Here is a 125,398-nt window from a genome sequence, read left to right on the forward strand (position 1 = left end):
CGTGCTCTTGCTCACATTCACTCTTTCAGCTTTTCTCTTCCAAAATTTACCATCTCTCCCTGTCGCATACTACCTCCCACATTAACCCATTCACTTTTTCCAACTTCTTCAGTCCTTCAATCGTCCTCCACTGACAAATTACCAATATGCCGGGAATCGAACCCGGGACTCTCAGGTGAGAGCCAGGCAGCATACCACTACACCACGACCAGGTAAAAGTTAACTCACGTTGTCACGATCTTGTAACCAACGTCCCTCCGCCCCCACTGTGGGCATCAAGAGGATGAGTTAACCCCCTGGCACTCGGGGTTTAACTCATCATCTTGATGCCCAAAGTGGGGTCAGAGGGACGTTGGTTACAAAATTGTGACAACGTGAGTCAACTCTTACGTGGTCGTGGTGTAGTGGCATGCTGCCTGGCTTTCACCTGAGAGTCCCGGGTTCGATTCCCGGGATATTGGTAATTTATTAGATGATTTTTCCTGGGTACAGTACAGGTTTCTCTCTTCGTCCTCCACTGCTTTCTGCTCCCTTTCTCATACTCCTTCCTTCCCGTCCTACTACCTTCTGACTCAACTCCATCCTATTACCTCTCCCTCCTATCTTCAACGTCCTCCTCTGCCTATCCTTCACCCTCTCCATTCCTCTCAGTTTTCCCAACCTCACCATATCTTCACCCCCTACCCCACCCCAGCACTGATCACCGGTGTACCACTTTCACCATGACGTGCACTGCCTCAGTAAGGATCCCTGCCTGATAATTGTTTGTCCCTGTTCCCTGGATCCCATGCAGACATACTGTCGGACAGATAATTATTGACCCACAAAGTGTTGGAGAGGGATGCTTAGGTGAGGGCTGAGTCTGGAGTGCCTAACGCATGATTATTATTATTATTATTATTATTATTATTATTATTATTATTATTATTATTTTTATTTTTATTACGTTATTATTATTGTTTTTATTACGTTATTATTATTGTTTTTATTACTATTTTATTACATTATTATTATTTATTATTATTATTATTATTATTATTGTTGTTGTTGTCATTGTTTTTGTTGTTAAAACCTCACATCCCTATGGGAATTTGTCTTGCTTTTGTCAGTATTATTATCATTAGTCTTAAAAAAACCTAAATCGTGCCATTCGCAAACCGTTGAGTTACAGCCTTCATTTTTTGCCATATTATAGTACTGATTCGCCGCTTCATCTCACCAAATATCTTCCTGATCCGACTACCAGAACCTGGAAAGGATCCGGAAAACACACACACACACACACACACACACACACACACACACACACACAAATGATCCTAAAGCTCAAGAACGACTAAAATTAAAGGGCTCAGATATTCTTTAACATATTTGAATACTTGGGACATAAAGGCCAGAATGCAGTGCTGAATATACTCCAGGTCCAATTATTATTTTCAGAGATCGCCCATGGTCCAAAATTTTGTACAACGGAAGACAGACAAGTCACCTGATTTTACATGAAAGTATAAAGTTAGAGCCAGTAAACTTCGTAGACTTAAAGACTGTGATGACCTAAGGTGACACGTACAGTACAAGATCAGTGACCTTGACCTCAAGGTCCCATTATAGCTTGGTTTCTAGTAGGCAGTGGCTGTGGGAAGTTTTTCTTTATCAAATTTGTCCATGGACAGCTTAGTGGTGTTCTGGTTATTATTATTATTATTATTATTATTATTATTATTATTATTATTATCTACCGGATTCTTTTATGTCATGCTACAGAACGTGGTGAATATTTTTGGCGTATCCGATAGATCCAGGATTCCGGGGGCTTGAATGATGAGTGAATGGAAGCATGGCCCATTGGATTGGGCAAATCTAGGCTGTCTGGACGTTGCTACTCCTCCCCCTCCCCCCCATTTCCTTGTTCGTTGTTGTCGTGGAGGGGCTTCGGAGACATCAATGGGGACTTGATGTGTAGGGGAGCCATAGCAGGGTACCTTATTGTACTCCAAAAGTATAGGAGTCTGGTTGCTGGGTGGATGTCATATTTGTGCCTTCACTTTGCTCAACCCTCTCCCCTCTCCTTGGGTCCCTGTCGGTGCCTCAACTAATTTTGCAAGGCCCTTTTCTTCTACTATTGCTTCTTCTTTCCTTTTCTCCTATCCTCTCTATTCTATTTTTGGCATTAAAAAGTGTGGAAATTTTCACGTTCATCACAATTCTCATCTGTGACCTCGAGTAAGTTGCAACAGGAAGGACATGGGTGTGCCCGTGGGCTATTGGCCTGGCCAATTGTGGAGGTCACGGTGGTTCGGCACTACCCCAGTATGTGGACCTTTGCAGGGACAGATCTCTGCAGAGGCGGAACTGCTGCCAAGCAGCAGCTTTCGGTTCCGGGGGTGCTGTTGCTTGGCTGTGGGACTCTCGGCCAATAGCCGGTGGCCCAGCATTGTGCTGGAGGACTTGGTCCTCCCGCACAGTGTTGCTATCTCTTGTAGGGTAGGGTAGGGAGTGCATACTAGGACCCTGACCTCTACTTGGGTCGTTGGCTGGACCTGTGGACTCCACGTTCCGCCCAAATAGTCCTTTCTTTTTCAACAGTCACGATGAGTTTTCCTGTTTCCTTAGTAAAATTATGGATGTTGTTCTAGGTTCCCCCTCCCCCGGTTCTGCCGATTGTTTGACCCCAGCGACGACCCCGGCCTCTCTTCCTGGACTGGATACTGTTACCTTTTCTCACCCCATTATGGTGACGACTCAGAGCTCCCTTTTGACTGTGGCCTCGACTTCTTCCCCTTCTCCTACACGTTCAAGCATACTAAATACCTCGTCCTCTTCACCTACTGTGTCTTCCACTCCTCCAGCTCCCGCTTCTTGTACGTCAGTCAGCCCTTCTACTATCGTCACACTTCACCCTTACCTTCCTTCTTTATCTCCTGCTTCTAATCCTTCAGTATCCTCTGTTTCCCTCTCCCGACCTTGTCCTTCTTTCTATGTTGCTGCTCCTTCCCTCACCTCCTCAATTTTCGGTGCACAGACGTGATCAAAATTTTTTAACATACAGGACACAACCGACGACCTCTCACTCCACCTCAGCCTCCTTCGACAAGTAGGCAGGGATGTCACCTTCTCGGCCCGTCCGAATGGTTCCCGCCTCCTTGTTGTTAACAGTGCTGCCCAAGCCGAGAAGGTTACATCCCTAGTCAGTAATACAGGACAACCCATCTCCGTGTCCCCAGACACCCAACTCAACTCTACCACTGGTACTGTACGTCTACCATCCTCGATGTCCTTCGGCCAGAGGGCTTTCCCAGACTGCGCCAATGATATTAAACTAATTCTGTCAGAACAACATCACCCAATACATTCAGTTCAATGTTATACAGTTCCTCCTCGTGGACGACGCCAAGAACCTGCAAATATTGTTAAAATTATTTTTGCCTCTCGCGATCTGACCCCCACAGTCATCATTGGAGGCGCTATTCTCCAAGTGCGAGAATACATTCCATCTCCTTGCCAGTGCATATCTTGTTGGCGCTTTGGCCATCCAGCCAAGTACTGCAGATCATCCGCAGTCTGTGCCAACTGTGCACTTGCCAGTCATGCCACCTCAGACTGCACTTCCACCATCCGATATTGCCCTAACTGTCAGGGTGGCCATTCTGCCACCTACCGACAATGCCCAGTTTACCTCTTCGAGGCAGAAGTGTCCTCTGCCCGCTGGAAAACTGGCCTCTCCCTTCGTGAGGCTCGTCGTAAAGTTCGCGGTCTCGGTCATCACCCGAACGTCACTTGTGCACGTGTAGCCCGTCCTCCTCCCATAGTAACTTTGAATAACACAACTATTTCTTCATCCCCTTCTGTACCTGTCTGTGTATCAGCTGTCCCCTCTTCATCGCCTCTTTCCTCCTGTCTTCCCCCCACTCACTCTATCCCTACTCCTGTACCTGTTGTCTCCTCTTCCCTTTCCCCTAGTACTTCCACCCCTCCCTCTTCTCTACCTAACCCTCCCTCTACCTCAACCCCCCCGTTACAGTCTCCTCTTGTTCCTGTCTCTAATTCTTTCTCTGTTTTAGATTCCTCTACCCCTACCTCCTCATCATCCTCTTCCTTACCTATTCCCTCTCCTCATCCTTCCCCCCATTCCCAACCTCGTCCCTCCTCTCACCCCAGTTCCGTCTCTTCTACCAGCCGTTTGGCGCCTCTGGCCCAACGTACCATCCGACCTCCAGCCTCCTGTAATAGTAAACGCAGACTACCCACTGTGTCAGACACTAGGTCCTCTCCCGCCCGTCATCCTACTTCTCCAGCTCGTAAAGTTTGAGCGACGAATGCTCGTCCCTCTCAATCGATACACTCTGCCACGACAAAGTCCACATCTCAGCAGTCTTCTCAGTCATATCCCCAGACTACTCCACAGCTGGCTAATTGTAACAAAAAACCCTCCGGTGATGACGACAGTGAAACAATTCCTAAGATAATGGACTACATTTTAACTTCGCCAGATCCAGTAAACAATGCTGCACCCTCTCTTTCCACCCACTCTGTTGAAGTTCACTCTGTTCCACTTGATCTCCCTCCTACTCCTCTCCCTCCTTCATCCCCCCCTCCACCTTCCATCTCCTCCTCCTCTTTACCCCCCTCCTCTTCCGTCTCTTCCAGTACTCCATCCCCTCTATCTCTCCCCATGCCTCCAGGCTATGGTGACCATCCTGCTCGTCCACCAGTTCAACCTTCTACCCCTATTCCTACCATCGTAACGACTCGATAATGGATGTTATTATTTTGTAATATTTCCAGTTTAACATATTTTACTTCCTTTGTATATTTTATCATTAATTTCTTTTTATCTTTCCTAGACTCTGTTTTTCTGTTAGGTCTTATTTTTTATTTTTGGTGTTTTAAAGTTTTAATGTCTATTTTACAATGGAACATATGCAGTTTTATGGCCCATCGCAACGACCTTTGCTATCTTCTTTCAGTTTACTCTCCGTCCTTAGTTTGTCTACAAGAACCCCGTTTGTCTTCCCCTCTGGTACCTATACCTGGCTATTGTTTCTTGTTCTCCCCTGCTTCTCTTTCTGCATCAGCTATCTTAGTCCATCATACTGTTCCTTTCGAACATCTGTCCATTAATACCACCATTCCATGCCATTTTATTCGGGTTTTTCTCAAACATTGGATTACAGTGGTTTCTGTTTATTTCTCTCCATCCCAGCCTATCGATTTCTCTGCCTTATCTCTTTTACTATCCCAATTACCCACTCCAATTTTATTGTTGGGAGATTTTAACTGTCGTCATGCCTTGTGGGGCGACACCATTACTAATTCGCATGGCCGCCAACTTGCATCTTTTATTTTTAATAATAATTTATCATTATTAAATACAGGAATGTCAACGCACATTGACAATAAAACTCATACTTTCTCCTGTCTGGATCTCTCCCTGTGCTCCCCTTCTGTTTCTCTAGATTTCCATTGGTCTGTCCTTTCGGACGCCGTATATAGTGATCACTTTCCTATAAGGCTTACTTTCACTACATATTGTCCCATACTCAGGTCCCCTCGATGGAGTTTTCCAAAAGCTGACTGGCCAACATTTACTTCTTTAACCGTTCCTTCTATACACTCTTCTTCCTTCGCTACTGTTTTAGATATGCTTACATATTTTAATGTATTAGTTCTGAGTGCAGCTTTGACAGCGATTCCTAGGTCGTCCCGTCCTTTTACTTCGAAGTGCGTACCTTGGTGGGATTCGGACTGTACTGTGGCACACCGTGTTAAACATGCACGTTGGAAGAGTTTCCTGCACAAACGCAACACCCCGGATGAACAGAGTGCATTCCTACTGTTTAAAAAGGCTCGAGCTGTTCTTCGTAAGACTGTTAAACGGGCTAAACGTCGTAGCTGGAGATTGTACGTTTCCACCATTACTACCAATACACCCATTGCATCCGTCTGGAAACGTATACGCAAAATAGCGGGCAAACATCTTCCCATGCCCTCCCCTGTCCTACATTTGGATGGGGAGTCAGTTGCAGATGCTCATCTAGTTGCTAATGGCTTAGGTCTTCATTTTAGTAATGTTAGTAGCGGCTCTCATCTCTCACCTGACTTCCATACCCTTAAAGCTGCTACTGAATGTACCCCAGTTGTCTTCAAGCTGTCGTCTAGTCAGTCATATAACGCGCCATTCACGCTCCATGAATTGTCGTCTGCCCTTCGCCTTTGTAAGAACACTTGCGAGGGCCCTGATGGCATACACTATAATATGCTCCGTCACCTTTCCCCCCAGGCCATGGCCTTATTATTAACTATTTATAATCGTATCTGGACAGAGGGTATTTTTCCTCCCTCTTTTCATAGTGCCGTCATTCTCCCATTTCTTAAACCAGGAAAGCAAGGCCATGCCCCTCAAGATTATCGCCCCATTGCTCTTACTAGCTGTCATTGCAAATTGCTCGAGCGTATGATAAATCATCGTCTTATGTGGCTCCTAGAATCCAAGCAACTTTTGTCCTCTTCACAGTTTGGTTTTCGAAAAGCTCGCAGCACCTTAACTCCCCTCCTAAATCTAGAGACTTATATCCGTTCATGCTTTGCCATTCAACAATCTGTTATCGCGGTGTTTTTTGACCTTGAGAAAGCTTATGACACAACCTGGCGCTATCATATTTTACGCACAGTTCGTTCTTGTGGTATTGATGGTAACCTTGGTGTTTTCTTAAAGAATTTTCTATCAGCTCGCTTCTTTAGAGTCTGTGTCCAGCATACTTATTCAGATCCATTTCCACAATACGAAGGTGTTCCCCAAGGCAGTGTTCTTAGCACTTCTCTGTTTTTATTGGCAATTAATGGGAGTGTTTCTTGTCTCCCAGTTGGTGTCCGCTTTTCTTTATATGTAGATGATTTTGCAATATATGCCTCAAATTCTGACATCTCTGCCCTTAGTGCTCTTATTCAACGTGCAGTTTCCGCTGCCTCAGAATGGGCCACTTCTCATGGCTTTCGGTTCTCTCCTCTTAAGTCTCATGCTATTACTTTTACTCACTCTCATCATATTTCTCAACCACCTCTTTTTCTTTATGGTACTCCTCTCCCATACAAAACCTCCGCTTCCTTTCTTGGCCTTCTTTTTGACTCTCGTCTTACTTGGAAAGATCATATTACCTCCTTGAAAACCTCAACCTTGCAACGCCTCTGTCCCTTACAAACGTTGTCTCATGTGTCGTGGGGTGCTGATCGGACTACTACTCTTCGCCTCCATATTGTTCTGGTTCTCTCCAAACTTGATTACGGTTGCCAAGTTTATTCTTCTGCTTCAGACACCGTCCTCCAACAACTCGATTCTGTACATCATCACGGTTTACGTCTGGCTCTTGGTGCTTTTAAGTCCTCCCCAGTTGAGAGTCTGTATGCTGAATCAGGAGTTCCATCACTCTTCCGCCATCGCGCTCTACTTTCTCTTCGTGCCTATGCTAAGTTGCACTGTTTTCCTCGTACCCCTTCTCTCCTTCCCCCCGGTCTTGACTTAGACAGGTTTTCTTCTCCTAGGACCAAGCCATCTTTTGCAGTTCGAGCTCGTACTCTCCTCTCACACTCCTCCCTTACAATTTATAATGTTTTCTCTTTCCGCACATGTCTTTTTCCTCCGTGGCTACTTCCACGACCCCATGTTTGCCCTTCCATTTTCCCTTATTCCAAGTCCAATTCTCCTTCCTTCATTCTCCGTTCCCTGTTTTCTGATCATCTCTCCCACCATTCCTCTGCAATACCTATATACACTGATGGTTCAAAAACCCCTCCAGGTGTTGGATTTGCGAATCTCTTTCCTAACACTTCTTATCATTTTAGCCTTCCTGCTTATACAAGTGTTCTAACAGCAGAGTTATATGCCCTTTTCTTTGCATTACGGTATATTTACCGTGCATCCTCTTCCTCATTTGTGATATTCTCTGATTCATATAGTGCTCTATCCCTTCTCCAGTCACCTTCTGCCTCTTATCCATTAGTCCTTCGTATCTTGGAATGGTTATTCCGTATCTCCTCTCGTCGTAAAACAGTCCAGTTCTGTTGGGTCCCAGGACATGTGGGTATCGCGGGCAATGAACATGCTGATCAGTTGGCTCGCATGGCAGTTAGCAGGGATGTCTCTCCTTCCTTCCTCATTCCAGTTTCTGATCTTCTTCCTGCTCTATCTTCCTTCCTTCAACACCGGTGGCAGTCTTGTTGGGACTCTATCACAAATAATAAACTGCGTGTTGTTAAACCTTCTGTCTCCCCCTGGTCGACCCCCTGCCACCGTAACATGAGGTGGGAGACCGCTTTAGCTCGTCTCAGAATCGGCCATACTAGACTTACCCACTCTTATTTGATGTCTGGTGGTCGCCCTCCCCTTTGTACTCGGTGCAATACCATTCTCTCCATACGGCATATTTTCCTTGATTGTCCTCTTTACACTATACAGCGACGTGTTGCATTTCCTTTTTTGTCTCGCATCCAACGTACCCCTCTTCTTGCAGACTTTCTCCGAGAATCATCATATTTTTCCTTCCGTAATATCATGTCCTTCCTTACCTCTATTGGTCTTCTTTCTGACATCTAATTCTATTCCTTACCACAGTAGTCTCATGTGTGATATGATATACTTCTTCCATTGACCCATTTCCTACATGAAGCCGTGTCTGTGTTCCCGACCCACCCAATGTACACAACTTGTAGCCGATGATCCGGCTTTGTGCTGGATTTTGGCACTAGGTTCCTATTGTTCTTCTTCTTCTACTCCTCACCCTGCCGTAGGGTGGGAAAGGAGGTCCGGATGATGATGATGATGATGGTGATTATTGTTATTATTATTATTATTATTATTATTATTATTATTATTATTATTATTATTATTATTATCATTATTACTACTACTACTACTACTATTTTGTTCTTCTTTCGAGGGTAGTTTATTCTGCTAAAATCAGTAGCTGAAGTTGAAAACAGTCAATGAAAACACTAAGTGGGCGGCAGACACAATATGATGACTGATCCTACTGGTGGCTCAGTTACGTTTGAGGTTTCTAGCCGTGTTCTGTACCTGTAATAATCCATATGAGGTCTGTTGTACTACTGTAATAGTCCATACGAGAGCTATTGTACTTTTGTAATAATCCATGTGAGGTGTGATTACTACTGTAATAATCCATATGATGTCTCTTGTACTACTGTAATAATCCATATGATGTCTTGTACCACTGTAATAATCCATATGATGTCTTGTACTACTGTAATAATCCATATGAGGTCTTTTGTACTACTGTAATAATCTATATGAGGACTCTTGTACTACTGTAAAAGTTCATATGAGGTGTGTTGCACTAATGTAATAATCCATATGAGGACTCTTGTACTACTGTAATAATCCGTATGAGAACCCTTGTACTACTGTAAATAGCCAAATGGGGACTCCTGAACTATTGTAAAAATCCATTTGAGGCCTCTTGTACTAGCAGATCATTTCCTTGAAAAAGAGAGTCGTACCAAGACTTAACCCATTTCCAGATGAAATACTCGTGTCAGGCAATGGTGTCTGAACTGAGGGTGATACATGTCAAAGTAAATTGCTGGAACAGCTACAATATATTCCTGGGTGTCGTGAGAACGAACTGACCTCATGCAAACATAAGCAAACGTATGGGAGGACATACTACTGTCCCACCACCCAATTTTCGTGTCCGTGATGGCTTGGGTTTGAAACTCTAGACACAAGCAGAAACAAATAATGAGACGACCCACCGTGACACCATACTGTGGTTATTCTTAGACAGTTTATGACACTGAACGCATGTCATTATTTTATTTTACAAGATGCTTCATACTGCCATTTCCACAAAGCGTATTAATGTTATATCAATAGTATGTGTCGAATTTTTGAACTTTCAGTTTCCAAATACGATGGGCACTAAAAAGTTGCAGCATGACTTGGGAATTATATATATATATATATATATATATATATATATATATATATATATATATATATATATATATATATATATATATATATATATGAATGAATGGATGAGAAATAGGGGTGTGGAAGAAGTTGAGAGGCAGAGGAGAGAGTTATATGTAGAAAGAAAGAGAGAGGTGAAAAGATTAGTAAGACAGAGTAAGAAGAGAGTGGATGAGGAATTTGGAAGGAATTTGAGTTTAAAGTAGAGGGACTGTAAAAAATGTTCTGGAAAGAGGTGGAGAGAGTAAGACAGGACGGAAGTGAAGTTAGCAGGGGAGTGAAAGATAAAAATGGTAGATTACTAGTGGAGAAGGGAGAAAAAGTGAGCAGATGGAGAGAACACTTTAAGGAATTGTTGAACATAGAGGATGGAAGTAATGCGAGTATGAGTGACTGGGGAATGGCTGGGAGGAGGAGGGAGGTGAGAAGACAGGAAGAAATCAGTAGGACAGAAGTTGTGGAAGCAATGAAGAAAGTTAAATTGGGGAAAGCCCCAGGAATTGATGGAGTGTGTGGTGAAATGCTGAAGCACGGGGGAGAGACAGTAGTAGAATGGATGTGGAAGATGTGCAGATTGGCCTGGGAGGAAGGTAGAGTCCTGGAGGATTCGAAGTCAGGTATAATTATTCTCTTGTACAAAGGAAAAAGGGAAAAAGAAGTGTGTGGTAATCATAGGGGCATTTGTCTTCTTGGTATAATAGGACAAGTGTATGGTAGGATACTTATTGGCAGAGTTAGAGAAAGGACAGAGGAATTAGTTGGAGAAGAACAGGGAGGCTTTAGTAAGGGAAGAGGTTGTGTAGATCAGATATTCATTCTTAGATCTTTAGTGGAAAAGTTTCTAGAGAAGGGAAAGAAGTTGTATGCGGCTTTCATGGATTTGGAGAAAGCATATGACAGGGTGGATAGACAAGGATTGTGGAAAGTATTAAGAATATATGGAGTAGATGGGAAGTTGTTGAATGCTGTGAAGAGTTTATATGATGGTGCTAAGGCTGCAGTGCGTGTGGATGGTGAACTGAGTGAAATTTTCTCTTTGAAGGTTGGGTTGAAACAGGGATGTGTCATGTCTCTATGGTTGTTCAATCTGTACATGGATGGGGTAATAAAAGAGGTACAAGGTAGGGTAGTGGATGTTGGAGTGGCCCTGGTGAGAGAGGGTAGTGTTTGGAAACTCCCTGTACTGTTGTTTGCAGATGATACTGTGTTGTTGAGTGGAGACGAAGGGGAGCTGCAGGGCTTGGTGGATGAGTTTGGGAGAGTGTGTAAGAAACGGAATCTAAAGCCTTTAGACTAAAGGTGAATGTAGGGAAGAGTAAAGTGATGGTCTTTGAAAGAGGTGAAATCAGTGAATGTACAGCAAGGTTGGATGGTAAGGAATTGGAAAAATGTGAGTAAGTTTAAGTACTTGGGTAGTGTGATGAGTAAGGATGGAGGTTTGGAGGGTGAAGTGCTTGAAAGGGTACAGCAGGGAAGAAAGGTTGCTTGTTCCTTGAAAGCAGTGATAAGAAACAGGGAAGTGAACATGGAAGTGAAAAAGTTACTTCATGACAGTATTGTGATACCAACTCTAACATATGAAAGTGAAGCTTGGACGTTGTTGGAAGGACACAAGTCAAGAGTGAGGGCAGTGGAAATGAGTTATTTAAGAGGAGCCTGTGGAGTCACATGGAGAGAGAGGCTGACAAATGAGGATATAAAGGAACGTTGTGGTGTTTTTTTGTTTTTTTACGCGAGGAAGATGGAACCAAAGGCCATGAGCCCGCAATAACAGTTCCCTCCAAGAGAAAAACAAAGTACAATAGAGAGCCAAATTTAAGATCCGATCACTTCAAGATGCCTGGACACACTGTATTTGAAAGACTGTAGATCATAGGCAACAGGAAATACAGACAGAGGGAGACAGTTCCAGAGTTGACCTGTTGCATAAATGAAAGACTTGGAGTAATGGTTAACTCTTGCATTAGAGAGTTGGACAGAAAAGGGATGAGAGTTTGCTGCTAGACGGGTGCTACGCGCCTGTCGTAGAGGTGGAGGAATGCATGCAGACAGTTCAGAGGAGCAGTGCCCATTAAAGTAGCGATAGAAAAGAGATAAAGATGCAACAGTGCGGCGAAGAGACAGAGGTTGAAGGGAGTCAGTAAGAGGGGGAGAGTTAATGAGATGAAAAGCCTTTAACTCCACCCTGTTGAGAAGAGCTGTATGTGGGGAGCCTCCCCACACATGAGAGTTGTACTCCACACAGGGGCAGATAAAACTCCCCTATAGAGTCAACAATTGTGCAGGGGTAAAGAAAGAATGGAGTCGGCTTAGTACACCCAATCTCTTGGAAGCAGATTTTACAAGAAATGTAATATGATCTTCCCAAGATAAGTCCCGAGTAAATGAAACCCCAAAGCATATTCAAGGATGATGCATGATTAAGCTGAATATTATTAAACATTAGTGGGTATACCTGTGGAAGATTTTGTAGGGTCGATAGGTGTAAGAACTGAGTCTTATATGGATTAAAAACAACAAGATTATTTTTACCCCAGTCAGAGATACGAGCCAAGTCAGACATTAGGTGTGCCATAGCCTCATCCCTTGTTTGTTGAAGTAACTGCTGAGATGGGCGTTGCGGGAACCGAATGGAGAGGTGAAGGGTAGAGTCATCAGTTACGAGTGGATAGGGTTAGATGTACAGCTTAGAACAGCGTTTCTTAACCTTTTCCGACCTCAGCACCCCCCTTGTAATAAGGTCTCAGTCCAGCACCCCTCTACATCTGGTTACTGGGACTGCAGTTCCTACACTACTGCAGTTTTAAAGTAAAGTGAAGTACTGCCTAACAGTTTATTTTATACTGTCAAAAAAAAAAAAAAAATCAAGGATGCCAATACTAAACAAATCCAGTAAGAAAAAATATAATGCAGCATTTTCCAGCACCCCCCAAAAATTGATTTCAGCACCCCCTGCGGGTGCTAGCACCCCAGGTTAAGAAATGCTGGCTTAGAAGGTCATTGATGAATGAAAGGAAGAGAGTTGGTGATAGGACAGAGCCCTGAGGAACACCACTGTTGATAGATCTAGGAGAAGAACGATGGCCGTCTACAATAGCAGCTATAGAACGACCAGAAAGGAAGATCGTGATGAAGGCACAGATAGAAGGATAGAAACCGTAAGAGGGCAGTTTGGAAATTAAAGATTAATGCCAGACTCGATCGAAAGCCTTTGAGATGTCAAGTGCAACGGCAAAGCTTTCGCTAAAGTCCCGAAAGGACGATGACCAGGAGTCTGAAAGGTAGGTGAGAAGATCGCCAGTGGAGCGTCCCTGATGGAACCTGTACTGACGATCAGAAAGAAGGTTATGACAGGAAAGATGCCTAAAAATTTTTCTAATGAGAATAGACTCGAAAACTTTTGAAATACAGGATGTTAAAGCAACTGGACGATAGCTGGAGGGTTGGGAGTGGTCACCCTTTGGGATGTGGATGAGACAGGAAGCGTTAGGAGGAATACACTGAGGTGGTTTGGCCATGTGGAGAGGATGGAGGGTGAAAGACTGACGAAGAGAGTGTATGTGAGTGAGGTGGAAGGGGGGAGAGGGAGGGGGGAGACCGAGGATGAGATGGAGGGATGGGGTGGAGAGGTATATAAGAGAGGGGGGTGTGAGTTGGGAGCATGGCAGTGATATGGCGAGGGACAGGGCGACGTGGAGGCGATTTGTTTGTGGCCACCCCGAACGGGATTGAGCCATTTGGCAATAGATAGATCTATCTATATATACCTAGGCTGCTTCCCCCAAGGAAAGGGAGGTAGCCGAGACAGGATGACACACTCCCCACTTACTCATCCACTCAAACACATTCATTCGCATCTTAGCCCCAAAGGGGAGAAGGGACAGATCCTCACCGCATCACACCGCACAAGGGTCAACTGCGCAGTGCAATCAGTGACATCTGCAGCAGGGCCCGACAACAGAGCTGTTTTACTCCTGCCACATCATAATAGACCCATCCCCTTACCCGCACCTGACCTGACTAGCTGATCAGATCAAATGCGGGAAAATATCCCCTCAGGGCTGCGTCATCATTTATTCATTCACAATTTCTCTCCATTTATTTCTGTCATGCACAGCCACTCTTCCTTGCTCAACAGACATCCCTCTCGCATCCAGCGCTCTCTTCACGCTGTCCATCCATCCTATTCATGGTCTCCCTCTCAGCCTTACACCTCTCACATCAGATCTAGTTATCTTTTTCACTAATTGCTCATTATCCATTCTCTCCATATGCCCAAAACATTGCAACACCCTCTGCTCAACTCTACCAGCCATCTCCCGAACAACTCCAGTTCTCCTTCGCACTTAATCACTTCGCACTCGATCCATACTCGTCACTCCACACATACTCCTGAGACACCTCATCTCCATTACATTCAAACTTAGATAGATAGATAGATAGATATAATTTAATATAGTTTTGTTTGGCAGAGAGCTAAAAAGTTTTTTTTTTTACGCTTTTACGTTTTTGTGGAATTTTCCGCAATTTTAAACTTGCCTTGTTAAATATTTCTTATGAAAATGTGTGTGTAAAATTGGCTGAAAATCATGAAAAAGATTGCCAAGTATCTGCGGTCAAATTTTTATATATATATATATATATATATATATATATATATATATATATATATATATATATATATATAAAATGCACTGCTTTTTTTATTTCACAGGTTGAAACATCTTCATCATTGTGGTAAAGATTACTTGTCCGTCAGTGTTACCATCCTAAACAGTGGGAATCGACCTACAATGGCTCCTAAAATGAGTCATAGAGGCAGCCTTCATTTTTGCTGGGACAGCAGAGGGTGTGCTCTGCAGAGAAAGTTGAATAAAAACAAGCCGAAATCGATAACCTTTCATTTCGAGATGCCTGGACACATTGCATTTAAAAGACTTGAGGTGATTGGCAGTGAGAAAATCATTTTGAGGATGACAGTTTCAGAGCGGACTAAATGTGTCAATGAGGAGCTGGTTATTAAATAGTTGGAGATGAAGGGATGAGAGTTGATGGTTAAACGCGAGTTGCGTCCTCACTGTAACGAGCACTGGATTCAACCGGGCGTATCAGGATGGCAGTGACCTTTGAAATGGATATATATTAATATTATATAACATTGTACCAAAGAGAAGATACTGAAGGGAGTCAGTAAGCAAATAGCTGAAGAGATGATTGGTCTTTGACTCCACCCGGTTTAGAAGTGCCGTATGTGGTGAGTTCCCCCACACATGAGAACACACGATAGAACCCATTGACCCCCGGAATATCTTTATTTTATTTTTGCCATTTCCTGGCGAATTCATACAGCTTAGGATAGACTTTTTGAACTGGAAAGGTTAGATATAGCCCTGATAATCTATTCTGTACGAGAGGCTTTTTCCAGCTTTAAGAAAATCATCTATAGGTCGCTGCAGCAAATTAATAAGGACGACACCTGGATACCAGGGATTAAGGTCCCTTTACAGTGCTTGAGATAAGGGCATAGAAAGATGGATAGAAACTATGAGAGGACAGTTTGGATATAATTATAATACTTGCGCCAGACATGGTCGAAGGACTTTGAGATAATTAGCACAAACATATGTACCAAGACTGCTATAATGTTCTGCCGAAGAAATATCTTTTTTCAGTCTATTTATTTGTGTATCAATCAGCCTATCTATATATCTATGTATTTCCTGACGCCCCCAAAGCTTAACTGTAGAAAGGGTAGACAGAACAAAAATTACGAATATAGAGTCGAACTTTTTACCATATCAGAGCACTTAAAAATGCCTCCTTCTACGTTGCACTAGAAATGTTCTCCCTTCTCTCTCCCCTTCCGGCTCTTTCCCCTCCTCCTCCTGTTCCTCCTCTTCTCGTCTACCCCTTTCCCCTATATCTTCGTTCATCCCTCCCTGGGAGCACAGCTGTCTTCTTGTTTGTTTATATTTGTGGTGAGTAGGGCGTCAGGTGGCCATGGCTGTCTTTTACCTGTCACTTCACTAATGGATTCCTCATTCTTCTTTACCTTGAGTTTCCTTTTATTTCCAATTCCTTTTCTCCTTTCTCTCATCTCTTCGTTCACCGTTTCCTTCCCTTTTCAGTTTTCCTTTCTCTGTCTTCATTCTTTCTCTTCAGATTTTCCTCTCACTAATTATATTTTTCTTTTTCCCTCTAGATTTTTTTTTTTTTTTTTGGTTTTCTGTTCCTTTTCCTTCTTTTCTTTTTACCTTTCACATTCCTTCATTTCCCTTCTACTTTGCTAATTCCTTTATATTTATTTCTTATTCTTTCTTTCTTATATTCCCTCATTCTATCATTTCTTCTGGTCACATGCCATCTCAAAAATCAACTTTTCTCTCTCTCCAAAGTCCCTTCCCTCTCTTTCACCATCGTTTCTTTCATCCCTTTTTTCGTATTTTCTTCGTTCTTTGTTTCCCACCTTCCTCCAATGTCCCTTTGTCTCTGCTTCATTCCTTGTTCCATTCTCCATAATCTCTTCCCTGTCCCCTTCCCCCTCTTCACCATCTCTTCCCTCCCTTTACATTCCTTTCTGTTTGCCTCTTTACACAGTTCCATTCCTAATTTCCTCCTTTCCCATTCATTTCTCCTTCCTTTCCTCAATTCACTGTTCATCGCCATCGTCTTCCCTCGTTTAATTCTTCCCCTCATTCACTCTCCTATATTTCTGCAACTCTTCTCTCTGTGTTTTTCTTTTATTTCTACTCCCCCATGCCCTTCCACCTTTCACTCTTTTATTCCTCTTCCCTCTCATGTTATTTCCTTTCCTATTATCACCGCTTCCCCTTCTCTCTCTCTCTCTCTCTCTCTCTCTCTCTCTCTCTCTCTCTCTCTCTCTCTCTCTCTCCCTCTCTCCTTCAGGACCCCCTCCCCTCCTTATCTTCCTTTTCTCCCCTCGCTCGCTATCGTCCTCCTTATGGCTCCCCCTTGCTCTTCTCTGGTTTCCTTTTAATTCCTCTTTATTGTCCCCCACTTCAATCTCCATCTCTTTCCTCCTTACTGTTACTTCGTCTCGCTGTTAGCTCCTCTCTCCTCTGCCGCACTGCCCAGCTCTTGCTACCTTCTTTCTTCCTCTGCCTCTTTCCTCCCTTCTCTTCTCACCCTCTCTCCATTCATCATATCCTCTCCCGTCAGTCCGTCACCATGTTTGTTTTACCTGCTTTATATATGAGGCATCAGATTTGCGGTCCAAAAATAAACAGTGTGGGTGAGGGATTGATGTCTTAATTATAGACAAGACGTCACCAGGACTGTGGAGTACTGTACCGGTTTAACACACACACACACACACACAGATATATATATATATATATATATATATATATATATATATATATATATATATATATATATATCAACAGTAAAGATACACTAAGATCTGTCATTCAGGATACTCGTGAGTGATGTAGCCTTTTAACCTTATAACAGGAACATATTTCTTCAGCTGAATTAAATGAATTAGATTTAACCCTTAGGCCTTGGTCAATTATACATCTGTTTAACTCCGTCAAACGCCGAACGGTTTATTTTGTCTAATGACAGACAACTTTTCAAACCAATAAGAAACCTCCTGAGATCTGAGAGTTAAGTAGTTATGGATACCGAATGAACATTAAAAGATAAAAGTGTTAGAGGCAAAGTTTAGTATGGGAAATTGCATGTATTGATGAGTAATAGCAACTGGAGATTAGTCCTGAGAGAGGAAGTAGTGAGAGAGGGTGAGGGAGGTTAACAGGAAGAGAAGTGAGATGGGTGTGTAGGGGAAGGGAGTGAGGGAGGGAGACAAATAAGAGTGAATGTTGGAGGTGGGGTGAGGGTGACTGAGGGAGCGGGAGAGAGGTGATTTTGTGAAAGATAATATTATGCGAATGAGATATGTGACGGTGAGAAGTGAGGGAGAGTGTGAGAGACTGATATGAGAAATGAGTGAATCTGTGTGCGAAGTTAGTATTCAAGAGACGAGGGTGAGTGTGAGAGGTGAAAGAGCAATGCTAGGTAAGACAGTAAAGGTGGGAAGGTATATGTGTGAAAGGTAGGGTTAGGTAAGTTTGTGTGTGTGTCTGTGAGAGAGAGAGAGAGAGAGAGAGAGAGAGATCTGGTGCTCATAGTTAACCAGCCCGGCATGAGGAGGGAGCAGACAATCGATGTTCACAAAATAATAAATTACATTTGTCTGCGAGAGTAAGATGCAGACGGCACAGTTTCAATATTCAGTTAACTCGTATGATCTACAGGGCAACCTGTTTCACTGCATGTGCAATAGGTAAACGAATTGAATTAGGAAGTGTGTGTGTGTGTGTTAGAGAGAGAGGGAGGGATTTTTAACACAGACACATATATATATATATATATATATATATATATATATATATATATATATATATATATATATATATATATATATATATATATATATATATATGTGTAATATATATATATATATATATATATATATATATTTATACTGTATATAGAGAGACAGAAAAATAGACAGTGGAAGACACTTCCAGAGCTGACGAGTTGTGTCCATGAAAGACTGGCGCCCGTAGCCTTGAAACAGAGGGCAGGGGTTACCCTTCCCGCACCCCGCTCGAAGTGGGAGCACACACCTTCAACGCAAGTGGTAATCTTGAAAGCGGGAGAGCGCACCCCTTCGTGTGGGTAGGCGCGGCAAAAAGTTGGTAACACCGATTAATTTTAAATTTAATCTATTGGAAAGAAAATGACAGTTTCTAAGGTTCATATACAATATAATCTTTTAATGTTAGCAATTCTTACCTATGTCATTATTAAAGACTGGCATTTGTTCTTGAATACTCTGCATGAGTATGTGTACCATACCTGTACCATGGGGAAAATTCGGTGACAGACATAGCTTCAAAGTGGTTCTAGTGGTCAGTTATAACCCTACGAATTCGCCTTGGCTGGTCACACCGATTTTGATTATACTTCTGCTTCAAATGCTTGTTTTTGCTATTTTTCCCACCCAGAACCCCGAAAACCCACCAGTCCCCCAAGACACTTGGGAGGGGGAGTTAATCTGAAAACCGATCAAGAGCACCGAAAATAAAGGTCAAATTCGTTCATATCACACCAAAATACACCAGAAAAATATATTTCCAAGCCAATACAAAGTAGTGCGGACTTGTCAAAGTTTGACCAACGCAAAGATGAGACTTTGTAATTCACACTAACTGTCTGTGCACGTTTCGTCTGTTTAGGTAGTACTCCGCCATTCTATACTGTAGGAATCATTTCATGAACTAATCAAACTATTTATAGAAGTATCATGCACCATATCTAATAAACAGCTTGGTAGAAATACTGAAAAAATGTAATGGAAGTGGATACAGTATCTAATCTTTGTTTTCGTCATGTCGTAAATTAACCATCTCCGGAGAAGAGGTGAAGTCTTTTAAAACGAAAAAAATATTAAACGCTTATTTTTTTTCTTTACCCAATGTTTTTATCATTAAAGTAAAATTCCCATCACACACACCATAGGGTCCTTCACATTCTACACAGTTTTCTTTACACAAGGCTAGTATAATATGACGAAGGGGCATGCGAAGGGGTGCTACGAGACTCCCCGCAAATTACAGTAACCTACTACGCTGGGGTAATACTCTCCCGTTCACCGGAGAACGCTCTCTCTTTCGTGTGTTAAGTTTACCAAATGATATGGATAAGGCAAGGTGAACGCCTGCCCACAGTTTAAGACTACTGCCCTGGGAGTACGGGTGAACATTTGCATTAGATAGTTGGACAGAAAAGAGGTAACAATTTGTAGCGGTGTTGTATATGTCTGCCATAATATTAGAGGGTTGCAGGCAGAGACTTCCAAAGAGCAATGACCAAAGTAAGAGTGATGGAAGAAAGACACACATGCAACACTACGACGAAGATGGAGTCTGTGGCGAATAGATGAGACTAAAAGGCTTTTAACTCCACCCTGCCTTAGAAGTGATGCATGTTTTGAGCTTCCAATCCCTCCCTCCCCACTTACACTTAGGATAGCAGTACTTCACACAGAGGGGAAAACGGCTTTGAAGTGATATAAAAGTTCCTGACCTCTAAAAGATAACTAAAAAATTGATCTAATCCACCAGTGTTGCATGAAAAACGAGGAAGTCCCACCAAGAAACAGGAATATCGACCCATAAACACGGGTACAAATCCATTCACGTTGGAACACAACTACCCTCCGTCACAAAAGTCGAACACTTCCTCTCACTAAATCTCCCAGAGACGATGAAGTAATTCCCGCCAGACCATGAGAGACACGCAAGAACACACATGCGTCCCAACCCTGCACCCGCGCCAACCCACAATCATAGCACATTTTCCGGAAATACTCGTATACCAATTAGGGAGCAAATATCGTGCATACACCAGGACCGTGAACAGTCAGGGTCAAAAGTTCGTTTAATGCTTCACCTCTTCTACTTGTAATTTTCCTCTGTTGGTTTATATTCCCAAGCTTAGAGAAGGTTGGAGAAATGATATTTTAGTCAACCAGGGGTTAATTTTCTTTGATAAGATGCTCTGTTAAGGAGTGTGACGGACGTGCCGTAAGTGCGAAGTAGTTGCAGTGAAATAGTAGACAAACTTTTGCCTCAGACTGTACCTCCATCGCTAGTTAGGGTTAAAGGTTATGTGGTTTCCGCCAATAACTTTTACTTCCCCTACCCTTCCACACACAGGTATTCACTCCATGGAATTTTCTATAACTGTGTCCTGTAAACTCTTTCTGGCATTTTCATATATCTGTTAATTAGAAATCTTCCTGGTATTATGAGTTTTTCCTACCCTTACATTTTTCCTACTTCCTCTGTTCAGATTAAGCCATGAATTAAAGCACCACAGCTCAAACCCAAGATGTAGCTTGAGGTTATTCCATCTGTGAATTGCTGCCTGGGGCATAGGATAGCTTCATCTATTATTTAAATGATCTGGACTAGACTAGCCTAGCTTCTGTCTCTTCCGTGCCCCCGACCCTCAGGACTTCCCAATGGAGTAATAAGCATAGAAAGTCTAGAGTGAGGGGAAGGAAAGGTCTAGTGACTGACAATCAGTTAATGGACATTTCCTGTCAAGGACTGGAGAAAGATGGAGCTATGTCATGATAACGTTACATTCGTTACACAGTCCATCTGCTGTGTCACAAGTTTGTTAGCCAAGTCATGACATTCTCATATATATATATATATATATATATATATATATATATATATATATATATATATATATATATATATATATATCAATCAATCATTTCCTGTGGCACCCTCGGGGATGCATAGGGCCTCGATGAACTCACACCACCACATCCTATCTTGTGCTAACTCCTCAAGATCTCCCCAACACTCATCTCCAGCTTCCCGTCTCATTGTCCTCACCCAGGTCTCTTTTGGCCTTCCTCTACCTCTCCTACCAAGTGCCACCCACCCTGGTGTACATCGTACTATTCCCTGTCTCCTATACACATGTCCTAGCCACTTCCATCGTAAGAACCTAACATATTCATCGACCGGCTGCACTCCCGTTATTTTTCTAATTCTACTATTTGGTATCCTTTCCCACCACTTAACTCCTAATATTCTTCTAAGTGCTTTATTTTCAAACACCAAGAATTTATTTTCCATAGTCACTGTGCTGTACCAAGACTCGTGTCCATAAATTAAGATACTGCTAACCATTACCTTATAAAGTTTGATTTTTGTATGCACAGAAAAATTGTTATTATTCCAAATATTTTTAAGCATTCCCATTGCCTGATTAGCCTTCTTTAACCTTTCCTTGAATTCAAAGTTCAAAGAACCATCCTTGGCTAAATAAGTACCTAAAAATTTAAACCTATCAACTTGCTTTACAACCGTACCTCCAATTACACATTCCTGCGCATTTTCCATATTCATATTGATTATTTCAGTTTATATATATATATATATATATATATATATATATATATATATATATATATATATATATATATATATATATATATATATAAGGAAAAGGGCAGCGTTATTGCGCCTTTAGCTTTCATCCATATCTACACCTGATCATCGGCAATATTCATCTTTAGCTGACCGTAATAGTTTTCGTAACCTTCCCTCCCCTTTATTTTTTCTTTTATCTTTTTTTATCCTAGGTAGCAGATGATAAATGATTTTCATCCTGAGATCAGGAGGTCTCTGTTAATTTTTTTATATTGAACCCATATTTTCTCTCACTTTCAGATTAAGATGATGTTTTTTATCCGTTCAGTATGATGACGTATTTCTTTACATAATTTTTGTTATCAAAGCACGATTTTACTGAAGTTATGAAGGACTTCTATTACTGAAGGTTAATGAAGACCATACCAAACCACTCCAGTCGGAAGTCTGCCTTCTCTGAATTTAAACATGGCAACAACACATTCAAAACTACATCGTCGTGCTGAAGAGGTCAATATCCATAACCCTTGCCCTCAACCCTTTCACCCATAAGTGGCATTCTTCTATTTTTGTATGTGCACGATCATCATTCCATACCCTTTTACATATTATAAACATTCCTTAATATTCAACGTCAGTCGCCTATTTCTGCATTCTCTTAATATTACTGTAAACTTATACGGCCGTAGTCTTAAACTGTGGGAAGGCGTTCACCTTGCCCTATACGCATCTTTTGGTAGTCTTAACGCACGAAAGGGAGAGCGTTCCCCGATGAACGGGAGAGGATTACCACAGCGTAGTACTGGAATCCACGGGGAGTCTATTACAACCCCTTCGCATGCCCCTTCGTCATATTATGGCAGCCTTGTGCAAAGAAATCGATGTAGAATTTGAAGGACCCTATGGTTTGTGTGATGGGAATTTTAATTTAACGTTAAAAACATCGTGTAAAGAGAAAAATAAGTGTTTAATATTTTTATCATTTAAAAAGACTTCACCACTTCCCTGGAGATGGTTAATTTACGACGAGACGAAAACAAAGACGAGATACTGTATCCACTTCCATTTTATTTCTCAATATTTCTACCAAGCTGTTTATCAGATATGGTGCATGATACTTTTATAATTAGTTTGATTAGTACGTGAAATAATTTCTACAGCAAAGAATGGCCGACGACTAGTGCACAGCCAGTTAGTATGAATTACGAAGTCTCATGTTTGCGTTCGGTGAGCTTTTGCAAGTCCGCACTATTTTGTTTTGGCTTGGCAATATATTTTTCTGGTGTATTTTGGTATGATCTGAAAGAATTTGGCTTTTATTTTCGGTGTTCATGATTGGTTTTCAAATTAACCCCCCCATGTCTTTCGGGGGTGGGATTCCGGGGTTCTGGGTGGGAAGAATGGCAAAAACAAGCATTTGGGGCAGAAATATAGTCAAAATCGATATGACCAGCCAAGGAGTATTCGTAGGGTTATTACTGACCGCATGAACCCCTTTGAAGCTGTCTGACACCGAATTTTTCCTGCGGTACAGGTTCTCCAAATCCTGTATGCATACTCCTATACAGAGTATTTAAGAACAAATGCCAGTCTTTAAAAACAGAAAAGGTAAGAATTGCAAACAGTAATAGATTGTATTGTGTGTGAATCTTAGAAACCGTCATATGTATTGTTATTATTTTAAGATTATGAATGTTAAAGTTAATCAGTGTTACCAACTCTTTGCCGCGCCTACCCACACGAAGGGGTGCGCTCTCCCGCTTTCAAGATTACCACATACGTTGAAGGTGCTAGCTTCCACCTTGAGCGGGGTGCGGGAAGGGTAACCCCTGCCCTCAGTTTCAAGACTACGGGAGATAGACCTCATGCTCGTTCATCCACCACTGATGGTTCTCTTCAATCATCCCCCACACTCCTCTGTCTACGCCTGACATTTTCCAGTAGTAATGATACTCTCCCCCAACCCTCTCATCAACCTTACTATAGTTTAATCACCATCCTCACCCAACATCTTTTACATCTACCCTCTTCTCTCATCTCCACTCTCTCCTCATTCCCACTCCCTTCCCTTCCCTCGCCTCATTCCTTTCCCTCCCCTACCCCTTTCCTCCCCTACCCATTCTCTCAATCTCATCACATTCTTTCACCCCTTATTTCATTCCTTCACCTCTGACACCACTCCTCACCCCAGCTCCTGGTATTACTCTATAATTATCACCCCTCCACCCCCCGACACACCCACACACCCACATGCACACAGTTCAGCCAGCATCATGAGCGCACGAGACGTACTCTCTCTCTCTGTCTCTCTCCCTCTCTCTCTCTGGTAAAGAAGCAAATCCTCAGTTATTGAGCCTAGTCTCGTGAAAGTGTTGACTGGAATTACCAGGAGACCAAGAATCTGAAAGACTAGCTGAGTTTAGTGGTCAAATATTACGGAATCTATTGTGTAATTTCCTGGCTGTTTTATGTGTTTGTTGCATGATATCGTCAACAAAAGTTCGGTTCGGATATACACAGTGAAAATTCTCAGGAAAAACGGGAATGTCAGAATGTGGTATTCAAATGGAGAACCAGCAAGAAACAATGAAATAAGGATATAAGAAACTTGGTATTTGTTGCATAATATCGTCCACGGAGTCCGGTATGGATTCAATGTCGTATTCTTGTTCACACTGGAGGTTCGTACCACATTTTCTTATTGATCTGCAATGCATATTTTACCTTGATTTTTTTTCGTATGGTATTTTGTTACTTCTAGTGCCAAGGTAGTATATTTCAATGACGTACACGAGAATAAAAAAGTGTAGCCTAATATGTAAAATAAATCACTGAAGAAGGGGTGCTATAAAGCGCACTATCCATGAGGGGTACGTCACACACACAATCAAAACTCTCACGCATAAATCAGAGAGAAGCGTGTGGCCATCAGACTCAAAAAAAAAAAAAATAATAAAATAAAAAAAATAAAAATAAACGATTTTTTTTTTTTTTATGTGTCCGACTTCTGGGCATAGGCTTCGCAGCCTGCTCTCAAGGCCCAGTAGTCCTCCTACATACCATACACCTCTCTACATGTCACCACTTCGGCGCTAACACCCACCATCCATATTGAATACATGCTAGGGCTGTCTCATACAGGACTGGTGTATTGGTATTAGCGGGGGTACTTTTCTGACATGTCGGCGGGTTATCTGGTAGATCAGGAAAGTCTGCTTTTATGAAATTCAAATCCTTAAACTGTTCCCTGCCCCAGCCGGGATTCGAACCTGGGTCCATCAGGACTGCAGGCCGCCTCTCTACCGATTCAGCCACCGCAGAAAGTCGCCAGTATTTTTTTTTTTTTTTTTTTTTTTTTTTTTTTTTTTTTTGCATGGCATCGTTGGCGAAGATCCGGTTTGGAAACACAACCAAAACCCTCCGACACAAGCCGGGATGAAAACATACACGTACGGCCAGAAAGGGCTAGACAACATGAAAAGAATTGACCAAGGAATACATGAAATTGCAGGTTTGTTGAATGATATGATCCACGTGGTTCCGTTGACGAATAAACAGCAAAAACTCCCAGGAAGAAACCGGAATGAAAGTGTCTGGTACTCAGTTCCATAAGGAACAGGAAGGGATGAATCGAAGTATTTACAAAATGGAAGGAAATTACAGAATTTCCGGCATAATGTTTTGACCCGTTAACATTTTTCTTGCATTATATCGTCAATAGCGACTCTGTTCAGATGGACGGTCCAAACTCACAAGCATAAACCCGAATGAAGAGGAACACCACCAAGAAATGATGAATCAAAGACCTGACTAAAATTGGGGTTCCCAATAGAGACCCGCTGCGGCCGACAGTATAATTTTTCTTTCAAATGTCTTTCTTCTTTATGGAAATGGTCCGTAATTGGGGTTATTGCAGAAGAGTATTCATCGGAAAATCGTGAGTGTGGCTGCAGAGGGTACCGAGTTTGGTTCTCTCTCTCTCTCTCTCTCTCTCTCGTCTGAACAACACAATCACGCCCAGGGATCACTGATAGCATGTTTCTCGCGTGCCTCCATCACACACACACACACACACACACACACACACACACACACACACACACACACACACACACACACACAGACGGCCCTTTTACTGTAGTCCTCCCTTCTCTCTCACTATATCTGCTGAGATTGTTTGCCTGCTCTCTGACTACTTCCTTGTCTACTCGCCCCTCTGCTAGCTGATTCATTATCTTGGTTAACTTTTTCTTTTTTCATTCTTTTTCAGTTTTCTAGAACTATCTTTTGAGTATAAAAAGTAATACTGTGTGAGTATGAGCTAGTTTGTCTCTTGGTCTCCAGTGTTCTGTTGTGTTTCTCTAATTGTTGGCGTTTTATTTTATCTTTTTTTTTTTTTATTTATGGCTTTTTTAGGGACTTCTGATCTTTGTTTGGTGGTGGTGGTGTGTGTGTGTGTGTGTGTGTGTGTGTGTGTGTGTGTATGTGTGTGTGTGTGTGTGTGTGTGTGTGTGTGTGTGTGTGTGTGTGTGTGTGTGTGTGTGTGTGTGTGTGTGTATGTGTGTGCGACTTTGTCTGCTGGTCTTATAAGTTTCAGTGTGTTTTCCTGTCTTCTAGTAGGCACTATTTTTTTTTTTTCCTTCATCTCTCGAGCAGCTTGTGGCTGCCTTTCCTACACCCTTAACCTGTTCCATTGCTGTATGCTTGTGGGACTTGGCTATAATCTACTGTGTTTTATGTTCCTCGAACATGCAGTAAGAGGAATATGAAGAGACAGACCAAGGATGGAGTGAAATGTACAGGGCGTGGGAGTAAAGAAGAAAGAAGGTATGAGAGTGCACTGGGTGGAAAGAGGGTGAGAAGGAGGAAAAGGAGGAGAAGGATGATGATGATGATGATGATGATGATTATGATGTTGATGATGATGATGATGAGGAGGAGGAGGAAAGGTGAAGAAGAAAAGGAGGAGGAGAGGCAAGAGAAGAGGGGTCAAGTGGAGAGACGATTGAGGATTATTAATATGGTAGTAATATTCCTTGTCACTCAAACAAGTATGAAACTCCTAATAAAATTCGGAAGTGGTTGTGGGGCTTCAAAAATCATTGTTGCCTGTCAAGTTCTTTCATATAATGAAATTCATCTATATCAATGTCCGCAGCTGTACGAGAGTGGAGTGATTGGAAGAAGAATGGAGAGGTTGACAACAAGATGGAGGGACCAGGATGGGTAAAGTAGAAAGGGTGAGTGAGAGTGGGATGGTTCGAAGCTGAGTAAAAGTTAGACCAATAACTAAATAAAGAATTAGACCATGAATTTAATCAAGAATCTGACCAAGAATCAGAAAAAGAATTGGACCTAGAACTAGACTACTGTAAATCTGCACTCACTATACAGGCGTAGAGTAAGGGGAGACTTAACTGCGGTGATTAAGTGGGTGATGGGAATAAATAAGGAGACACTAGCAAGGTACTTAAAGTGAGCACGGAAGATAGAACTAGAAATAATGGTTACAAACTAGAAAAATTTCGTTTTAATTAGCAAATAGATAGAAACTGTTTTGCTAGTAGAGCAGTGGACGAAAGGAACAAGCTACCTAATGAAGTAGTTTGAAGCATATGCTAGGGAAGCATACGACAGGCAAGGGCTCGATAACTCTCTCTCTCTCTCTCTCTCTCTCTCTCTCTCTCTCTCTCTCTCTCTCTCTCTCTCTCTCTCTCTCTCTCTCTCTCTCTCTCTCTATATATATATATATATATATATATATATATATATATATATATATATATATATAATGTCCTAATAATATGTTCTACTTAAATGCTTTTCTTTCACACTGCCTACACAGAACAGTAAAACCTATCAAACGACAGATAAGCAATCGAATGAGCAATAATGAGGCAGATGGAGAGGGCAATAGACACGCAAGCATATTTACCAGCACACACACACACACACACACACACACACACACACACACACACGGAATAAATAAAATACACAGAGAAGTTTGTGCACCGAATACAGAAACAGAGGAGTGAAGAGAGTGATGACAGCATTTTTGCACTTATGGGGAGCCGTACACGATTTTATTCTGCTAAGGAGAGACTTTCGAACTGGCGGATTCAGGCTAGACTTCAATTAGCTACCTGTTCCTCACCGTGTCTCGCTACTTCTTCGTTTTCTTAGCCTAATTCCTGTTCTGATTCATGGTCTACATAAGAACATAACACGAGAGGATACCTACGGTTGGCCAGATGATCCATGCTAGGCAGCTTCTTCAAGGGTAACCGAACTGCTAGAACAAGACAAGAATAAACCCTCCAGCGAAAATCGACAGGAAAAAAGTGAAACGGAACAGCACACAGTATAGGAAAACTGGCGTGGATATTTGATACGAAAGTGTGAAATTAAGAAGCAATCGTAATGAAACCTGGGAATGAAAAGCAATTAAGTAGTACCGATTATCAGATTTTTATTTTTTTTCAAACCCTTGCTTGTCATATGATTATCATATGCTTCAAACTACTTCATTAGGTAGCTTCTTCCATTCGTTCACTACTCTATTGGCAAAACGGTTTCCACATATTAGCTTATTAAAACGGACTTTATCTAGTAAAAAACCATTTTTCCTAGTTCTGTCCTCTATGCCCACTTTAAGTACCTTGTAAACATCTCCCGTATTTATTGCCATCATCCACTTAACACCGCAGTAAAGTCTCCCCTTACTCTAAGCACTTTACAGTGAATTCAGATTTGGTCTAGTTCTAGGACTAATTCCTCTTCTCAATCTTTGTCAGATTCATGATTTTATTTCCTAGTCTAATTCTTGTTAATTCTTGGACAAATTCTTACTCAGCTTCGAACCATGCCACTCTTACTCACCCTTTCTACTTCACTCCTCCTTCTGGTCCCCCATCTTCTTCTCTGCCTCTCCAGTCTTCTAACATTCACTCCACTCTCGCACAGCTGCGAACACTGATGTTGATGCATCTCACTTCAGTAAAGAACGTGACAGGCAACAACGATTTTTTAAATCCCACAACCTTTTCTGAATATTATTAGGAGTTTTGCATTTGTTCGGCTGACAAGGAATATTACTACCATAATAACACTCCTCACTCGTCTCTCCATTTGCCTCTTCTTCTCCTCCTACCCCTCCTCCTCCTTGTTCTCTTTTTCTTCTCCTTCCGTCTTCCTCCTCCTCCTCTTCATCATCATCATCATTATCCTTCTCCTTCTCCTCCTCTTTCTCCTCCTCACTCTTTTTCCAACAAGTGCACTGTCATACGTACTTTTTTCTTTACTCCCACGTCCTGCGTATTTCACTTAATCCTTGGTCTATCTTTTCATACTCCTCTTACTGCATGGATAACAGCCCAGACCCAGAAGCATATAGCAATGGAACAAGTTGAGAGTGCGGGAAAGGCAGCCACAAACGGCTCGAGAGGTTAAGATAAAAAATCGATGCTTACGAGAAGACAAGAAAACACACTGCAACTTTTGTGACCAGCACACACACACACACACACACACACACACACACACCACCACAAAAGGCCGAAAGCAGAAAAAATAAGAAAAAGTAAAATAATAAAATAAAACAAGCCAAAATACAGAGAAACGGACAACAGAACACTGGAGACCAAGAGACAAACTATCATACTCACACAGAAATAATTTTTATAATTAAAAGATAGATCTAGAAAACTGAAAACATATGAATGAAAAAAAGGTTAACTAAGATAAGGAACATGCCAGCAGTGAGGCGAGCAGACAAGGAAGAAGTAGTTAGAGAGCAGGAAGACAATTTCAGCTGATAAGGTGAGAGAGGAGGGGGGACTACAGTAAAAGGGCTGTGTGTGTGTGTGTGTGTGTGTGTGTGTGTGTGTGTGTGTGTGTGTGTGTGTGTGAGAGAGAGAGAGAGAGAGATCGTGGGGGTGCTGTACAGGAGAAGTTAGTGTGGACATACCTGGCCACTCCACCTTGTCTAGGAGATAATTACAGGTAGGGTAGAGTGGGATAGGGAAAGGTGGCTGGAATAGCGGGAGGAAAGCTTTTACAAGAGAGAGAGAGAGAGAGAGAGAGAGAGAGAGAGAGAGAGAGAGAGAGAGACAGACAGACAGACAGACAGACAGACAGATAGACACACACACACAGACAAACAGACTAACTGACTGACTGGCTGACAGACAGAAACACAAATAAACCTACATACATACAAGCAGACAGACAGACAGACAGACAGACACACACACACACACACACACACACACACACACACACACACACACACACACACACACACACACACACACACACACACACACAGACGGACGGACAGACATAAAGGCATACGGAAGACAGACAGACCAGACTTGAACAATTGGCAAAGGATAAAATTGCTGAAAGAGCAAAATAAAACTGCAGTGGTGGAATAGCTATCTGATATATCTATTGCGTGACGCCGTATGTGAAGACATGGATGGAAGGATGTGTACGACAGGAAAGGAAGGTTGAGTGGGGCTGAGTTAGATAGGACTGACGGGGTGAGTGAGGCAGGACGAGAGGGGTGAATGTGACAGCAAAGGTATGGCGAGTAAAGCAGATTTAAATTGGAGTGTCAGGATGAATGGGCGGGGGAAGGAAGGTGAATGAGGTAGAGTTAGACAGGGAAGACACGGTAAGTGGGTGAGACAAAAGACAGGGTAAAGATAGGGAAGGAAAAGTAAAATTATATAGGAATGGCAGAGTACGTGAGTGAGGAAGTGAAAAAAGAGTGAATAAGGCAGAATTAGAGAGGAGAAGCAGGATGAATGGTTGAGGCAAGGGAGTACCACCACAACATGAGTAATATATATTGCCTAAACCTACCATCACTCATCTCAGAACGCCTTCATTATGCTGCAACAATACCTCAGTCTACCCAGCCTCATCCTCATCCTTCATCTAACCCTCTTCCTCGTCTTCCTTCTCATCCTTGACCTCTACTTCCTCTTCCTAATCTCTTCTTCCTCCTTTCCCTTTCCTCCATTTCCCTCTTCCTCCTTATATTCTTCCACCATTTATTGTTGTTTGCATTTTATCTCCTCATCGTTAAATATTTCTCCGGACACTTCCCTGTGCCTCACATTTTTCTTGCATCGAAAATAGCTCTGCCTTCTTCTCATCGTCCAGGCTCTTCCTCCTTTTTCCTCTCCCTCTTCTCCCCCTCCCTCCTTCATACTTCTTCCTCATCCTCCACGTCCTCCACGTGTCTTATTCTTTGTTAGATTCCATACATTCTGAAAGTTTTCTTGTTTGCACGCTCTTTCTTTTGCAAATTTAGTTAATCCCCTGCTTTCCTCCTGCCTTTGCTTATGTTCCTCCTCTTCTACCTCCTCATTCATATCTCTTAATGCTTATATTTCCACTGTTGCTAAATATGTTTCAAAACGGACGAATTATACTCATATTTCGAGAAAACAAAGATATAGGTGGCTTCGTATTGAATGACAAGCCAAATGGTTTCGTGTAAACCAGGAAACCATTTACAACGTTGGGAGGTAATAATGTAACCATCCCATACGTGTTTCCTTCATGTCAACAAATGGGTTGTGGAGGGTTAGTGCCCCTCCCGTAACACAACTAACCCATAGTAAAACGGCCACCCCTTATGAGATTATAGCGTTTGGCAATAAATAGATAGTTAGCAGTTTCGGCCCGACATGGATTCTTTTCACAATTGAATAGGAAGGGAATATATGCGTTTAAATATGGCAGGGCAGCAGGTAAGAGAAGGAGGGTGTGGTAGGGAAGGGCGAAGGGGAAGAGATGTACAGAACACATCCTCTATTAGCCCTTCCTCTTCTACGGTGCTCTCCTTAGCTAAATAACACCGTCGAGTAACAGCAAAATGACGTTTAATGAGGTACTCGGGCTGAAGTAGTAAGTCTTGTTGTTCCTGTATTTGATTTTTCCTTTCACACTCTTGTTTCCGCAATGTATTTACTCCCTTAGTCTTCATGTTAACTTTTTCCACACTGACTTTCTGTTCTGGCGCTACTTAGTCATCTGTATATTTAACTCCTTTAGTACGATGGCGATCTGGAGGGGATAAGACTTTGTGTTTATCTCATTCCCTGCTTTGGTGGTCTAATGGGTTTATATCTTATGTTTAATTTTTTTAGTATGAAGATGGCCTAGGGGGTTGGGATCTTATATATATTTAATTCTTTCTGAACTATGTGGTCTAGTGGATTAAGACTCTCCAACTGCATGTGAACCCACCAGTGTTCAAAATTGTATTCGAGGGATGGTTTGGGTATATTGCTCACATAGTGCCACTCAGGGAGGAGCGACTGGTTACACTCTCCTTAAATATCTGGACTGAGTGTTCACACCCCAGGCCCTTAAGTTCCTGGTGGGGCAATTAGAGATTAAATAATGGTGATGAAGTAACATTAACATGCTTTTCACAATAAACACATTATTTTATCCACACACTGAAATACCTTCTTACATGCAATAACACTAACTTGGTGCATCCCAGTCTCACAAACTTGAAAACCGTTCAGCGAAACCCTAACAAATGATCTGTGGATCCTTCCGGCTGAATCACCATATTTCTATAAATCATCGAGCCTTGGGCAACAACAACAACAAAAACGTTTATCAAACCTGTTGCCACTAGATGCACTTAATGTGATGACTTCATAAGAAAAGTAACTACTATTCCTTTCGAAGTGTAGGGAGGAGGGACTAAGCCACCGTAGTCCAGTACAGTTAATGGCTGAAGACCAGTCTACTTCCCTTGATGGCATGATTAATGAACCTCCAGTAACATTATGGGAGTTCGACCCTATGTGGGGGGGGGGGGCTAGACCGTCTCTCCGACTGGGGCGCTCTGACGCTCGAGTGCCATACAGAAGTTCCTCCAAGTTCTTCTCTCCCTATTGAGCAACGACTTATCCTCCCACGACACACCAGCTTTCTTCATGTACGCTTGGAGGTAAGGAGAAACACCAGTAAGTGTGAAACTGGGCTACGACTAAACCTCTAGTCACTGTACCTTCCTAACTGTATTTATTCTAAATCTGACATGCACTCCATGTCTTCAGTTACTCTTCTGGCTCTCTCACTCAGTTGTCTAGACCCTCAAGTAAGTTTTTTTTTTTTTTCTCTCCAGGTAAGCAAACCATCCTCTGCAAATGGGCTCGAACCATAAAATCTGCTTAAAGTGCTTTCTTAGATGCCTCACGCTATTCCTTTTATTTCACACCGGACACTAAAAGCAGGGGTCCTCCCGTCACCCTTCACAGGCGGGAAACAGCCTAGAAACTTGAAAAAAGAAAATGTTATATGAAGCTGGAATCTTAAAAGAGAAAATATGCTACATAAACCTTTCACACTGGTCTTTGTTTTTCTTATATATTTTACCAGAAATCAAGTTACGTATTAGCTGGGGTTGTTTTTTTTACTTCCTAACAGTTCAGTATAAGAGGAGTAATGCATCCAGTTTAGAACATAGACTAAGTAAATAAACTCGGTAACAATGGCCAGCACTCCGGGAAGGTCTGCCTGACCTGCGGTCGTCTAGTAATATTATGAATGTTGTTGTTGTTGCTGTTGTTATTATCCATGGCTCATTTGAACGTGAACCAAGTGGACGTCGAACTGAGGTTGTTCTTTTCACGTTCCTCCTTTTGGATGGATGGGAAGGGAGATAAGAGACATTTGTATAACCGTAAACCTTCACCATCTGGCTATATTGGCGCCACCACGTGAAGACCTCCCACCCTCCAAATCATCAACAAGAAAAAATAAAAACAGAATAACAAAAGAAAGACCCTACGGTTTAATTATTAACTCTCAACATTTTTTTCCTTCTCAGTGGTTAATATCGTGAGAGCACCAAGAATCCTAGTCCTGCCTTGTCAGCATCAGGTCAGCGCCTGGTCAGCATGGGGCGGTAAAGGTAAACAAATCAGTGGAGCCATTATATGGACTCAATGTAGCGCCGCCCATATCACACCGGGACCCAGCCTTGTAAACACACCCTTACATCCATCTAACTGATAACTGTTCCCTTAATGAAGCCAATTAGCACTAATAAGTCACACGTACACACTTCAAGAAAGATGGCTGTCTAAGTTTGTTGGCAGAAATTATCTCCCTTCTCCTCTCTCGCGTTAAACACTGTCAGTTATTATTTTTGTGTGCTAGAGACGGAAGCCTTCGCATGGTGGCACCGATATAACCGGTCGGCTCTTCTGTCTGGTTACACAGACGTCCCGCAATATCCTCACTATCCCCCGAAAGGAGGATGGTAGATTGCAGAAGGGAATCTATCTAACAGTCTTCTAAGTTCCCGATCTGATGAGCCTGGGGTAACAATAACATCAACAGCTACAACAACAACAACAATGCTGATAAAATAGGGACAGAAGAAACTCGCAAAAGTCGTCAATGCTCTTAGTTTACTGTCATTAAGTTCGTATAAGCATCAGTGCCAACCCCTTCCAGCAGACGACACATACTGTAGATATTTTTCCCCTTGTAATTTTCAGACGATTTTCTTCACCTTGGGATAGACTACTAGATCTATATTCACCTACTAGATCTATATTCATAAAACATTGTAATACAATCTAATGGTAGAAGTTATCGCAAAATACATGAATTATTACAAGAAAATCGGTCTGTTTGACCGTATTTTTCATCTGCAAATTCTTTTTCGTTTTTAAAGCAGTATGAGGCACGGCAAAAGAATAAACAGGGAAGTTTATACACAAGTTAAGCTCAAGAAAGCTTATGAAGAAAGGTCGTGCTCTATTTTCTATTTACAGTATTTGGTTTTCTTGACCTTTTATTATTTCTTATTGGCTGACGCCTGCCATTAGTGGTTTCGCCGAAAAGGAAATTCAGGCATTTTGTCCTCCTTCCCTCGCTCTCCTTAATCCACCCATATCCCCTAGGCCTAGATTAACCTGGCTTATGAGCTGGAGGATAAGGGTTAAGGAAAGGAGAGGGAGGGAGCACTGAAATAGATGCAGTGTCGAAGAAAATGAGGTTGAGGAGAATTAAGTGCAAAGAGAAAGGCAGAGTGGTAGTTCGGGAGAAGGAGACGACGTTAAATGATGAAGCTGAAAGTGGAGAGAGAGAGAGAGAGAGAGAGAGAGAGAGAGAGAGAGAGAGAGAGAGAGAGAACAAGCTGTGAAAAAAAAAAAAAACTTTATGCACTCATAAAAAGTAATCGCAAAAGTAATAAGCTTGTCAGAGTCCTGCAGATAAAACTGACAAATAGCTTTATAGTGGGGCACATAGTACAAAAATTATGAGCGGTAAAAGATAATTAAAAATAAGCTCCAAAACAGTACTCGTGACTGCTTTAAGCCTTCAACGGGACTAGTTAGCTAAACAAATAAAGAAAATAGATAGCTGCATAAGCACATACGCTGACGGACAATAGTACGGCGACAAGCAGAGAGATTAAAATAATCAAAGAAAAAGTGAATCATTATGTTATAAAAAGTCAAAGGAACTCGTGAGTGTTATAGGTAGACAAGCAGAATAGGTGTTTAGTACTGAAGGGGCAAAATCACCAAAGGTAAAAATTTAAAGGAAATGGGTCGAATGGGTCGAAAGAGTTTAAATTTTGTTGTAACTTTGATAATAATGGCTAATTTGCAACATATGGGGTTTGAAAAATTTTCTTTAGAAGTTCACATGCTGATAAAAAAAAAAAAAAATCTCCAAATTTTTGCCAAGTCATCTCATTTTTCAAACAGCCTGCAGGTTTCCTTATGAGTATATAATAAAGTACACACACACACACACACACACACACACACACACACACATCTGTGTGTGTGTGTGTGTGTGTGTGTGTGTGTGTGTAGATAGATATATATATATATATATATATATATATATATATATATATATATATATATATATATATATATATATATATATATATATATATATACCGGTAACTAGATACCTAAGAAAGAATATATAATCACTGAAATGTAGCGTAATTTTACTCTAATAAAATAATTTACTTTAATGGACGGTAGCTTTCGCCTTTGCCGCTTTTACCAGTTGGTGGTAGAAAGCTTCGCTTAATTATTCAACATTTGAGCATAAATTAGTTCTTTAAAACTGGCTTCTTCGCCCCTTCCATGCTAATCATTTCGATTAAGTAATAGATGCACAAACAAACAAAGGTAAAAATGTAAACAAGGTGTGATCACCTCTAAGGCAGGAGTAGTAATCTTGACTCTGGGAAAATACGGACAAACAGACAGATAAACAGGCCAGTTGAGAGAACACACACACACACACAAAGGTAATCTTGGCTGTGGGAACATATCCTCAGCCAGCTAACGAACTTGAGAAGGTAACTGGATCGTCAGAGAAATACACAATAAACAGTGAGAATAGAAAAAATGCTTTAAAAATAATTAGCAGTAAAAAAAAAAAAAAGTACAGTCATTATGTTGTACAACTTGTATGCTTTCATCTTGAACAATCCGGTGGATAGGACAGGCATAAACAACAACAGCAAGAACAACAACAAAAGATAGTACCAATAACAGAGCTGAAAATATAACCAGATATAATAAAAATAAAGTAATCTTGACGTTAATACCACAGGTTCAGCAGGCGGGCACATTAAATAAGACGACCATAAAACTTGGTGCGAAGCCACATGGTTTATCTTCCTATTAACGTTGCTAGAGTCACGTGTAAGAAATCAAGGCTATATATCCTGGCATACTATAGTCTTCACTCCTCTCGTGTGTTATGGTGGGCTATGTTGCGCTGTGTTGCCCTGTGTGGTGTTACATCTTCCTCTTTATGTTGCATCAGTCACGTGGATGTGGCTGGGGACATGGCTTTTGCCTCCCTCACTTCTTCATTTGTGTTATTCTGTACTGTGTTACGCTGTGTTTTGCGGTGTTACATCTTCCTCTTTATGTTACCTCAGTAACGTGGAAATATTTGGAGCATATCTCTTAGCTGATACCGTTCTTCACTCCTCATGTGTGCAGTGTTATGATGTGCTGTGGAATGGTGTGGTGTTAACTCTTCCTTTCTATGTTGTCTCAGTCATTTGTTAGTAGATGGGACCTTATGCGTCACTTTTCTTCCCTCATCACTGGTGTTGTGTTGTATTGTGCTGAGCTGTGTTGTTAAATGTTTCTCATTTTGCTGCAGCAGTCATATGAAAGCAATAATAGGAACATAAGCTTTGCGTCATTCTGAACCTCCTTCCCCACCTGTGCTTTGCTGTGCTGTGCTGTGTTATGAACAGTAATAAGAAAAGTCAGGACTGCTGTGTTATGAAGGTTGATGTAATGGGAAACTGTATCAAATGAGTTATATTGTGCTGAGATAAATGATATTAGGTGAACCGTAGCTGTTCTGTGATATAGTGTTAAATTTCTTTCTGTTTCCCCAGTGATGCGTATATGTGAGATGATAACTATGACCCCACTCTGTTCTTCTCACCACGCCTGATGCAGTAGCTTGCTATACTATGCTGTGCTATGTTGATCTGTTCTGTGCTGTTAGATTTTCCTAAATACTCGGGGCCTTAACTCTTGCGTCACTCTTCTTTTCTTCTGTCCTCCCTGATGTGCACAGTGCTATGCTGTGCAGGTAGATCTTCCTTAATAGTTGAACCATAACTCTTGCTACACTCTTTTTCCTCCTTACTTGTGTTGTGTCATGTTGTACTGTGTTGTGCTGTGCTGTTAACAATAATGTGACAAGTGAGGTTAGGATAATTGTGTTCTGAAGGTTGATGTGCTATGATGTGCTGTGACGTATGTCTGATGTACTATGGTCAATACATTTTATGCATTATTCACAAATGGACATACAGGAAGACAGATTCGTCCTTCGCTGTGCAAAATCTATTTTTTACTTTTTTTGAGGCCCCAGACTTATCTTAATAGCAAACCCAGTGAACTACAGATTTAAGTTACCCTTTTCCTGTAGTCCATCTCCTCCGATCTGGGGACAGGGAAGTAGATTTGGGACATTTGTATTACCAGTCATTTGACCCACCTGATTATATCGCTGCACAGCATGAAGGCGTCCCCAAAGGCACAGCAAATCTATTTTCACACATATGTTTATGCAACTAATCGATGAAAATATGAAGCTGGAAAACCATCCACTCTTCATTTTCTAAGGATTATAGTTTTAATTTTTTTTAATAAGTATTGGTATTATAGATATTATCATATACAATAGATGCATGCAATTTTCTACACGCAATTTTCTACACATACTTATGCACGAATGCACGGATGGTGATATTGAAATCAAAGTTCTCTTCATACGTGGTTTTCCTGTTCCACATAGAACTACCACCGCTACCTTTACATATGTCACTTTATTTTGTCCGGCAATAATACAGCGGTGGTGGTTGTCTTGCTCTGGAGCCCAGTCTGACTCCCATACATGGTTCCTTTCCGCTGAGCCTGATTTGCTCTCTCACGCTTTGATCCACCCACCCTCTACTACCTCCCCCTACCCCCTCATACCAACCCCCTTCTCCCACCTGCCCTCTCCTTTCCCACCTTCAATTCTCCCCCACCCTTTTATTCTCCTTCCCTTTACTTCATCCCGATCTTTTTTCTTATACTATCCTCCACCCCACCCCTCCCTCTTTTCTTTCTCCTCACCATCCTTTTCCTTCTCTCTCATTCCATCCTTTCTCCTTACCCCTCCCTCGACTCTTACGCCTCCTTTCATCCTTAACTTCATCTCTTCCTTTTTTTCCATCTCTTATCTCTCTCTCTACCTTTCTCTCATTCTTGTCATCTCCTTTCATCCAATCATCTTTCATTCCTTTTTTATTCTCTGTCATCCACTCTTTCAGTAGCCTCTCCCATCTCTCTCTCTCTCTCTCTCTCTCTCTCTTACACATAGTCTTGCTTTTCGTATTTTTTTCTCTTTCTCTGATTTGATTGCAAAGTGCTTACTAGTTGTATAAATAAAATCAAACGTACGCTCCAGCATATACAAGGTTCTTTTATAAAAACTTAAAACTTGAGCACTCTCATCTATAAATATTGATCCTGGTTCGCCTCACGCTCAGACATCTCTTATGGCTCTGCTTCATGCATATCAATTCGCTGTTACATTTTCCTGTCTCCCAATCCAGTTCCATCGTGTCTCGCCTTTACCCCCTTTTCACCCGTTGTGTGTGTGTGTGTGTGTGTGTGTGTGTGTGTGTGTTTTAGTTAACCTTCTCCGTGTTATGAAAATAATTAGATACTATTTACTAGATTCCAGAGACCACGAATTTGCTCCAAAGAACCAAATTCAAATAGTCCAGTCATTCAAACTAATAACAATAGGATATAGAAGGAAACAACATCCAGAATTGTTCATCACGTTTTACTACAAAAATAAACTCGTATATAAAATATGTAGAAATGACTAGTAACACATACGGCGGCGGTAGGAGGGGGGTATTTGGTACTATAATACTAGTGGAGAGTAGCGACAGAAAGTGAGGGAGCAGAGGACATACAACGAAGGAGGGAGGAGGGATATATAATGAGGAAGACAAGAATGAAGAATGAAGTGAGAAGAGCAAGGTGAAGAAGAGGAGGGAGAGGAAGGCGAGGAAGAGAAGGGATAGAGAGTGAAGGAGGAAAGAGGGAGAGGGATTAGTAGTGCGGCCGAGAGATGGAAAGAAAGGGTGAGAAAAGAAAGTAGAGCTGTGCAAGATGAGAAAGAAGGTGAAGGTAGGAAGGGAGTATTGATGAATAATTAAATGCGGGGAGAGAGTAAGGCTGGGCGAGGGAATGGAGGAAGTATTGGGTTAGTGCAAGGTAAGGCAGGGGGGTACTGTAGGAAGAAGTGAGTGTTAATGGCTGAACATTAATAATGTGTAAGGCAATGGAAATGGGAGGGAAGGAGACGTGTACAGAGAAAGAAAAGAGACCGAAAGGCGGGGTGAGTTACGAAAGTGGGAAGGGAGGAATGTAGGGTGAAGGAAGGAATATAGTGCGAATGAAGGAGGGGGGATTAGAGGGCAGGGTGAAGGAGGAGAAAGTGAATGGGGTAGTGTAGGTTGAAGGATAAGGGATAAGGTAGGGTGAAGGAGGCAGTGTGTGCCTTGTATTTTGAGTGGCTCTGAAGATTTTGTAACAACTCTTTCTTTTGTCATGTATTATTCACATTACACCACATCACCCAGTGTATTACAGACACCAACGCAATGTTAAAAAGACGCAACTAACATGTAACCGAATATTGGCAAAGGGCAAAGTGAAACACTAAGAATGAAATGCTATTAAATCTTCTTCGCCAGCCAGAATACCGCTTTGAGTCCTGTCCTGAGTAACTGTACTATGAGTATGGTGTGGATGGGATATTGACACTGGACTGAGGTAAATTAACAACATGGATGTGGCTGAGAATAGTATTTCAATGTTGCGGTTGAACTATTAGTCTGAAAATATTGTTGGGGTGGTTGGGGATAATACTATTTTGTGTGGCTGGGAGTTTTACTAAAATGTGAGGTTAGGAGTATTATTAACTTGTGACTGGGTATAAAACTCGGATGCGTCAGGGAATAATATTAGGAAGCGTCTGGGAATATTACCAAATTCCCCAAAAGTATTCCTAAAGAGTGTATCTGAGAGAATTACAAGGGTTTCAAGGCGAAGAAGAATCTCACTAGAGTGTAACTGGAATCTTTGCTATAAGGTGTGGTTGGGGTTATTACTAAGGATGGTTGGGCATATTAACAAGTGAGGCTGCTAATATCACTAGAGTATGGTTAAGGATTTATACTATTAAAATAAAGTATCACTCTGCAATCATTAATATAGAGTGTAACAAAACAGCCCCGAACACCTCGTTAACTTATTAAAGAGTCTTCTCTCAGCACCTGGTAGATACAAACACACAAAATGCGCACATTTTACTCTACTACTCACAAAAAGTAGCAAAAAAAAGTAGAGTTCACCGTTTGATTGATATGCAATGTGCACTAGTTCTACCACCATACACAAAGTACTGCATACTCGAATGCTCACTATACACAACAAATCACACTGTTTATTATACAGATCATTTTACAAGATTTTTTCACACATACATATACTTAACTGTCACTGCCAACAGCAAAATTATCATCACCTTCGACGACGGTACCTTAGCACCGTGGATAGATCGTGATCTTACAGTAGAGTGCTGTTATTCAAACGCAAGAACTGTGTGTGTGTGTGTGTGTGTGTGTGTGTGTGTGTGTGTGTGTGTGTGTGTGTGTGTGTGTGTGTGTGTGTGTGTGTGTGTGTGTGTGTGTGTGTGTGTGTGTGTGTGTGTGTGTGTGTGTGTGTGTGAAGATACAAACAGTTCCACCAGAGCTGGACCCTCTTTTGATATGAATAAGCACGCTGAGCCGAAACTGTTGCACATTCACATCAGTTTCAACATATGGGTATATTTTTTCCTGTAAATTCATTGCACTGTTGATGCTGCTATGAATGTCCAGGTATAGCCAAAACTTGTATATTCACACCAATATCAGTATGGCGTATAGTTCTTCCGTTACAGCATATATGATGTCTTATCAGTGGTACTGCTAGGGTGTGTTGTTACGTGGTGGTTGCCCAGGGTGAGCAAGGTGGCAGTCAACTGGCACTTTATTATCACCACATCGCTGCAGGTTCCGGAAGGTGAGGAATCTGTCGAAGGAGGTGACCTGTGCATACGACTCATACATGTGTTCCGAGGTGGCATCACAGGGCATCCCGTAGTGCTCTGCCTCGCCCATATCATCATACCGGGAGGCCCTGGAGCACATTCCGGGTGGCGTCCCTTGCTGCTGTGGCTCTCCCAAGTCAAGGTCAGGCGGTGGAGAGGCTGGCGGAGGAGGCAGGATGGCAGCCCAGTTGACCTGCATCTCAGCAGACTGATCACTTGGGTGGCAGCAGGACGTGTGTGGTGGTGATGGGGCCAGCAGGGCTGTGGTGGCGTATGCTTCAGCAGTGTTGTTGGGAAGCAGTATCCTTGGTTCCGCGTACTCAATAACCATCTGATCCGGCTTGAGGAGTCGTGAGGAGGATAAGCTGGAATCCTTATCACTGTCAGACGGCTGCCATACCTTGTGGTCACTGTACATATTGATGGAAGGGTCCTGGTACAGTGGAGGTGCGTGAGGTGGGCTGGCTGGTGGTGCCTTGTGCCGTACCCTCCACAAGTACCACACCGTACCTAGCACCAGTAACAGCACCAACGGAATCAGTAGGTATGCCAACAATACTGACTGTGTCGGGGCGTACAGCACCTCCCCTGCCGCCACCGCCCTGCCCAACCCATGTCCCTCTACCACTACAGGGGTGCTGAAAGGTCCCGCTCCAGCACCTGTCAGCGCCGCCACACGCACGGTATATACGTGTCCAGGCAGTAAATCACGAGTTTCCAGGTAGGGTGCATCAACTGTCTCGGTAACCTGACTACCATTGTGGCTGAGTGTGACCATATACCCTATCACCTTCCCCTGCGCCTCCTCAGTATTAATGCCCGACCACTCGATCAGCACTGAACCCTTCTCTTGCCTCGTTACTTGCACGTTACCTGGCGCAGTCTGTGGCACTGGAAAGACGAGGGTGAACATTTTATATTATGATTTGGTTGTAACAATATATCTCGAAGTGTTATCTATTTTTTTTATTTCTCCCTATCAATTTATCTATCTATCCATATCAGTCTGTTTATATATCTGTCTACATGTTTATCAGTCTATCTACCTGAGTTCATACCTGTACATATCTGCTTATCTATCAGATTAATTGTTTCTGTACATATGATACTCATAGAACCAGGGACACATGGTATACTCTTAGACCAATGAAACACAACACAGGCACCAACTTTGCGATGCTTGGCGTAAACTGTAAAATACAGTATGGTAGTTTGACTACCATGTCATCATAGAAACTTCAACACTGTTTCTTATAAAACTAGCCTCAAACAACATTACTAATTAATGTTATCATACAGTAGCTAATGCAGCCGACATGTCTCTGATAGAGGACTACTACGTGCTGGCTTATGTTGTAGTTTATGAAGGCTACATCTAACCCCTCCAATTCGATAAGTCTCTCCTAATCTGACCTCTGTCTTCAAATGGTAGTCATAACCATCACCGTGATTTTTCTCCTTCATAATGATAGAGTCAGGGAGGATCCAGAAACAAGAAGATGGGAAGTACGAAACTCGTAGCAACAAAGAGAAAAAGAACATCATAGTGAAAAAATGTTTGTTTTTCCTATAATACCGAAACTGGAAGAAATCTAGGGTCATATTAGGATACACTTGGCACTGGAAGCTTTGTAGCTGTCAACACCTTTTCTTAGCAATTTACCGTGCATATTACACCAATTATTCTCATAAATATAATTTGCATAAGTTTTGTATCGACCCTATTTACCTTAAAAATGTACAAGAGGATAAAAAGGTACAATATGCAAAACAGATTTCTAAGGTAGAGGTGCTACGAACTTTTCAGTGCTAGCAAGAATACTTACCGTCCTCAGGCATGGTGAGGTGGTATGAGTTCGACGGCGTGCCCTCGATGCTGTGCCAGAAGGGTACGATGAAGAAGGTGTAAGGCGTGTTGGGGTGCAGGTTGTGGATGTGATAGGTGGACGAGGTGCCCAGGACAGTAGTCACCTCTACACTGCCTCCCTCCGCCATCCAGTACACAAACACCCCCTCAACCCAATCCTCCACTGGCTCCAAGAAGCTCCAGCTCAGCATAACACTGTCTGCTGCTATGGCTGTAGCCTTGGTTAAAGTTACCAGGGAACGCGACAGGCGACGCAGGACCTGACGCACCTGGGGGAGGCACAGGGTGGTTCTCCTATAACACAGGCCAATTCATATGTACAGCAGGGATGCCTCAGTCAGTATGACCAGTGTGTACAGCATATAATTTTCTACCTTCTATAACCCTTTTCATGCTTTATAAGTGCCCCTTTTTTGTACAGTGACAAGAAGGTTGATTAATATATTAATATAGCAGCAAATTATCTTCGCTCTCTACAGGTGGAGACTGAGCCGTCCCAGCTATACAGACGACTGGAGAGGGTAATTTTCTGGGAGCCCTGGATTTATAAAGGGTCCTAGACAGTTTTTACATTTAAACAAATTTCTTTAAGATACGTATTATGGCAAAACACATTTTGTAGTATTACTGTCACTAATATTAGCTTAAACTAAAGTGGCTGGCGCTTGTATAAGCAAAGACAATCCTTTATTCAAAGAATCTTATACAGAGCAAAATGTAGATCAGTTTATAAATACAGTACCTGGTCTGCAGTGAGAGTGGGGTGTGGGTTGGCTCTGGTGGTGACAGGATCAGACCAAGGGCTTGGGAACGACGCCCCCTGACTGTTGACAGTGCGCACCAGGAAAGTGTAGGTGTGGCCTGGCGACAGGTGACTGACAACACATGATTCTTGTGTGACAACAGTATCAGCCACCCGCCACTCGGACCATCCCTGACACCAGTACTCCACAGCATACCACTGGTGGTCAGTCTTGCTGCCCTGGGAGTTGGGCAGCCAGCTTAGCTGCACTGCAGTTTGGTTCCAGCCCATTATACGGGGCTTGCTGGGTGGTGGTGGCAGTAGTGGTGACTCCATTGGCTCTGTGTCCTCCACCACTTTAAGCACTGCCTCCTGCTGTATACTTCCTGTTGTTGCCGCTACATGACAGCTGTATATGCCTGCATCATCAAATCGCACATCTTTGATAATGAGGGCACCATTCTTTGGCAGGGAGGTCCGAGACTGGTGAGGGTGCAGGCTCAGCTGACGGGACGGCAGGTGTGCGGAGGGCTGGTACCACCAGGTGACATTCGCTGGAGCTGCTTCACTCACCACCTCACATGAGAACCTGGCCACTCCTCCAGGGGCCACTGTCATGTCCTTGGGTCCCACACCTACTACTGGTGGAGGCAGTGCTCTTACCACCACCACTTCTGCTCGCCCACTCACCCCACCACCACTGTTAATGCCCCAACAGTAGTAGGCACCGATGTCCCGTGTGGCTGGCTGGTGCAACAGGAGAGTACTGCCATCATCAGACACTGAGGAGTGGCTGCTGCTGTGACCAGGAGGCAGAACAGCCATCTCGTCCAGAGTGGGGAGATGCCAGAGCACGAGGGGTTGAGGCTGGCCTTCCACATGACACTGCAGTTGTCCCTCATTGCCATGAATCACCTGCAGATGCTGAGGTCGCTGGGTCAGCACTGGCGCACCTAGCACAGTGAGTGTGGCCCTAGCAGTGGCCACACCTGCCTCACTCTCCGCCTCACACACATACACACCAGAGTCTGCAACTGTCACCCCCTGCAGAACTAATTGCTGGTCCTCAATAATGGCTCCTCCCAGCAGCATCCCTCCGTCCATCCGCCTCCAAGTGACTGTCGGGGTGGGAGAGCCCCTTGCCCGGCAACCCAACTCCACGCTAGCACCTGACGCCACTGACGTGTTGGATGGCTGCTCCTCAAACCACGGTGGTGCTGGGAGAATAAACGGTATAATGGTAGAATAATTGTGTATTAAAATTATTATACTGCCATGTCCACAATAGTAATGCAGCATGGATAATGGTAAATCAGTAACTAAAGAAAGAAGGGGGACATTTTCTTGCAAAATTAGGTTTTCTGTAATCTGTTTATAACAGCTGGACCAAAAATGACCACAGCTTCAGCCTGCAGTTCACCGGGTTCACATACAGCTGAGTCTGGAGTCACAACAACAGCAACCTAACAAATCATTTCTGCATTTAACACCTTTATAGTGTAACTACGTTGGTATTAAACATACAAGGCATGATAATAGCATGGTGCTGGAGAGACCTTCACGTGGTGGCACTGGTATGACTGAGCAGATCTGCTATCCGGTTATAGAAACGTTTCTCATTTCCATCTCTTTTTCCTAAAAGGAAGATCGTGGACTGCAAGACAATGACAACATTGGTGCAGCTCACTGGGTTCACATACAGATACGCCTGGAGTTGCAACTACTACTACTACTACTACTACTACTGTCATAGTTATATAGCATAGAAAATTTTGGAATAATACATCAAACCAATCAGTAAAAAAAAAAAAAAAAAAAAAAAAAAAATGAGGGCTTGCACGCCTTAAGGGGCAAAGTGCCATGCCAGCTGAAACCTGTTTTTTTCCACCAGCTGCTTCCTCGAACACTACCCAACGACTGCACAAAGTCGCTTTGTTTAATTCTAATTAGTGCAGTAAAGGTGAAAGTCTGAAGCAAAGCGACTTTGTGCGGTCAAAGGGTAGTGTTTGAGGGAGGAGCTGGTGGAAATAAACAGGTTTCAGATGGTATGGCGCTTTGCCCCTTGTGGCGTGCAGGGCCTCATATATTAGGCAGTCATAATAATATGATCAATGGGCAATCATAAACACAACCAACCGTCAACTAATAAAAACCCACGATGTAGTCTACTGTATATTTTGTTCTTGCAACCACTAAATGATCTTATACAACTTCAGAATGATATTTTTTATCGATGAAGTTAATGTAGGCTATACCTAACCCCACCAGCTCGAAAACTCTCCCCAAAGCTGAATAAAATCGCCCTGACACCAAAAATATAATAAATGTTTTCTTTTTGAAACTGTTCACTTATTGATGATGGCAGGGTGAGTTGGAGAAGCCTCATAGGAGCCACCAACATTGCGGGCACAACATACAGAATTTTATTAAGGGTTTTGAAATATGGTGTAACTATTTTTGGTTGCCCTAGTCTAGTGCATATAACCATATAATTAAGGTGGAAAAGTGATAATCAACACATGAACAAATAACTTACTCATGACAGTGAGGTGTGATGGCGGTGCCTGACGGGTGCCAGCAGCGTTGTGGGCATGACATACGTATTGGGCCGAGTCCTGCTGGACGGCTTGGGTGATTATCAGATCGCCATTCTGGTTGACACTGATGCGGCTGGAGTTGGTGACCTGGTGTCCATCCCTGAGCCAGGTCACCTCAGGTGGTGGAATGCCCTTGGGCGGCCGGCAGGGCAAGGTGATGGATTCCCCTACCAGCACTTTTATAGAGGAGTCAGCCTGCTGCTGGAAGTCATAGGCCAGTGTGGCCACAGTGAGTGTGGCATTTTTTGAACGAGTGGCGCCATAGCTGTTTGAGGCCTCACACCAATATGTTCCCGCATCACTGTCCCTCCTGGTGGCCGTGACCCGCAGGAAGAACAATGAACCTGAAGGCAGAAGCACCCGGTGTGAACGCTGATCCTGTGATGACGTGGTCACTTCCTTTCCGTCCCGGAACCATCGGATTCTGGAACTGCCCGAGGCGGCGCAATTCAGAGTGGCAGGATCATTGCGTCGCACCACCACGTTGTTTGGGTGTTCCTTGATCACTGGAGGTGCACCTGTACGAAAGATGTCATCATCATCATCACCATCATTATCATCATTTCCTTTTTCTGCCAATGGAGGGGTAAGGTCTGGCTTGGAGGCTTAGGAAAATGAATGCATGACATTGTTACGGAAACTGATTTACTACCATTAGACACTAGTGCATGGCCTATATAAAATGAAACATTGTGTTCACTGCCAATTTAAGGTCTGCAGTTAATGTTTTTTTAACTTTTGTAGTGGAACTGGGGAGTGCAAATAGTCCATACTAGCCTTGATATGAAGAAAAAAAAAGGCTCCAACATTCTGGATATAAGGTAACTGCCGAATGCCTGGAATCCATGCTTCCTACTTGTTATATGAGCCACTAGCCATTGAGAATATGACAAGGACATCATTGAAGACGGCTTTCTCCATCCACCAAAACAGAGAAAGCATTCTCACAGAAATTTTTTTTAAAGGTGGCAAATATCCCTCTCTTTTCAGCTCATCTAATGGTCAATCCGGTATCAGCCAGTCAGACTGAAGCGTAAGTTTGTCTAGTACTGGTACCCAAGGACGCTCATTCCTACCTTATAACAAACTTTCTTCAAATTTTATGCAACATTGACTTACAATTGATGCAATGAGATTGGCCCAATTCCTTCAAGGGAAGACAGACCGACTAGTGGAACATCACAACCTCCAGTCCTGTATATACCTTTGTTGAGACGGGGTGCCTTTCCAGTCAGTGTGTTAAAACCTTGAGTCCGAGGGCAATTATATTCAACTTGGGAAGTAAATCTCATATTAAAAAGGTTAATGAAGGCTGTGTCTAACCTCTTCAGTTCTAAACATTTCTCATAAGGGGACTAAAATGGTCATGAGCAGGGAAAAAAAAGAAAGCATCATCAGATCACCGAGGTTACTGCACATACGAGTATAAGAGGTTACCATAACGTTGATTTCGACTGATTATTTTCATAAGTCATTCAGTTTAGAGCTAGTTTTCACTTAAACATCCACTGTCATGTGTCTGTAAAATTTCGTCATTGGGAAAGTCTCTCCTGTTATCCCTGCCTCGCACCATCCACCCACTTGATCCACAAAATCCTTCATTTCAATTTCTTTAACTTCGTCCTCTCCCATATCTGTAAAATCACTCATGTCAGCCCTCTTTCACTTATTTCTGTTTAACAATCCATAAAATTCCTTATGTCAGTCTTCCTTTATTCCATCGTGTCCTTCCACTCCTATCATCTTTGTTATGGCAGCCCTCTTTCACCTTAAAATCTCTTCCATTGCCTCATACTCATTACATCCACATCCCTAAATTCCTTTATATTACCCCTCTTCCATTCCAAAATTAAATGGGCTACACTCATATTCACTTATCATTGAAGCCCTTGGAATCCAGACTCTACCCTACAGGTATAAACATCCATATTCACGTGCTTCACATTATCTATCCCTTCTAAAAACCCTCTTTCGATTTAAAATCTTTCACAGAACCCTTTACTTAGTCCATCGATCCATATAATCTCTTGCATAACCCTCCTTTATTCCAGAATCTCTCGCTTTATCTTTGACTCGCTTATGTCTCACCAAAGTAAGTTACTTTTACCCGTTGCCCACCCACTCAAACTTGTCCAGCCATCTCACAACACTCTCTTCTGTTACTCCTCTCTCTTTGACTTCATATATATACCCCCAACCCCCTCCACCTCCTCCACACACACACACACACACACACACACACACACACACACACACACACACACACACACACCAAGTTACCTATGTACCCCTCTCTTCTTTCTTTCCCTCATCCGCCAAACTCCACCCCCACCCTCACTTCAGTTTCGTCTTTCCCTGTTCCCCTTGCTCTTTCTCGGACCGGTCAAATCCATTGGACTATGTTGATTTCCTCTGTTCAACATTCATCAAGCATTAACCCACAGCTGGGGACCTGGATGTAAATTTGATTGCTATGTTTCATATTCTAGGTGACGACTGCCACTCAACAACACCTTATCTGCCAAAATGACCCTTCTATTAATCCTAAGTAGTCTTCACCTTCTTCCCCCTTTCTCTCTACTCTTCACTATAAACATGGGGTCATTTCGTATGTACAGTGCATCCACAAAGAAAAATGCAATAAAATTTGTGAAGATAGGTTGCTTTGTGAGATGGAGCAAGGATTCGGAAGGTGTGAATGATATATGAATGACGCATGAGCCAATTTCACCAGGTGATCTTTTTTATATTTCTCTTAGTCTCAGGATCTCACCTCGCCCCAGCTTTTAGGCAGGAATTAAGGATGGTCGTATGGAATTAGTACCACATACACCGATATACCGGACATTACCTAAATAGTTAGTAGCTGCTGGGAAAAGATGCCTTCATGTTGTGGCATCAGCATAATCGGACGGCACCACTGCCTCAATACCGTATACAAATGTCCCTTAACTCCCTCTATGTCCCCTCTAAAGGAAGACGATGACCTGCAAGATGAGAGTAATGTCATTCTGCAGTCCACTGGGTTCACATTCAGATGACCGATGGGACAGCAGCGCCACCACCGCCAACAACAACAAAATAATTATTTACCTGTCCACTGTCTCGTTATAAGTACTGCGATTTTTTAAATGAAATAAACAAAGGTAAACAACACATGTTAATTAGTTTATTTGTCCTCGACACAGAAAAAAAATAAAGGCCAAAATATTTGTTATTGCAATGCATGTGCTAGTTACACCACCAGAGTGAAAGGATTAAACTCAGTAATATCATCTGAAGTAAATAGGAATTAAACCAGACAGAGGACATTTTAGATAGCCCCACTTACCCATCCGTATCCTACACCTGATCGCATCCATGAAGGTACTGATCTCCACCTATGAGAATACTGCTTTTTTTTTTTTTTTTAATAATAACTTATAAACCGCTGATCAAACTGCCAAGAAAAAGTATACACACCTCGTCCAGGACCAGACAAAACTTCTAGGGCCAAGAAATGCCTCATTTATGTTTTAGTATTTCCTGTATGGAAAAGCAATTGAAAATTGTTGAAAAGTTGGGTGTCCGAAATGTCGTAATGACACTGATGAAAATCCTTCATATATTAGCCATACAAAATAATATTTTCACAGGATTTCCTTCCAAGTTCATGTATCTATAATGTTGAAGTAAACTGAGGTTGAAATTCAAGATTTTTGGACATTTATGGACCAATTACCGTGAACAGTGGGTGAAGGTCACTGAAACTGGGTCAGTATAAAAAAAAAAAAATCATGGTGCTGTACATTCTCAACAAGTATGATGGAAGTTGGAGACGAAAGGTAAAGGAATAATAGTAACAATAACAATGACACTACTACTACTACTACTGTTTATTATTATTATCATTTTTATAATTATGATTATAATAATAATAATGACGGAAACAAAGACCTTCACCTATGGTAGAAGGTGGAGATCAGTAGTAACTAGAAAACTCTAGGAGTCAGAGAAAGTTACTGATCACCTACGAGAATATTGTTGACCGGGCACAACTTGTGGTTTTTGTAAAAACTCGAAAACCGTTGTTCAAGCTGCCACCTAAAGTATACAGACAAGGTCCAGGACCAAACAAAACTTCTAGGGCCAAGCAGTGAGTCATTTATGTTTTTGGTTTCCCTGCGTGGAAGAGCAATTGAAAAGTCAGGTGAATGAAATACAATGTCACGCATGAATGACCCTCCAATTTTTCCCTTATAAGAATTTGGAAAACAATTTTATCACGGGATTTTCATTCATATTCATGTATCAGTAATAGTTTTATGTAAAATGAGGTTGAAAATTCATAATTTTTGGACATTTTTGAACCTGTGACAATAAAAAGTCAAGGTCACTGAAACTGTATCAGTGTCATAGAGTCATGGCACTGTATATCCTCAATAAGTATGATGAAAACCGGAGACGAAAAGTGGTGGAATAGTAATGATAACTAGTTACCTATTTATTGTGTAGCCACAATAACAAAGCTTTGCCATAACTATGATGGTATATAAGGTTTGAAATTTTGGCATCATAAACAAGTCTGTGACCTTTAAAAGTAGTTCAAGGTCATTCATATTTGGAACATGTACTTAGAGTAACCTAAGGTAGCTTCTTGTGTAATATGAACAAGATCTGAAGGCAGAGATGTGAAAGAATGCATGGCTACATTTTGTATTTGTCCCAATAATCGACTAACTGTGTGCTTAACTGTAACTATATATTTTTCAGATAGCAGGGACCACAGCTGTATTTCTGTATACTTACAACTTTACCGTTTTTGTGGTTTTCTCTAAAATGTGCAATAAAGAAAACACTGAGCACATTTGAATTCTGTACTTTCCACTAGGCTAAATGATAAAATATTCAACTAAAATTCTGAGCAAGCTTTTCAGTACTAGGATTTTCAATCAAATAGCTGTATCTCAATTAGTGTCTGAGATTTTGCAATTACAAATAAGCAATTTTTGCACGAAAAATGGGTATATGAACTTCAGAAATAGGTCAAGGTCATTTATATTAGCACAAGTACCGTACTTGAGCTACCCTAGGGTACCTTCCTGCATAATATCATCAAGATTTGACAAAAAAAAGTGCAAGGAATAATAATAATAATAATACTTCTGAGAACAATAAATTTCGCCATTTATATGGCCAGATTAATAATAATAACAACGGATATAAAAATTTCCATCTATTGTAACCAGGGTAGATCAATTATTATTATTATTATTATTATTATTATTATTATTATTATTATTATTATTATAACAATACAAATAATAATTATAATAACAATAATAATAATAAATATTGTAGTAGGTTGTTTCTATCAAAGCCAGTTACTGATCCCCACCTATGAGAATAGGCCTACTGTTTTTTGTAATTACTTAAAAATCGTTGGTCAAATTTTCATCAAAAATTATACAAATCTGTTTTGGGACCAGACAAAACTTCAGGCGCCAAGGAGTGCCTCACTTATATTTTGGTTTTTCATGTATGGAAGGGCAGTTGAAAATTGTTGGAAAGTGGTTTTCGTGGTACCAGGCATGAATGACCTTTAAAATTCATCCATAAAAATGTTTGAAAATACTTTTTAATGCGAATTCCTTCCATGTTTATGTATCTGTAACAGTTCTGGAGTAATTTGAGGGTAAAAATACATGAGTTTTGGACATTACTGGACCTGTAATCTCGAAAAACATGTTGTAGCTGAAACTGGGGCAGTGTACTGTAATAGGACCAAGATGCCAGGCTATACAACCTCCATTTGTATGATGAAAAATCGGAGACTAAAAGTGACGCACTTACAGTAGTAGCCGAGTAGTAGTAGTAGTAGTAGTAATAGTAATAATAATAATAACGAGAAATTATAATAATAATAATAATAATAATAATAATAATAATAATAATAACAATAATAAAAATAAAAATAATAACAATAATAATAATAATAATAATAATAATAATAATAATGATAATAATGATAATTATTATTATTATTATTATTATTATTACTATTACTATTAAGAACACCACATTCTGTGGAGTCACTGATATCGTAAATGTTCTTTTTTTTTGGGGGGGGGGGGAGGGAAGAACTAGAAGACTGGCATTTCAAGACCATTCGAGATAGAGACCTGAAATTTTCAGAAGTAATAAACTTTGGTTACAGGCTTCTTTTGGCACATTCCCTAGCACTAGCGCCAAATTTTTGCTCTCTCGCAGCAAATTTTGACCAAACCCGGTGGAACTGTAATGGGTTATGAGAGAGCATGATTTGCCTGGTATGAATTGCTTTGACCTTGATCTCAAGGTCCCAGGTCAAAATCCGTAAAATTTTTTGGGTCATACCAAAAGTCTCTTAATATTATGTCTGCAGTGATAACAAAAGTATTTTGACCTGGAATTTGGAGTTCTTTGAATACTGATTCAGCAATTTCAGAAGTTTAATTAATATTGATGATGATGATTACCTTTGTTGTTATTATTATTATTGTTATTATTATTATTATTATTAGTAGTAGTAGTAGTAGTAGTAGTATAATGACAGATACACATTTCTTCACTTATGGTTTTAGGTTGAGATCAATAACTACAGTAGAAGACTGTAACTGTCAGGGACAGTTACTGATCTCCACCTATGAAAATGATGTTTTTTTGCAATGACTCAAAAACCGCTTGTCAAACTGCCAACAAAAATTATATAGACCTGGTCCTGGGCCAGACACAACTTCTAAGGCCAAGAAGGGCCTCATTTGTGCTTTGGTTTTCCCTGTACGGAAGAGCAATGAAAAAATGTTGAAAAGTGGAGTGTCCCAAACTTCTTAATTTTATGCATGTATGACCTCAAAATTTTGTCTATAAAAGTGTTTAGAAAATAATTTTATCAAGAGATTTCCTTCCTCGTTCATGTATCTTTAACAGTTTAGAAATAAACTGAGGATGAAAATTCAGGATTTCTTTATTTACATTTTTGGTCCTGTGACATTAATTAGTAGGTCAAGGTCACTGAAACTGGATTAGTGAAATGGAATCATGGCGCTGTACATCCTCAGTAAGTATGATGAAAATCGGGGAAAAATGACAATAATAATAATAATAATAATAATAATAATAATAATAATAGTAATAATAACAATAATAATAATAACGATGTTAATAATAGTAATAATAATAATAATAATAATGACGATAAAATAATAATGATAATGATAATAATAATAATAAGCCATCCATCATCCAATCATACGTCGCCTCATGAGAAGTGTAGGAGCCCGGGGCTAGGCAATTTGGTCCTGACATTAAAGATGAGAGTGACCAGCCACACTCATCCCTGAGTGGCATTACGTGAGCAATAAACCCCAACTACCCCCTGGATATAAACCTTCCCCGGCTCAATGATAACAATAATATCGACAACAATATTAAAAAATAATGATGGATGCGAAGACCTCCACCAATGGTAATTTGTGGAGATCAATTTACTGGTCCACTGTCTCACCTAGACCTATTGCGATTAGAATAGAAATAGCGTAGTTAAACGCAACTTATTTATGAACTTGTCTGTCCTCGACACTGAAAAAATAACATTTAAACGACCAAATACTTGTTATTGCAATACCTGTGTTAGATATGCCATCAGAGTGAGGGGATTACACTCAGTAATTATCATCTGATGTAAGGAGGAATTTCACAAGACAAAGGACATTTTAGATAGCCGCACTCATCCATCCGTATCCTACACCCCATCGCATCCAGAATGGTGTCCTTTGTTTTTGGACACACTCCTCACATACACTCCAGACAACCCCAGGCGCACACCCACACGCATGTTAAGACTCATTGCCTGCACCTTGCCATACTTCACCCTTCTAAACGTAGGTACAATGATTCAGTGAGTGACACAATTTGGGAAACACTGGATTTGGCCGTCTTCATGGGTAGCCTACGGCAAAAATAAATAAATATATAAAGCAAAAATGAAAGAAAGAAAGACATTATCACATTGAATGGAGCTTACATAGAATGATGCCAACCCACCATTTTCATACTCATGAATTAAGAATGTTCACTGCAGAAACACGAAGACTGTTACCTCGAATGCAAACATAATACAAAAATATGTCGGTGCGTTTGCTTTCAAGGAACTTACAATTTCCTGATGCTCATATACAGATAGACTAATTGTTGCATTTGCAGTACTCTCATTTGGAAAGGGTATAATTTCTCTCTCTCTCTCTCTCTCTCTCTCTCTCTCTCTCTCTCTCTCTCTCTCTCTCTCTCTCTCTCTCAAATACTTCTATAAGTTGATGTATTTACTAATATACCAGTGTATACTACGCCTGATATAAAATTTCACAAATGGGGCTTGATACTGGGTACGGAATAATAAGGTTCGGTTCCTCTACCTATTTTTATCATTTGTCTTGAACGTTTACAATAGTTTTTTTTTTTCTTTTTTTTTACTAACTCATTCATTTATTTTGGTGCAAGAGAGGGACGTCTTCCTTTGGTGGCACCGATATAACCTGGTTACGCAAATGCCTCTCATCTCCCTCCATATCCCCTGAAAAAGATGGTGTACGAACTACAAAGGTTTTGAGAGTACAACGTGAAAAGTAGTGACGAGTATAGAATTTTGAATATCTTCCTATCCCAAATGCCCTCTTGTTTATATGTTTATGTACACACACACACACACACACACAAACACACACACACACACACACACATATATATATATATATATATATATATATATATATATATATATATATATATATATATATATATCTTTACGAGACAGGAAAAGATCAACTTCGGTGGGAGAGGAGACTAAAGTCAAAGAAATTATAGAAGTTATAAAAGAACAGAAATGGAGGTGGGCAGGCCATATAGCAAGAATAGGGGATAACCGATGGAGCAAGAGGCTGACAGACTGGACACGAGGAGATTGTAAGCGTAGCAGAAAATGACCAGACAGAAGATGGAGAGATGAGATAGAGAAATTTGCAGGGAAAACGTGGCAAAGACTGGTTCAGTCAAGGAATTCGTGGAAGAGGTTGGGGGAACCCTTTGTTCGGCAGTGGACTAGATATAGCTGCTGCTGCTGATATATATATATATATATATATATATATATATATATATATATATATATATATATATATATATATATATATATATATATATATAACTTCTGGACTTTTTTCATCCCTGGATCTCAACATTATAGGCTAAAATTTCTGTTTCCTAGCAGGAATCTAGGCGCAGGTGTTTCTTTAAATTTTGTCCCATTATAACTACCGTAAGCACTGGCATCTGTACACTAGTGGTCGCCTTAAACTGGCCTAGGAAATTCTCAGCACGTTTTCCTTAATAGTTGATTTGTGTATTGCATTCTTGGTATGCTGTTTATATCATTTTCATCTCGCCATAAACTACATTAACAACGCACAGTAAGACATTAACAGTAATGTATACAATAAATTGCTGAGGAAGAGATGTTACGAAATCTCCACAGTCACTTAAGATTATAAGACCATTAATGAATCGTGAGTAAGCTTTACAACGTGTATTAACGTTGTTTAATAAATCGGTGCAGAATTCTCTGATAACACGAGAGCATAAAAGATCTAAATCATTCAGTGAGACGGATTAGTGTGGTTAAATTCTTTATTAACATGGTTCATTAAATTAATGGAACAGTTTAACTAACGTAGAGACTGCATACATAATGCACAACGTGGATAATCCCTTCAGCGATCAATGTATAATTTTCGTTATTTCACTACAACACTTTTTTTCGTGGTCAATTTTGTCCAGGTCACCATCAGACGATATCATTGCCCTAATTAACCTGATAATAATCCCTACCCCCTTTCAGTTCGGTTGATGGCCAGATGTTGCCAGATTGAAAAGTTTAATTACTGATCAACGAGACTCAGTCTTACCTCGTAACTAAGGCTCATCAAATTTCATTCAACCAAGACAGTATTCAAGTTGTGGGAGTGGCCCAGTTCCGTCAGGCGAAAACAAAGCCATTAAAGTGAAGGGATGAATAAAGGCTACACTTAACACCCACAATTCGACATGTCTCGCCTAAACTGATTAGAATCACCTGGAGACAGCAATAATAAGCTAATACATAATTATGTCATGGTAGTGAATATGTTAATGTCACATAATTCCCTAAATTAGTAAAAGCAATATAAACCAGTAGTTCATTCTAGTGTTACTTTAGTAAATAAGGTCCGTCAAAACATTTTCACACTCAGTATCAAAGCTGGTGCGGGAGAGGGTCGCCTTCACGTGGTGACATCGATATAGCCGGATGGAGCAGCTGCTCGGTTATAAAAACGTTCTTCCACTTCCTATCGCCAGAACGGGGAATGGTGGACTGCAGAAGTGCAACTAACCCTGTAGTCCAGCGGATTCATGTGCCATAGAAATCTGGGGCCACAACAACAATATCAAGAACGAAAACATCGAAAAAAAAAAATCCATTATCTGTTTAATTGATAATCCGTGTTAACATGTTCACTAGAATATTTTAACAATTAGTTTCGGTACACAGACGACCATCCACAGGCAAAATGTATAAAGTAATATTATACAGCCAGTAATCGATTACAGGTTAGGGTAATTGTCTTTTCAGTCTACTTTTTCAATTAAGTTTACTGACTTTTTAACTGAAGCTAACTTACACCAACCCGATGAAAAAATCCGTTTATTGGCACAAACTTGCGTTCTTTTCGTGTTGTTGTTAGTATGTAAATGTCAGTCATTGTAAGTCACGCTGTATTATACTGAAGAAAATGGGGGACCACGCGAGGGTGGGGCAGAGGAAATTTAAAGTGCAGGCGATGGCGTCTTGTTTTAATCTTGTAACCAGTGGACGATTTTATTCTGACTGAGACTGACTTTTCGAAGTAGAGAGATTAGTTAAAACCCTTCACCAATACCTTCAGTGCGAAAGACCTTTCCCCGGATGAATAAAATTGCCAGAAATAACAAAATTAAACTGACGAAAGACTTACCGGGATGCAAAGGGTTTCATACGTTTTTGTCTGTCTACCTGAATGAACTCGTGGAAGAAACCAACTGACAAAAATACAGGTAAATAAACTTAGTAATTATTTGGAATAACACTGCGCGCATGATTTCGTCAATTTAGAAAAGAGTACAGAACCTAACACAAAATAACATTATAGAAAATCTACCCTAACCAACCCTATCCTAACAGGAATGAACTCACAGGAACAGCATTTGTCTGGATAATTACCAGATAAACTTGTATTTAGGTAATACCAACCTGGTTGAGCAGCGACGAGGCTGAGACACACGAACAAAACAAATACATCCATGGTTCCTCGAAGGACAGCCCCACGCACTCTCAGTCACGCACTCACTGCCGCCGGAATCACAGATATAATAGCAGCTCTCATTTTCTCTTCGCATCGTGAAGCACAGCTCACTGGGGACCTATTTTCAGTCCCTACAGCTGCAGTGCAAGTATCGAAGTGAGTCGGGTTATGTGGTTGTTTTCGTTTTCAATTTCTCTTATAAAACTGCAATATTTTACAACATAGATTACTACAGAATACAACATTTGGAATGCCCGTAACACTAATCATAACGACTGGAAGCATGACTGTTCCAGAGCAACAACGAGTATCAGTCAGCGTCTTTGACTGAGGTCTAGAGGGAGATGGTCCGACGCCCCACCTCTGCGGGGTCTGTTCTCACACTGATCCCTGCTATGACGAGCGACTGACGGTGAGACCCACACGGGAAGACGGGGCGGCTGTGAGGGGAACAGAGATGCGGGGGAGGGCTATCAAGGAGACGTGGGGGGGAGGTAGGAGGCATTTGAGGGAGAAAAGAAAACAGGAAGGAGGGAGAAGAGAGTGGTGGGGAAGGGGAGAGGGAAAGGGAAACGTAAAAAAGGAGAAAGGAGAATAAAAAGAGGAAGGGGAGAGAAAAGGGAAAAGAGAGAAGAAGGGGGAGACCAGGAGGAGGTAAACAGCACGCAGGGGAGGGAGTGGGATAGGAAAGGCTCTGAAGGGGAAAAGTGAATAAGCATGGAAGGAACAGACAGGGAGACAGAATAAAATTAGAGATTTGGGGAATGATGAAAGGTGACTTAGAGAAGCGAGTGAAGTAGTGGAAGGGTGGGGAAAGGGGATTACAGGAGAGGTAGAGAGAAAGAAAAGAAAGCAGAGCAGGGGAAGTAAGGGAAGTGGGAGTACGACAGATGGAGAGGAGGCGGGAGGGGAGAATGAGGTAATGGGGAGTATCATCAAAAGGGAGAGGAAGGAAAGCAAGGGTACACATTAAGGCAAGTAGATGATCAGGGGTGAAGCAGAGCTATGGGAGAACGATAAGCGAGGAGAGCTTCGGCGAGGGGGGTGGGGAGGACAATGAAAGTGAGATGGAAATATAAGTAAGTGACATCTGCCTACTCCTTCCTTAGCCTTTATCATTCTTTTTCTGTGCCTGCCCTCCTCTCTTCCTATTTCTCCCATTTTTCCTGTCACTTCTTATTGCTTTTCTTTCCTTTACAGGTGGCTTTACATTGAGTGACAAGCCTAATGGTTTCCTGTAAGCCAAGAAACCATTTACAACACTGGGTGGTAACCATATAACCAAACAATACGTGCTCCCTACGTGTCAACAAGTGGGTTGGTGGAGGGTTAGTGCCCCTCCCCGTAAAACAACTAACTCAAAGTCAAATGGCCACCCCTTATGGTATTATGGCGTCTTGCAGTAGTAGTAGTAGTAGAAGTAGACAAAGGAAAAGGGGAAGTTTTGCGGAACATTAGAAAAGAACCAAAAGAAACGTAAATGTGGCAGGAAAAAAAAGAAAAAAAAAGAAACAAGGATATCGAGGTACGGGAATGAGATACTGGCGAGGAGGGGGACAAGAGAAGTGGAAGTACCAGGCGGTGACAGGGAGAGGGGAGGGGCAGTGAGGGGAAGGAGGAGGAGGTGGGTGTGGACTACAGGAGGCGTGGTTTGTGATGGCATGCAGGTGGCAATCAGTGTGGACACGGGGAAGGGATGTGTGTGTGTGTGTGTGTGTGTGTGTGTGTGTGTGTGTGTGTGTGTTCTAAGTCACTTTAGCTGTGGTATATGTTTATTTGCTGTATTGGTGTGCTAGCCTTGTCACAACCGATTATTTACGGTACACAGGTATTGTATTCAGACTAATACCAGGCGCTTTGCTGTCAGTCAGTGGGTTGAAACTTACAATTTTCAGTAAACTTTTTTTGTTACTACGGGCATAGTATGTTACTGTATTTATTGTATACTGACCCCCCCCCCTCTCTCTCTCTCTCTCTCTCTCTCTCTCTCTTTCGCACACACACACACACACACACACACACACACATAAGCTTACGCATACATGCTTAACACAATAAATCTGTAACGCTCGCTGGGGCAGTGGTAACGTTCTCGCTTGCCAACTGGTGGACCGGAGTTCGCGCCTCGCTCAGGTTGCGAAAAGTTTCACTGACGAAGTGGGTGGTTACTGACCCCCTTGAGCAAGGGGACGGGTGTGTGCTTGTGTGGTCACAGCCTTGCCCTTAGATCGGACTATATGAGCTCTCAGCTCCCTTCCGGAAGGGTAAAAGCTGACGATCACGACCATCAAGTGATCCTGACCGACCCGGTGAATTACACACACAGCAAGACAAGTTATCATCTAAATCGACCCGTGTTAATGGGCCTTACATTCCCTCATTATTCGAATCTTTGACATTTTCGGATTCAAGCCACTGGCAATACCACCCATACATGTGCTTCATTTCCACTAACCTAAAGTAAGAAGGGCATTGATAAAAGACGCCCTGAATTGAACCGGATGAGTAGAAAAAAAAAATTACAGTCATCACCTTTCCCACCACCATCGCGAGCGGTCCCCGAACAATGGAAGGATCCACCCACACCAAAGCCCACATCCATCCAGGCCCCCACGTACGCTCTCACGTCCACCTACACCCATGTACACTGTCATCTACGCCCACGCCCAGTTCCATCCAAGCACCAACGTACACTCTCACGTCCACCTACACTCATGGACACTGTCACCCACTTCCGTGCCCAAATCGGAGCGCCCATTCACAGGCGGGGAAAAGAGTTTGCCTCATATTTCGCGTATTGTCTTTGTCTGTTTCCTCACCTGGCCAGAATTCACATGCAGATAAGGACTTGATATGTTTCTCAGTCTATAGGTGATTATCCTTTACATGATGCGCCAGGGAGGAAAGAGTGGAACGTGTCCTAAGAGTGAAGTTGAAGCAGTTTAAAGATAAGGAAATTTCTATTTGACTGTACCCTCTCATACCTGCCTACACCCAAGTACACTGTCTACATACACCCACCTACACTGTCTACATACACCCACCTACACTGTCTACATTCACCCACCTGCACTGTCTACATTCACCCACCTACACTGTCTGCATACACCCACCTACACTGTCTACATACACCCACCTACACTGTCTACATACACCCACCTACACTGTCTACATACACCCACCTACACTGTCTTCATACACCCACCTACACTGTCTACATGAACCCACATACATTGCCTATATACAGTCACGTACACTGTCTACATGCGCCCACATACATTGTCTACATAAACTCACGTACAATGTCTACATACACCCACGTACATTATCTACATAAACCCACGTACATTATCTACATAAACCCACGTACAGTCACATACGACCATGTGCGCTGTTTACATACACCCACACACATTGTCTACATACACCCACGTACACTGTCTACATATGCCCATGTACACTGTCTACAGATACCCACATACATTGTCTACATACACCCACATTCATTGTCTACATACACCCACGTATACTGTCTACATACTTTGGCGGTCTTTGCTATCACTCGTTTAATGGTGACAATAAGGAGTACACAGAGAATGAGAGAGAAAATGAGTCATGCGTGATCAAGATGTTTGTGGAGGAAGTATATTTAAAACTATAGAGAAATAGCGAAAACTCCCTGAGTAAACTGTAAGTTCGTCTTCGTTAAGTCACTTCTTCGATGAAAACAAAAAAGATTAAGCAAAGAAAAAAAAGCGTGTGATAATGCTCTGAAGAAAGTATTTATTAGTACTGTAACCATCATTACCATCTTCACCATCGTCATCATCATATGAAGAACACATTAATATACTTATATTACCTATTACTGAATATGAAGGGTACCTTATAATGAATTCATATACCCTTATGAGGCAGCTCAATTTTATTTAATTAACAACTTCAATCCGATGACGTGTAAAATATTTTATTGCCTTATCCAGATGATTTTATTGAGCTTATAGGTGTTCTTTTGAACTGTGATGTTAGATAATATTTTAAATAACTCTTTTTGCTACTACAGATTTTTTCTGAGTTGAATATATACTTGCAGAGGCAACAAGAATGGCATAAGAACTAAGTCCTGTGGTTGATAGGTTCGAGTTATGGTTTTTCAAAAGGGAGCAGGTGTACCCGTCGGCTTTGTTAGTGTTGTGGCCCCGAGCTCATCTGAACATGAACCAGGTGGATTGTACGAGTATGTTGGCGATACCCATAATCCGTAGTCCACTATCTTTCTTTAGGGGGACGGAAAATGAGTTGTGGTACGTTTGTGTAAGAGTCAACCCGCCTAGTTCTTACGGGTGCCAACACGTGAAGACACCCCCCTCTCCAGCAGCTCACACTGCTTTTCACGTGCACTAATAGAAGCAGTTATTCCTTGCACACATTTTGGTATGAGTGGTCAGTGTACCATCAGAATGTTTTGTATGTCGATAATGAAGTGATCGTGTTGCATACAGAAGAGTGTGGGTGGCAGGGGTTGCAATACACCAGCAGACATTTATATGGCGTGTGAGAAGCGGCACTGTTGAAGGCAGTGGCGGTGATGCCTATAATGCTCTCATTATTAACGTTTTCATAGTGCTGGTGGGGAGTGTGTTTAGCTTGTCTTACAGATTTATTGTGTTAAGCATGTATGCGTAAGCTAATGTGTGTGTGTGTGTGCGTGTGTGTGCGTAGGAGAGAGAGAGAGAGAGAGAGAGAGAGAGAGAGAGAGAGAGAGAGAGAGAGAGAGAGAGAGAGAGAGAGAGAGATAGGAGGAAATAGAGAATAATTATGGGACGGATTTTTCAGTACGTGAGTCGTGGCTCCTGATTACAAATTGTATAAAACTGCTTATGTTTAGTGTTAATAATAATATGCTGAGCTGCAGCCATGATGATCGGGGCGGAGGCGGACACTTTACAGACGCTCTTTAAGGTTCGCATACAGGGTGGTCCATATATTACGCAAACCAATTCTCTTATGATACAAGGACGGCTAAATCAAGGCTACCAGTATCTAACGTGTAACATTTATGTAACCATATATTACTGTCCCTGACTTTTGAAATGCACTGTGAAGTACTAAGTTCATGAAGCAGCCAAAATGTCTTCCCTATTCACAAAAGCTAACTGAGCTGTCCACGCAGCACACAAGACAGAAGAATGCAATATACGAATCAACCTATATCGTATATCAAGGAGTAAATGAAGGGTATGCTTAGCCCCTCAGTTTGAATGTTCTCTCCTAAGTTGAACACTGTCACTTGAAAGTAGCAAGAGTATTTGAAAACTTAGGCTACGATGCGTGGTGTTCATCATACTGTCTAGTCATTAAGTAGTAACACTCTCAAGTTCCTATGACTCACTCTGAATTGAGTAAAATAGTGTGGTGTTAGGTGGGATATAATACTTGAGAAGATGTAACGAAGAGAAAATATCCCCTACCCTCGCCTTCCTCTCATATACCTTGTCCTATGTAATTTTCATCATGTCAGTCACACACTGATCTATGCATTTGGTCCATATTGGTTTTCCATATCAGTGTTCTTATAAAAATTTCCACCCATTTACTTTAAGGTGAATTACCCAGTTTAGAATCTTAGACATTATGATCTGTGTCAGTGAGAATGGAGCTGAATTTTGTAGTTCCGGATAAGATAAGGATTGACGGTAGTGAAGCAATGTTATTATCAACTTGAATTTTAACATAACTTATATTTTGGTACACTGATTCCAACCTGTTACATTTGAACAGAAGCCTGGTGTCTTTTTTAAATTAATGGTGTTTGGTATGAGTTTGTTTCATTATTATTATTATTATTATTTTTTTTTTTTTTTGTAGGGGTAAATATTTAGGAATGAGTTTGAACGCTTACAATATAGTGCCTTGCATGGAGAGAGAGAGAGAGAGAGAGAGAGAGAGAGAGAGAGAGTACATATACCGCTTTACAATATATAAATTAGCTGGCAAAAATGCATACTAGCAGACACTCAATTATACGTAGCTTTAGTAGCTCACCAATAATTCACACCTAACGAGCTCAGTTTACTCGCTGTCTTCTCCCTGTCATCTTCCTTGTGTTTGCTGTCATTTCTTTCTTTTATCATTTGTTTTCCGTCTTTTCTTTATGTTGTCTTTCTTCTTTAGTTTGTTCTGTTTTCTTAAACTTTTGCCTGTTTTCTAAATGCTATAAACTTCCTAAAATCTTCTCCATCTTCGGGCTTTCGTCTGTCTTAACTTTTTTTTTTCTCTCTCTCTATTATGCCTTATTTTTCTCTCGCTTTAATTTGCCATTATTCCGTCTTTCCCTGGTTTTGTCAGTCTTAGTCTGTTCTCTTTCCTTTACCGTTTCTTGATTGTCGTTTACTGTCCTTCTTTTTACTTTAATCTTTTGTCATTTCCTTTTTGTTTGTCTTCCTTTTTCTGTTCTCCATCTGCTCTTCACTCTCTGTATTCTCTTGCACTCCAGCCTTGGCTTTCTTGGCTCTTATTTATGCACACTCAGGACCCTAATAACTCACCAGGCTCTCTCGTGTCGCTGAGAAACACTTTCCTTAATATTCTGTCACTTTTCACCCGCTTTACTTCAACAGAACGCCCTCTCCATCTCCTCCCCATCATATATTTGCACCTTTTCATTCGGTAGCATATTGTTCATATCTAGCAATTTATTTACACATATTTCTCCTCACTCTCCCTGCTTTATTCACTATAGTTTTCCTTATCTTGTCTCTGCTCAGTCTCAGTCATTGTTCATCAGCCTCTTCTCTGCTTCAGACTGCCCACTTTCCTTCTTTATTCTCCAGCATATTTACTGCGACTCTCTCTCTCTCTCTCTCTCTCTCTCTCTCTCTCTCTCTCTCTCTCTCTCTCATCCACCCTACACTTACCCACTTCCTTTTACCCTCCCCACTGGCCCCTTCCTTCCTCACCCATCACTCATCTCTCCCACCCATCTCCCCTCATCTAATAGCCCACCTTTCATCTTCCATTTGCTCCCTGTGTAATTATATTTTAATTACTTACTCCATTATTCCTCACCTTCAAGTCTGTTTTTTCCTGTTTCCTACTTTCCCGTTTGTCTTGTCTTTGCCTCTTTTACTTTCTCACATTTCATCATACTACATTGTTGCCCATATTTTCAGTTTCTCTCTCTCTCTCTCTCTCTCTCTCTCTCTCTCTTCGTCCTTCATTTCCAGACTAGTCTTTAATAGCCAAGCTTTTCCCTAACCTACCCATCTCAACTCATTTCTATTATTTGCTTCCAAACTCCTATCCCCTTCTCACAATAATTTGGTCTAAATTTACCATATCTCCACCTTGGCTGTTGAATTGTAACAATAGATTAAGATTATAATATGGTGATAGTCACGAAGAAGTGCAACAGGAACCGTACAGCTCAGCAGCACTGTAACTTCCTGTCACTAATCTACGAGTACATGGAATACGCTGCAAAATGAATAAATCTTGGTCAAGTTGAGGTGAAAAGAGTAAAGGCCTCTGCCCTCAACTTCATCACCTGCATCCAACCTCTCAGCACGCTCCATGTCCTCATTTGCTTTTCACATCCACTTAGTATTCACTCTCATCCTCTCATGGGATCATTTTCATTTCTTCTCACATTTTCATATTTCATTTCTTCATAGTTTTAGTTTCTCGAGTACAGTGCCCATATCCCAACATTGTACACTCATACACCTTCAGTTTCCCGTTATTTTCACCTCACACTTTTAATTCCCCTTCTTTCCTGCTCATACGTCATTTCCCCATCTCTTCATATACGCTTCGTACCCACATCTCACCTTGTCCTCTATTCATTTTCCTCTCTTCTCACAAACTCTTCATATCCACATCCTCTCACTTTCCCCAACGCACATTTCCCTATCATCTCTTCCGCTCCTTATCAGCCGCTCACTGCCCCTACACCCTCGCCACGTTCTACATCATTTTTCATCTCTTTTTCGTACAACATCAGTTTCCCCATCATCCCATGCACAGTTCAACTCCTCTCATTTCCTCCATACCTGCTTCTTGCAGGCCCTACGCGTTTCATTTACTAGTCTCGTCTCCATCACATCATCTTCTCACCTCTTGCACACCATAACCTCACCTCCTCCACATCATCTCCCCTCCTCCACATCATCTCACCAGCTCACCCCCTCCATCTCTTTTCTTCACCTCATCACTTCCGCAGCATCTGCTCACCACCTCACCTCCTCGAGACCATCTACTCTCCACCTCCTCATCTCTCACGTCTTTCTCCTCATATGTCGCTTCTTCGCGTTCTCCCACCTTCCTTAATCCCTGCGCATCTCCGGGCCATCCGTCACCCTGACACCCGCAGGCAGGTGACACAACAGTTACACCATACACCACTGCCAGAGAGAGAGAGAGAGAGAGAGAGAGGAAGGGCAGGTGAGACAAGAGGTACTACAAATCAATTGGGTACTTACAAGTACCTGCCACCCTTCATTTCTCCTCTTCTCCTACTTCATTTTACTCTCTTCACCCGTCCTTTCTACTTCCTTATTTCTGTCTTTTTCTACCTCCTTTCCTCCTTTTAACTCCCTTTGCCTTTTTCTCTGCTTCTTCCTTCTACTTTCTTATCTCCTTCACCTACACGAGCAGGCGCCTACTCACTTCATTCTTCCTTGTCTCCATTCTACAGTATTCTTTCTGCAAATTTTTCCCTCCATCTAACCTCTTCCACTTTTCTTCTCACCTTCTTCTGCCTTAACTCGTCAACCCTTTACCTTCTTCCTACCTCGTCTCTTCTTCCTTCCTTATCTACCTTCTCTTCTCTTTCCTCAATATCTTTTCTTCCTCCTTTCCTCCTCCATCTACCTCCTGGTGAGAAAGCGGGAATAGCATACAGCACCCGAGTTACAGTACTAACATCACCACTTTCTTATCTTCCTTGTCGAAACTCACTTAGATTATTTTCTTCTTATATCAGTCATTTGTTCTTACCCAGTCACCTCCATCTCCTCCTCCTCCTCCTCCTCCTCCTCGTCCATCTACTCTGTCTTTTTCTTTCCCTACTTCCTTGGCGCAGCTGTTCCTCCTGATTAATTTTCCTCATGCATTACTCATACACTTTTTTTTCCTTCAGTTCACACGTAGCTTTTCCGCCTTCAAGGAACTCATTATTTTTACACCCGCGCTTGCGCAACGAAAATGGGCGTTGTTTTGCTTGTCGTGTGTGTGTGTGTGTGTGTGTGTGTGTGTGTGTGTGTGTGTGTGTGTGTGTGTGTGTGAGAGAGAGAGAGAGAGAGAGAAAAAAAAATAACTCAAATAGATTTTATCCAATCTTAACTATACTTGGTGGAAGGATTTAGGAAAAGCCTAGAGATTGTCCTTGTGCTCTTGAGAACATGTGAGTTTTCAAGTTTTAAACCACCAAAGTAAAATTTTCCAGGTTTTATACAATTTAGACCAAACTTGGAAGAAATGCTGAGGTATTACAAGAACAAAGTGATTAAATTTTCAGAACAATCAGTCAAAGACCAAGGTCACAAGGCAAGGTCAAATAACGAGCTTTGTGTCTGCGTGTGACAAAATAACTAAATCGGTTTTTATCTGTTTTTAACGAAACTTGGTGAACGTCTTGACGAAGAGTCAAGGGGATAATCATATTTTTTTAGAGCAATAGGTCAAAGGTCCAGATCATATGGCATGCCTAGTTTCAACTGCTTTACTCCAATTTAGGCCAAAATTTTTGAAAGGATTCATGAATGTTAATGAGAGAGTGAATCGGTTTTGAGAATAATCAGTCAAGGGTCAAGGTCACAGGGCAAAGTCAATTGCTCAGTTCATAGAATACACTGTGAGAGCAAGAATTCCACTCTGTGAATGCTTATATTTCTTTATACTTTCCCTTATGCTATTTTTCTCCACAATCTCATTCATCCATCAAATTCTCAACCACTTTCTTACTTGTCCTCTTCCATGCAGTTCCTTCTAACACGATTATTTTTCCTCATGCATGTTCCGTTTTCCACATTTTTTTCTCCCCGTTGGCTCATTCATTCTTATCTTACATACTTCCTTCCCTCCTTCCTCTCCATGGAACTTATTTTTATCTCTCCTGTTTACCTGATCATAGCCGTTTTGATTAATCGTTATATTCTCCTCAACACTTCCTCCTATCCATATGTTTCCACTGCCATATTTCTTCCTTCCTCTATCCTCATGCAACGCCATCCTTCCCTCCTCCAATATGCAACTCCTTCCTTCCTTCTCCATGCACCTCCGTCCTTCCCCCTTTACCTTACGTGATTAATTTTCCTGTTCCATCAATCATTCATTCTCTTCAGTCTCTCTTAGCTCCCCCCCCCCTCTCTCTCATTGATTCACTTAATCACCAAAATTTAAGTCATCAAACTCCTTGAAAATTTTATGAGCGGGGTTGGCCGTCAAGTATGACATGACTGACTGGCCTTGTTGATGAGAAAATGATATACTGGTGAAAAAATAATACTTCACAAGCAATATATCACCGCTACTAATAACACGTTGACGTAGTAATGTATTAAGTGTTAACAAATTGGCATATTTATGGACAAATTATGACAGTGTGGGTAGTATTCCTGATGACATTTTGCACCTCCAAGCTCCTTCTTCTTAACTATTTAATATTCACTTACATATTCTTTATAAATTTTTGGCGTTTAGAGGGATGTCTTCGTACAGTGTAACTGATGCACCCCGACGCAGGACTAGCCCGGATGTACAAATATTCCTCAACTCCCACCACCTCCTGAACGGGGGATACAGTATGTCAATGGTAATAGTTATAGATATGTAATAATTATAGGCAGTAGTACATACTTTATCTCATACCACAATGTGCAGTATGCAATGTATGTTGGAGACATACAGAACTTCACACTAGGAATGTCAATCCACATGATTTTGTATCAACAGTCTTGTTGCCCCTAACCATCAAGAATGTCTTAACATATAATGTATCTCAAACAATCTCTTTTTAGCTTAGACGAAACAAGACTTTCATAATACGAGCAGGTTAACCAGCTTGAGCCAGTTATCTGACGTCATAGAAACTACCCATGAAAATCTACCAGACACAACATCCCCACCAAGCCGTATATATTCTCAGATTTCGGAGGGCATAGTCAGAGAGCCCCAGGGAACGATCGAGGGCAGAAGGCAGGAGATAGGGTCAGCTAGGAGGTTTGCCGTCACGTTACGTTACGCTGTCTATCACATCTCTATATAACTGTGTAGAATAAACTCCGTAACCCAAGAGTGCCTATAACTCACCTCACCAACGTTACAAGATAGACTGAGAGGCCAGTGAGACAGAGCGACACCTACCCCGCAACGAGCTTTCCAACGCCTCACAATTTTATCAATAGCTGCTCACGTTAATCTCCACTTCCTGAGCTACGACTATCTACAAGGGCAGCATTATCAACACTGGTGGCTGCTGCGATCTACAATACATCTACAAACGCTCTCTAGCTACTTAACACCTCGGCTACCTTTATCGACAGTTGACTAATATTAGTTTCCTACAGTCCACTGGGTTCTCGTCTAGGTGAGCCTGTGATTGATTGCAACTTTTACTGTTATTATACTTGTATATATATACATACATATATATATATATATATATATATATATATATATATATAGTAATCCCTCCAATATCCGACGTAATAGGGCCATAGGCAGGTCCAGATAGTGGTCCTGTCCGGATATTGGGCCCCAGCTTATGGACTTGTACTTATGGACCCTAACTCAGAGAAACACCTATACAACTCCTCTGGACACGCATAGCACCTATTTAAGACCCAAATCACACCAATGAGGCACATAAATGACTGAAATAAATGCAAAAGAAGCATAAAATGAGGGTTTTGAGGTAGGTTCATACAATAATAAACATTCTGGTTACTGGCTCCTGGATTGGCACTTATGGACCCTAACCTAGCCTAACTCAGAAAAACACCTTCCTACTGAACATGCATAGCTCCTAACACCCTGTTCACACAAATAAAGGACATTAAAGAGTGAAATGAGGTGTTTGAGGTAAGTATGGTATGGAAAAAAGTACAGTATGAAACATTCTGCCTACTTACAGCAAGTCCATGGCCATCTCGATGAATAACTGCCTCCTCTCGGACTCTGACAGTAAGAAGGATTTCCTGAAGCACTTCCAGTACACTGTTCATGAAGTCTTGCACTGAACTTAGTCAATCGCACTCAGAAGTCCGTTCTCTTCACAGTCGCACTCTTGTCTAACTTATGCTCCATTGTAACTTACTAAGTGTTGCACTCTGCACCTTAACTTTTCCCACTCTTCTAACCATTTTCTAAAGCAAAAACAAACAAGTCTATTTACGTTAAATTTTGTTCCAAATTTGTCTTTTCACTCACAACTGTAAATCCTTAACACAACACACTGTTTTTTTCATTGCACAACACTGTAAATTCCCGTGTGATCTAGTGGAGAAGTTCTTGCTGTTTAATCACTGTCAGAGTCCGTGAGTATTACTGGCAGGTGACCTAGGGGTGCGTCACTGGGTCGTGGTGATGGCATACCCACTGCAGACGACTCTGAAGATAGACGCAAACTCACATCGAGCAGTGACTCCACCGTGGCTGATGTGCTGGGCTGTGGCTAAGAGCATGAGGGCCTGTCCTGGGGAGGCAACGGAGTGGAGCCTGGGCTGGGCACAGCGGGGGTCACGGGCCTGAAAAAACTGTCAATGGTTGATTGACGCAAGGACCGACGATTCTGACGATTGATGATCCGCTGCCTGAAAGCACGCACTTCCTCCACAAGTCCCAAGGGCCCCATCCCCCTGTCGCAGTCCGGGTGTTCCAGGTAGTCGAGAACGAACTCTAGGTGTTCCCGGAGTGCGCTCAGCTTGGGGATGGCTGGATTAGTGTCATGCTGAGAGGAGTCCGCATCATCGTCGCCGTCCTCGTCGGAATCTTCAAGCTGGGTACTGACACCTGCAACTGAAGATGCGATCTCAATATCAGACAATGTCTGATACCCAGGATCGCCCTCGTCATCATCCAACCACTCATGCACATCATCTACATCAACATCGTCGCCATGCGTGCGTAGCCGTGCATGGAAGTTATCCATGTCAAACCCTAGAAAATCGTACTCCACATCCGTTCCGAGAAGCAGACGAGACCAACCATTTTCTAGAGTCTTGACAGGGACTTCCTTCCATGCACTGGCCCAGTTGTAGATTGCAGACTTGATGTTGTAGCGGCGAAGGTTTTCCAAAGTCCGCTGGCCTCGCGTGTCCCGTCCCTCCCTGCGCTCATCCTCGTCCTCAAGAACAACCATCACCTCGTCCAGGAACTTCCGTCGGTATAGGTGCTTTGTTGCCACGATCACTCCTTGGTCCATTGGTTGGATGAGAGCAGTCGTATTAGGTGGCAGAAACATGCACCTAATCCGGCCATTCTCAGCCACCAAGTCCTTGTCGCATTGGTGGGCAGGTGCATTGTCAAGGAGAAGGAGGGCCTTTACCTGGTCGCACGGGATTCCCAGTGTCTTCGTCTGGTAATTGATGACCTCCTTGACGAAGTGGCGGTGGAACCAGTCTCTGAAGATCTGGGCTGTAAACCATGCCTTCAAAGAATGGTACCAGATGACAGGAAGGACATCCATCACCCCACGATGACACCGAGGCTGCTTTGCATGGCCAACAATAACGGGCTTAAGCCAGTGCATGCCGTTAGCATTGGCACAACACAAAGCAGATATCTGTTGCTTGGAGAGCTTGTGGCCAGGTACACACTTCTCCGTCTCCTCGGCTAGAGTGTTCGTTGGCAATGAGCGATAGAATAAACCAGTTTCGTCAGCATTGTAGACTTGACCGACAGTGAGGCCCTCCCTGTCGATCAAGCCCTTCACCTTGTGCCAAAACTTGTCAACTCCATCCTCGTTAGCGTCCAAAGCTTCGCCATGAGCTTTACGTTTGTTAAGGCCATGCCGTAACTTGAATGCGAAGAGCCAACCCTCGGATGCCTTGAAGTCTAGGGCGTCGTGAAGCCTGGCAAACTTCTCAGCAGCAGCCTTCAGCTCCGTACCACGTACAGCTCCGGACAGATGAAACGGCTACACCCCATCCACCAGCGACTTGGTTTGGGTCTCAGTGGTTCTGGTAACAGTTGCAGGTGGAGGGAGGGGGGATGTGGGAGGGTGAGGAGGGGAGAAATGTGGGCGGAGTTATATAGGGGGTAGTGTGGGAGGGTGAAGAAGCAGCACAGTCTGGCTGGTGGGAGGGGGAGACGAATGGTTGGGTAGCAGAGACGAGAGTCTGCTGGAGGGTAAGACAGGTGAGTGTGATTAGATGAAAAGAAATTTAAAAAAATGAATTATTATAATATCTGCTGCATATATTGCATTTTATCTACTAAATAAAAACACCGTCTATTATTCACAACCGTATTTGGGTATCCTACTCATTATTATTATCCTTTGGATATTAGGCAATAAATAAAGATATTGGACGGTCTTTCGGACCCGAACCAATTTTTTCATAACTTTTTTCTTCAGCTATTTCCGTATTCCTATTATCCCTCGTGCTTGAAGTCCCCCTTTTTATCACTTTCTCCTACGCCCTACAATTTTTTTTAGGCATAAGGCAGTTTAACTTTCTTTTTAAATAACCATATTTGTCAACAAATATTCCTTTCATTAATCTATTTAATTACCTGTTTTCTTTCAATATGCATTTGTCTAATAATGGGTGTTACACCTTAATTGGCGCCGCTATTTGACGTTTTGAATAAATTTGGTCTAAATTTACGCATATATTGCAGTCTCTCTCAAGTAGGCTGGCAACCTCACACATCCTCCCCCCTGCTTTCTCCTTCTCTCGCTACCCGTTCCCTCCTTTCCTTTTGTAGTACTGTTTATCTATTCTTTCTCATATTTTTAACCTCATTCCTTCTTACAAACTTTTAGTGCCATAGGAATTTCTCCCTTATCACCTACAGTCCTACAGTCCTACTACATGAAAGTGGAAAAAACTGCCATCGGGAAAAGAATAACTGGAAATTTATGGCGAAGGTTACGATATTAGTTATTTAGAATGAAAGTGTTGGCAGATACGCATTCTTGATGTGATTATCACAGCCACAGCATTTCGCCTTCATAAAACAGAAGGACTATAGGTTTCATGCATTACCTCCTTACGTCCAGCATTACTGTGCAGAACGCCATGTATAACACATTAAGGACCACAAGGACAGTACTGGTAGTCATCGTGATTCTCATGAATCTCTCCATAGGCTATTGAAAACTGCTTTATGCTCAACTTCAGAATTATGTTCTCATCATGGCAATGATAGGCAAAGATAATAAAAACAATATATACAACCAAATTATCATTTATTATACAACAAAGCACAAACTGCCTCCGTGCTACCTGAAAAAAATTAAATACCTGATCATATATATATATATATATATTATATATATATATACTGTATATGGATGATGCCATGTCGTAGCGCTTAAGGGAATAACAGGGATGACGACGGTGATAATTGTCGCAAGGGAACGAGATGAAAGGAACATTTTCTCTACCTGAAGTAAATTCTAATGGACAGTAATAATTCGATACCCCGTTTATTGACAATAATTTTTATAGATCTGCATGTCGCCGTTATTGCGTCTCGGAACATTTCGGTAGATGATATAACTGATATAAATTGATAAATGGGTTGAGAGATATCCTCATCGTCTATATTACGTAATAAGTATGATATAGTAATGATAATCTGTCCTGATAGAGTAAATCTTGCTGTGACGGAAGGGTAATATTTGTAAAGCGAACTAATTTATACCACAGACTGTATCAGAAGTGTTTCTTCTTCGTAAATTGAAGCTCGATGAATACTCTAGACTGTATGCCAGGAAGCAGGTGACCTTGGTGTTTCTTATGGGGGATCCGGTTCGTGGCCTAGTATGGAGGATGCATAGAGCTCAAATTTATCAAACAGATAGTATCCTCGTAACTGGCCACCTCTTCACCCACTTCCTGAAACTCAGACATGGAGTACCGGGGTGAGAATAACGCCATAATGACTATATAATACACCACAAACACATAGATATTTATACATCAACGAGAAACTACTGTGGTTCACTTGTATTATCTATGGACTGCAATAAACACCGTTACTCAGGGCAGACCACCAGTTCCATGTTTTGTCAGTATATACTGAGATGAATGATTCTAACCGAATCAGGTAGATCCTCTCCGTCAACTGAGACAGTGGCATACTGACATGTGAATTAATTGTCATGTCTGGTTATTCTTTAGAAACAGTAAAAAAAAATAATGACTTTTTGTTTACCTGTAGAAACAAATAAAATAGTAGTTAGAGGACAAACTTGTGCCACGTGACACTATGCGAAGTCGTTAGGTTTCCTGCCATGAACAGAGGTGTTAACAGAGGTATCAGCCACCCCGGGGCATCAGTCACACCGACTCAGAATGGAGGCAAGACGTAGAGAGGCAAGACGGAGAGAGGCAAGAGAAAGGAGGATTGGTTTAAGAGGGCGCATTGTAGGGATGCGTGAAGCCGGGCAGTCCATCCGAGCCATCGCTAACACCCTGGGAATTTCCACCAACACTGTCCAAAGGTGGATATGAAGGTGAGTGTAGATATAGTTCCTTTAATAATAAATAACATAACCGTCAGTTTAGGAGTTAAAGACACATAAGGTTTATGAAATAACATCACATCATGTTCTTCCTGACCTTACTATATAATACATTTACTCTATTTCCTTCCGTCTGGCCAACGCAAGTTTAAATATCGTAACATCGCATTGCACGCTCGTGATTGGCGGAACAAATGTGGTCCTTTACCCTTGGCTTGTCAAGATAAATATTTAAAATTTATGCCTTCATAAATGTATTTTTATTAATCTTTTTATCGTTGAGTAATAAAATTACGTTAACGAAGGCATAACTTAATTGTTCATCTCAATAAGTAAAACGTAATCAACATATGTTCGGTAATCACGAACTGCCAATGCGATAGTGTCATCATTCATTCATTCATTGCCAGACGCCATGTATCCCAGACGGGGTGGCCAAGGGCTTAGAGTTAATTGTTTTACAGGGAGGGGCACTAATCCTCCACCAACCCCACTTGACACGTAGGGATGCCAACAGCATCTGGTGTTCCCAGGCGGTCACCCATCCAAGTACTAACCAGACCCAACGTTGCTTACCACGTTGAGTACACCGCTTCCCGTCCGATCAGCGAAGTTAAGCAACGTTGGGATAGTGTCATATTTACAAATAATGCCACAATCACGTAGGCCTGACGAATAAAATAGTATATATTGTAACTGTTTAGGGATGAAAGTTTTAATGTGTAGACAACTAAGCTAGAAAACACGCATCCCGGATAATGTTAGGGTAAGGACTGCAGGTCTACATTAAGTCAGGTGCGACTGTGTTGAATGATTCATGTAATATCTAATGCCAGACTACTCCTCCCAAAAGCCTCATTCCCTAGTTTAGCCCTCAAAAATTGAGTAGGAGTAAGTAGAGCGGTTATTAAGACAAATTAGATAAAGAAAACTACACAGAAAAATCAGATGAAACTGGCACTGTCATATCATAAATATGTAACTGGTGGCAACGAGGTGGTTATCTCGTATCTGAGACTGATACCAGGGTCGGTGGAGTAGGTGGACAATTTTCCGAGCCAACTGTGTTCCTGATCACGTAGCAGAAAGTAGAAACTCTGATGTAAAACCGGGGGTTGCACCCTCATCTAAGGTGCCTAATTCGCCGTGAAATACTAATATATATATATATATATATATATATATATATATATATATATCATACAGGCTCTACACATGAAATTTAACATCGAGTAACCCTATATGCCCAAAGTAATTTCCTCTGCATGGACTGACGTTGTAACGAAACTGGTTGTCCCCCTGCAGTAATTATTAATATATTTTTATGGTCATGTATGACTGAATAGTTTAGTTTATACAAGCGAAAACCTCAGAAATAATACTCACCGAGTATTATTCCTTCTCCAGCAGTTGCGCCTTCAGTGACACACTTCCAAAAATCCTCTGGCTTGTCAACATAACTTTTGCTAGGGTCCTGTGATGCAACCCTGCTTCGTGCAATACTCTTCTCATAGTCTTTTCGCTGATATCATGGTCTGTCAATCGGTTTCTGTGGCGTGTAGTGCAACATGGTGGTTTCCGTGTGGTAGGGTGCCATGCTAGTTAGTGTCCTCTGCTTTACCCAACACAATAAATTTTAGATTAAAGTGTTGTTCATGGTTATTAATATCCTATATATATAGGATCATGTATTTAATTTCTTCAGGTTACATGTGATTGTGTGAGCTGGTTACACCCTTCAGACTGCAGCACGGAGGCAGTTTGTGCTTTGTTGTATAATAAATGATAATTTGGTTGTATATATTGTTTTTATTATCTTTGCCTATCATTGCCATGATGAGAACATAATTCTGAAGTTGAGCATAAAGCAGTTTTCAATAGCCTATGGAGAGATTCATGAGAATCACGATGACTACCAGTACTGTCCTTGTGGTCCTTAATGTGTTATACATGGCGTTCTGCACAGTAATGCTGGACGTAAGGAGGTAATGCATGAAACCTATAGTCCTTCTGTTTTATGAAGGCGAAATGCTGTGGCTGTGATAATCACGTCAAGAATGCGTATCTGCCGACACTTTCATTCTAAATAACTAATATCGTAACCTTCGCCATAAATTTCCAGTTATTCTTTTCCCGATGGCAGTTTTTTCCACTTTCATGTAGTAGGACTGTAGGACTGTAGGTGATAAGGGAGAAATTCCTATGGCACTAAAAGTTTGTAAGAAGGAATGAGGTTAAAAATATGAGAAAGAATAGATAAACAGTACTACAAAAGGAAAGGAGGGAACGGGTAGCGAGAGAAGGAGAAAGCAGGGGGGAGGATGTGTGAGGTTGCCAGCCTACTTGAGAGAGACTGCAATATATGCGTAAATTTAGACCAAATTTATTCACAACGTCAAATAGCGGCGCCAATTAAGGTGTAACACCCATTATTAGACAAATGCATATTGAAAGAAAACAGGTAATTAAATAGATTAGTGAAAGGTATATTTGTTGACAAATATGGTTATTTAAAGAGAAAGTTAAACTGCCTTATGCCTAAAAAAAAAAGTAGGGCGTAGGAGAAAGTGATAAAAAGGGGGACTTCAAGCACAAGGGATAATAGGAATACGGAAATAGCTGAAGAAAAAAGTTATGAAAAAATTGGTTCGGGTCCGAAAGACCGTCCAATATCTTTATTTATTGCCTAATATCCAAAGGATAATAATAATGAGTAGGATACCCAAATACGGTGGTGAATAATAGACAGTGTTTTTATTTAGTAGATAAAATGCAATATATGCAGCAGATATTATAATAATTAATTTTTTTAAATTTCTTTTCATCTAATCACACTCACCTGTCTTACCCTCCAGCAGACTCTCGTCTCCGCTACCCAACCATTCGTCTCCCCCTCCCACCAGCCAGACTGTGCTGCTTCTTCACCCTCCCACACTACCCCCTATATAACTCCGCCCACATTTCTCCCCTCCTCACCCTCCCACATCCCCCCTCCCTCCACCTGCAACTGTTACCAGAACCACTGAGACCCAAACCAAGTCGCTGGTGGATGGGGTGTAGCCGTTTCATCTGTCCGGTGCTGTACCATCACACCAGCAGCACGTTGCTGTCGATACCAAATCAACGTGGAGTGGTCGATTTCAGCAAACTTGGGAGTAAACATCACCTTCCTCTCCACGTTGCGTTTGCTTCTCGACGAGAAGTCAGATGTGTACTGCATGAGTTTGTCTCGGGATCTCTTGATATCGAACGAAGTAGATCGGGCCAGGTTGAACTCGCGGACAATGCGGGAAGAAGACCACTCCGCATCTACTTTCTCCAATATCTCCCGTTTCTTCTCCAGAGTCAACACCACTCTCTTCCTCTTCTCAGGCGGCAGGGCCATCATCACACACACTAATAAGAGGCCCGAGAGCAGCTGGAGTGCCTGCAGCAGGTAAGGAACCACCACAAAAGCAAGCATGTGGGCAGCCATGACGACGAGCGTGCACTCGCGGCGAGGGACAGGCGGACGTCGGAGGAATGACGCGCCACAACAAAGCTGTCCCGCGCCGCGCACAGCAAGTCCAAATTACGGGCAGGAAAAATTCGTTTTTTTTTTCGATTTTTTTGCGGTTTTCGGACCATTTTGGGAATATTGGATCCCGGGACGATTATGTCCAGTTAGTGGGGATGTACGGATATTGGGCGTTCGGATATTAGAGAGATTAATATATATATATATATATATATATATATATACAGTACATATATATATTATATATATATAGCAGCCGTGGCTCAGTGGGTTAGAGGCTCCGCTCTGACCGAAGGGTCGGAGGATCGAATCCACCCAAGGGTCATTGGTAGACATCAAGAAGGGCATCCGGTCATAAAATGCTACATGCTCCAGTCCAAAAGTCCTCTACCCAGGGGCAATGCCTTAGCCCTTCGGGGATACCTGGCATAAAACCAAATTATTTATTATTTTTATTATATATATATATATATATATATATATATATATATATATATATATATATATATATATGTTAGTGCCAACTACCAATGGTACGTCTAGTTTAAACATCGTTCAACTTCCCGGAATCCTGCTTCATGACCACAAGCCAAATCACTAGAACATTATTTTTAATACTTTTTTATGTACATGCACTTAACATAGGCCTGCAAGAAATAATAGTGACATATGAAAACAGCTGCAGTAATGTAATCAGTGGCAAAATACTGTTCTGTGGTTCAAGTCAAAGTAGAATAGTTACTGATATAATATGAAGGCAAACATTTCTTTAGTATTTACTTAAGAAAAAGGGATATATATATATATATTTAGTGGCAGCTGTTCGAGGACTGTGTCATTTGGGTTTCAATACAGTACTGTTGTTAAAACTAACAATTATTGTTATTATCATATCACTGAAACCTCCTGTCCCTTGACAAAAAAAAAAAAAAAAAAATGAAAATGCACTTTCGCCCAAAACAGTGGTTGTTCTAACCTAAAAATGATCCCTAACCCCCTTCAGTTCAGATGATGGCCAAATGTAGTGAGACTGGAAGGTCGATTTGACTAGTAAACAAGGGGACTCATTCGAATCTCAATAACTAAGGCTTACTGAATTTCATGCAATCACAATTTAGTATTCAAAATGTAAGAGTGGCCCCATTCGCCCCTCACACTCTCACACCCACTGTCGTTTATGTCTGTTTCGTCACTTTTGCGGTTGAAGAGGTTGACGAGACAAGACCGTTTGTGTTGTCAAGTGTCAATTTTTTCATAGAGTTTCTTTCCCGGTATAATTAACTCAGTTAACATGTCCCAGAGTCGTTGTGTTGAAGTAAGAGTGTAAATGAATACCCACACCCTATGCACGGTTCACAGTGTGTGTTTCGAGCCTTTGACTCACTGTGTGAACGCATATGGAAGGTGTTTATTCATTAATACCCATACTCCACCATCGCAGCCCTGCCACATTTACGCAAAAGTCATCACAGGAGCAGAAATTGCATTAAGGCAACTGTACATACAACGTCAAACAAACTCGATCTCCTAGCGATTCTCTAGCCTAATTAAGATATATACCTTTCTCTTTCACACACACAATTACCATACCCATCCACCTTCTTCCCTGAGTTATAGTAACATGACTCATGCAGCCTAAAACCACGCTCTACTATACTGTAATACCAACAGATTTCCATACTTAATGGACATATTTCATGAATTACATAACATTTTATTCACTCAACACACACACACACACACACACACACACACACACACACACACACACACACACACACCTCAATAAACGTGTCCACAAATCGCGTCTTGGTTTTCGCTCTCATGCCACGCCAGACCAACATCCATACGGTCATGTGGGCACTAACACACCTTCATGCAATCCTCTTGTGATCCTTCACACTAAAACCGATGTTAAGCACACAGGCCTTAATACAAGCTGTTTCTATAGTTTTGAGTTCATATATATATATATATATATATATATATATATATATATATATATATATATATATATATATATATATATATATATATATATTCCTTGTCAACATTGATCACTCCTTGATACATCGGGATATGTAGAAAATCCAGCTTGTATTTCAAGATTTATACTGATGTGAAGCCGTATGTTCCTACCTTGATAATGGAAGATCTCGCACAATGTAAGGATAATGTAGACAAAAGAATGGTAGGAGTGTCACACCCACTTTTACTGATTACTGCTCTTCTCTTCCTCACCCAAATCATCCTCCCATTCTCCTGTCGATTCCCTCTCTCTCCTCTCACCCTCTTCACTCCAAACGCCCCTCTTCTTCCCCTATTTTACACCTTCCCCTCTTCCATCCTTCTTCTATCCCCCTCCCCTCCGTCATAACTTGTGCCACATCACAACACGGCAGAAGCCTCGTTACAACACACATCACCCTTCCTTCCCCCCCTCGGCCCCCTGTCTCAACACCATCTTCCTGGTTTTATGGTGGCTGGACACTATACAACGTCTGGGAACGGGGAAGTGTGTGTGTGTGTGGGGGGGGGGGGACAGAAAGCGAGAGAGAGAGAGAGAGAGAGAGAGAGAGAGAGAGACTGATGAGTGCGAGAAAACGTGAGGGAGGATGTGAGCTTCAGTTACTGTAAAGTGTGAAGGATAATGTGAGTTGTGATGAGTTTGGGGAGGACAGGTCACAGGGCTTGTTATGCTTCTCTCCCCATAGACATGACATTAATGCCAAGTAACCACAATGATATAATAGGCGAAGATTTAATCCTGAGTGTACAAGGTGTGGTGAGTGTGAGACAAAGGCCTTATTCTTAACGTTGTATAACCAGTGGCATATATTTTTGTGTATTCCTGCTATCTTGAGGTGATTTTATTGAGCTCAGGTGAAACGTTACATACAGTACTGGAAAATTTGATATTACTTTCACTAACACCTTTTACTAATCACACTACCGGCAGACGACTTTATTAACCGAGTCTGTTTAACTACAGTATGGAAGTTAAGGCTAGGTTGCTCTCCTCCAGCTTATAAAGTCCCTGCTAAGCTGAATATAAGAGTATAGAGACAGAAATACAAATATAAAAGACATCGTCGTACTGACGGTAAGTATAAAAGTTTAATAATGGCAGGAGTTGCAAATTAAAGCTAGTGTGACATTTGGTTAGTATGAAAGAGTGTGCGGGGTAGTTTAATGGCGAGAGACAGTATGACGTGTGGTGAGTGAGAAAGATGTTAAGGAGACTGTGAAGGAGAGGGTGGCTTGTTCCAAGGATTTAGGATTAGGGATCATGGTTTGAAGGGATTTGGGAGGAATGTTATGACCTGGTGAGTGCCCCGGAAAGAGAGAGAGAGAGAGAGAGAGAGAGAGAGAGAGAGAGAGATCAACAGATCAAATGATATTTTATGTAGGTATATAATGAAAAATACTGGCAGAATTTCATTGAAGAATGGTATGTAGTCCGTTGATTATTAGCCTAAGTACTATCGACTATCTGGGAGTCATCTAGATGGGATGACATCACCGAAAAACACACGAGTGTTCCGTTGGGAATCGTAAAAGTGGAATGACACCAATGATATGTAGAAAGGCGATTGGTAAAAGTAGCCTAATAAAGACTGTGACAGGCATGAGAAAGAATCTAATAATAGGTAAAAAGAAAGGCAATAGGTAAATGTAGCCTTATAAAGAATAAAGGAGATGCGAGAAGGAATGCAGATACTGAAAAAGGAATAAACAATAACAAAAGGAGAATCAGCAGTGAACACGACAGAAAGGATAAAGTTAAGTCATGGTAGTCAAGATGATCAGTAACAACTGTAGAAGAATGGAGAAAAATTGGTAGAAAAGGTACAGTCAAGAAAAATAGTTGACCTATTGTTCCACAACATCCACTTCACACTTCAGGCATATCAGTCACTGTTCTCCCTGGCCTATCATATAAGACAGGGGTCGGCAACCTCCGGCCCGCGGGCCAGATCCGGCCCGCAGAGTCCGAACTCATGGCCCGTCACCCTGCTTGATATTTATATAACAATCCGGCCCGCAACAGCCTAGCCAACTAAATGAGTAATTCGGCGCCTCGCGACGTGTCAGGCCACTGGCTCTGGGCTTCAGGCTGTTCACCTCCCCCTTTGACTTCCCTGTGGACGAAGCCCCTGTCCCCCAGCAGATGGAGTTGGTGGAGCTTCAGTGTAATGACGAACTGAAGGCAAAGTACCGTACCATTTCTCCACTGTCCTTCTTTCATGACCTCGTCCTCCCTTCTGACAAATTTCCAAATTACATTGAGCATGTAAAACGCATCGTTGCTATGTTTGGCAGCACTTACTGTTGTGAGCAACTCTTTTCAAAAATGAAATATACAAAGTCTCGCATTCGCTCCCAGCTAAGTGACCGCCACCTCAATGACATTCTGCTCTTGTCTACCTCATCAATCGATCCAGACATTGAATCACTTCTCCATGGCAAACAGCACCAACCATCCCACTAATTTGCATGTCTCTTGATAAAACTGTTTTCTGCAGTCACTGATTTGCATGTTTTTCAATAAATTTCTAGTAATCTAGTCACTGGTTTGCTTGCTTTTCTACAAAATTTTTGTATATTGTCACAAACTGTTTTCTGCAGTCACTGATTTGCATGTATTTCAATAAATTTCTTGTAATCTAGTCACTGGTTTGCCTGCTTTTCTCTCTCTCTCTCTCTCTCTCTCTCTCTCTCTCTATATATATATATATATATATATATATATATATATATATATATATATATATATATTGTCACAAACTGTTTTCGGCAGTCACTGATTTGCATGTATTTCAATAAATTTCTTGTAATCTAGTCACTGGTTTGCCTTCTTTTCTATATATATATATATATATATATATAGATATATATATATATATATATATATATATATATATTTGTATATTGTCACAAACTGTTTTCGGCAGTCAATGATTTGCATGTTTTTCAATAAATTTCTTGTTATCTAGTCACTGGTTTGCCTGCTTTTCTATAAAATTTTTGTATATTGTCACAAACTGTTATCTGCAGTCACTGATTTGCATGTATTTCAATAAATTTCTTGTAATCTAGTCACTGGTTTGCCTGCTTTTCTATAAAATTTTTGTACACTGTCACTTTTGGGTTCTCTTTGGCACTCCGGCCGCAGGCTACTCCTAGAAGCTTTCTCTGGCCCTCGCACTGAAAAGGTTACCGACCCCTGATATAAGAGAATATCATGTATAAATATGCATAAACTAAATTACCTAAATATTACCGATTATATCTGCGTAGTCTATCGCTTCCCCAGTGCTTCTTCAGAACCCAGTTTACTGAAGTCCATATCCACACAGTTGACTAACCTTAATCCGCCCCATCCCGACGTTTTCTGGGCAGTGGTACGCCCCAGTCCCGACATTTTTGGACCTTTTTTTTTTTTTTTGGCTCAAACATCCGCTTTTGGTGAGAAACATCGAAAATTCATAGAGAAATCGCTCACCTGAGGTTTAAAATACTCGATCTAGGTAGGAGTACCTCCTTACCTTACAGGGTTTTCTATCAGGCTGGCTGCAAAGAAAACGAGTTCTATGGGAGGATAACTATTCTACACCACTCATAAACGGTATTTATTTATTTATTTGGTACGAATTTATATGTAGTACGAGGGTATATTGATTTTCAAACAGTAATATAGGCATTATAAGCATTGTGTCACTCACTAACTCATCACCATTCCTGACCTTTTTGGCCACATTACCTGATCATCATTTCTGACTGTTTCTTCCTCTAATGTTTGGCCTCCACATTGTCATCGATTGGGGAATCACTCTGGCCCTGAATTTCGTACCGTGGCATGACATGGCTTTACTGGCCAGGTCACTGGTAACAGGTGAATTGCTGAGAAAAGGTCATGCAGGGGGGGGAGGAGGTCATGCTGGATAAGGCATTGTCCCTGCCTGATATCTTGTAGAGGAAGGTGTCCCGTGTATACGTGCCAAAAATCACTCACGAAAATTGAAAATTGTGCAAATTAGGGACCTTGCAATGTCCTTGCAATGTTGCCGCATTAATTTACGTCTCCGGGATATGAGTGCACATCTTGTGAGGACGTGAATTCATGTCTCCGGGACGGGACGGGTTAACCTCACCCTTTGCACTGAAATTACTGTTTTGGGTTATTTTAACATATATAATATAGAATGGTTATTGCATTCTGACAGGACTCACGATACTGGTCTAGAATGCGAGCTGTTTCCAAAATTGTTTAATCTCACGCAGCTGGTAAAGCAACCAACCAGAATACCAGATAATCCTGACCATAACACCCATCTCTTGGATCTGTTCTTGACAAATAATCCAGATCATTACAGGATCGAACTACTGTCACCACGTGGATTCTCTGACCAGTTTCATCAAAGCCTCAATAGTCGGCTCCCCCAAACCTCCCCGTTCTGAACCTGTCAGGGTGACCCGATGGCAGTTTGATAGGGCAGACGGGGATGGATTCATAAATCATCTTGTACATTCCATGGCAGTCTTTCTTCCCTAGAGACATCAATTCTACCCTGTCCCACATTTGCCCTGCATAGGCAACCTTACAAATCATAACACTAGGAATCCTGGGGTAGGATATACCCCACGGAGAAAAAAAATAGTTGTTATGCATTTAATGTGCTGCAAAAAATACAGGAAAAAAATTAGAACCATTGTGCTTTCTTTTTAGCCTAAAACTGAATATCCAATCGTTTTCTAATTATGAAAAAAAAATTGTAAACATGCATGCTGTGTAGGCAGTGCTTCTCAACACCATGGACATTAACCTGGGGTATATAATTCCCGCAAGTACAAGCACCTAGGAACAGGGGTAGAAATAATACACCCCTACTTGCAAAGAGGGTCTAAAGGCAAGTGAAGATACAGGGAAGCAGAGATTTGCAGCCCACGTAATTACCACGTGACAACCAATGAAAAGTTATAACCCTAGGTTGCCTATCCTGGTAAAAGGCAACCTGGGAACCTGGGGTATATAATTCCGACAAGCACAAAAAATGCACCTAGGAGCAGGAGTAGAAAAAAGACACCCCAACCTACAAAAAGGGTCTAAAGGTGGGTGAATGTAGAGGAAAGAGGATATTCTTAACCCACGTAATTACCACGTGACAACCAATGAAACAGTTAGTGGGAAATTATTATCCCAGGTTAGCTATCCAGGGTATTAGCTGGTATGGAATTATTCACACCAAGTCAACAGTTCATTAAAAGATCGGACTCCTCGAAATGGTTTGATAGCACTTGTGCTAGAGCAATGGCCCAAAAGTCATTAGCATATGACTCTTAGTTAAAATAAAAAGCATCCGAATCACTCAGTCAATTTAAATTTTCTAGAAACTGTGCAAAAAAGGTACTAAATCTCGTTAAATCAAATTTTCATCACAACCAAGCATCCAAACTACTAAACAGTCTTAATGGAAATAGAATAGTCTGGTCAACTCCCAACTCTTTAATAACTTTAACGAGTCATCACCCGTTCCCCGACTAAAATCTGTAGACAGTAACATTACATATGACACGCGTGGTAAAGCGAATATCCTTGCCAGTACATTTGCCAGAAATCTTACATTAGAGGAAGTCGGCCAGAACGTCCTAGTACTAGAACTTGACTCTCCGGAATTTGCTTCACTTATAATGCAGACGATACATAAAATTCATCCTAGACAGTTTACCAACCAACAAAGCTCCAGGCCCATATGGAATTCCTTGGTTTCAAAACGAGCTCCTAAGAACTCGCTTCTGTTCTAGCTAAATTCTTCAGACTATGCATACGTACTTCTTCAGTCCCTAATTCTTGGAAAGACGCCATTGTCCTCCCAGTTCCTAAGAAAGGAAGTTCCCCTGACTCCCCTGATTACAGACAAATAGCTATTACATTTTCTCTTCATAAAGTGCTTCAAATTGTAATGAATAAACACATTGTTAAACATATTGAATCCAACAACTTAATTAGTGATAGACAGTATGGTTTTGCTAAGAAAGATCTTCCAATGACATACTCAGTCTCCTAATTCACTCCGTCCATCAATCAATTGACCAACATGGAGAATCTCACGACGTAGCCCTTGATATATCTAAAGCTTCTGATATTTCTAAAGCTTGTGACAGTGTGGGGCAACGTTCCCTGCTATCCACACTCTCTTGCTGTAGACCAACGTCTTCTGTTCCTCTGATTTCCTCATATCTCAGCAACTGAAAACCAAGAGTAAAAGTAGATTATGTATATTCCGTGCCATGAGAATTAGTTTTGGCTCCCATCCTATTCCTAATTCATATTAAATGATCCCTTATCTGTCACATTTAATCCCATCCATTTATGCAGATTACTGAGCACTTCACAGTTCATTTACAATGAAACACCTACTCACAGAGTTTGATATCTCTAACTCACTATTCAGTACAGCCATCAATCAAGACTTATCGTGGATCACTGAATGGAGGCAAAATAATCTTGTCTCATTTAATGCTAGTAAAACCAAATATATACAATTTACTAATGGACAAATAATGCCAGAATCCTATATTACCTATAGTGCTACTATTATTCCTATCTTCAAAAGTATTGAAATTCTCGGTGTTTCTTTTAACAATGTCCTCAGGTGGACCTCTTATGTCAAATCACTTGCTACAACCGCCTCAAAGATACTTGGATCATTGCACAGAGTTCGAAGCTTCTTCACTGACGAGCAGTTAGCCATAGTTTATGGGAGTCATGTTCGCTCTCAGCTGGAATATTGTTCACCCTTGTGGAATGGACGTGGAGAGGTTGCACTAAAACAACTAGACAGTGTTCAGAGCAAAACTGTTAGAACTCTTAATGGCCCTGCTATTACAAATAATCTACCTTCCCTACAGGTGAGAAGGAATGTTGCCTCCCTTGCATTATTTCACAGATACTTTTATGGCAAATGCTCAGACGAAGTTACATCCTTAGTGCCACCTCTTCAAGCCTTCCCCCGTGTTACACGAGTATGTGGTAGTGCTCATGGCTGGAATGTCACGCTGCCATATTGCAGAACTTGCGCCTATCAGAAATCTTTTATTCCCCGAACTACATATCTTTGGAACTCACTTTCTCAGAGTTGTTTCCCCCCAAACTTCAACCTACAGCTGTTCAAGTCCAACTATTATAGATCTTTATGAATGAAGGACACCAGTATTGTGGTGTATGGATTATTTTTTGGTTTATTTGTTTTTCCTTCCTCTTTTCTGTTATAAAAAAAGTTGTGGCCGCATTAACTTAAATTCACTGGCACCCCCACAGCAATGGGTTAGGGTATGGGAATCCGAAAGGTAACATCACGTAATGTGATGCTCTCACACTTTTTAGACCCGCAGTGGCGAGGTGGCTTCGAGGCCTCACTCTCAGAGGTGTTTTATCTACCTGATGGTATATTTCAAATTGTCATTCTGCATTTATTTGTCAACAATCGTGGCCACCTTAACGTCCGTTCGCTTTCGCCCCCACTGTAATGGGGCGGGGTGTGGGAATCCGAATGGAAACGTCACATAATGTGATGCTCTCACACCTTTTCTACCCGCAGTGGCGAGATGGCAACAAGGCCTCGCTCTAAGAGGTGTTTAATCGACCTGATGGTATATTTCAAACTGTCATTCTACATTTATTGGGAACCATAGGCTAAAAGTCCACTGAAATTTTCCCTTACAAAGGATGTCGAGTAGTATCAGTTTAATTAGATCTTCCTGAGCACATTGTGTCTGATAAGATCGCAAAAACAGATGCAAAGTCTGACTGAGGAAGACTGTTCCTGGTTTGGTCTTTTTTGTAAATGAAAGGCCTGAAGATATCATGTAACTTTTGCATTTTCCATGGTTTTGTCATTTCTCTGTTCCTCCTTGTCTGTCCTCATTTGAGCCTTTCTACCTCCTCTTCTTTCTCTTTCTGTGTCTATCCTTTTTTTCCTTATGTCTCTTCTCCTCTGTGCATCTCTCGGTCTATCCTTCATTGTGCGTTTCTGTCTCTCCTTCTCTAACCTTCTATGTAGAACCGTCTCCGTGGCTCTGTGTCACTCTCTGTGCTTCTGTCTTCTGCCTCCGCAGCCCCACCCACCACTACTTGTTGACTCTCCTAGGTCAAAAGTCAAATTGGGTGTGTAAGGGAGAAGGCGAGGTAGGAATACAAATGACCTGGAGACCGTGACCCTCAGTGACTCCACCCCCACGTTCGTACCAGGGTCTGGCGCTGCTTTCACCGCGGAGGGTATTTAACAGTGCTTTACCTCGCAACAAGGGTCTTAGAAGTTCTTTTGAGTCTGTGGCATTACAGGCAGGATTCTAAGTTGTATAAGTGGCTTCGTAGCACCTCTTCGACTATAGCTTTTGCGTTTTCACGTCTATCCTCTTACAGGCTTAAGTTACTGAAACAAACGATATCGATTGTAATATAAGTCGTTGTTGCTGTAGTTCCAGGTTCATCTGAAGGTGAACCCTGTAGAACGTAGAATGACGCTGCTGCTCCCTTCCTGCATTACATCCTCTCCCTTTCAGAGAACAAAATATGAGATGAGGATCGTCCTCAGAAAGGGGCGGCGGGACAGAACTGTTATATCAGTGCCACCGTGTGAAGGCACCCTTCTCCAGCACCAACGATATCGATGTAAAGAAAATATAAGCAAAAGAAAATATCGAATTCCAATACACATATTAATAATATTAAAAACAATGTAACTGGTTGCGGTGTTTTGTTGTTTTGCTTAATAAATAGATCTCGCTCATTTAGAAGCTTGAGTCAGAGTAGAATGCCTTACACTTAATTAGCACATCTTTAATTTACGGACCAGAAGTCGTGGGATGCCGTTTGGCACTCTGTACACTCGTGAGCCACATTTTTTTTTTTTTTCTGGCCTATCGACCATTGGGGCCAAAGCCCCTGGTCATTAAGGCCGTATATATATATATATATATATATATATATATATATATATATATATATATATATATATATATATAAATATATATACACTTCCATGCATATATACAGACACACTTTCATGCACACGTACATATATATATATATATATATATATATATATATATATATATATATATATATATATATATAATAATTTTTATTTTATTTATTTTTTTTGTATTTTGTATTTTTTAATTTTTTCTTGGTTTTATATTTTTTAGACCTTATAAAGATAAACCTAATCTAAAGACCCTAAAACTAATCACCTGACAGACAAATCGCTAACCTATACTAAATCCTACAGAGACAAATAGCTAGACCTACATTAATGGTAAAAATACCTCGACTAACAGAACACCATCGACTGCAGATATGTAATGCCTTTCTACATTACATATCTGCACTCATCACCTGCTGATTGTCAGTCGAGGCACACCTATTATAGGGGACATCAATATATGAAAGGGAACCAGACGAGTCAGGAACATTTCCATATACGTCAGCTGTCGGCCCTAATTAGCACAACTTGAACAATATGGTATAATCTATTTACATAATTTGTACAAAAAAGTGAAGTACCTCACCCAACAGACCACCATCGACTGCAACTTCCCAATACCTTTCTATATTGCACACTTGCACTCATCAGCTGGTGACTGTCAGTCGAGGAACGGGGTTTAATGCAGGGGACATCTATATTAGAAATAGAGTAGTGGGAGGAGGAACTACTTCAAATATGTCAACTGTCAACCCTAATTAATAGTACAATATGTGCATATTAACAATCGATAAAAAACAAAACCTTATATTAAAAAAGTCACATCACTCTGATCAGTCCGGTCTCTCTCAAGAAAGCCATCAATTTATCAGTCATAACAATGTCCCCATCACCCAGGATGGTGGAAAGGGTGAAGGGGACGTCTGCTGCGCCGCAGTAACTTATAAGTGAAGCACGTTCACGAATAAATCGCCGATAGCGCACGATGATATGACTGATAGATAACACGCATCACAGATGTCACAGTGCGGTGGGAATCGTCTTTCCATATAAGTTTTCATGTGCGTTAACTTGGTGGCATTAAGCCGTAATCGAGCCAACACTTTTTCTTCCAGGCGACTGGGACGGTTGGCAGTGTCCCAGTCGCCCAGGTACGGCTTACATGTTGGAATATTTAGTCTGGTCCACTGACCTTGCCACAGAAGATTTATTGCTTTCTTTCCGAGAGAGAGAGACTCGACCGAAGATCACGAGGAACATCCCAAGTCTCCTCGAGCTCCACAGCCGACTTTGCAAGTAAGTCAGCCTGCTCATTGCCGTAGATACCACAATGACCAGGCACCCAGATCAGCGTGAATGACTCGTTGCATGAATGCAGCTTATTAACGATGCCTTATGGGAAGATTGCCATATTGCACAATCGTCAGCGTAGAGTGAGTATTTAAGATTCCTCAGGATGGGAGCTGATGACAGAATATCATTGATCATAATGCTAAATAAAGTGGGATTAAGCACACTTCCCTGCGGCACCCCGTTTTCCTGGATAAATATATCCAATGTTACGTTACAGGGCAATTTGACAGAGAAAGTCCTGTCCCTTAAGAAATTTAAAATAATAATAGTCGAATTTCCTCTTAAACCATAAGCATAGAGCTTCATTAGCATACCGTGTTGCCATGTCGTGTCATAGGCTTTATGGATGTCCAAGAACACCCCTATCATGAATTCTTTATTGGCAAATGCCTCTGAAATACAATGCTCCAAATTCATTAAATGATCTAGTGAAATTCTGTAGTTAGCGAAGCCACATTGTTGATCATTTAACAAATTCTTCGACTCTAAAACAAAAAGAAGCCTATTGTTTACCATACATTCCATGACCTTACATAGACAAGAAGTCAACACAATAGGAAGAAATGAAGAGGGATTCATAAGACGACCAGCCTCTTTGGGTATAGGTATGACATGCACAAAGTGCCATGAGTTTGGGAACGTTCGAGATGCCCAAATCTCATTGAACAATGCTAACATCTTAATCAGGCTGTCCTGATTTCAGGGCAAGGAGCAGTTCATCTAGCGTAAACTCTTGGTTGTACGGGGAGTCTACGTCTTCTGTGGCAAGTGAGCCACAGTTAGTACTTACCCTCCTATACCAGTTGTACTGAGGTAGTAGCCACGGTTTAACACCGAGCATGTTCTTATAAGTGCTGAGGATGTAGTTCGAAGCTGTAATAGTGTGCATGGGAAATAGTTTACGATAATACTGTCATTTATGCAGTGTAATATAACTTCGAACTACCAGCAACAGGTCTTCATCCGCCGTGAACCATGGCTACGACTTTTCAGCCAGGCTTAGGGATAGCGTGTGAGCAGAACGATGGGCTATAAGTGTATGAGTTGCCAATTAGCCCTGATTTATTATCAGGAGTCCAGGTTTCGGTGGGACAAATGTAACATAAATTTGAAATAAATTGCCTGGAAAATTGTCAAGAAATTTTAGAAAACTTTAAAATAATGTTTGGAACCTGAGCAAAAGTTTGCTTGCATAAGAATGAAATGCCACGTTGGCGTGACTGATCCCGAGAGTGTTATTTAAGTTCAGTTCAATTACAGTGTGTTTGTAAAGGTCCCCCCAAAATTCAAAATTTAGTTACGAAATTCAAACCAAAAGAAAAGAAAGAAAGAACGAAAAAGAAAAAAAAAAGACAAGATATATTAGCAATAAAGGTTACAGTCTCAGTACAGTGCAACTGATAATAAAGCCTAAGTATAAGCGTCCAGTAAAGAAACCAACAAACAAAAACCTACAACATCGAGGTGCCAACTGCACACTGAAAAAAAAAAAAAAAGTGGGGGCAGGGAAGGGTAAGTAATATCATGACCAGAAACCTCTTTAACCCGAGGCATCCCGTCAATGTATGGGTACATTGCAACATTATGTAACTGCCTGTCCCGATGACGTACTGGTACATTGTGCAATTGCAAGGTTCATAATTTGCACAATTTTCAATTTTCACGTGTGATTTTTGGTATGTATACATGGGACACCTTCCTCTATTCCTCTACAAGATGCCAGGCAGGGACAATGCCTTACACCGCATAACCTTCCCCCCCCCACATGCCATTGTCTCGGCAATTCACCTGTTAACAGTGACCTGGCCAATAAAGACATTCAGGGCCAGAGTGATTCCCCAATCAATTACAATGTGGAGGACAAAGTTTACATAGCATTAGAGAAAGAAACAGTCAGAAATGATGATCAGGTAATGTCGCCAAAAAAGGTCAGGTATGTTGATGAGTTAGTGAGTGAAACAATGCTTATAATGCCTATATTACTGTTTGAAAACCAATATACTCTCCTACTACATATAAATTCGTACCAAATAAATAAATAAATACCGTTTATGAGTGGTGTGGAATAGTTACCATCCCATAGAACTCGTTTTCTTTGGAGCCAGCCTGATAGAAAACCCAGTAAGGTAAGGAGGTACTGCTACCTGTATAGAGTATTTTAAACCTTAGGTGAGCAATTTCTCCATGAATTTTCGATGTTTCTCACCAAAACCGGAGGTTTTAACCAAAAATTTTTTTTCCGAAAGTAGCTCGGGATTAGGGGGTATCAGAGGTGCGAAATCGGTTGGAACGTGACGGGTTAAAATAAGTACAGGGCAAAAGTTTTACAGACCATAAGCACCGCTGGGGGTTACTTCTCTCTGCCTCTCCTTATCCATCCTTTTCTCGGCCACTCCGTCAGGGAAGAGACTGTGGAAAAGCAAAAATAAGATGTTAATGATGCCCCGACAATGGCCACAGAGGGACTCTTTTTTAAGTGGGGTACAAGGCTGCAATTTTAATATTTTGGCAATATGCGAGGGGGTGGGGGGGAGGAGGAGGAATTGGGAGAGAAGACGTCAATTGTGTATTTTTACAGCCTTTATTTTTCGTAGTGTGTTTTCCAGTGTTTTAACCTGCTTCTGTTCTTTTGCACGTTCACCAAGCTACTCACCCTTCATCCCTAGGACGTCATTTATACTGTTTTCTTGTTACTGTCAGATGAGTATGGTGACTTTCGAAAATCCCCTGGTCATGAAGGGATGAATAATGGTTTATCCAACCTTTCCTGTCAGAAAACTGTCCTTATGTGATAAAGCCTGTGTGGCAGCAGTGTGATAGCTAGAACGACGTCCTAGTAGTGAAGGCTTTAATACATTGTCATAATCTCATTTTCACCCCAATATCGGTACTGGAGAATGAGGCTTTTACGCTCTTGCATCGATATAACCAGGAGGCTCAGTTACCCAGCTATACAAATATCAATCAACGCTTTCCCTTTCCCCTGAAAGGCGGATGGGGGATCGCAGGCTATGGTATCTTCAGCCAGCAATTCATTGGGTTCACGTTCATACAAACCTGGGGCAACAACAACAGCAACAACAACTTTATATATTGCAAAACAAATAATAAAGGTAATACAGAAGTTTTTATTGCAGTCAGGATTTACAACTCTTATTTTAAGTGTTCTGAATCTCAGTAAAAGAAAAAAAAATGGTATTATACTACAGAAAAACATAGAACATATTAGACCCATCCAGTGTAGTGAATAGGCTATGTTGCTAAATATATATATATATATATATATATATATATATATAGAGAGAGAGAGAGAGAGAGAGAGAGAGATAAAGAAAGAAAGAAAAACATGGAATATATAAACAAAACTATACAAACATGATTAAAAACTAATGTAAACACACACACACACACACACACACACACACACACACACACACACACACACACACACACACACACACACACACAATTATATACAGTATACATAACAATTCATTAGAAACTCGTCTAATAGTATTTTGTGCACTATGTGGATGGCTCACTCTGCTGGAGTGGGCTTGAGTGTGGAAGCAGTAGGAAATGAATAAATGATACAAGTTGGGCGCTGATAAAGCTGACAGCCGTCCTAGCATCCCATAAGAAATCGAGAAATCCTCCTGTGGAATTATCATATGTATTACATCTTAGTATTTTTACCTGCAGCGATGGCCAGCTAGTCAATGAGTGGCCAGCATCTTCTTCTTCTGCTTCTGGCGGGTTTGTTGCGTCAAAGACTTTGGCCGAAAGGAAAAGCCAAAAAAATCCTCATATAGGCAAAAAATGGACCCGGGGGCTTCAACGCCCTTCATATAGTGATGCCTTCGAGGTGAAGGACCGAGTAACGTTGGCGCTCGCCGATGAGCGTCAAACTTTGAAACCAAAGTCTCGCCGCAGGTCCCAGAGCAATTATATTCCATTCTTGTCTTTTATTAATTTTTTATATGCCAAATAACGACATCGTTGGCGACGGAGAGGGATGTCTTTGTGCAGTGGCACTGACATAATCGGACGGTTCCGCTGCCTGGTAGTACAAAAGCCCCTCAACTCACAACCTATCCCCTGTAAGTGTGATGGTAGACTGCAGATGGGGGGCAGTTTCAACCTACAGTTTGTTGGGTTCACATTCAGATGCACCTGGGGCCACAACTGCTGCTGCTACTACTACTATCGACATCGTTTGCCTGGTAACGTACAGGAGAATGAAGAAGTTAGAATGTAGTAAATATGGCTGAGGAAGAGGTGCTACGAAGCCACCTAAGCAATTTATAGTTTAGTCGCTAATGCCAGGAACGTAAAATAATTTCTCGGATCCATGTCACAAGATACAGTATTGGTAAATGCCCACCGAGGTGAAGGCAGCACCAGATCTATCCACGAGTGACGGGGTGAGGTCAGTTGGGGTCACGGCCTCCAGTTCATCTGTGTACATACCTCGCCTCCTTCCGTAGACGCCCTGGTTGACCTTTAAACTGACACAGTCAACTAATGGTATTGAGTAGGGCTGTGGAGGCGAGAGACAGAGAGCCATAGAGGAAGAGGCAGAGAGATACAAAGAAGAGGCAAAGCCAAGGAAAGTGCAAGAGTTGCATATTTTCTTATCTTTCTTGGATCATCATTCCACAAAAAATTTGAAACTTTTCCGCTCTTACATTTTGCAACAGTTGGCCAAAGTGTGAAAAATAATCCAAAATAATCCCCAGTAATTTGTCTAAATATGAATACCTGCTGTTCTCATTAATGTAGCAAATGAAAAAACTTTATGCATTATAATTATGAAATGCACCATCCAACTGGATTTAGTTTAGGAAACCAAGGAAATTATGCGAACTGCAACAGCATTAATTATCGATCACTGTTTTCAATTTCCTTTTTGGAGTGAGTGTAAACTGTCAACCTAGGAACAGTCTTCCCCAGTCTGACTTTCCGTCTGTTTATACGACGTATTCTAGTAAGAAAAAAACTCTTCACTGATATTCTGTTATTCTACTCTCTTTCCAAAGGATGAAAAACCTTTAGTTTCTAATGTCTATTTGCATTTGAAAAATAAATGCTTGTGATGAGACGAGTACGACAAGGTAAAAGGAAAAGATGAAGAGTTTATCTGTGTAAGATGGGATGGTTAAAATTAATGAAGTGACAAGAAAAATATGGAGGCAAAGAAATAAGGGACAACAGTGGCCACTGGAACGAACACGTACGTTTGGGTTACTGTGACAGGGAAATTAGTCAGTGCAAATGAACTCTACATGTGGTACTCATCTTCATATTTTATTGTTATAACGAAAAATAGTCGTTCGAAATTAAGTAGCATATTCATTACAGTCAGGGAAAAAGTTTGCCTTATATATCACCGCTTCTGTTTTTCACTTTCCTTGCTTGGCTAATACTTTTATTCTGAGAGAGCCTTGGTATGTTCCTCTGCCCACTAATGTTTCCCTTCGACATGGCGCGTCACGGAAGGAAGCGACAGACATGCCTTAATTGAGAAGTCAATAGCAGCAAACGAATTTATGTCCTGAACTGTTCTTATGAACAGAAATATGCTCCCTTTATCCTTTGCCTGGGAAATATAAACTTTGTAAATGAAAATGACTAATATCAACCAAAGTATTTAAAACTGTCTCGATAAACAGTTGACTATACAATAGAGATAGGGGGATCCCCCGAAATGAATAAAACATTCTGACGATAGCTACAGTAAAATGAAAGGGACGTTGCATAGAAGTTTACCACTTAAGTCCAGTAACATCTTTCTCATTTTAATCAGACTGACACCATCATATGATTTTGTTCGGCTACGGAAAGACTTTACCGGTAAACGGGTTAATGAAGGTCGTATCTAACCCACTCCGGTTCGAAAATTCTCTTCCAAGGTGGCTAAAATTGTTATGAGATTGAACAAAGTTTAAATGAAATCCTCGGGTGGAAGAGTTAGTCAGATAGGAAGGTTATAGTCATTCTCCGTCAACAGAGTTCACATAAGAACCCCACACTTCATTCCCAAGTTTATTTTAAGATACTGTACATGGGTTTACTTTACCCGTGTCCTCTTTCAGTTTAGCTGATGGCAACTGTAGTCGGATTAGAGGGTCGATTTCACTAGCATGCAAGGAGACACATCCCTACCTTCTTAAAAAGGCTCACTGATCTTCATACAACCACACTTCTGTATTCAAGTTGTGAGAGTGGCCCGACCCCGTCAGGTGAAATCAAGCCGGTTTTCCTGATATAGTTAATGAGGTAGTGAAGTGGACTTGAAGCGAAGCAGCAGTTTAGATGCAGTTTTGTGGTCACCAACTGGTTTTACTGCATAAATAAACTCTGATCTCGCCAGAGCTGTGCCAGCGCGTACATTCACACCGGATAAGCCAGTAGTCATTAGGAGTCGCCTCAACATTCCTTAGAACCAGAAGTTTGCCTGGACACCGGTCAAGTGGGATTATGTCCTGCCGCCCACCCATTATCCCAGTGACCACCGACGGACTGTTGGTACTCCTTCAGTAATGAGACAGTGTTAACGATGCCCGCCTAGGTGGTACACATTCAAAAACTCAATGCAGTTGAATAATTATTATCAATCTGAGCGCAGGAGAGACATGCCGAGCTCTGGGAGGAGGCTGGTGGCTGGTGACGACGGACAAGAAATTTGCAAGGCAAGCTGATCATCATTTGCAAGTTACTCTGATTATTGTTAGTCTGCCTCTCATTATTGTGTCTCAGTGTTTGCACAGTCTTGTATCATGGATGTTGACTCAGTACGTAAATGCTCGTATAATCTACATAGTGTATATATATATATATATATATATATATATATATATATATATATATATATATATATATATATATATATATATATATATATATATATATATATATATATATATCCCACATTATAAACCCAGTGTGATGGTGGCTTAGATACAAGAGGGCTGGATGGTGGTGTGTTACCTTCCACATATAAATTTAAGTGTAATTCTGGTATGGCATGAGTGAGAACTGTGGAGAATCATAACTGAGGAGTGTGTGTCAAGTATAGAGACTATATTGTACTATCCATCCATCCATCCATCATCCAATCCTACATTGCCCCATGAGGAGCGTAGGAGCCCGGGGCTAGGCAGTTGGTCCCGACATTCAAGATGAGAGTGATAATATTATGTTAAACACGAAATTCGTCGTTGGAGGAAAGAAGTCTTGATCAGAGAGTAAAATAGAGTGTATTTAGATGGTATAGTCATATATAGTGACTGGATGTAACCAGTGTACTGAAAAGTTACCATTATATGTGGGTGAGTCGGAGCATGTGGAGTGACGTGGAGGGACAGGTTGACGAATGAAGAAGTGAAGGAACGTTGTGGGGTGGATGTGGATGTGGTTGAGAAGATTTGGAGAAATATACTGAGGTGGTTTGGACATGTGAAGAGAATGGAGAATGAAAGTCTGAGTAAGATGGTGTATGTAGGTGAGGTGGAGGGAGGGAGAGGGAGAGGTAGACCGAGGATGAGGTGGAGGGATGGAGTTGAGAGGTATATGAGGGAGGGGGGGGTGAGTTGGGGTAAGGGTAGTCAAATGGTGGGTGACAGAGCGACTTGGAGGCGTTTTGTCTGCGGCCACCCTTTGCGGGATGAGGGCGTCGGGCTATAGATAGATAGATAGATAGAGTTTGATGGTTGGGAGAAGTACTGTAGCTATGACAAAGATGGCTGGATGTGGTGGATGAGTGTGTTAATACCAAGGTCTGGAAGTTGATTAGGCTACAGTATTGACGGGGGATTGAGTAATATGGGCGAATTATGTACAGGTGCCTCAAAGTAATTATTTCTCCATTCTGTGAATATCTTAAAATACATATGACAAATTTTGTAATACTGCAGGTAGTGTAAAGATGTGATTAAATATACACCTCCTTATATTTCACAGATTGGTTGGATGGGCAAGGCGGGTGGGGTGGGTGGCCTTGGGGTTGGTTTGGCGGATAGGTAGTTGGATAATAGGTCCATGGGGAACATATCCTTGGGGAAATGGGTCCATGAAGGAGCGTTGGTTCAGTGAGTAAAATGAACCCCGTTTTTTTTTTTTTTTCCCACATGGATTGTGGTCATCCAGAGTCCCAGGCAATACTGTTCTGTTCGTACCATTATACGGTTTTTCCCGGGCATCACCGGGTACTCCTGCGAGTGCATAATATATCGCTGTGAAAAAGTGCTATGGAGAGCAAAGTTAGTTTTAGAATTCGGGTCACACTATCACTGCTTTTCCTTTAATATGCCATTCTGCTCATTCTTTTACGTTAGCTCACTACAAGTGGCGCTGATATAATACTCCATTTTTTTTTTTTTTTTAGTCCCTACGTCATTACATTGTATTTCTCCATTAACAAGGCCAATGAACTACATCGTACTCGACAGCCAGTCAGGGGGGTAAGGCTTGCATGGAATGGGATTGCTTAAAGTTAGGTGATTAATTGTTATAGACCGTGAGGAGAGAGAGAGAGAGAGTTTATACAGTATGTTGGTGAATTATGGGGATGACTGAACAGAGATGAAGTGAGGAAGATGATGTATAGTAAAGGAGGATGAAGAAAAATGAAAGGAAAAGAGTTGTTGGGCAGCAACGATAAGCTACCGAATGAAGAGGTGCTCATATGTGGTGAGAGGGCGACCTGCAGCAATTAGCGGAGTGAAAAAAAACGACAGAATAAGAAGTTAATGTTTCTAAGGTGACAGGACGTATTTTGATGATTGATCAGGGTTATGAGTGGGTATAAGTAGAGGTGATGAAAGGCAAAGTTTGAGTACAAAACAGTAAGGAGAGAAAATGGATGATAGAATACAGATGATAAACAGAAGGATAAAACTGATGAATAAGAAAAATGAGAATTGGGAATTACAGGGAGTAAAGAAAAGATAAAACAGAGACATAAGTAAGACTAACAGATGAAAGAATAGAAAAGAGACGAAAGAACGACAAAAGAAATTGAGAAAACAGGCATAACTGATTAATAAAAAAACAAAGGTAAGACGATGAAAGACTGACGACGGAAAGGTAGAAGACAGAACATAATAGAAAGATGGTGGCACAGGACAGAGGGTAGAAGGAGGATTACGAAAAGAAAAAGAAAAGACAAAAGAAAGAAAAGACAATAGACACAAGAAAGAAACAAGACAGGAGACGGCAGCGAGTAAATAGTGCTGGATGTGTGTGTATTATTGATGAGCCTTCACTAGGACTGTGTTCAGTATACATTTTTGCCGACAAATTTGAGTACCGTATGCTGGCATATTCTCTCTCTCTCTCTCTCTCTCTCTCTCTCTCTCTCTCTCTCTCTCTCTCTCTCTCTCTCTCTCTCTCTCTCCAAGCTAATAATATGTAAGCGTTCAAACTATACCCATAAATTTACAACAAAATATATGACTATAAATGAATTACTCTCATACCAAAACTAATAAGAAAAAAAAAAAAAAAAAAAAAAAGAAGACACCGTGTTCCTGATCCAATTTAAGAAGCTGGGATCAGAGATCCAAAACATAAGTTATATTAAAATATAAAGGCGATAACAAAATTATTCCACTACCGCCAACTCTTACCATAGCCATTATTATAAAATTCAGCTTCATTTTCTTCGACGCAGATAATAATGTCTAAGATTCTAAATTGGGTGTCATAAATTCACCTTAAAGTAAATGTATGGAAAATTTTTAAAGCACACTTATGGCAAACTAATATGGACCAAGTGTATAGATCGGTGTGATTAGACATGATGATAAAAATTACGTAGCACAAGGTATTGGGGGGAAGGCAGGGGAAGGTGAACTTTCCCTTCGTTGCATCTCTCAAGTATTATATCCCAGCTAATGCCACACGATTTTTTCAGCTCAGAGTGGGTCATAGGAGCTTGAAAGTGTTTCAGTTTAGTGATTGTACAGTATTATATCAACCACGCATCAGATGAAATGTGAGGGTTAATCCCATGAGTCAGGTGATGTAAGTTATCGAATATTATTACTACTTTCACGTGGCTGTATTCAGTTTAGGGGGGAATATTCTAACTCTGGGGGTTACGTATACATTTCATTTACTCCTTGATGTATAAAACAGGCTGATTCGTATACTACACTCTTCTGCCTTGTGAGCTGGGTAGATGGCTCAGTTTGCCCTTGTGAGGAGGGAAGACATGTTGGCTGCTTCTTGAAATTGGTGCTCCACTATGCAATCAGTGGATCTGAAAAGTCGAACACTATAAAAAAATGTTTATGGGAAGTATTAAATGATGGATGTTAGATACTAATAGCACTAATTAAGCCGTCCTTGTAGCACGTGCGAATTGGTTTGGGCAATATATGAACCACTCTGTATGCGAACCCTGAAGAGCGTCTGTACTCAATGTGTCTGCCTCAGCCCCAGTCAACATGGCGGCTTCTCAGCATATTATTATTATTAACATTAAACATAGGCAGGTTAAAACTACTTGTAATCAGGAACTATGATTGACAAAAAAATCCACCCCATGACTATCCTCCATTTCTTTCCATCTCTCTCTCTCTCTCTCTCTCTCTCTCTCTCACACACACACACACACACACACACACACACACACACACACACACACACACACACACACACACACACACACACACACACACACACACACACATGCGCGTGAGGGCATTCAATTATTTAACACAAAAAATCAGTAAGGCAAACCAAACACACTCACCAGCATCACAAAGATAACAATTACGAGAGCATTTTAGGTGTCACCGTCACAATCTTCAACAGTGTCGCTCCTCACGTCCCATATACATGTCTACTGGTGCATTGCAGCCCCCGGCAGTCACACTCTTTTGTAAGCAAACTCATTTCATTATCGATGTACAAAAACATTCTGATAGTACACTGACCATTTATACCAGAATATGTGCACAGAATAACAGCTTCTGTAAGTGCACGTGAAAAGCAGTGTGTGGTGCTGGAGAGGGATGCCTTCACGTGGTGGTACCCATAAAAACTAGGCGAATTCACTCATTAATTATACAAACGTGCCTCAGCCCATTATCTGTACCCTTAAAGAGGGATAGAGGACTGCGGATGAAGGGCATCTCAAACATACAGTCCAGCGGGTTCATGTTCAGATGAGTTCTGCCCACAACAACGCAAATAACACCGCCGGAAACAGTTGCTCACTTCTGATAACTCTAACCTAAATCAAACCCCTTCAACCACAGGACGTAGTTTTTATGCCATTCTTGCAGCTCATATATATATATATATATATATACATCTTTCTATCTATCTATCTATATAACGCAGGAAATATCCGTAATAGCAAGATGGTTATTTAAAATATTATTTTACCTCATAGTTCAAAAGAACTCGTTTAAGCTGAATAACATCATCTGGTTTATAATATTTTAAGTACGTTATCGGATTGAAGAGGTGAATAAAATTAAGCTGCCTCATACGGGTGTATTAACTAGCCGCTTCTCCCATGTCTCCTCCCTCCCTCACAGCCACGCTACTACCCCCTTCAGCGTCCCAGCACGACCACCCCGCTATCTCCCGTCACTTACTCATCGCCCGGCCAGCCATGACGCGACCTCTTATCTGTTTAATCAGAGGGAATTAATGGAAGTCTTCATGAATATTGTATGCCAATGTGGTTTTTAAAAGAAGAAAATTAAGGATTAATGTCTGTTAGGTCCAACAGGAAACGAAAGGGTAGTTGCAACATTTATTCACATAGTTTCAACCTGGAATAACATATTATAATAAATACAGTTTCAATGTTTCAGATATTCTAAAATTCTTTAACTGCCTTGAGCTGATATTACGAGTTATTCATATAAATGTACAGTCCACTAGCAAGCATTAAACAGCAAGTCCACCACCAACAGTATAAACGAATTTCTGAATTATATGTTATATACATCTCCAAAGTATATAGATCTAGTTCTATGTTCACTATATAACAATAATATAGGTACTAAATCAATATTCACTTACACCATGACCCTCCATGGCTCCTGATGGACCATATGGTAGTAACGAAAACCTAGGTGGCTGCATGAGTACGATAGTGCCGCAGTCTACTCGTATGTCCGGAGCTTCACCAGGCGCCGTCAGTCACTACTGCCTATATGGAACTGACCTGAGAATGAGCACTGAGTGGCCAGGAAGCAGATCACAAACAAATGCTAGCCAGATGCGCACTGATTTAAAAATCTTTCTTCCTTACCATAATTACAATAATAAATCAATACACAACTAATAGTAAATGTTATAACACATTACATCAATATCTTATTTCAATAGTGTACCCAAACATAATGCGAACACCAAACACATACTGAACACTAAAATACAGACAGCCAACCGAATCCCATACAACTAGCACAGTTAAGACCTGTCCTTTGCACAATACAAATACTTTACTAATGATTACTAGGCACAATATTTAAGGTAAACAGTACACAATTACAAAACAGCACATATCATCATGAGTGCAGATGATAAATGATGATACATTCGCCACCCGCAGAAGAAAAGCTATAAGTTCATTGTTCCTCTACTGGCAATAAAACTATCAGTCTGTGTACAGAACGCTTAACTTCTACATCATCTACACCCTTGTATGTTGGTCCTGGTTTCTGTAACTTGTACCTGATTGTAGCATCTCTCACTCTGCCATCTCGTCCTGGTTCTGCTACTGTTACCTGAGCCAATTTCCATTTGCCTCGAACTGAATTAGTATCCTGAACTAGCACAATGTCGCCAGACTTAAGATTCCTCTTTTCTACATGCCATTTTTGCCTCACTATTAAAGTTGGAAAATAGTCACGGGGCCACTTCTTCCAAAAACCAGTAACAATATTGTCTAAAAATTCCAGTCAATTTTTTACATTGTGACAATTCTTCCAAGGACCAGTGGGAGCTCTTGAAGAAGTTCTTCCTAACAGTAAATCATTAGGGCATAAATAACTGCCAAGCTCTATGTCTGTCCCTGGCTTGATACCGATTGGCCGCTCATTCAGCATATTTGCAACGTCAAACAAAACTGTCTGCAGTTCTCCGAATGTAAGACTGCTATCTCCAATCAACATAGTCAAAGACCTCTTAATAAGTTTTACCAGTGACTCGCTACACCCACTCTGCCAAGGTGCATCAGCAGACTTATTGAAAGACCAAGTCATGCCTTCATGAGATCCAAAATACATCAGCTCATCCACATCCCATTTACTCATTATTTGCCTCAGTTCCTTATTGGCAGATACTAGTTGAGGACCACTATCAGAATGTATAGTACTTGGATACCCTCTGAGAGATACAAATCTTCTAAAAGCAGCAAGGAAATTCCGGGTGTCATACCCGTCTACTAGGTCTATGTAAACAGCTCGTGTTACTAGACAACTAAAACTACGCCATAAGCTTTACCACTGGTTCTACGTTTAACACTGTCCTTTATCTTAAAGGGTCCAAATAAATCAAGTGATATGTGATGGAATGGAGGGGATGGTTGCAACCTTTCATTTAATACCTCACCCATTATCTGACCTTCAACCCTAGCATTTAGTCTTCTGCATTTTACACATTTGTTTTTGACAGATTTTATCAATCTCCGTACACCTGGAATCCAGAATTTTGTTTGAATCTTAACTAGGGTAGTTTCAATACCAGAATGATCTACAATGTGTAGATGGGTGACATACAGTCTAGTAAAAGGGTGGTTAACTGGTAGAAGAATGTAACAGTCTTTGTTCCAGTTGTCTTTAAGCCATTTTGCTATTCTCTGACCTACAGTAATTAATCCTTGTGTGTTCAGGCTTGGTCCTAATCGTTGATATCTGCTGTACCAGTCGGTCGCCAAGTTCTTTTGTACCTCTCTGATCCACAAAGTTTCTGCTTCTTTTAGCAATATGGCAGATGGTGGTTTACAAATGCCTCTTAAAGACTTTTCTTTACCTGCAGCCAGTAACCTACTGGTGACCCTTAGCAGCTTATTATAACCACTAAATCTGTCTAAATTAATAAAACTCAGACTGGTCGTGATGTCTCTCTTGATCTCGCAATTCATAGTTACTCCCTTTCTATCTGGTAACTCATCATCACAGAACTGACTAACTGGCCACAGATGAATTGGCTGACATGGGTAATCTGGTCCTTTCTGCCACACAGAATCAGAATTTAGTTTACTTGGATTCATAGGTCTTGTTAAGAGATCAGCCGGATTATCTTTCGACTGTACCCACCACCATTCACTGGAATCAGTTTTATTTTGTATTTCAGCTACTCTGGTGCCTACAAAGGTTTTAAATCCATAAGTCTCCTTTTGAATCTGAGCTCTAACTATGGCAGAGTCCACAATATGCATTACTGAATTAAACTTCCAGTCGAGTACTTGCACAATCATTTCTCTGAGCCTGGTCGACAACACAGCACCACACATTTCAAGACGGGGCATTGTCATTTGTTTAATAGGAACCAGTCTCTGTTTGGCAGCAGTTAAACTAGATTTGAATTTCCCTGACTTAATTTGCCATCTAACACATGCACAAGCTCCGTATATGCCAGAGTGCTACTGTCAGAAAATATCACTAACATAGGATTTCCAATAGCATCGTCAGACTTAAGACATCTTTCAAAAGTCAAAGCTTCCAATTCATACAAATCGGTAAAGAAAGTTTTCCATTTTTCCTTCATATCATTAGATAAGGGACTATCCCATCCAGATGTGTGATCCTGTTTGTCTTTCACTATTCTGCTCTGAATAACTAATTCTCTCAGCAACGCCTTTCCTTGTAGTGTAAATGGTAATACAAGTCCAAGAGGGTCATATATAGATGCTACTTGGCTCAAGACCATTCTTTTAGTGAGAAGTGTGGGAAAATTTAACTCAATCTCGGAAAGCTTTAAATTTGGTCCAGTATTCACTTTCTTGATTTTCTTAGAGAAGTTCACTTTAACACTGAATATCAGTTTATCCCCTCTAGGGTCCCAAGTTAAACCCAAAACCTTTTCTTTGCTAGTTTTCAGTAATTTGACATCTTCAAATGTTTCATTTTTGCCAGACAGTATCCAATGTTTGACCTTAAATCCTCCCACAGATAATATTTTCTCAGCATCTCTAATTAGTTTGTAAGCTTGATCATAGTTAGTTACTGACTGCACTATATCATCAACATAAGAGTTTTTGATGATCATCTTGGCTGCTGCTGGATATTCTGACATACCCCTTTCGGCTGTGTGACGAAGAGCTAGCATTGCTATTATTCCACTAGGGCGATCACCAAAAGTTACAGCCGTCATTACATAATGTTCTGGTATCTTACTTTCATCCATATTCCTCCATAAAAACCTGTGAGTATGTTGTTCAACAATGCCCAGTCTAACAGTATTATACATCTCAGATATGTCTCCCACTAATGCAACTTTTTCCTGACGAAATCTTAACAAAATAGGTAGCAGTTCATTTAACACATTTGGTCCCTTAGCCCAGTAGTCATTTAAACTATAACCCATGTAAGAAGCTGATGAGTTAAATACTATTCTCACTGGAGTTGATACCGAATCAGGCTTAAATACTTCGTGGTGATGAATATAATGTACAGGACCTGTGTAATTTGTCAACTCCTCTTCTGATATTTTTCTAGCTACGTTTCTATCCATCATATCTTTCATCTGATTCTGGTAAGTCTTTGCATATTCAGGTCCTAATTTAGCCAGTCTCCTTTCAGTCGATTTCATTCGAGCAATAGCCACAGGCAAATTATTTGGCAGCTCAGAAGGATCTTTTAACCAAGGATATTCAGCTGTCCACTGATTATTGACTTCATCAAGCTTCAAACCTTTCTCAATTAGTTCCAGTTCTCTCCTTTCTTTTATTGTATAGCTGTCAGACACATTGTTATATCCTGACAACCTGCATGACTCGCATTTACTTCCAGTCCACTCAACATCAAAACACTTATCAAGTGACTGCTTCAGACTGTCTGTACTTTCCACCACAATATCATTAGGATAAGTAACACCTGCTAGATGATGGAGCCTGATACACAAATTCTCTGATTTATTGTTTTCTAAATTTAGTGATGGATGAGTACCACGTAAGCAAAATCCAAACTGGTTCTTTAAAATTTGCAGATTCCCAACAGTTTTGACAATTTGTGGTAAAAGAGTACAGCAATCAGCCCCAACAAGTAAGTCTATACTCCCCACTGGCCTTGTAATTTCGTCAGCGGAGACGTCCAGTAGACTAGCCACTGCTGACACATTTACATAATTTACATTTGACGTTATTTCTCTGATTCCATAAGCCTTAACAGTCCACACTTTGCCTTCTCTGTCAGTTAGTGGCAATGTATTTCTCTGTTTGGTTTCCCACTTTTGTGATGGTCAGATTAATTTCTCTGCCTATAAAGCCTAACTTCGAAGCCATTCTGTGTGTTATGAGAGTCATGTCACTTCCAGGATCCCAAAGAGTGTTAACTGGTTGACCATTACTGATTACTTTACTAATCATCAACAGCACATTAGATTTAGAGATAACACTTTTGTTTATCCCTAAGCCATGAAACATAATGCCATCTACATGAGCATGATGTAAACTAGGATGATGATGTTTTCCACACCTTTGATCGTTATCCACCACATTGCAAGTTCTCTTAAGCTCACAGTTCCGGGCTATGTGATGTCCTGACATGCAGTTAAAGCAAATTCCTTTCCTTTTCATTAGACTTATTTTATTAGGAGTACGTAAACTGTGAAATGCTGATCACTTTAATATACTGTGACTTTCCGAATCATGATACCAACAATTCTCATTTCTTCTGTTTTTCTTATCTTGTTTACCTACACTTATTTCTGTTAGGGTTTTAGTCAAATTAACCAGACATTGTTCAATCTGTGATTGATTTGTCTGTAGACCTCTAAGTGCATCAACTAATTCAGACTGGTTATAAGATCCTGTAGCTCCCTCAATGAAGTCAGAAGTGGCACTGTTGATACTGCCTTTACTGTGAGCTGTATTGGTTCTTATTGTTGAGTCCATATATTCCAGTACCCTTTTTTCCTTGAGCAGGAACTCAAGTAGCAACTTAAAGATGCTACCAGAATTACCTGAACTATCTGCATGTATCACCCATTCTCGCTTCTGTGTGTTTGGGAGGACTTTTTCTATCATACTAACTACATTTACTGAATCCATTTCTGACTCAAGTTTCATCTTCTTTAAATCTAGCCAGCATCTCTCGACCTTTTCTACTAGTTTCACAAAACCTTTATTATCACCTTCTACCAAAGGTTTTAAAGATTTCAGATCTGAGAGAATCACATCCACGACCTTGCGACTATTCCTATATTTTAAGTCTAATCGCTGAAACATAGCATCATAATCATTCTCAACTCCTTTGACAGTTTTTAGTGCTTCCCCAGACAAACATTGTTTTAATGCAAAGGGATCTTTTCCAAAGGCTTTCATCATTAACCTCTCAGTCATCTTTGAAGGCCGGGTACTCTCTTATATCTCCATCGAATGTGGGAGGCGTTAATGCCTTCACTTTAACTGCTTTTGTTGGCACACTTTTATCACAAAGTTTTTCCAAACTTATATGAATATCTGTCCGTTTCTTGTCTAATTCTTTCATGTAGTTGTCCTCCTCATCGAGCAACACTCCATCAGCCTGCGTACTGTATAATAATGCCACATATTTTTCATGTAATCGCTCAACTTCAATGTATGCCTCAGATACCTGATCATAGTTGCTCCGAAGGACGGGTGTGGGGTCTTCTTTATCAATGCCCTCTTGAAGCAGGTTCAGCTTTCTCGTAAATTTCCGTTTGGCCACAGCTCGCTGCGTCTTGATTTCCTCCAATTCTTCCTCACGTCCCATCTTGGAAGTGGTGTTGAAATGTTAGGTCCAACAGGAAACGAAAGGGTAGTTGCAACATTTATTCACATAGTTTCAACCTGGAATAACATATTATAATAAATACAGTTTCAATGTTTCAGATATTCTAAAATTCTTTAACTGCCTTGAGCTGATATTACGAGTTATTCATATAAACGTACAGTCCACTAGCAAGCATTAAACAGCAAGTCCACCACCAACAGTATAAACGAATTTCTGAATTATATGTTATATACATCTCCAAAGTATATAGATCTAGTTCTATGTTCACTATATAACAATAATATAGGTACTAAATCAATATTCACTTACACCATGACCCTCCATGGCTCCTGATGGACCATATGGTAGTAACGAAAACCTAGGTGGCTGCATGAGTATGATAGTGCCGCAATCTACTCGTATGTCCGGAGCTTCACCAGGCACCGTCAGTCACTACTGCCTATATGGAACTGACCTGAGAATGAGCACTGAGTGGCCAGGAAGCAGATCACAAACAAATGCTAGCCAGATGCGCACTGATTTAAAAATCTTTCTTCCTTACCATAATTACAATAATAAATCAATACACAACTAATAGTAAATGTTATAACACATTACATCAATATCTTATTTCAATAGTGTACCCAAACATAATGCGAACACCAAACACATACTGAACACTAAAATACAGACAGCCAACCGAATCCCATACAACTAGCACAGTTAAGACCTGTCCTTTGCACAATACAAATACTTTACTAATGATTACTAGGCACAATATTTAAGGTAAACAGTACACAATTACAAAACAGCCCATATCATCATGAGTGCAGATGATAAATGATGATACAATGTCTATCAGCTGCACGAAGATCATTAACGTATATTAGCAGTGGTTTAAAGTCACAGCATCTCCTAGAATATGCTGCAATGGAGTTATACTCGTACCTAGCCTATGTCTGTCTGTCTGTCTGTCTGTCTCTCTGTCTCTCTCTCTCTCTCTCTCTCTCTCTCTCTCTCTCTCTCTCTCTCTCTCTCTCTCTCTCTCTCTCTCTCTCTCTCTCTCTCTCTCCTTCCTTCATCCAGTCTAGTTGTAACAATGTCAACAGAACTATTTCAATGAATTACCCAGTGCATGTAGGCTATGCATTTAACTTCAACCCCGAAAATCTCTCCAAACTTAAAATCGTCCGATGGCAGCAAAAGTAAAGCCTAAGAGATGTAAAACCTAAGCGATACTATCGTTTTGAAAAGCATAAATAAAAGGAAACTAAAACTGGCAACCTCTCTTGTTCTTAGCTTGTTTGAACTCACAGGAAAATTAGCTGTAAAAGTGAGTGGTAATTAATCACAACCTAGACTCCTAATTCATTTCACGGACATCACCGACACCGAGGTACACTACATCTGCCTCTGCCCACGTGAACAGCTGAATGAATAGAGGGTTTAAAATTTCTTTTTACTACAGGCTTTAATCGTGTGCAGTTTAGTCGTTTTGGTGGGCGAATGAACAAAGGAGGAGCAGTGTAAAATAACAATGAAGTATACCTGTCTTAGTAAATCTCTGGAGGTGATGAGGTGCTGGTATAATTGAGGGCACAAAACACGACCAATTGCCCACGGGACTCTTAAAAGATCATTCGGCGCGGCAACGATCCTAATCTCGGGAGTTACGAGCCGAAGGTGGATTTAAGACGAACACTTCTCTGTCTGGTCACCCGCGGCCTCTAAATGTAATCACTCGTAACTACTGCATGGTTAACGCTGTGCCCCATTCGTTGACAGAGAGAGAGAGAGAGAGAGAGAGAGAGAGAGAGAGTGCATTAATACATAAACCACACACAGAGGTCCTTTATCGGTTATTTGGCCATAAAATTGCTTAAACTACTTACCCTTTAGTTATGAAAGTTTAAGATTTGGATAGTAAAGTAGAAAAGAGAGGGTGAGAAAGAGAGACAGTGAGCAGTAGATAAAATTATTGTAGACTTTTCTTGCTTTCTTTCTGAGATTAAAAACATCATGCTATACAACTTTTCGTTCTTTGCTCTCTTACCTGGCTTAATTTTTTATTTCTAACAGCCGTGAAACAAGCGTCAGTAAATACGTTTTCCTTTTTTTTTTTTTTTTTCCCAAACCTGCCTTTGCCTGTGCTAAAACTTTTTACAAGCTCTACCTTAGTGATTTTAAGGAACAAGGGGAATAAAATCTTCGGCCTATGAATTACAGAAATGTGCACTTCACATTTTAGTTACAAAGAACTGTTCTAATTAACTGTCACTTACTGTGGCAGCAAATAAAGAATTACAGTAATAGTCGAATTAATGAAAGTATTATGATTCCTGTCATGAACTAATATTTAACATCACATGCAGATACAGTAACATATAACGGTTGAACTTGGATCTTTTGTTTTCTGTTATTAACAGTACGAAAGGCAATACTCCTAAAGTTTGTGCTTTTATGTACAATAATGTAGGCTCTACTGATTAGGAAACACATATAGGTATTGAAGGAAAGGCCTATTCAGAGCAGTTACTTGCCCTCAGCACAGGCAGGGTATTAGCCATAAGTCTGCGCAAGAAACGGAAAGTATGGTACTTTGTTAGTGTGCTGTGGGTTTCTGAGTGCGGCAATGTGAAGTGTGCCTGTGAAGTGCTATAATGTTGAGCAATGCAATGTGGAGTGTGACTTTGAGTTGCAGCTGTGATTTGCAACAGTGTGGGGTAGGACTATATGAAGTGTGACTGGTAGGTGTGACAATGTGGGGTATGCATGGCACAATGGAGCCTGGCTTTGAGGAGTAACTGTCAGGTGTGATACTGCAGATTGTCACAGTGTGGAGTGAGACTGTGAACTGTAACTGTGAGATGTGACAAAGTAGGTGTGGTTTGTGGAGTGTGGTGCATAAATTTGTGAGGACTGTAATAAGTATCCTCCTGCACAGGAACATTTTGTAAAGCTCTTTTTCACCATAAAACAAATAGGAGAGAAAAGATTACCACAAAAAGACGGTACATATGAATCCCATTAAAGATAAATGCCTCCTGCACCCAGAACTCTTCAAGGTAATAAAAGTATTGAGTGAGGATAACCAAGGCAATGCATGAGTACCTGGTTGTAACCCCAGTCAGGCCGCATCACCAGATTTTTCCACACATTAACCACCACAACGTATGACATGTGTTTCAAGCATCGTTAACTCGTACCCACCCCTTGCTGCCCTTTTTTCTGAGGTCCCTGTGGTTATCCCCCTCTCTCTTCATCCTCTCTATGTTTCAGCCTTTGTGTACGTCTCTCCCTCACTCCACCATCATCGTGTACTGCTCTCATTTCTTTCCTCCTTCTCTCTCATTTGGCAGTCTCCCCTTCATTCGAGTCTCCAGCTTCGTATATTCCCTTGTCTCTTCTTTCATCTTCACATACTCCTCCTGTTTACCCTCTCCCCCTCTCGAGTCGTGTCTACTCCTAGCCCTCTATTTCCTAGGTATCTCTTTTCATCTCCATATAATTCTCTTCTTCACTTATTTACCCCCACTCTTCTGCTTGTACGACTTGTCTTCCGTCTACATGTTCTCTTCCTGTTGCATCCCTCTCATCTTACATTATTATTATTATTTTTTTTCACCCACCTTCTCCTTGCCGATGTTCTCCAGTACCGTCTCTTCCTTGTTACCTTTATCTCAAACCCAGTTCCCCACTCTCTTTCACTTAATCTGTATTGATCAATATTCTTTATTTTTATTCTTTAGCCATTCCTCTCTCTCTCTCTCTCTCTCTCTCTCTCTCTCTCTCTCTCTCTCTCTCACACACACACACACACACATTAATGTAGTCTTTCTTCACATTCCCCTTTGCTTTTGTTCCTTATTCATTACATCCTCGCAGTGTCAGGGATATCCCCTCACGACCCCTGTCTCTGTCATCGCATTTTCCCTTATACTTTTTCTTTTGTATAGTCTTCCTCACTTTACATTTATTAGTTACTCCTTGCCTTCCCTGTTCTACCTCACTATGTGCATCTTCCCAACAATTCCGTATGATTTGTTATTTACCATTCTAACTTCGTATCTTTTAAAAATTGCGCCATTTGACTCCGTTACTCTTTTCTTCGTCCATACCAACTCAGCCCAGTTATGTTCAATCTCATTTTGTATTACTTATACTTCATTCACTTTTTCACTTACTAAATCGTTTATAGTTCGTTCTTGAGTCCGATTTCCTCATCTTTCATGTCTTATTGCTTTCACATTTCATTCAATTACACCCATTAACTTTACGTTTTCTATTCTCTTCGGTTTCCTAATTCCTTCGTCCTAGTAACCATTTAAGGATACATTGCTTCAGTTATACTCGGTAAAATTCTTTCTCCATTCTATTTATATTTATTCTCCCTTACTCCCTTCCGCTCACTACGTCATTCTTCCTCGCCGCTTTTATACTTGCCCAAAGCTTTGTTCTTTTCGTTTTACAGACTGTAAGCTGTAAAAACTTCAAATTGATTTTCATTTCCCTTACTATGAATTTCCAGAAGAAAAAAAAAAAAAAAGTCTTCACGTCCGTCTTAATAATCCCGACTAAAAAAGGACGTTATTTATATAAAGAAATGAAAAAGTTAGAAAAATATTTGTTTTTCAGTAAGTAAATTCGTACTGGCATAATACGATACATCCTCTAATCACCAGGCTAATGCATGTGTATCTAACAACATACATCTCTGCGATTAAAGTGTTTGAAAGGGAAAAATAAAGAAAGACTAAGGAAAGGTGAAGTTCCGAAAAAAAAAAAAAATAGATATGAGCGATAAATGTAAAACCTGTAAACAATAGCCTAGGGACACATAAGTAGTGGGAGAGAAATTTTGAAAACCACAACAGCCAGAGTTTAAGATAAAACGTGGCTAACATTTTTCATTGTGTTGAGTGAAGTACGCTGCGGCTGCCAGAAGAACGGTGGAGTTGAGTGTATTAGACCCCCCCCCCACACACACACACATTATTGCAGCTTGAGCCTGTCACATCCAACGCATCTCCCTGCCCCACTAAATCCTGCATTTTTCACACACTTGTCACTCCCTCCCCGGCAATGGAAGAGAGTTCATCTCACCTCCCCCCCTCCCCGTACACACACACACACACACACACACACACACACACACACACGTAACTGCACCGACAGTGTATCAAAAGCTGAAGTAATGCATTTTTTGCCTTTTATGTCATACGTGTTGGTGTTGGGGGGTCCTAGATGGCAAAGAAAATTTCGTAATACCTTTTTCTTAACAACATATTCTGCATATTGCGCTTTAACATTCTCTTGGCGGTGTTATTTATTTATTGGGTATTGACATAATTTGCATCAGTAACGGGCTTGAATATACTGTGGTGTAAAATGTTGAATGAATCACTACGGAACATGTCACACACACACACACACACACACACACACACACACACACACACACACAAAATACGACCCTGGTTCCCGTTTTCCCAGTCCGTTCCGTACTAGAACTTAAACTGTGAACTGACTTTTCCACTTCGTATTCTTGGGGAATGTTTGGATGCTGTACTTATTCGTTAAGCTTGGTGTATTACTTATTACTATGCAACCACCAGATATTCAAGGTCATGCTGGATTTGCAAAAGGAATATGTCAAACTTTATATACTCAGGGGCGCTTAGTTACAAATTACTTTCGTGGGAGAACTAGTATTATTTTGAAATGAAATTATAATAGAATTTCAGGTATCTTTCCTCGCATTATGAAGAGCGTATATTACATTTACTGTATTTCTAGGGAAGGCCGTGAAGACTGAGATATGGTAACGTTAGGAAGGTTTTGATGGGGCGTATTCTCGTTGGTTTAGGAGGTATCATAGCACCTTTTCCTCCGCTGTTTATTTTGCACATTGTACTTCAGTATCGCCAGGAATGAAATTGATTCAAACATTGATCATAGCTAAAGGCTTGGGTAATATACAAGAGAATAATATAAGATACAAAACAAGTAACTAAGGAAAATATAACACGGTCTCCTATGTCGGTTAACAAAGCATGACTCATTATTTCTAGCTGATATCGTGGAACAACTCTATTACATTTAACCAGCCAGTTACCAGGACAAATAAATAGGATAAAGTTGCATTACCTTCCAGTAAGTTTAATCTGTGACGGGGTGTTAGTGTGTGGGATGGTGGACATGGCCTCTGCGGTGCTGTATTGGTTCACTTCTCCCTTACCTTCCAAGTCTACTGTCACCCGCACTCTATATTCCACCACACCGGCCCCTCTTCCTAACCGTCTTTAACACCACACCCATCACCGCTCCATCACACCCTCTCTGTTCCATGGTTTATCTGTCCTGAGTGCATTTCGAGAAGTAAACAGCGAGACTGGATGCATAAGGAAGCGTGTGAGTAATGAAGAACGGACGAGAGAATATTGTACAGTGAATATTACTAAAAAAGGTACTACCAGTTCCTTATTAGCCCTTGCGAGCGCCATAGGTAGGCTGCTGCATTGCAGATCATTTAAGTCATAGGACGCCACCCTACGTTCATGGCAGCGGTTGACGCAATAGAAACACACTGGAAGTCTTGATTCAACGCCTGACGAGTTAACGTCTGCTCTCTCTGACCAGTGACATCTATCACTGTACAGTCTATGGAAATCATGGGGATTAAATGAGCGCAAAGGATAGCTATGGATTAATATAGTATTGTATATCGAGAAAAGCCAGTGAGTGGTGAGAGATTGAAGGAGATAATAGAGAACAGTTGATGGAAGACCTCAGTGAGAACAGAATGTATGTGGATCTAATATTGTACACGAGCGTCCCCCACCGGAAAAAAAAAAAAAAAAAAAGGACGATGAAGAACTGAGATCAAGCGACGCAACAGAAAAAGAAGCGTAGCAAATACATGTGTGTAAACAGACCTGCCCAGCCGAAAACCTGAATAAAATCATCAGACACAGTTACAACAACAACCAAACATCGTATCTTTGTTTTGGTATCTTTATTTTGTCACCACGTACGAGCAACGAAGTCTGTTGATTAAGAGCAGCATTTATATCTGTCGTGTAAACTGCTATACCGTTTTTGCTCGTGATGACGCAGGAATTGTGATCCATTTGAAGCGACTGAGAGAGAGAGAGAGAGAGAGAGAGAGAGAGAGAGAGAGAGAGAGAGAGAGAGCCTGGACGTAGCAGTAAAGCACGTCAAACAACAGATAAGCAGACGAAGAGGGGTAATAGTGAGGCAGATGAGAAGGACTATATAAACGCATATACATCTACCAACACACACACACACACACACACACACACACACACACACACACACACACACACACACACACACACACACACACACACACACACGAAAAAATGTAAATAGAAAACCCACCAGCAAACTGAGAAACAAAGGAGTTAGGAAAGTGATTCCATCTTTGCACATAAGGCTACCACTGGACGACTTTATTGTGCTAAGTAGTGACTTTCGCATTGAAGGAGTCAGATTAGACTTCATCAAGCCACCTATCCTCACTATGGCTTCCTGCTTTGCTCTTGTTTTCTTCTTGGTCTAATTATAGGTCTAATTCTTGGTCTAGTTCTTGGTCTAGTTTCAGAACTCGTATTTTCGGCGGACATGGAAGCTCCCTAACACCTCTTCCTTACCAATTTAGTTTTGGATATGGGTGGTTCTTGTCGTGTTATAAGTGCTTATGCATAGTGTAGTGATGTTAAGAATTATTCAAGCAACACAGAAGAGGACAGCAAGGTGTGAAAAGCAAAATAAGTAGTTGATTATTCTCTGAAGAAGCCCTTTGGTGAAACTAGTCAGGAATAAAACTTTGTCTCAGCCTCTTGTTTCCCTTCACCACCCTCTTTTAACAATATAAACTACTTATGGAGAGGTGTTAGGGAACTTGCTTAACCGAAGAAAATACAGACCAAGGTCTAACTATCTAAGTCTTGTTCAAACTCTTTGTTTATTTCTTGGTCTATGTCTAGATTTAATCCTTGACCAACTCAGCTTTCGCCCATCCAATTCTCACTCACTCTTTCTATTCTACTTCCTCTACTGGTCCCTCCGTCTCATTCTCTGTCTCTCCCTTCTTTCAGTCAGACAGCTATCGAACAGTTGCTGACCTTGATATCGATGCATTCCATTTCGGTACACAACGTGACAGTGAACATTTCGAAGCCCCACAGACTTTTCAGAATAATATTATGAGCGTCATATTTGTTCGACTGACAAGGGATATTACTGCCATAATAATAATTGCCACTTTACCCTCCACTTGCCACTTATTCTCCCCCTCCCCCTCCTCCTCCTTTTTCTCCTCCTTCTCTTCTTTTTCTTGTTCTCCTCTTCCTCCTCCTTCTCCTACTCCTCTTCCTCCTCCTCCTCCTCCTCCCTCTTCCAACCAATACACTCTCATATCTCCTTTCTTATACACTCTCACTTCCTGTCCCCTTCATTTCGTGCATGGTCTGCTTCTTCATGATTCTCTTACTGCGTGACCGAGGAACACAAAATACAGCAGATGACAGCCTAGTCCTAGAAGCAAAACAACAATGGAACAAGTTAAGAGTGTAGGAAAAATAACCCCAAGCTGTACCAAAGGTTAAGAAATAGAAGGAAAAAAGAAACTATAAAATATATGTTCTGGCGATGACAAGAAAACGCACTGCCACCTATACGAACAGCGGGCAAAGTTTCGCGCACGCACACACACACACACACACACACACACACACACACACACACTCACCACCACCACTAACACAATCACCACCCACCACCACCAAGGATTGGCAGAATCCCCTGAAGTAAAGCAAACATTAGTAAAATAATAATAATAAAAAAAAAAGCTAACAGAGACATAAGCAATAGAGCATCAGAGACAAAGAAACAAACTAGTTCATACTCATACATAAAGACAGTTCTAGAAAACTATAATTTATAAAAAAAAAAAAAAGGTGAACTATGATAAACAACATGCCAGCAGGGAGACAAGCAGAGAAACGTGCAGCAGTCAGAGAGCAGACAGACAATCTCAACAGATAAACTGAGAGGGTAGGGGGGACTACACTAAAAGGGCGGTGTGTGTGTGTGTGTGTGTGTGTGTGTGTGTGTGTGTGTGTGTGTGTGTGTGTGATGAAGGTTTGCGATAAATAAGCTCACAGTGATCCCAGGGCCTGATTGCATTGCCCAGACGAGAGAGAGAGAGAGAGAGAGAGAACCAAATACTGTACCTTCTGCAACTCACGGTTTTCCGAAGAATACCCTTCTGCAATAACCCCAATTACGGGCCATTTTCATAAAGAAGAAAGACATCTGAAACAAAATTATACCGTCGGCTGTAACATCTCGCTATAGGGATCCCGACATTTAGGAAATTCCTTGATTCAACCTTTCTTGGTGTGTTCTTCATTAGGGTTTAAGTCTGGGTGTTTGGGTTGCCCATCCAAACAGAATCCTTACATTTTGTAAATTCAATTTTTTCTTTCCTGTTTTCCTTAGAACTGAGTACCACACACCTTCATTCCGGTTTCTAGATGGAAGACTGAGTTGTGTATTTCTGTACCGAACCTCATGGATGATATCGTGCAACAAATATCGGTATGTAGTTTCGTATATTCTTCAGTCCACCTTTTCTTGTCGCTCTGGCGTTTGTGCCCGTATTTCGTCCAGCTCTGTATCTGAAGAGATCTGGATGTGTATCCGAGCCAGATCTTCGTCAGTGTATTCATGAAAAAAAAAAAAAAGTTCTCTAATGTCCCTTTTTCTTTGTCTTTTTCTTTTTTTCTTGCGTCTGAGGGTCACACATTTCTTTTCTGGTTTATGCCTGCAAGGGTTTATTGTGAACCGTATTCTACATGGCTAGCAGGTTTCATCGCACAAAACCTTCATTTTTTTGTCTTCCATATGATACCTTTTTATTCCCATATAAGTTACTGATATAAACCATCTCTTCACTAAAAGTAAAGAAAAAATATGAATGAAAATATCAACGTGAAATATGCATTACAAATCACTAAGGAAAAATGCTACGAATCCTCCATTGCCAACAAAAATAAAACCCTGTATGCTAACCAAATCTCGTAGACGACATCAAGCAATAACTAAGTATATCTGAATGTACTTTAGTCTGCCCGTTCTTGATGGTCCCTCATTTGAGGTCGATACACGCTGATTCCCATTTGTGTCCGGGAATTTCGGTTGTGTATATCCTAACCGAATCTTCGCTGACGATATCATGGAACAAATACGTAAAGAAGCCTCGAAAATACGCAACGAATTCCGATAACGATGGGCCACTAAACCCGGCTAATCTAACTAAGGCTCGCATCACACCAGCGGTTTTTTCCCGCGCGGTAGTATGGCCGCGCGGGTGGGTGTACAAGAGGCATGTCTTCACACGAGCGGTTTTTTCCCGCGCGGTTCGTATGCAGCAGTGCACAGAATACCTCTCAGTTTGTCGGTGTTTGCTCGAGATGGAGGACGTAAAGAAGAGAGTGATTTATGTGTACTTAATGAACAAGGTGTTAAAAAAGAAGAGACAACGTAAATGGTGGACCCACCCAATAAACAGCTCTAGGCTCCTTCAAGGAGCATTCTACACGATATATTCTGAGCTGAAAGCTGATGAAGAAAAGTTCTTCAATTATTTTCGCATGTCATCTCCTACATTTGAAGAACTTGTGAGCAAACTGAAAGATGGTATTATAAGGCAAGACACAGTTATGAGATCATCCATTTCTCCTCAAGAAGCTGTTGCACTGATTGTGAGGTAAGTGTAACTTCTGTAAAACATAATTATATTCATAGTGTACCTCTGTTACTACAGTGTATATAATAATAATAATAATAATAATAATAATAATAATAATAATAAAACTATTCATATTAATACGTAAAAATGCATACCTGATTGAAAAATGACAGCAGAAGAGCAGCACACCACCTCTGCCACAGATGAACTACGACTGCCGCTCGGGGAAAAACCGCCCGTCTGAAGGGCTCCATAGACTTCTAGAGTATTCCAAACCGCCTGCCGCCGCGCGGGTTGGCAGTGCACGCGGCTGGTAAATCATTGCCGCGCGGGAATTAAGCCGCGCGGGCAGCGTGTGAAGGGCCTCATTGAACTTCATTGATTTCTAAACCGCGCGGGAAAACCGCGCGGGAAAAAACCGCTCGTGTGAAGCTAGCCTAATTCCTATTCTCAAGTGAATTCTCGGTAAGAAATAGCGTTTACTGCTGAGATTTCGATCCCTTAATGCCATGAGATCGGGTTCAGTAATTGAGGGTTTGGATCTTTACCTGGAAAAGGGTAAGGCTGGTGCGTTCATGATGTAGGCTAATCTGTGTGTACGTGAGGTCGGGAAGGGCTGGGAGGATGATGATTATAGAGAAATACCAGGAATGTGGGTGAGGAGTTGGTGTAAGAGCTGGTGACATGAAGGAAAGGGAGAGGGGAGAGAAAGGGATGGGGGAATGGGATGGGAATAAGGCGAATGGGTAGGTCATGAGGAAGGGGTGGGGGAGGAAAGAGAGTCGAGATGAAAGAAGGGATTGGAATTGGGGTAAGGAAAGGACGGGGGTGAGAGAAGAGAATAGGGGTAAGAAGGGTAAGAACTGGGGAGTGAGAATGGTGATTAAACTCTAGTGAAGTATAAAAGGTTGTTGAGAAGATTGCGGAGGGTATCAATACTGCTGGAGAATATATCAGGTGTGGGCGGAGTAATGTGGGGAAGGATTAAAGAGAAATATCAGTTGATGGTGAACGGGTATGAGGTCCATGAATTTAGAGTAATATAAAGGGTAAGCAGAAGTAGGCGACTGATGATTATTATGAAGGAATAATAACGATACATAAAGATATGGGGCCTTCATCATTCACATAGAAAAATAGAAAAATGCCATTTAAGGGGGAAGAGATTGAGCAAAAAGGTTATAGATATTAACCCCATTCAGCACGACGACGTAATTTTGATTTTGTTGTTGCCCTGTTTGGAATATTAGATTAGACGATGGGTACTTCTAACTTCAAACAACAGGAGTTCTGTGTAGGCTTCAATGACCTCATAAAAAAGCCAGGTCCTTCCTAACTTCAGTAATATCGTGCTTTGGTAACCTAAGTAATATGGAAATAATACGTCATCCTGCCGAAGGAATTAAAAGAGAGTTATCATTTCTTAGGGTGAAAGTGGAAGAAACTGAGCGTTCATTACAGACAAAAACCAGACTTCCAGATCTCAAGGTGAAAGTCAGTTACCATCTATCACCTGGAATGAAACAAAAAATAGTGGAGGTTGAGAAAATTAAACAACAGAGTCAAATAAAGCTGCATAATAATGATCTGGTGTAGATGTGGATGAATGATGGAAGAATAACATATGCAAGAATAACAGTTATGTAGAAACTTCTAAAGGTACAGTTATGCCATTCTCTTCTGAGTTATAGAAGCAGGTCATGACTTGGCTAATATACTTGGCTGACACAGCAGATGGACTGTATAAGGATTGTAAGAGGTTTTCGTGTTATAGCTTCATCTTGCTTCAGTTCTTGACAGGAAAGGACCATTGACTGATAGCCTGTGAGTCGGTGTTCCTCTCCTTCCTCCCATTCTCGACTCCCCACCCTTATTATTCCGTTGGGAAGCCCCAGAGGGTCCGGGGCACTGGAGAGTACAAGGCCAGACTATTGCAATCCAGATCATTTAAACTATACACGAGACTCACCTACGTCCATGACAGCAGCGTTTCACGGATGGAAAAGCTCCGGCATCTTGGTTAAACTGTGGTGCGTTAGTGCATGGTTTCATCTGATCAGAGCCGTACCATGTCCTGGGAATAATGGAAAAATGTGTGGGTAGCAAAAATACAAAATGACAGGAAGACGCTAAGTAACAGATATAGCAGAACACCAGAAAGTGTTTGGAGGATACAAAAATAGAAAATACCATGGCCTGAATATCTGTGAGTAAGGGTTGGGGAAGTAACAGTTATCAGCGAAAACCACAGACCGTCAACTCTTACTATCGGTGAAGGTACAGTCACGGATAAAAGCTTGCCTACTATTCCTATGTGCTTACTTCACACTTATAGGGCGCGTCTGTCATATTCCCCCACAATGCATCTTACCCTAGAAAATTAACTGTGGGCAAAGGAAAATATTATCCATCCAGCCCTCTTTAAGCTTTGGAATATTACCCAACAGAGAAAACTGACGAGTAGAAGAGGTGAAATATTAGGCGAACTTTTGTTCCTGACTGATAACTATCCTGGTGTACGTGCAAAACATGCTTCTTAATTGGTGTATTCCAGGAAAATGCGCTGTGATTAAAGGCTGAGCACTGTTACAGGGATGGGACGCCTGTGTGGTGTTCTTGCATGTTTATCTGTTTTGGAAGGGATTATTTCATCGCTTCTGGGGGATTTAGTGAGAAAGAGTATTAGACTTTTGTGACGGAGGGTAACTGTGTTTTTCAGCGTGAATGAATTTGCATCTGTGTTTATGGGTCGACAGTCCTCTTCGTTAGTGGGATTTCCCCTTTTCTTATGCAGCAATGGTGGATTGGTTCGATGCTTGAGCTATTTATTTTTTTATTTTTTGGCAGTAACATTTATGACACTTTCAATCAGTTTTTACTTCTGTGTGGAGTATAGTTATCATGTGTGTGTGTGGGGGGGGCGGGGGGGGGGGATCTCAACACATACCACACTTCTAAAGCAGGGTGGAGTCAAAGCATTTTAGTTTCATCTTTTCACCACGCTGACTCCATGTTCGTGGCAGTGTTGCATGTACGTCCCTCATCTATCACTTCTACTTTGATCACTGCTCTTTAGAACTCTGCTTGTAACCCTCTACCATTATGGCAGGCATACCGCACCCGTCTCGCTAAAACTGATATCTCTTTTCTTCCAAACTCTCAATTCCAAATGCTCACCTGTACTCTTAGACTTCTATGGACACAGTTCCTCATCTAATGTTTTCCTCGGTCTCTCCTATTCCACTGCCTACGACCTCCAGTCTTTTAAAAGCAATGTATTCAGGTATCACGAAATAAACGGCATTTACTTTCCTTAACTTTGTTTAGGAGGGACAAAAGTTGCAGGCTCGCAGTTTTTGTTTAAGTTTCTTGCCTAAAGAGAAAGTGTTTGAAATGACACACACTCAGATACAGCACCATACACATTCTCCGCATATACACCAGCCCATTAAAATACGACAGTCAGACACATTTGTAAGGTTCTGTATTCAAAATCTCTCTCTCTCTCTCTCTCTCTCTCTCTCTCTCTCTCTCTCTCTCTCACACACACACACACACACACCGGTCACTGGTGCAGTGGTAACGCTCTCGCTTGCCAACTGGTGGACGGGAGTTCGCGCCTCGCTCAGGTTGCGAAAAGTTTCACTGACGAAGTGGGTGGTTACTGTCCCCCTTGAGCAAGGGGACGGGTGTGTGCGTGTGTGAAGGTCACAGCCTTGCCCTTAGATCGGACTATATGAGCTCTCAGCTCCCTTCCGGGAGGGTAAAAGCTGACGATCACGACCATCAAGTGATCCTGACCGACCCGGTGAATTGCACACACACACACACACACACACACACACACACACACTTCCCATTCCAACTCGATTACGTACTGTATAATTTATTCAGTGAAACATATTGCCCTGTGGATCATGCAGATTAACTGAAAAGAGAAGTTATGTCCATTGTCTGTTACTCTTTCAGACAAATGCAATTAAACTGTTTTGTGAGCATCCTTTGTCTGCTCCCTCCGAACGCCGAGCTGGTCGGCTATAAGCATCATCTCTCTCTCTCTCTCTCTCTCTCTCTCTCTCTCTCACACACACACACACACACACACACACACACACACACACACACACACACACACACACACACACATTTACCCCACCCTACCACTTCCACACCTGCGGTACACCGTCCCACCCTTTCCCTCATACTGATCAACCTAACTTCAACTCTCACTTCACTCTTGAGTATATCATTGTACACGCTCAATTATTTCTTATATTAATCTCTCTCACCCTCATTCACCTTTCTCCCTCATTCATCTTGTGCGCAAATTCTTACCTCTCCTAAATCACCTCCTCCCCCCCTCCCTGACTCATTCCCACCTTAGCCTCTAACACCCACTCTTATTTTTGTCTTCCTCCTTTCTTCCCTCCCCTCACACACCCATCTTCATTTCTCTTAATGTTTGGCTCCCTCACCCCCCCTCACCGCTTCATCGCAGGACTAACCTTCAGTTGCTGTTACTCATAAATACATGCAATTTCGCATACTAATATATATATTTTTTTAGTTGATCCTTTTTGCAAATAACGCAGACTTAGATATTTTCTTTTGATTTGATCGCGATATTTAGTTAACCATCAGACCTCAAGAGGCTTCTCATTAGCAAGAAAAAACGTCTTCCATTCGGCAGAATAAATCGTCTGCCGATAAACAGAATATTGTTGTTGTTTGTGAAGCAGAGTAACCTCAGTCTATTTGGCCAAACAAACCCATTAGCTGTAAGCAAGCAACAGCCTACCCCTTCCGGGCCGTCCCATGCAGTGAACTGATGCTCTCTTGCGGAAGACAGCGCCTGGCATCAGCAAGGCGAGGGGAAGTGTGTGGAAATTTGGTTTCCAGATGAACACCGCACTTGCGTTTTTCCACCTATTTAACATGGACACCATAGCAGGCTCTACATCACCCCGTTATTTGGTTTTATGGTTATCACCCAGCACTGTACATGGTTTCCTGAGCTTCCTGAGTCACTTGGCGTAGAGCCACCTGAAGTGGAAAGAGAAATAATAAAAAGTTACTAAAATGATGAGATAAACAGGAAGGAAGAAAGGAGGACACAGAAAAAAGAGTGATAATCCAATATAAATTCCTGTGTAAAGTACAGGTTTCTCTCTTTAAAGAGTGAGAAATTGAAGGAAAACGTAGACAGCACTGCATCAACTGAATGGATGATGATCGCCACCACTTACCAATACGACAGACGGAGTAAAAGAGATAAATCTTTCCCCCAGACTAAAGGATTAAACCCAGTCGAATTATTCAGCTGAGGAAAGTAAGTTGCCGATACAGAGCCACACACAGCTCCACAGTGGCTTTGACGGCGTCTTCGCTAATTATAACATCAAGGCGTCACCCACACTCTGTTTATTTTTAAACAGCACATCTGATGCCGCATATATAAAGCAGGTAAAACAAACGTGGTGAGGGACGGGTAAATGAAGGGGATATGATTAGTGGGTTAAGAAGGGAAAAAGGAGAAGAAAGAGACGGAGGAGGAAGGAAGGAAGACACAGAGGTAAGAGATGGGATGAAGGTGAGGAGAGAGGAGGGTAAAGAGACGAAAGAGGAATAGGAAGAAGGGAGATTAAAAAGAGACGCAATAAACTGAAGAAAAAAGGAGAGGAGAGATAGAAAGCAGGAAAGAGGAAGGAAAGGTCCTTGAAGAGGACGGTAGAGAGGTACGAGAGAAGATGAAAGAGAGAAAATAAAAGCTATGAAGTTGAGAGACAGAGGGAAAGGAGGAAGGGGTGAGAAAAGGAAAGGAAATAAAAGGAGAGGGGTGCGAAAAAG

At 41.3% G+C, this 125,398-nt stretch overlaps 1 protein-coding gene across 1 annotated transcript; it reads right to left on the reverse strand.

Annotated features, from left to right (window-relative positions):
* Positions 1 to 41,572: 41,572 nt before the first annotated feature.
* Positions 41,573 to 97,344, reverse strand: LOC145414603 (roundabout homolog 1-like). The gene is made up of 7 exons (XM_080284133.1): positions 97,204 to 97,344; positions 95,229 to 95,384; positions 88,557 to 88,650; positions 46,840 to 47,505; positions 44,304 to 45,520; positions 43,521 to 43,830; positions 41,573 to 42,585 (listed from the first exon to the last, which is right to left on the reverse strand). The coding sequence occupies exons 1-7, from the start codon at positions 97,342 to 97,344 to the stop codon at positions 41,573 to 41,575; spliced, it is 3,597 nt and encodes a 1,198-aa protein (XP_080140259.1).
* Between the last annotated feature and the right edge of the window lie 28,054 nt (positions 97,345 to 125,398).

This window comes from Coenobita brevimanus, chromosome 13, assembly GCF_032717465.1.
Source record: "Coenobita brevimanus isolate Jiangsu-jjx chromosome 13, ASM3271746v2, whole genome shotgun sequence".
NCBI classification, from domain to species: Eukaryota; Metazoa; Arthropoda; class Malacostraca; order Decapoda; family Coenobitidae; genus Coenobita; species Coenobita brevimanus.

Excerpts from the sequence above, each read along its gene's own strand:
- LOC145414603 (XM_080284133.1), bottom strand. The coding sequence starts at position 97,344 with ATGGGTGGGCGGCAGGACATAATCCCACTTGACCGGTGTCCAGGCAAA. Across the intron at positions 88,651-95,228 it reads CTGGTGCTGCCTTCACCTCG|GAGAGTCAACAAGTAGTGGT; the intron begins GTGGGCATTTAC and ends CTTTTGACCTAG. Across the intron at positions 45,521-46,839 it reads ATCACACCTCACTGTCATGA|CACCACCGTGGTTTGAGGAG; the intron begins GTAAGTTATTTG and ends TTATTCTCCCAG.